A 142,034-nucleotide genomic window follows, 5' to 3' on the forward strand; every position below is an offset into this window, starting at 1 on the left:
GAATAATGCCTTCAGGCCCAAACTTTGAAATAACCCAGCTGAAGGTTCACTTGGCAGTGAACTGAACCCCATGACATTTTATCTTTTAGTTTAGGATTCCTTTTTGCTGGGAGTTTGACAGGAGAAAACTGGGAATATTTTCATTTCAGTATTTCATCTGCAAGCACTGCTCCCCCTTGTGGGAGAACTGATGCACTACAGGGCCCCGAAGACAGTCCTACGTGGACACGTCAATGTTAGACCGAGCACCAGTGTTTCCGCAAACACTTCCATGGCCAATCTTCCATTGCACAGAATATTCCCAGGATCACATATTTCACCATTTCACAAAACAAACACCAGTCCTGCTTTTTTTATTTTATTTATTCATGTCGATCGTTTTAATAAAAACAAAACATTTTTTTTTAGTATATGGTACAAAGAGTTTTTTCTTTTAATTTTGTGATGTTTTATTAATGAAAGTTTTAATAAAGGATTTTCTCTTGTGTAAAGTGAGAGGCAGTCGATAGGCTGGCTGAGCTGGTGTGAGCACAGACATGCACCCAGGACACTCGGTTAATAAGATGCACATTGGGAAAAGAAAAAGAATCAACTGCGGCACGGAAGTGTGTTAAAAACCCAGTGTCACAACTTCACCTACAAAACTAAACCCAGTGTTACAACTTCACCTACTAACTAAAGACAGTGCTACGGGTCGCCGTGAACTGAAGAAAAACACGGATCGGTTTAATTAGGCCCAGGCGTGCACACACACTGCTACAGACTCTCCGCACGAACCAACCACCAAGCGCACTATCCATACACACACACACACACACACGCACAAACACACACACACACACTGCTACAGACTCTCCGCACGAACCAACCACCAAGCGCACTATCCATACACACACACACACACACAAACACACACTGCTAGACTCTCCGCACGAACCAACCACCAAGAGCACTATCCATACGCACGCACACACATTCTCACTAACACACACACACACGCTGCTACAGACTCTCCGCACGAACCAACCACCAAGCACACTATCCATACGCACACACACACATTCTCACTAACACACACACACAGACACACACTGCTACAGACTCTCCGCACGAACCAACCACCAAGCACACTATCCATACGCACGCACGCACGCACACACACACACTGACTGACACACACTCACTGTCTCTCTCACTCACACAAAAAATAATACACACAGAAAAGCCTACTGGAACCACTTATCCAGTCCAAAAACTCATGGTTGTGTTGCTTTTCAGTCTGCATCAATCGCATGCTTATCTACAACTGCCCCAGACAAGTCACATGGACCAGCTAAACCAATCAAGAGAAGGCCGCACTCCTTGCAAGAGAGAGAACTGCATCAGGTCCAATGTCCGAGTGACAGAGAGAAAGGTACTGGTGGTGCTTTGTTTTGTGTTCTCAGAGAGTCGATGACTGTGGTACACCAGTCTACTGAACTGATCCGATGGGAAGGCCTCCAGACTTTGGGCGGTTGGTGCTTTTTTCCACGTGCTTCCGTGTCACAGGCTAGGCCTAAGCCCCGCCTCCCGTGTCCTCCCTACGAAGGCCATTGGACCCCGCCGTGTGTTTGTGCTGACGGAGTGGACCAGTCACTGGCTGCCGGCACGAAACCATCCGTCCGTCTGCGGGGACGTGTGCAATAAAATTCATACAAAAGCATGGCGAGGTGATCCGCTTCCTTAAAAAAATCTGCACCCCTCTTCATGCCAGGACCCCGCCGTGTTCTGTCCACACAGGGGATCCCAACAAAGGACAACATCCCAGGCCTTGAATTCAAGCTCATCTTTATACCAGGTTATAAAAATAAGAAGAAAAAAAAACCTGAATCGCTCCACGCCCCGAACATGACGTTTTTTTCAGCTTCTCAGCCAGCACCAGCACCACCGCCCAATCACGATCAAGGCACCGGCTTCTCAGCCAGCACCAGCACCGCCGCCCAATCACGATCAAGGCACCGGCTTCTCCCATCGCATTTTACTGGCCCGCCAATTTGGTCGGCTGGTTGGCTGATACAAGTTTGGTAGTAGAAAAAAAAATGCCTCAAATGCAACAACTGCATGTTATTATACAACTGACCCCCAACGGGGCTTGTTTTGTAAAGGGTGTCCAACAGAGCTGTGAATTCCCGAAACGCCCAACACCACACGCTCTTCACATTTTAACAGTCGCGACCGTCGGCTTCCGGTGGTCCGGTTAAGAGTGCCCGTACAGGAAGAGTTCCGACTTTCCAAAAGCTTAAAACAGTATTATTTTTCTCTCTCTCTCTCTCCTCAAAGCATCTGACTTTCATATGCAGGCGTGAATGCAGCGAGACAGGCCAAGAAACGTTACCACACTAGTGAAGCGTTCAAAATGGCGCCCGGTAAAACGGGCAGGGGTACGAGGGGTCGCGTGTGGAAACAGGGACAGACACAGATCAACAACGAGCATTAACGTAATACTGAACATTTACAACGCTTACACTGAGCTGTATATGACACGTATAGAAATAACTAAAACTGAATAGCTATTCAAGCTACTAGTATCCAAATGATAAAGCAAAAACGGTAGACTAAAACAAGAAACATTTCAAATGATGATAGCAGCTAATAAAAGTTTATACTTCTAAAAGGCAAACAGAGCAACCCCAGACCCTCGGGTCTGGCACAGTACGCTCAGCGATGCGTCTGCTAATGTCGAGCTCCTGCTTTCCACTGATATACGAAGACAAGACCCAACATGGGCTTCGACCCGTCTGATATTCGCAGGATATGAAACGTGCTGCCGTCTCTCCACCCGTTTCAGTTCCTGCCAGCCCACACCTAACAGGAAGGATCACAAACATGCCAATACAACCGCCCATCTGCTTATACACGGAGACTGTCGTCAACTGCCAATTCAGATACAGGCTACATATACTTACAGGCTTTATACACTGTGAATGCATATACGGTACTTGAAATTCTTTAGTATTCTGAATATTGCCTCTGAATAAATATTTCCGCAGACAAAATATTAACTTAATTACAATTTTAAGCCTTCAGTCTATTTGATTGTTCACCATTTATATTTGACAGAAAATGTTCCTTTCCATTTTTTTGAGAGAACTACACTTCACAGGAAGACAGTCAGAAGCCGGGTGAAGTTGAGTTTCAGGCACAAGGGTCAAAATCTGAGAGAACAGCTAACGGTCGCTAGTGCACCTGCAGTACACTACTCAGCAAAGGTGAGCTAACTTCTGAAGAGTAAAAACATAATGCCGGATAATAGACTTTTCATATTGTAAAACATTATACATATATATATTTATATTTAAAGTTTCGATAGCTAATTAACTTCAGCTATGCAGTTATGAGTGTAGTAATCAGATACAGTAAATAGCCTGCCAGTCAGACACTATTGTAACCGTGTGAGCCTGGTAATAGAGTTTAAAAACAACCTCATTCTGGGAAAATCCGGGCTGGAACTCTCACAGTAGGTTTAGTGTACGGCCTGCTGGTCAGATAGATTGACACATACGTTTAACAATATGTGAAGCAGCTTGTAACTAAGGTACTGTTAATTAATTCAATAACCGCACAGTCAGTGACACCTCTGAGCTTCTGCTGCTGCCACAGCCAGTCAGCACCAGAAGGTCATTCATGAAAAATCCATAAATAATGAAAGTGAAGAAAACCGTGTGTGGAAAAGAGTCAACACAAATAAAATCATTTTTAAACAAAATGAAACACTGTAACGCGCAGGTACTTGCAGCCATTTTGTGTGAAACCCCAGGGTTTTCTTGTGTGCTTTGTCTCGGCGGCAGTTTGAAAGCTTCACCAGCGCAACCGCAGGACTGGCCTGAGGAGCTACAAACACTCGCCATGCTAAAAATTAAAATGGCGCCCAAGTAGGGTGCCGTCTTTAATCTGCCTATACAGGGACTCCCAGTCTGGCGACCGACCAATCACCTTCGGCTTCCGGGTTCCTCATCCACAGTCTCGCGGCCATTGGATGATCCCACAACAGTCAGTCTCATCTCAGTCTCTGTCTGATATATGAATTCATATTGCGGATTCCGTTCCATGAGCCCCAGCGGTTGTACGGTGGGGCACTGGGGTCATGTGACACAGTATGTGAGTAGTTATCACCTGCTGACTACTGACAGGTCGTCTATTCAAAGCACACGTGTGACACGCCAAGGAACACGCAAGGACGACTCGGAGGGGGAGGGGGGGGGGGTCGTGTGACCACGCCTCTATTCTCTTTAACGGTCTGTAACCACCACCCCCCCCCTTCACAACACAGTGAATGAGCGCCACCTCACAGTTTTGCGTTGTGATCACTACACAAGCCACGATGAAGTGTGCAATATGAGTGTAAAAAAAGAAAAGGGAAATATAAACCTCCCGTATGTCCGTGTGAAGACTGACCAGCAGGGGGCAGTCTGTTGTAGGCGGGGGGGGGCAGTCTGGGTTAAGAAAAGCGTGAGACAGGAGGTCACAGGTCAACCGGCTGAAAAAAAACAAAGAGTCTTGTGCTCTGTGTGAGAGTTTGGCGGGGGGAATATTCTGAGCTACTTTGAATCCAGGGAAAGGGGGAGGAGCATGAAGGAAGAGGACACCGCCGGGGAAGGTGGGGGGTGGGGTTTCCTCCTAGCACCACACTGGCTGGTGAGGGGGCAGCGCTGCATCCTGGGAAGTTGAGGCCGTAGTGTTTTGCACGGGAGGGACCGAACGGCACGCAGTCGCTCAGTCTTCGCTGGCTGTGAGGGGGAAGAGTCCTCAGGGGCGTAACGGGCGCTCCGCAGAGTGGAAGAAGGGAAAGACGAAACCCAATAAATAATAGAAAGGTGGTGCCACGGTAAGGATGCAGTTCGCCGAACGTCCAGCGGGTGGGGCTAGAGGCAGTCCGTTCCTGGCGCTGTGACTTCCCTTCCGCCCCCGGCTCCGCGCTCACCGGTCATTCCTCCAGACGTGGAAGCTTCTACAAGCCAGAGTGGCAGGATGAGGGGAGGGGGGAGTGGGGGGGGGGGGTTGGAGCTTTATTTTAAAAAAAGAGCACCTTTTTATTTGGCTTGGAAGTTGATTAAAACGAGGGAAAATACTGGGCAGAAGCCGGGGAAAAGGGAAGAGTGTAAAAACTGTAGAATGTTGCAGGTAGTGGAAGAAGAGTGTTGGTCTGAGGATGGCGGATGTGAGGGAGGGGCTGGCGTGGGCCTCAGCCTGAGCCTGAGAGAGAGAGAGAGAGAGAGAGAGAACACAGCGTGTCATACACTTACACAACAGTGCCATGTGTAATACCTTCCCTCCCTCCCTCCCTCCCTCCCTCCCTCCCTCCCTCCCTCCCTCTCTCTCCCCCTCCTTCCTTCCTTCCCTCTCCCTCTCCCACTCACTCACTCACTCACATCTCTGTAAAACCACATATTTGTGTTTACGGATGTGAAAAGCACTGAAATAATATTAACACAAGCATTGCTGGGTTCTATTTTTCTCATCTCCATTTACCCAGGAGGTCATCTTGATCATCTTGTAAGGGGACTAGGGGAACAGTTTTTCCCCCACAGACTTCCTCAATTGTTTTTAGTTTTTATTTTTGACTCCCTCCCAAAAATGTCCATGGTGAGGGTGCGGTGAGACAACCTAATTGCAAATGGCACCGCTCACAAATAAAGACGCATTGATTTGATTGGTCGAATAGGCATGCGGTGAGCATGAAAGCTGCACAACCATTAGCGTTTAGCACTCTACCGCGCGGTTCGCTAGCGCAGAGCCCGGCGCTGTAGAAGTCCCTCTCTCCGCTCTGCATTTCAGCGCCTCCCACAGAAAGCAGAAATGCCAAAGAGTCACGGTGCGTATTAATAGGAAAAAAAAAGCATCTAGACGGGCGCGTGGGGGAAAACGCGGTCTGGAAATCCTTTTAGTGCGCGCAACCCCTGTCTGTGAGCTCAGTGTTGAGAACCGGCGTGAGGAGAGACAGTGGGCGGTAGCGTAGGACGGCCGCTCCGGTTTCAGCCAATGGGCACTTTGTCTCGGACAAAAAACGCTCACGCTGTACGGCACTAAACGAATCGATTCATCGCAAGTGCACTTAGTCAGGCAGTCTGAAATAAAGGACGGGTCATCAGGTGAAAGCTGAGGAGACTGAAAAGCGTTACAAATTAAATTCGAAAAAGTAAACGAATCATTCACAGGCTGGCATCGCCCGTGTCACTGACATCAGTCTGCAAAGCCCCGATCTGACATCATTAATCCCCCAGGACAGCAGACCGACAGCAGGTGAGTTCGTGTCAGCCAAGCCCTACCTGTCAGGAACACAGCCTTAACGTACCATGAGCCTGATCAGGGCCACGCTGACGTGAAGCAAGTCCACACAAGTTCCAGGGACGTGCTTTGCCAATAAACCAATGATTACATGTCAATTCTAATCTCGTAAAGGTGGGGCTTATGGCTGGAGTGATGTAAGCAAGCCCTACCACAGGCATATAGCGCAACGCTAGCTAAAACCTGTGAGAGCCGGACTGAGGTAAAACAGAAAAAACTGACTTCCCCTTTGCTGATGGCTCTAGAGAGAAAGGGAGGCAGGGGATGTGAGACTAGTGTGAGCCTGGTGTTCCGCGTTTGGGTGGTGCAGGGGGGCGGAGCAGTAAGCAGCACAGGGGGCGGGGCCTCGGTGATTGACTCACCCTCTTCCTCCCCCCAGCCCTCGGCCACCCCGGCCAGCTCGTAGTGCTTCTTCCTCAGCTCCCCCAGACGCTCCCTCTCCTTCTGCAGCGAAGTCTCCAGCTCCAGCACGCGCACCTAGGACACGCACACACGCGCACACACACGTATTTGTGTTAAGCACGCATGCACAGTTAGATCAGCACAATTATTAAAATTATATATTATGTGTGTGTTGTGTGTTGGCCTCACACAAAACACAAATGAAGAAAACCTTTGATCCTGAAGCACATTTTTAATGCTCAGAATGAAGCTTCCATTAAATGAATGAGGTAAACCTGAAAGTAAAGGTAAACCTGTTCATTTCAGGCTAACTGAGACACAGACGGCCTGGTGAGGGCACATGAGATTGTCCTCGCACCATCGCCCACGGCAACAAACTCAGAGGCGGGTGGGCGTCGGCCCTCACCTGCGAGTCCATTTCCTGCCTCTTGATCTGCGTGAGGGTCTTGCTGGAGAAGTCCATGGTGTCTAACAGGGGACACAGTCAAAAGCCATGAGTCTCATGAAACGCATCATAAAACAGCTTCCAGACCCATCCTATCCGCAGCTGAACAGAGATCGCTACACAAGGCTAATCCATACCTGGTTGCACGAAACTTTCGCATAAAGTTTTGCATTTATACGTTAGTGAAGGCCTGCAGGGAAGGGTTCTGCTGTCTCTGTGGCCGTCTCACAAGACGCCAAACCCCTGGCCGCTTGTTCACCTTTATAAACTGACCAATCACAGAGCGATAAAGTATGACCGTGTCCGTGGCATGACATAAAATTACAGAGGCGTGTCCGACACTAAGAAAAACCACAGAGCGACACTTTATTCAGCTGAAAATATGTAAAGCGGGCCTTTTAGGGCATAGAAAAGGAGGCAAAAAAAGAAATAAAAAAAAATAAAAGTAAAAGGAGGGGGAAAATAAGCGGCATTCCACAGGGCTGAGGCAAGCGGACCGTGTGGCACTCGAACAGCGTAGCGCTGCGCTCACACGCTAACATCAATAAATAAACAGGCAGCCCTCTCGCCATGAAAGGACACGCTGGCGGGACGGCGGCCGCTCGCATTCCACGGGAAAAAGAAAAAAATACCGCCATTAGAGGCTCGGCCGGCTGCCCGCTCTCCTGTGACCCGCGTCCCCCCGCGGCCTGGCACAGAGGTGCCCTCGGGAGGGGGGGGCATGACCAAACCGCCCTCCTCCCCCAAACCTGCTCCCAACCCCCCCCGGTGTAATTCTGGCCGCTGGGTCTTGGTGAGAGCGGTTGTTTAAAATGCTCTCCCTGTAACTGCAGGGAGGACTGCGTCCAGCAGGGTGCTTTGTGTGCGCTGGGGGGGGGGGGGAATGAGCTTCCAGCAACGACCCCATTGGACGCTCAAAGTGACTGAACCGTGTGACGTCCAATCAGGCGCTACTACTCAACTTCACTCCCCAATAGCCACCCTGGCATGTACTGTTGTGCCTTTAACATGGAAATAGGCCGGTCGCACACAAAGGTAGAGGGAAGGCACTGACCTTTATCCTCGATCTGGGACTTGCCGGATTTGGTGGAGGCCACGACCCCTGCGGTGGCCTGGGTGACGCCCCGGGACGCCTGCTGCAGGCGGGCCAGGTTGGAGCTGTCCTTGTCCGCTTTCACCTGGAGGAGGGGGCACGAGAGTCCTGGTTAAAACCCCACGCCACAACCCACAACATGCGCTTACCTTACAGCTGCCGGCAGTTCCGCTCTTCCGCCACAAGGTGTCACTGTTCTCACTTTGTTCTCACAGCACTCTGCCCTTTGTTTATCCTTGACAGCGAGCTGGTGCCGGTTTCACGCCAGTTAGAAAGACTGGCTGGCTGTGTTTCAAACACAGACCTGTACCTGTGCCTCAGAACTCTGACACTAAGACGGGCTATCGAGCTCAGTGGTCTTGCTTGTGATTACTGCAGGTCTTGCTAGTGTCCTCTCGGATGTTATAACTGAAATTGCTGGTATGGTTACATACAGAGTGCACATTTTATGAAATGACAATTACACCAATTACGATCTCACCAGAGATGGTGTATGACGTGATTCTAAGCATGCGTGCACTTTTGAGTGCTTGTGCACGTGCCGCGTGTTTGTGTGTGTGTATGCATGTGTCTGTCCGTGTGTGTGTGTGCGCACGTAGTTTACCTTGGAGGCGGCCACCAGCTGTGCGGTGCTGGCTGCGATCTCGTGGGAGCACACCATCAGCTCCTCAAACTTCCCCTCGCCCTGCACCACCAGGTCGGCCGCGTCCCTGCCAGGACCGGACACGGTCACTCACAGAGCGGTCAAACAGCCTGACCACTCACCACTCACAATGACCGCTGAGTCATAGCAACACACCCACAGCAACATGTCCTGGAACAGGTGAAGGTTCCCAATCCAACCACATGCACAACCTCCCAATGACATTCTAAGGATCAATTGTAAGATTCTCAGGGATTGTTTTTTGCTGCGATAGGCAAGGTCACAGAAATGTGGGCTACTTAGCAGATTGAGTATTGATCAGCGTAGAACGCAGCGCTTTCAAAATGACATTTTAAGGGCACATACTACTGGGTGCTCACGGTAGCACATACCCAGTGACAAACCACTTCTGTTATAGGGAATATAATGCACAAACCAGTGAGATATGTATATTAATGTACAAGCAAGCCAATCTGTAAGAAGTGTCAGTATGCTAACACTGCAAGTGACATCAAGCGAGCAGGAAAAGCACATTGCTTGTATAAGAAAAGGAAGTGACATCATATCACTATGTGGGTGGTTTTTAAGGGCACCTTAAAACCAGGGTTTCTGTTCACCTTTCAACGACATTCGAGAATAAAAATAAGATGAAAAGAGGACTCCCAAGAGGTTGGGACGACAGGCGTCCCGTCACGTGTCATTACAGCTGTCCCGCTTCCTACACTTTCGGGTAATTCCCTTGACCAATCAAACTTCTATTAGCCGACAGCTAATGAAACCGCACAGAGACGCCCGCGCGCTCCGCCTGGCCCCCCTGACGCGGCTCGCTAACGGAGTCGTTACAGGCCGGAAGACTTATCGCCCGCGGAGGTCACGTACCGCCAAACTACCCCCGCAGTTAAAAGATACGGGTTTATAAATAATTGGGGGCCGCTGGCGGTCGGGCTTGGCCCCGGGCCCCTGGGGATGCGGGCGGGACGGCGGACGCTCTCGGCCCCCGATAAGGCCGTAACCCGGACCGGCGCTCCCACGGGGGTTTCCCTGGAAACGGAGCCCGATAAGCTCTGGACCCGGGAGAGCCACGCCCACCGGGCCCGAGCAGAGGCTTCGCCGGGCTTTTAACGCTTTCCTGACACCGCGCGACGCACCGGGTAAGACGCACCGTTAATGGAGACTATGGATCCACGCTTCAGTAGACCCGTATCTGCTAATTGGGTATGTTGGGCCTGGGAGGATACTGGTGCTCGTGGATTTGCATGGACTGGTCCTGGGCAGGCACTGTGACTGAGCTCGTGAGTAAGGGTGAAATGGAGGAGGTCATGTGACCTGTGGGTGTAAAGGCACTGGGACCTGGAGGCTAGGGGACTTACACCAGCATGGTGGCCCCCCACCCCACTGCCTTGGAGGCCGAGATCAGTCCCTCTGTCCAGCGCGAGTTCTTGGCGTAGAACTCCTTCATCGACGCTGCCCCCTGGTGGCCAAAGGAAGAAGGCGGTGGTCAGAATAGAGGGGTACTGAGGTCTGTTAACCTACCCACTTCACTCTCAAGCCCTTAAAAATCCCCATTAAACCACCATAAGACCCCAAAACCCGGCTCCCACGACCCAGTCTGATCCCAACAGACTGACTCCCTTTTCACCCACAGCCCTGCTGCAGAAGTCGTGACTCACCCTTCCGCTCTCCACAATGTCCCGCTGCAGGTCCTTAGACGACAGCACCAGCACTTTGATGGCCTGCATGAGGTCCGTGCAGGAGGCCAGGATCCTGAAAGCAGACCCAGAGGGAGGTGAGTCTCCCCAGGCCACGGCTTTAACTCCAGTCCCAGGCTTCATGAGGCCTAAGCTTAGCGTCGGCGCCATTTAAGTGGAAGGTGAAATTACACACACACACCGCATCACTAGCCACGGTAACTGGCAGCTGAGATGTGTCAGCATAAAAAACTTTGATAAACACAAGGTAAGCACTTTTGTCACTGAGGAAAGTTTAAATGTTTATAGCATTGAGCGCACGTTTATTGCAAAATAAACGACACCAGAGATGCAGTTATCTCGGCGCTCTCCGGTGGAGTTGTTAGCGCACCGTTTCCGAACGGGGGGGGGGAGGGGGGGGGTGATAGACGGAGGAAACCGAAATGTGGACAGACGGCGGGAGTCAGCAGGAAGGGGGGCGGAGGGATGGGTTGGGGGGGATGATGATTTTTTTTTTTTTTTTTTTTTTTTAACGGACCTTTCGTTGACCTCCATCTTCACCCCTGTGTCGACAGCTCGGGACTTGCTCAGCATTTCCTGTTGAGAGAGCGAGGGAGAGAGAGGAAGTGCTGGCTGTGGGGCGGGGGTTCTTCCTGTTCTGGGACAGGGAGACCTGCCCTCACCGTGTCAGCGTTTCGGAGCTGCTTCCCCTGTAAAGACTGCCCTGATGAATGGGGACTGTGCGGCTCTCCTTCACGGGGGGGAGGCTCTTCCAGAGGAACATAAATCTCCATAATCACACAAGCAAGTGCCATTAAAAGAGCTAAAATATGCCCAGTAATCCAACGAGCTCTGCAACTGCCTTCCCTCTTATACTCCACTGCCTATCCAATGGAACACAGGCTCACTTAGGCACACACACACACACTCACACTCACACACTCACTCACACTCACACACACACACTCACACTCACACTCACACTCACACACTCACTCACACTCACACACACACGCACGCACTCACACACGCTCACACACACACACACAGACACTCACACTCACACTCACACTCACACTCACACTCACACTCACACTCACACTCACTCTACCTCAATGCGAGCGGAGGCGGACTCCACCGCGGCGGAGGTGGCGGCCATCTCCTGCTCCACCAGATCTCCCAGCTCCCCCTGCTGCAGCTCCAGACCGCGCGGCCGCAGTTTCTGCACAGACACGGGAGAGGAGAGAGGTCAGTGCCTAAAACACTACTGACATGGGACAAAACCTTAAAGTATGGTCAGTGCCTAACACACAATACTGACGAAGAACAAAGTCAAGAAGCATGGTCAGTGCCTCTCCCACTACTGACACAGAAGAAAGCCGCGAAGCATGGTCAGTGCCTAACACACACTACTGACACAAACCCAAACTGCAAAGCATGTTCAGTGCCTCACACACATTATTGACAGAACAAAACTGCAGAGCATGGTCAGTACCCAAACACACACTGCTGACACAGAGCAAAGCATGGGCGCTCCACTACCCCTTGCTCAAGTACAAAGAAACAGGCAACAACTTTTCAACGACGAGTCAGGAATTATCATCTGCTCATTGTTAAGCACCTGTTGGCATAACGCTGGATATCTGCGCAGCGCTCAAAACAGACAAACACTCACGCAAACATCTTACAGGTCTCATCTCCTCAGAAAAAGGGTCCCTGCTGCAATATATTTCAGCTTTTCTTTATGGTTTAAAGGAATAAAGGAAGATATGAGTCCCTGTCTGTAGGACTGTCTGACACCAGTCTGTAGAGCCAGGCTTTCCTTTCCAAAGTTAAGGCGCTGAAATAATAAAGCCAAGAAATACTTCTACCATCACTTTTTCTTTTTTGATCTTTTCCCCCTTTAATCCTTGTTCTACACAACCTGAAATGCCCTATCATGTTCACACTGCAGTTCTGAAAGCAACCTCCAATGAAAAGCCCATCCCCTCCTCCAAAGCATGCTGTAGATATCGATTCCTATCAGAGTGCAGTTACATAAGTATTTGTTTTAAGTGAAGTTCATAAATCTTAGCCTTAATAGAAATACACCCCATGGCTAGTTACTGGGATAAATACTGCCATTTATTTCAGAAAATAAAATCAAAATTAGCAAAAAAACAAGACTAACTTAAGTTGAAAAACAAAGTAATTCTTTGTTCTTTGACTTGTTCTTTGAGATACTCAGTGTTCCTGGTGAGAAACACCAACATGTCCATTTTGGCTGCTTTCAGTAGAAACTGCTGTGGTGTAGTAGAGGATATTAGCCCACTTTTATTCCACCACCCACACTGACTGTATTCATGCAGAATTCAGAACAATGCAGCGGAGCCAGTATCCAAAGTACTGTTTCAGAACCACACTGACCCATATGACCCAACACCTACACGATCCCAGTGGTCACATGTTTCAGAACCACACTGACCCATATGACCCAACACCTACACGATCCCAGTGGTCCCATTTCAGAACCACACTGACCCATATGACCCAATACCTGCACAATCCCAGTGGTCACATTTCAGAACCACACTGACCCATATGACCCAACACCTGCACAATCCCAGTGGTCACATGTTTCAGAACCACACTGACCCATATGACCCAACACCTGCACGACTCCAGTGGTCACATTTCAGAACCACACTGACCCATATGACCCAACACCTGCACGACTCCAGTGGTCACATTTCAGAACCACACTGACCCATATGACCAAACCCCTGCACAATCCCAGTGGTCACATTTCAGAACCACACTGACCCATATGACCCAACACCTGCACGACTCCAGTGGTCACATTTCAGAACCACACTGACCCATGTGACCGGCTCTAGTGGCCGCATGGCGGACGTGGGCGGGTCCACTCACAGCGGACGTGGGCGGGTCCACTCACGGCGGACGTGGGCGGGTCCACTCATGGCGGACGTGGGCGGGTCCACTCATGGCGGACGTGGGCGGGTCCACTCACCTCGGCCGTGGCCTTGACGCAGCCCAGCGCGGCCCTCAGCTTGGCGCTGTCGGCGGCCCCCAGGGTCTCCTGGTCCTTCAGCTGCCCCAGCAGCGCCAGGGCCTCCGCGCCACAGGACCTCACATCCGCCGCCAGCGCTGCCAACACACCCCCAGCAGAGTGTGAGTGCCAACGGTGCCAGCTCCCATCCTCCATACGTACACACACACATACACACACAGGCACACACTCTCAACCACATACACACACACGCATACATACACACACAGGCACACACGCATATGCATACATACACACACACACATAAGTATATATGCACGCACAAGCACACACATATACACTCTCAACCACGCACGCACGTGCACGCACATCAACTTTCACGCGTGCTCACAGGGTCGAAGCATGACCTTTACACACAAATAAACCTGCAATTTGTACTACTACACTGGCCACAGATCACCCTTTGGCTCCAGTCCTGCCTGACTCTGAGCCCTGATTGGCTGCGTTCCCCTGACCGGGTCCCGACACAGACCGCCCCCCCTGGCTGCTGCAGCCCCACTGGTGGACCGGATTACTAATCCCCTCGTTTGTAAGGGATGAATCACCGCCGTCTGACACCCGTTTGGCAGGTGCAAACGGTTTCCCACGGTAACACAAGAGCTCAGATCTGCCCAGCTGGAGCCATTAGGCTGCAAAGCGGGGACGTCGAACCCTCACTGATACACATCCTCACAGGTTATCTCACGTGTGTTACCATTATCTCACCAGGTCACATGACTGGTGCGATGCATCTACCGCCATTGGGTCGCTAATAGCAACACCCTGCGGAAGAGCTAAGACTGAACCTCGATTCGCTTACAAAAGCAGACCCGATGGGAATTGAAAGTTTAAAAAAGGGTATTTGAGGGGGGTTGTGGTATTTTTGGGCGGTGTACAGGCAGTTTATGGTATTTGAGGGGGGTTTGTGGTATTTGTGGGGAGCGTAGGGGGGTTTAGGGTGTGTGAGGGGGGTTTGGGGTATTTGAGGAGAGTGTAGGGGGGTTAGGGTGTTTGAGGGGGGTTTGTGGTATTTGAGGAGAGTGTAGGGGGGTTTATGGTGTTTGAGGGGGGTTTGTGGTATTTGTGGGGAGCGTAGGGGGGTTTAGGGTGTGTGAGGGGGGTTTGGGGTATTTGAGGAGAGTGTAGGGGGGTTAGGGTGTTTGAGGGGGGTTTGTGGTATTTGAGGAGAGTGTAGGGGGGTTTATGGTGTTTGAGGGGGGTTTGTGGTATTTGAGTGGGGGGTGTGAGGGGTGGGCACTCACACTCGGCCTGGTCCACGGGCACCATGTGGGTGGTGGCGCTGCCCTGCACGATGGTGTCGCTCACCAGGTGGGCAAAGCGGGCGACCGAGCGCAGCATCTCTGACACGTCTGCAGGGGAGAGGCAGCGGTTAGCGTCCGCGATTAGCGTCTTCGTTATCAACAACAGCAGCCTTTACGCTGGAGCTGAACTAAACAACAAATGTCTCTGAGCAATGAATGAATGCAAAGCGAAACGCACAACTACTAATGCAGTCATTATGAAGAGACTCTTATTAACTTACAAAACTGCAAATATAGTAAAAAAGTTTCGATGAAAAAGCATTTCCACATCTGTGTAGTGGTGTGTGTGTGCGTGAGTGTGTGTGCGTGTGTGTGTATTGGTGGGTATTAAGATAAGCCACGGGACATTAACTCAAACCACAGCCTCACAAGCTGTTTCCATTTCTAGACTAGACCTGTGTGAAAAGAGGTAATGTTGCCCCAGTGCTAATGTGCTGTTAATGCATTTTCCCCCTCACGCACGCTAACGATACTGACCTGTGCTGTCAGACAGGTAGCCGTCCCTGGCCGTCTGCAGCCTGTCCACACACTCCAGAGCCGACTCACACCTGGCCACCAGGTAATCTACGGGGGGGGGGGGGGGGGGCAGCACTGTCACTCAAAGCACAGGAGAGGGGAGGGGGGTGGTGTTCAGTGATTTTGGGGGGGGTGACTGACCTGCTGAGCTGGTGCAGCTGATGTGCGCTGGGTCCTCCAGGCAGGACAGGGCGTCCTGCACGATCCGCTCCGCCTCCTCCAGCGCCCCCTGCAGGGCGGCCCAGCGCGACGACACCAGCTGGCTCTCCAGGGCCTGCTCGCGGCTCTCCTGAAACACACACGCGCATAAACAAGCATGAACACACAGACACACACACACACACACACACGTATGTACACACACAGGCACGCACACATCACAGCTTTGTTAACACTAGTATTTCCTACTACAGTTTGTGACACTGTACAAGATGCACAGTACACCAAACAACTTGTCTCTGTCACACACAAATACAAAACTCAAAATACAATTTTCTCAAGAATACACAACACGGACACACGCACACGTACGCACGTGCACACACACACACACACACGCACACTCTCTCTTCACCTTCTCGTTGAGCTGGTTCTGTAGGGACTCGGCCACCTTCACCCCACTCTCTCTCTCGCTGGCCAGGCTGCCCTGCACTCGCTCCAGCTCCGCCCCCAGCCCCGTTAGCTCCGCCTCCTTCTGCGACACCGTCTCGGCCAGCCCCGCCCTCTCCTCCTCCAGCGCCGAGAGGCGGGACTTGAGCTCCTCGTTCGACTGACGGCGGAAGAGAGGGAGAGCGGGCAGGAGTTAGCCTATCGCACGCGACCGCACTCACAGCCATATGGGCAAGGGGCTGTGTTTATGCACCATGACCGCAACCCGACCGGGTTCGGTCCACGAGCCAGGCAACTTCCTGTTGTGCCTGACCCTAAGACACAGAGTTAATGTTGCTTCTTTAAGGGTCTCCACCTCCATGGTGCTGTCTGTTCCTGTCCCGTTTGGTGTGAAGCTCTGATCACTCTGATAGGGGGGCAGGTTCGTGGTGGGAAGGGTCAGGTTTGCGGTATGAGGGGTCAGGCCAGTGAGGTCACCTGCTGTGAGGAGGTCATGGTGTCCCTCAGCCTGTCCAGCTCATCCCTGCTGCTCTGGAGCTCCCCCTGCAGGGCCTGCAGCTGCTCTGTCTGAGCCTTCTCCTGCAGGGAGAGAGGAGGCACCACAGAGACCAGCACACAGTCAACATACATGTGAGAGTCAATACGCACTTAGGCATGTATGCACACACACACACACGCACGCACACGCACACACACATACAGTGAACACACACACACACACACACACACACACACAGAGGGGTTGAGTCCCTCACCTGTTTCTGGGCGTCCTCTGAAGCGGCCTTCACCTTCTCCTGCATCTCCCGCCTCACACTCTCCACCTCGTCCTGCGCCGCCCGCGCCACTGTCATCTGCCGAGTCACCTCCGCGTTCTGCACACACACACACACACAGGAACACACACACACACACGCACGCACGCACACACACACAACACACAGAACACATAAGAACAGACGCACACACACACACACACACACAGACCACACACACATAGAAATACACACACATACACACACAACACATAAGAACACATACATACACATACAATATATAGGAACACACACACACACACACACACACACACACACACACACCACACATAAAAAACAAACACAAATGTTTTAGGGAGGATAGAGGAGTGCTTTATTACTCTTGAGTCAGGATTTGGGGGGGTCGGGGGGGTGTGGCAGTGTACTATTCTGAGGTGGGATTTGGGGGGGGGGTCAGGGGCAGTGTACTACTCCCAGGTGGGGTTTGGAGGGGATTAGGGACTCCCTTAGACGGCTGGGGCGGGGATTACAGGCCCGGGGGCCACGCCCACCTTCCTCAGCAGGTCGGCGTGACTCTGCACCAGCGCCGTGTACTTCTCCTTCAGCTTGGTGTAGCGCTGCTCGTTGGCCTGGGCTTTCCCTGCAAACACACACATCCCACCCGTCAGTCACCGCCGCTGCCATGGAAACGCACTGCCTTTTCCCTCCCGCAGAGAGCCTGCCCTCTAGAACCGTAGTGAGGTGTTTCTCAGCTGGCCCACAATGCTTTGCACCGTCCGCACTATGTTATAAATTTAATTGAAAGGCTTCCAAGAATTTCTCCCGGTATTACACAGCAATGCCTTTCTTTCTGATACAGCTAACGCCAATTTTAGGTTTAAACTCCAATGCTGTTTATGCGGTTTTTGTCCTAAATTGTTCTGTTTTTTCTCAGGACAACTATGATTACAAGCTATCCCCTCAATTTCGTTTGACTGCATCCATGGCCTTTTGTGAACTCAACCAACATGCTTTTTATTTCTTTCTGAATGCGTAAGAGTACATTGGACACACACTACGCTGTCTCTGAGTGCACTTTCTGATGTGAAGGAACACACGTATGCCCGAGCAAACATGCTTCCACACACATGCACGCCCGCACACGCACACACATACGCACACACACGCACACACACACACACACACAGTCAAGGCCATTAACCCAGAGCGAGCGATGACGAAAGAGAACGACTGTTCCTGATGCAAAGGTCAGAATAGCCTGGATATCTGATTCTCATAAAACCTGCACATTTCCCTCCCGGTGACAGGCTGACGTCGAGCTGGGCAGCGTGTGGCAACGAGCCAGAGCCCCACATGTGTGTTAGATAACCGTATCACCGACGGCGACCAGCCGGACATTTTACGGAGTCCCTCTGTGCTCCAGTCTAAGAACATGCAGTGTTTGGCGGCAGGGAGTCTATGAACAGGTGGCTGGATCCATATTAAAAATGTCCGCTGGAGTTCAGACACGACCGCAGTGCCAGTTTAATGAACGCGAGCGATAAAGGCGGGGAGCTGTGGTCTATATTCACGGGTACGGCTGAGGCTGGGCTCTGATTGGCAGACGCTGATCTATCTGCCCGCGCCTCGCCTGCTGATCTGAAGAGCTCTGAGGCTCTGAGAGAGCCTCACCTCAGAGCCTCTTCACATAAGGCCCATCTCAGAGCCTCATCATCAGGGCCTCATCTCAGAGCCTCTTCACACGAGCCTCATCACACGAGCCTCATCATCAGAGCCTCATCGTCAGGGCCTCATCGTCAGGGCCTCATCGTCAGGGCCTCATCATCAGGGCCTCATCGTCAGGGCCTCTTCACACGAGCCTCATCTCAGGGCCTCTTCACACAAGGCCCATCTCAGAGCCCGTGAAGCACGGGGATAATCAGCGGCTACTGCGCTGACAGTATTACACTGATGAGATCTGTGTGTGTGTGTGTGTGTGTACGTGTGTGTGTGTGACTGTGTATGCATTTGTTTGTGTGTGTGTGTGCGTGTGTGAATGTGTGTGCGTGCAAGCTTGCGTGCATGTGTGTGTGTTTGTGCATGTGCGCGCACTTATGTGTATGTTTTTAATGAAGGTTCACGTGCATTTAATAACATTTTGGCATTAAGCAGGCACTCTTATCCATATCGATGTATTCATCCTACATTACCACATGAGGGGAGGGGCACTGGTCAGGGTTTGTGATTGGCTGAACGTATAACGTGCGGAGAAACGGATAGGACAGCGGGCCAGGCCAATGGGGGCGGGCGCAGGGGGCGGGGCCTCACTCTCGATCTCGGTCAGGCTGCGCTGCTCCTTCTCGGTGTCCTCCTTCACGCGGCGCAGGTCCTCCAGCTCCGCCCGCAGGAACTCGCTCTCGCCCAGCGCCTGCTGCTTCAGGTGGCTCTGCTCCGCCAGCTCCGCCTCCAGCTCGCTGACACGCCCCCGCAGCGCCTGGCACAGCCGCGTGCTCTGAGCGGGAGAGGGGGGCGGGGTCAGAACCCCACACGCGTCCTTACCGACTCCGCCTACTGCGCACCTGACCGACCCCTATTACCCCCCGGACTCATTTCATTTTTTATTTTGACATTTATTGAGGATTTTCTCATTTTCAAATACAGATTGAGCGCATTACAATATCAGCACTGTAAAAACCCACCCTCCCCTCCCCTGAACAGCTTATGCTGCACAAAGTAAACTGCATGGTGTAGACACAGTATGCTAATGCCTGGGTTCATTTTCAAACACAGAGAAAATATGCGAACTGAAGGACACCTGTTCAGTAAACTACTGGTGGCAGTTTCAAAGGAACACCAAACTGACTCAGCACTCTCTGAAGGAAGTACAGGAAGCATATTTGGAACCTGGAGGGCTTTGTAAACACATGACTGGTGGAGGAAGGATGAAGTGATTCACTTCCTGGTCACATGGACCTAGGAGACTGAGTCAACCCCAAGCCCCCCCCTGCCCCCCCCAACACCTCTCCCCCCCTCACCTCTGCCCTGAAAGACTCCAGCTCCTCCTTCAGTTCCTTCAGTTCCCGAGTGAGCTGCTCGATCAGACGCTCCCTAAGAAAGGGGGGTTATCAGAAAAAAAAATCAGTGACTCTAAACAAACAAATCGGCAGCAAAATAAGCGCTCTGTCCGAACTCAGAGGGGGGGCTTCAGTGGCTCACTTGTCGTCCTTGCACATGCCGTTCTGGCTGTTGAAGTTGAAAGGGTCCGAGGTGGCGGACGTGCCGAAGACGTCGTCGAACCTGTTCTCCACGCTCTGCAGGGGGGCCCAGAAGATCAGAGTCTGATTTTTATTCGCCAAAATGGAACGGGCAGGGAGGCGTAAACACATCTAACCACTAAAGGGCGAAACGCTGGTGAAATATGAAAACACTCCTGCAGATCCCTTCAATATTCAACTAAAACATGCTATCACGCTAACAAAAACTCTCCTATGAGGGAAGAATTATGTTCTGAATATTGACAAAAATGTTTTTCAAACCAATTGCCAGCAATTGCCACCATGATGTAAAACACTTTAAGCCTTTGAAGAGTAGGGTTTTTGGAAGGCTTTTTTTCAAAGTTCTCTCAGTGTTCTAGAACTCCACTGCATTCTATTACCAGTAGAGACTGTGACATCAACATTGGAATCTTCAGTTAAGAACACTCCAGTCACACACTTGTGACCTCAGACCCTAAAGGGTCAGATGACTATCAGCCCCGGGAGCGACCGTACCGGGTGGGCCGGGATGTCAGTGTCCACCAGGTCCTCGGTCTCCACCACGTGCTCGCTCTCCGGGGACGAGCTCTCCAGCGGGATGACCACCACCGGGCTGATGTGCTCCGACAGGGCCGACGCCCGCAGGAAGTTCGGGGGGTTCTGTGGAAGGGAGGCGAGGTGAGGTGGCCCGAGAGTTAAAAACACCAGTCGTCTCCTGCTGTGAGGCTGTAGTGACCACGGCAGATTTAATCTGTGGGTAACCGCTCTAATTGGCTTGACAAATTGGACCAAACTTCACCTCTGTTTCCTGGGCATCCGAATTGGTCTCTTGTCAACCATTTGTTGGTCAACAACTCAATCATATAAGGTGTCCTTTCGGTGGAACAGGGTAACTATATATATATGTATATGTATTGTTTTTTGTGGGGGGGTATGAGACACAGTAGGGCTTCACCTCAGGCAGCTGTGGGATCTGAATCAGCCTCTTGAAATACTGCAGGTTGCTGGAGCGGTAGAAGAGAGACTTCAGCCTGGAGCATAGGGGAGAGGGAGAGAGAGAGAGAGAAAGGGAGAGAGAGGGGGAGAGAGGGAGAGAGAGAGAGAAAGGGAGAGGGAAAGAGAGAGGGAGATGGAGAGAGAGAGAGAGAGAGAGGGAGATGGAGAGAGAGAGGGAGGGAGATGAGAGAGACAGGGAGATGGAGAGAGAGAGAGAGAGAGAGACAGGGAGAGAGAGGGAGATGGAGAGAGAGAGAGACAGGGAGGGAGAGGGAGATGGAGAGAGAGAGAGAGAGAGAGAGACAGGGAGGGAGAGGGAGATGGAGAGAGAGAGAGACAGTTTTACTGCCGTCGTCTCCACAGGCTGTTATACATCACCTGTTGTTAGTGCCAATTTGAAATATTAATGAGATTACTGGCAGGGCAGGCCCGCAGAGCAGTATTTAACTGACGGTTATTAATGGCGGCAGCAGAGTGCTTTCTGAGGGAGCCGGCCAAAGTGCAGCCACCACCTGCGTGACTGACAGCTAAACAAGCTCCGCCCCCGCCAAGCCCCACCCCACCCCCCCACCCCCACCCCCCAGTCCCGCGTGTTCCCCTCAGGTGAACGCACTTCTTAAACTGCTCCTGGAAGCGGTCCCTGTGTCCCTGGAGAGTTTCAGCTGGGAGGCCTGTGGGACGGACAGACAGACAGACAGACAAGCAGAGAATGAACCACGGACACAGCCGTGACTAGGCTGGAGGAAACTCCCCCTACGCCCTTTAGGAAACCATGACTCCACCAAAGTGTGCGCGATGGGGAAGTTCCCGAGAGGCTGTGTGTGGGCGGGGTCTAAATCAACCGTCTCGACAGAAGCTGACCGTAAACATTGACTCACCGGCAATAGGAGGGAGAGATAATGAGCCAGAGACGCTCAAAATACATTTTCAGTAGTGCGTAACGCGGGCACCGTGTGCAGATCGGCCTGAAACGCGCTCCGTCAGCGTCTACGCGACCTGCGCTGCCCGCGGGGCTGCTAATGTAATTACAGCCACAGAGCGCGCGGATGTAACAGAGCCGCAATGGAGCCGCAGTGGAGCCGCAATGGAGCCGTAATGGAGCCCGGGGCCCGGCTGCTGAAATATTAACAGCAAACGTGTGGGAGTCAAGTGCAGCTTCAACAGCAGCTTGGAGGTGTAGTCGTACGGGGGGTGGGTTGAGGACTCACAGGAGTGCAGTTTGAACAGCAGCTTGATGGTGTAGTCGTATAGGGGGGTGTTGCGGGTGGAAGGGGGGTGTAGGGGTGTATTGTTAGGGTGGAGGGGACTCACAGGAGTGCAGTTTGAACAGCAGCTTGATGGTGCAGTCGTATGGGGGGGGTGTTGCGGGTGGAGGGGGGGTGGTTGGGGTGGGGGGGGTTGCAGGTGGAGTGGGGGTGTAGGGGCGTAAGGGGGGAGGGTGGTTGGGGGACTCACAGGAGTGCAGTTTGAACAGCAGCTTGACGGTGTAGTCGTACAGGTGGCTGCAGTCCAGGATGACCTGGATCAGAGGGGCCAGGCGGCACTGTCCTGCTGCCGTCACCGACACTGAGCGCGACATGTCCAGAGAGCTGAACACTGCGGGGACACACACACACACACGCACGCGCGTACACACACGCACACACACATACATGCATACACACAGACGCACGCACACACGCACGCACGCACGTACACACAGACACGCAAACACACACAGACACACAGACACACAGACACACACACACATACATGCATACACACAGACGCACGCACAAGCACACACACACATGCATGTACACACACACGCACGCGCGTACACACACACACACACACACAGGTAATGATTAGATTATAAACTACACAAATGCTCACATGCATCCATCTGATTCCACAGAGACAACATGAGAAACACTGACACTTCCTGTGCTTAGAGGGGTAACGTCCTGTTACCAGGGAAATCCGATAGCCCTCTGTGGATGAGCACCTTCTATATCCTTTCTGAGTTAATGCGTTACACATCATTGAGCTGAAAAAGTAAGGTCATCAAATAACCGTTTAGGAATTTAAATCTCATGGGGAAAGTTTAGCCCTGAAAACCGGAACACATGATCGCTTTTGTTTGGACGTACTGGGAATTCAGGAAACAGATGGCCGATTTACAACGTCCAACCAGACACCTTCCAAGAGCCGAATCGTTATCAGAAAGGAATGAAACGTAAGGACTCCGTGTGATAAACCCGAAATAAAAAATCACTCTCTCCAGAATCGCACAGCGGACCTGGACGGCACGTTAAGTCTCTAAATCCGATCGATAACGATCCAGATCTCAGCCATTACGCGGCTGAGCTGTTCAGCGGCTCCTTCGTTTGTGTCAAGCCTTTTCCGAAATTGACGGCGAAACAAACGAAACAGGCGAAACAAACGAAACGAAACGAGGGCTCGCAGCGAGACGGATCAAAGAGCCGCGCTCCCCAGTGAAGCGGGACCAGGGGGAGAGTCAGCGGGGCTTTTAAGACAAACGGAGAGGCGGGGCCGAGACCACGCCCACAGGACGGGCCACGCCCGCGGCAGGGTGACCTCACCGCGCAGGGACCGGGAACCGAGACAGAGTGACCTCATGGCAAACGGGCCCAGACAGGGGGCTGGGATTTCCCATGAGTCCGAGCAGGAAAAGGGCCTGATTTACCGAGACACGCAAAACCTTTCAGCGCAGGCAAAGCTAATAACACGACCAATGATTGGACACGGTGTTTGTTTTGAACCAATCATTGGTCGTGTTATTAGCTTTTCACTTGCTAAACGGTTTCATACATGCTAAATGCCTTAGCAAATCAGGCCCTAAGACTTGAAAGGCGTTCTAACCGACTTCAAGCTTCTTGGCGCATAGAGAGTGTGTGTGTCAGACAGCTGCTCCCTCCTTCCTCCCTCAGCTTTTCTCACTTCCTTTGCTTTCCATCCCTCTCCTCTGTGTCACTCGCTCTCTCTCTCTCTTCAGCTCTCTCTCTCTCTCTCTCTCTCTCTCACTCCCACACCTCCAGCTCTCAGTGCCAGGGCCCTGGGGGTTGTTTTGTCTCCAAACAGAGGTGTGGTTTCCTGAGTGCTGTGCTCTGCCAGCCTTGCCCACGGCGCCTAATTGGCCGGCGAGATCCAAAAGGGGGAGGGGCCAGGAGGGGTGGTAGGGGCCAGTGGGAAATGAGAGCAATGTCCTGACCCACACTGACACCACCCCCCCCTCCCCCCACAAACACACACCTGAGCCCCGTGCTTGGAGACAACACTTTGAATGATGGTGGAGCAGACACAATTTAAGAGAGGGAGAGAGAGGGGCGGGCCTCCACACCTGGCCTCAGTTGCTCGTCACAGGAAGTGGACCACTCACCATGGCTGATTATATAACCACAGCAAACAGGATGCAGTCACACAGCTTTTAGGGGTAACCAGCAGTCAGTGTAAATACCCTCAACTACCTTTAGTATCATTAAATAAAGCTTAGCTTTCAGCTAGCTTAAGGGCCGCAATTTCATTATTAGGTCCCACTTCAGGTCATAAACACACCCCCCCCCAAAAAAAAGGTAAATGCAGAACTGAGCTGCAATATAATGAACAAGGACAGAGACTGGAGAGCTGTTCACACACTCGCCCCTCCCACCCAGAGAGAGAGAGAAAGAGAGAGAGAGAGCGAGAGAGAGGGGGAGAGGGGGAGAGAGAGAGAGGGAGACACAGAGAGAGAGAAAGAGAGAGGGAGAGACAGAGAGAGAGAGAGAGAGAGAGAGATAGCACTCCGCTCTTACCGCCCAGGAAGAGATTCAGCTCACACTCCAGGTAGTCAAACATCTCCACAGTCATCTGGAAGCTTCACATACAGCAGAGTCAGTGGGAGGGAGAGATGCACACGCTCAATACTGAACCTACGCTACAGAAATGAGCTACCAGTGACTGCGGATAACAGATAACCATATCAGTTACACCACCATAGAAATTATATTGAACTGACTAAGATATAAATGCGAAAATTTGAAAAGATGAGTACACTTCTCACAGGCAAATACAATTATACATAGATACACAGCCGTAAAATATATAATATAAAATATAAAAGATAAATTTAGCTTGCGCTTAGTTTAGTGAGAGAGGCGAGAGGAATTACAGGTACGCTTTAAACGACAATTAGAGGCATTCATCCACTTGGCAAAATTAGAAGCTGCACTTACAAGTTGTTTACATCATTTTCTCCGGCTTCATCGAGCTGTCTGTCAGTCATCTGAAGGTTGCCTGGGAAACGGGGATTCTACGAGAGAGATGCAGATGGACGTTATTGGAATCATGACTATTACGCTGCATTACCTGCGATTGTGTGTGTTACAGCTCGGGGTTTAACTACAGGACTAATCCCCGTGATTAGTGGAGTGCATTAGACGGGGGGGATTACATCATCGGGGAGCGGGGGGCGGACCCGAGAGCGGTCTTAATCCCGGACGGAGGCACTCACTTTGATGTGGAACTCCATTTTGGTGATCAGCAGTTTGAGGTAGACGCTGCACAGCTTTCCGTAGCCCTCGCTCAGGTGACCCTGCGAGAGGGAGGGAGGGAGGGAGGGAGAGAGTGAGACGGAAGGAGGAAAAAACGGGCCCTCGGCCCGACGCGGACGGAGCGCGTTAGCGTTAGCACAGGTCGAAGGGAGGGAGGGAGACGGTAGTTGTGTCTGGCGCTCAGAGAGAGGGGGGCGATGGTCAGGGAGCGCAGACACCTGCAGGCCAAAGTAAACAACATCTCCACCTTCAGCCCACCTCTTAATATCCACCTGTCTACTGGAGAGACTCCTCAGACACTCTGGGGCTTTTCAAGACCAGGCCTGATATAGTGCTGGGTATTATCTAGTCTTTATGGGTAAACAGTGAGCACTGGGTAACCTTTACTGGCAGGAAAAAGCGAGCATTGTTGGGCTGAATGGCCTGTTCTCATGTAAAAGAGCAACTTTAGCTAAAAAAAATAACAATTACCACCACATATACTTAAGGTAGCGGGTATGTACGGCTAATCCACCAATGCACATAATTTGTGTCCTGTAGGAATAGGCCATTGGTGATTACTGGCCTGTCCCAGGCCATTACATCATCCTGTGCTTGGAGGTGGGTTTTGGGTGGAGTGGGTGTGGTGCGTGAGCTCGCTCGCCTGGACGCACGCACATCAGCGAGACGATCCGAGGCTCGCCGTTTGTTTCGTCCGCAAGGCCGTGAGTCATCGCAGACGAACACGGCCCGCTTTTCGCTCGAGTTGCTCAAAAAAAATAACAGCAAAAAAATCCCCCTGCTAAGGCTGTTACTTAACAGTACGAATAGGGTTGCAAAGGGTGCCAAACCTGGTTTTGGGTTTAAGCACCGAGCCTTCATTGTTCCCGGAGTCAAAACCAACAATGGATTCATCTTAACCAGTAACACGACCACCCACGCCACCAGCAGACAAAATGCAAACTCATCACCCCAAAAAAACAACACTCACGGGGGAGGGGGGGGGGGGCTCTCAGGGAGAGAGGGAGGGACAGAGGGAACGAGGGAGGGAGGAGAGATACGCATGTTAGAGCCATGTGATTTATTTCACTAAAAGGTGAGCAGTGAAATACGTGGTAACCAGCACATCGCCCTCATACATCACTTCAACGTGCTCCGTTTAATCTGAAAAAGCAATCCATCCTAAGATAAGGGGATCCATTCACCCCGTCCCCCACCCATGATAAAAAACGAGCACGTCCGGCCCCTACAGAGAGGGCTTTGGGATCCGAAGGGACGGCCGATTTCAGTAATCTGCATTCGGCCACTCGAAGCAGGGCTTCGGTGGGCAGCGGGCTAGCCTAGCCGCCGGAACAAAGGCCGGACTGTTAATGGGTGCCTTTTTTTTTTTTTTGCACAGGGGAGGGAGAGAGAAAAAACAAACCGAAATATGGCTTTAATTTCAATCGCACAGGAGGGTTTTGATCTTTCAAACTCCGAAGAGAACATCCTGAGCTTGAAACTAAACTGCACAGCCAGAGCGATAATATTTCTGCGTTGCAGAAATCAGCCGGTATGAGAGGTCTTGTTGTCAGTGCGGATTTCCTGCTAGCGTGCCTTTCCTGTTAATTGTACGTATGACACCGGGGCTGGAGCCCTGGAGCCCTGGAGCCCTGGAGCCCTGGAGCTCTGGAGCACAGTCTGATACTTTCCGAGCCCTTTATGCTCCTCCTGGGTGTGCCACAGGCCCATTAAGACCCCAAACAGGGCGTGCTCCGAAGGCTCACACACACACACACACACACACACACAAACACACATGCACACATACACACATACACACATACACACACACACACACACACATACACACACACACACACACACACACACAAGCACACATACACACATACACACTCACACTCACACTCACACACACACACACATACACACATACACACTCACACTCACACTCACACACACACACACACAAACACGCGCACACGCGCACACGCGCACACACGCACACACGCACACACGCACACACGCACACACGCACACACACACACACACACACACACACATATACACACACACACGGCCACTAATTTCGCTTTGATGGAAAAAGCCCAGAAAATCAATTTCTGTTTAAAGAAAAATAAAGTTCAATCAAGTTTTCGGTCTAAAACATCCAGGGCTTTCCAGGGAGTTTTCACATTCTGCAGTGATCTTCAGGTCCAGCACACTAGTGATCTACACAAGCTCAACCAAACGTCAATTACAATTCAGTGTGATGCTGCACACAGTTTCCCCGTACAACCAGCCCCTGTTGCCACATAATCTCAATAGGTCCTTCTACGGCAACACAACAGCGCTAGACATAACTACATTTAGTTAATTTGGTCTCCTCCCTTCACTTCAGAATAATAAAACTGCATAAAATTAAAAACATAATTACCAACAATTCCAAGGGAATATTTTTTAACCGCCTTAAACTTTGAAATTACATTTGAATAAATGCTTTGGGTTTCGTTATATAATTTGTTCCCCCCCCCCCCACACTGCCACAGTATCGCGTTTCCTGAGTAGTGGTTCCATTCCATGGATTTAAACCCTCCACCAGGACCAGCAGTGCCTCCAGGGGCTTGGAGATGCAGCAGAATGTGGGCGGGGCCGAGGCCCTGAGGGGGTGTGGCTTCAGGGGCTTGGAGAGACTATGATAAACCATGTGACCTCCCTCCCAGGAAGCTCAAACACGCTGCCACCCGCACCTGCTCCTGCTGTCACAGGCTGTCCGGAAGCATGCAGTACACACCTGTCCCCAGCCCAGACATACAGCTGTATTACTGGGGACCGTCGTCCCCCTGGTGTCGCAGCAGGACGGCTGACTGGAGGGAGAAAATGGCGGGAGGAGAGAAGGGAATCGCGGGATTGACTTACCCACATCCTGCTCATGTCATTCAGATCAGCTTTGTTCCTCATGGAGTCTTTTATTACCTGAACACAAACACAGCCACAGATGGGAGATGGGTTACAACGGCAGTATACACACACACACACACCAAATGCATGCACGCACCCATGCACGCACACACCCACACACACACACACACACACACACCAAACACATGAACGCATGCACAGACAAACACACGCACGCACGCACACACACATGAATGCGTGCACACACACACACACACACACACACACATACGCATGCACAAATGAATGCACACACACACAGTCACAGCCTTTGTTGTGCTGTATGTCTGTATTTGCTCGTGTGTGTGAACAGTGCTGCCTGGTGTGTGTTGGAGCAGTAATGGGAGAGTACGTCTTCCTGAACCCAGTAATGGGCTGAGTCATCATCGGCTGTCAATCAGGCATTCCTGCCCACGGTTTTGAGGCGAACTAGGCCAGGCTTTTCTCAACTGGCCCCCACAGTAACAGTCGCTATGGAGGTCACCGTCTGAGCGTCATACTGTTATATGTACAGTAATGTCTGCATGCTGTATCGCCATCTTGGCATTTTTATTTTATGCTGATTCAACCAGGTGACTGGTTGCTGGTAACTCAGTTCACATGGTATCATAGGTCAACTGGTTTTGATGATTCTAAGGAAAAAAGAAAACCAATGTAGCTGAGGCTCTCCGTGAAAAACTGAGGACCTCTACTGTATGTGCGGAGTGCACACCCTACGTCCTCATGGGTGTGTAGGACCTCTATGTGCTGTGTGTACACCCTATGTCCTCACAAGTGTGTGGTACCTCTGTGTACTGAGTGTACAGTATATCTATGTACTCAGTGTACACCCTATGCGCTTCTGAGTGTGTAGGACCTCTATATGCTGAGTGTACACCATATGTCCTCACGAGTGTGTGGGTCCTCAATTTGCTGAGTGTACATCTATGTTCTCATGGGTGTGTGGGTCCTCAATCTGCTGAGTATACAGCCTATGTCCTCATGAGTGTGTGGGTTGTGGCGGCGGCGGGGTAGCTGCCCACTCACGTTGGGGTGCCCGTCCCGGAGCAGCTTGTGGAAGACGTGGCAGAACTTCCAGCAGAGCACGGCGTTGCTGGACAGGGGCAGGCGGTTGACCGCTGCCCAGAAGGTGTGGGCACCCTTCTCATGGTGCGTGCCCAGGATGCAGGGTGCGGCCCGCGGTCAAGGAAACATACGGGGGGGTGGGGGGGGGGGTGAGTTCAACCCAAACGCCTGTGTCATATATAAATCTGATCACATGAAAAACTGAAAAAACAGGGTCACATTTCTATATTAAAAACCTCCAATCAATACCAGAAAAAAGTGACCCCCCCCCCATGGAAAAATGATCCACATATTGTCATCTAGGTTTTTGGGAGTGGGATTAATTTTCCATAACAACGAAAAATGACCCATGTATTGTAATTTAAGTATTGTATTGTAAGGGATAGTCAAAAGCATAGCATAAAAATTACTGTCTGTTATGAAACTGAATAAACCACATTTTATCAGTGGTGTAATTTGCCTTTGCGGGGGGCAGGGGGGGCACTTTTCTATAATAGAAAAATGACCCATGGGTCACTTTTCCATGAGGGTCACTTTTCTATCTGACACTGGGTTTCCTGACAGGAGTGCTTCCTGTTTCATGTCCCACAATGCCCCTCACCATAGACACACACACAAGCACGCACACACGCACACGCACGCACACACACACACACACACACACGTATAACCGGGTAAAAGGATATTCCTGGCGTGCTTCTCCTTGACGGCCACCTCCTGAGTGTTGATGGCCTTGTTGATGCTCACCGCCTGTGAAGGGAGTAACACACACACACACACATCAGCACCAAGCGGGGAAAAACACCCCGTCACATTCACAGGAAATTACACCCTGATCATTACTGTTACTCCTCCAGGATTTCCCGCCATACATCCTGGGAATTTCAAGCAAGCAGCCTCACGACCGCGGAAACAAAAGCGAGCGAGACGCACGGCAATTTTCTCACGACGAATGGCTTACGGGCGAACAAAATTTCTCCATTCTCGCTTGGCGGAAATTGGCCGTGCCTGACAGAGGAACGTTGTGCCCTTTTCCCAGCCGAGAGAGAGAGAGAGCTTCACCTGCCACGGGCCACAGCGACGGGGCTGAATGAACCACGCACGTGGCCGCCTCTAGCCCATTGGCCATCTGTCGGGCTGAGAGAGAGAGAGAGGCACTTCCTGTGTCCCGAGCGCCGGGGGCCACACCCCCACAGCCGGCGATGCCGCTGATTGGCTCAGATCAGACCTGCTGCTTTTTGAGAACCTGCATTAAATAATCATGCCCCGTTCCTCCCCGTTCACGTATCTGTGAGCCTGGCGGCATTCAGCGGCGACGACGGCCGCTAGCCAACGGCTACGGCGTCGCCCACGGCTTCAGCGTCGTCAGCTCTCTGGCCGCGCGGCGAAGGCGACGGCGTCGAGGACTGTCTCCGAACCCGTTAAAACGAGCGGGCGGTGCGGTCGAGCGTTCGGGAAGGGGGATCTTTGGCTTTCCGGACACGGAGAGCCCGGGGACAAGAGGACGAACCCGAGCCGGGGCGAAGGGGAGGAAGCTGAATAGCCTGGCGATGGCGGCGGGAGAAAGAGCCTGTAAACAGGGCAAATAAAGCTCCCATTGTTTTTTTCCCCATCGGTACAGCTGGCCCGACTTCTTTTTTTTTTATTCCCCCTCCCTCGGTCCCTCCGAGCCTCGGGGGAAGGTGACAAAAAGCAGCTTTGAAGCAGCAGATGGTCGTCTCGGGACGGGCGTCTTAAAACCACAGACGTGGCCTGGCGCGCGTCTCGTGGGGGGGTGGGGGGGGGGATGAGCCCAAGACGGCATCACCTGTCTCCGGACCACGCGCCCTGGCACCGAATCGCTAAGGCTCACGGAGCGGGGGGGCTCGTCTCGGTTTGACATTCACAGCCATGGCGGTGGGGGGTCGGGGGGGGCAGCTCCTGGGCCAGCCGCTGACCCGAGTCGCCAGGTCTGTGTGAAAAGGTGCTTCCGAGGGACCCAACCTTCCAGCCACACGCTCGCACGGCCAGGGAGCTAACGGCTAACGCTAAGCGGCTCTAACAACCGTTTCAGTTACGGCCTCCCTGTGGACAATGTTCTCCACATTAACGGGAACTGTGTTTTAGCAGGTTGGCTAATCAAAGCTTACAGTGTGCTTAAGCACCAGTCACATAAAACAGGAACACAGTGATGCAACGCTAACAGGCTAACCATTGACCACAGGTGTACAGCGCAGATGAAAAATAAACATTTTGAAATGGCTGAGTGAGCACCTTTAAACGCCCAAAGGAATGGCCTATTCCAGGCTTTGGAGACCTGTTGCCATGCAACAAGCAGAATTCTGGCCCTCTAGGTCCCCCCCAATTTAACCTGTTATTTTAACATGAAGCTTCATGAAAAGTTTACTGGTTTCAAATAAATGTTTTTGTTTCTCCCTGTGGTGTTTTTCTGACTTTTTTTCCTCCCATTTGGAATAAGGAACCGTAACACACATCAGCATTATGCCATCCTGTGGTCCTGCAGAGACCACTGCACACACTCCTCCAACACACACGCACACACACGCACACACGCACACACGCACACACGCGCACACACACACACGCACACACACGCACAGCCAGGCCAAACCAGCCGTGTCTCCCCGCTGAAGACTGGCGAGTCATAACAGGCAAACGATACGGCCCATGCTCAAATCAGCCATGTGTAGCGCAGGGTCACCCAACCCCCGGTCCCAGAGGGCCGCAGGGGGTGGTGGTCTCCGTGGTCACTCATTTAATTAAGTAACCCTTTGAAGAGTAGGTAAGTCAGTGTTCCAGAACTCCATTGCTTTCAATTACCAGTGGCGATTGTGACATCATCATTGGAATGTTCAGTGAAGAACATTCTAATCACATATTTGTGGCCTTGCACCTTAAAGGGTTAAAGAAGCCGATTAGCTAAGTCACAACGCCTGGTTTCTTCTGGCCTGAACTGGCTGGTGATTATGGAACGAGCATGAAAACCTGCACCTGCTCCAGCCCCTCCACCCCTAGGACTGAGCAGCCCTGGCCTAGAGCCCAGAGACGCCAAACCGCAGTCTGGAAGCCACAGGTGGCTTCTGGGAACACATCACGTGACCCATAACAACATTCAGGTAACTACAATAAAAACTAATCACGTTTATGACACAATAAATATTACCGCACGTAGCCTATAAAAGAAGTACGCTGCGGTGAGGGCGTTGTCATGGATATGACGACATGTAGGACCACGAGAGCAGACAACCAAAAATCCCATTAGGGCGAAGAAACGAAGCGAGCAAAGCAAATCGCCGACGTAATGTTACAAACTTCTCCGACTTAACGGCGAAATACAAGCCCGGCCACGGTACATTAAACGCAGGCGGGCCTTGATCAGCCATGGAAAAACAGTCCCAGGGCCCGGGGCTACGCTTCCCATTAACGGCCCTTTTCCATCTCATCGTTTGCAGACGCGCAGAAGAAAATAACATTTAAACGGCGCTGCGCGGCCGAAGCGAAAGCCTTTCCGCGGGGTTGCGTCAGGTAAACGCTAGCCGGCTAACGCCGTCTCCGGTAGAAAGCGTAGGGAGGGAGCTGTCATGTAAGCGTGGCGGGTAATCACTCAGGGCGGAGTCCAAGCAAAAGGGGGAGAGCAGACAAGTCGCAGGGCGAGTGCTTGGAGGTGAGAGAAATGCACATGGATTAAAAATGTGCAACTCACACGGTATATGAAATGAAACGCAACACAAATGCGATTCGCAATGTGGTATTCTTACTGATGTGTTATGGTGAAAAAATTATTTCCAATAGATTAGATTTGAAAATTGTATTAAGTGACTAATACACCAGAAAGCCAAAGCCAGTGTCTCAGAAGGTTACCAGTAGTTAACACTGGGTCAAAATGTTAAATACAGGCTAAATATTTTTAGAGTGACTCAACACCACTCTGTGCAAAAACACATACGCTCCTAAATATTTAGCTGGTTGATAAATTCTTATTACACAGAAAATATGGGAGTTTCTGAGACAATGTGTAGCCTATATAAATCATAGTGTACAAATTAGATTAGGGTGTGAACCATTTTTTGGGGGGTTTTGAACTCCGATTGTATGGAGTGTACACAGCTGGTGTTTTGTGGTATGCAGACTTAGCATTGCAAATGCTGCATTCAACACTGTCCCTGCTGTTTTTCAACATATTTTAATACAAAGCCCCTTTTCATTGTCACAGCTTGAGCAATTTCAGTGAATGAATGCACTTCTGGTTTCAGGCCGGGGACCAAAACAATCAAACCCACCCACGCCTGATCGCTGTAGATAACTTTTAGAAACGGAAATTCAAAGATACGGTTCTCCTTCATTAAAACGCAAGATTCTTGTAAGAGACCAAGCTCCACATTTTAAGATTTCATGTTTTTTTATTTATTTTTATTTTAAAAAACGGATGCACAAAACCTTTGTATTTTCTTTTGACGACCCACTGAATTTGTACACTACAAACTACTTGGCAGCATTTCTAAATATTGTGAGAACACTCCAAATCCGAGTTCTTCAGTCTTTGAGTACTCACACCCACCCCTAACTAACCAGCCAGTTTTTTCTGGAGCTGAAACGAGGAGTCAAATGCTGACCGCTTAATAAAACAATTACAGGAGAGACAAAGCGTGTGCGGGCGGCCGACTCACTGACCGGAAAGGGTCAGTGGATCAGTCAGCGTCTGTTAAAGAATGAAGAGGTCATACAAACAGCAGCAGGCTACAGCCTCCAAGCCTGAATCTCTGCTTAAAGTTCAACAACGTTCAAGACAGCTCAAGCACTTGAAGTCAGACCCATCAACTGTACACAGACTCTACTGATATGCTCTAATAAGGCATTTTAAAAGTATGTTTACACTTAACAGTCAAGTTAGATTGTTGAATAATTTAGATTATTAATAATTTATGGCTCCAGTAATTAGGATCAACACCCTTGCCGTATTATTTGTGAAATGTGTACTGCACGCATGGAATAAATTCCCTCTCCTCGGTGATATCAACACCATTTCTGTAATTAAACACCTGTTGGTTGGTTTGGACATCTTTTGGTAATAGAAAACCTTCACCTGTCTGAAATGTTACTGGTTGGAATTAAAATGTTAAAATGGAAGTCTACTTTCCCCACAAGTGAGCAAAGCTTTACAAGCGCAAGTGTGAACCATGCCACTGTTAATACCGCTCAACAAATTAAAAGTCCCATTCTGATGTACTCACACCCCAGCCTTGTTCTTAAATTCAATTCGGCTGGCCACACGCCTGTCTCGTGTAGCCCAAAGTCCGTCAAGTAAACATTGCTCTGTCTTACCTCCTCAGACGACATGGTACAAATGACTTCCTATCTATGGTCAAGTTTAATCACGAATCATTTCCTTTGAAAGCAGCGAGGGCGGGGTTTGCTGGAAACGCGTTAATGATTGATCGTCAGGCTTTTTAATCAGGGTCTTCCTGCGCACACATCTGCATGGACATTGGACACAACTTCCCTTCTCATTCTCCAAGATAAATATGAAACAGAGGATTCTGGTGCCCTCACTGGCTTCCAAGAATAAGCTAGGCATATTAATAATTTATGCAGGAATGCTACCAAAGCATGCGGTTCATCAAAATTTATTTCTGCGTTGGCCCACGTTCTGACCCCGGTGCACCGGATCTGAAGGCAACAGACCAATGCAGATTTGTGTTATGAAACTGGCAGTCCTGAAATTCAGGAGCATTCTCATCCTCGATCATGTGACCAAGCCAGTTTTGATCCACACAAAAATCATCAACCCATTCATGAGAGCTGGAGGCTATGTGAGTGACAGATTTTAAAAAAATAAACGTCTCCCACAGGCATGTAATATCATACATTCACAATGCGCAATATGGCAGTCGATCCATGTAACAGCTTGTAATTCGTGTACGCAAGGCGTCTCGCTGTGAAACAAGCAGCGGCAATCGAGGGTTACGAAACCCACGCGTGGGGAGAAACGGCTTTCAAGTGCTGATGGGAAAATGAGGCTTTATGAAAACACAAAAGGGCGGAGCTATCACATGCCATCTAGTCGATGTATTTCACAGCGGAGAACAAAACAATTTGATTGGCTCAAACAATGTGAATGACTGACAGCTCACAGTAGCTCAGAATTATGGGGCTGATGAAATCTCATTTCCCCATCGCTGCTTTCAAACAGACCTGCTTAGATTCACCAGACCAAATAAGTCTGCAATGCCATGAGATCAAGCATATGTTAATTGACAAATGAAGATGATGCTTTATTAAAAATATTTTCTGTCAAAGTTAAGGGCAATGTGAGAAATGGATCAGCAGGTTATGAAATGCCACTACAACAGGGGTCTGGAACCCTAGTCCTGGAGAGCCACAAACTCTGTTTTTTGTTGTTAATCTGCATTTCATTAATTGCAGTGGATTACACACTTAACTCACTTCAGTGGGTTACTTGGGTCTGAACTGGGTGCTGATTAAAAGATAAAAACAAAAACCAGCAACCCTTGTGGCTCTCCACGACCAGGGCTGCAGACCCTGCACTGCTACACTCCATTGACATCCTCACATAAATCTTCTCTCAGGCCTAACACTGCAGAACCAGCCCTGCAGCAAGTACGATAAAACCACTCAAACTCCAACTCCCAAAATGCAGTGCAGCTGTTGAAGGACATGTAGAGAGTGGGTATGTGGGAAGGGCTAAAGGTTGCAGAAGAGTTTCTCCAAGCAGCATGATAACGCTCCCGTGCACAAAGAAAGATCCATGAAGAAATGGTTTGGTGTGGAAGATCTTGACTGGCCTGTACACAGCCCTGATCTCAAGCACATCGAAAACACCTTTGGGATGAAATGCCGACTGCAAGCCAGGCCGTATGCCCAACATCAGTGCCCGACCTCACTAATGATTTTGTGGCAGAATGGAAGCGAATCCCTGCAGCCATTTTCCAAAATCTAGTGGAAACCCTTCCCTGAAGAGTGGAGGCTGTTACAGCAGAAAAGTGGGGGACCAACTCCATATTGATGCCCATGGTTTTTGAATGAGATGTTCAACAAGCACATATGGGTGTGATGTTCTGGTGTCCACATACTTTCGGCCATGCAGTGTAGCTACTCTAAAGAGAAAAAAATAACGAGAAATGCCAGAACTTGGAAGCTGCTCGTGTCATCGGCTGTTCCCGGAGACCCGGAATCAGCTCAGCCTCAACAATAAAGCATTTCGCTTTCCAAAAAAACAAAATTCAAAAGGAGGCCTGGACTGCAGCGGTCAAACAGAAAGGATGGATGGCAACACCCCAATCCAAAGGCCCACTATTTCAAACAGCTCCTACCAAAAAACAAGAAACTGCTTCACTGCGTGACGCCTTCTTGGATTCTCAAGACACGAAACAATATCTGGATCCAACCAAGTGTTCCTGCAGCACCATTATCTTACACACTTCCATCACTGAATCACTGACTTGAAGTAGCCATCTGTCTTGGAATTAAACTTTAACGATAGTCACCCAGATATGATTGTACTTCAGTGCCGAGGGCACGCAATGAATCTACTACCGTTTCATTGCTTCAATATCAGGGCAATCGCACAGCCTATGACATCACCATCCACGACCCAGCGGATTCATTCATACCGTTTCCTACACTGCAGGGAGTGGCTTAGTTCTGATGACATCACGGGAATGGAGTCCTATATCTACAAGTGATACAACTGAAAAACTCTGGTGCAATGATCCACTTATTAGTCAAGTCCGTGTACCTGGTTGGAGGCCGTTGCCTTATCCATTATGTTCAAAGCACTAGGTACAGCCCAGCAACCGAGTACTTGTCTTCCTCCTAAAAATGAAAGTAGCACACACACAACCCAAAAACGATCCGCATTGCTAAATAAGGGAGAGGAAGACGATTAAGAGTCCATTTTGAATGGGCGTTCGCTGCCGTGGCGGCCGATCTCAACGCATCACACAGAGTGGTACAGTGATAGCGCCCCACATCTCCACTACTAGCACCTCGGGCCACGGGGATCCGAGCTTTATCTGCCTTCCCAGTCGCGTTGCCTTATCACACCGCCAGACAATGCTCGCCGCAAGAGGCGACAGCTTCCCCTTCCAGTGAGGCTCAGGATTTCAACTGTAAGCCATTTTTATTTAAGGGTTAGGAGAGGTACTTCCTATATCACGTAGACAGAGTAAAATGCTTACTGTACGTCATATACCTGCTGTAAAGAAATGCACTTAAAGGGCATCCAAGAGTGTGGAACCGGTCCTCGGTTCGTCACCTGAACTACTAGCAACTGTGTAACACTCTTGTTTACGAGGACTTGAGCATATCAGGAAATTAAACGCAAGGCTCAGCCCTGCCATATGCCAATTCCAGACGCATTGTACCCCTATACCCGCCCTGCCCATTTCCTGCTGGGTGAACGCGTCCCCTCCCCGGCCCTCCACCCAGCAGCCCGGCTTTGCTACAGCGCCCCTCAGACTGATGCTGTAACACACAGCCTTTCGCTGGCTCCCACAGAAATGCCAGAAGAACCAAAAATATGTTTCAGCTTCCTGCAGACACACACACACACACACACACACACATACAGAGACACACAGACACACATACACACACACACACAGATGCAGACACACACACATACACAAATACAAAGACACACAGACGGATGCAGGCACACACACACAGATGCAGACACACACACAAAGCGACATGGAAAGTTTTCCTAAAAAAGAACAGAATAAAGAATAGCGCCCTGTGTGTGTCGCAGACCGACGTTATTTCACCGGACCTCGACCCCGCCCGTTTTTTTTAAAGGCACCGCCCCTGCCGCATGCCTGCTTAAAGACCCTTTACTTTGGCAACTCGGTCACATCTGCCTAACATCCGCTCCTACGGGACAATCCCTCCACGCTCCGCTGGCGGGGAGACGGTGTGGGGGGAGGTGAAGGACGAGAGCTGAACACGTCAGGCCGCTCTCCACCGCCGCTCCGCGCAGCTGGAGAAAGCGTCCCGTATTTCGTGGGGACATTTTGCGGCCTCAAAAACCGGTTTCGCTTCCCGTGGTTACGAAACATAGGCCTTTTTTAAACGGGCTGTTATTTCGAAAAAAAGAAATCCACCGCTAACAGTACCTCTAAATAAATAAAAAATTCAAATTTCATATCTAATTCAAGCTCAACATGAATTTGATTGGGCAAAAAGGTGCACCAAATCAAAGCCAGAGAAAGCGATCCAGGTGGACGCATGCAAATCGAACGCACGCAGAACGCAAGGGCTTTCACAAAGGCAGGTTCCTAAAAACTTTCTCCCTCCAATCGGAAGCCCCGAGGTTGCTGCAGTCCCCCCCAGAAGCACCCGCAGGCGCCTTTGACGCACCACACGCTACGCTGTTTAGAGTCGGGCATGAAAGGTCACGGTTTATGAACGTCCTCAGCGCAATAATGTTCCTCTTTAGACAGCGCCTGCGGTCAGAAGGCAATAAAAGGCCCGGGACGTTGAACCACGGGGACGGGTGCCATTACAGACCGTTAAAAACGGGCTCTAAATAAGCCGTCCGCGTAGGCCACGTTTGTGGCTGGATGCTCGCAGTTGGGGGGGGGGGGGGGGGTCTAATTAAGATGCCTTGGATGCATCCCAGTGATTGAGCTTCCCCACCGCATCTCAAACACCCACCGGGCTTTGTGTACCAGAGGCGCTTCCTGTCCAGGATCGCTGGGCTCAGGAAGTGGGCGAGGGAGACGCCGGTACCCCAGTCAAGCCTCCCTCTGTGTCACCGAGAGCGCCGCTTTGAAACCCGAAACGAAAGAAAAAAAATAAATTAACCCGCCTCCCCAATCACGGGAACATGCGAGAGACATGTCAGAACACGATCGAACCCCAAATCCCCCCCCCTCCCCTCCCCTCCCCTCCCCGCGGGCTTTGAAGCAAGAAGCACTTGAGAGACAAAACAGTCACTCTTCATTTAGCAGCAAAAATAAATAAAAAAAAATACTTCCCTTTAAAAAAATGGCAATATTAATGACGTACACGTTTAACAGTCCCAGAACCCTTTTATCGTCTGCTTTCTCTCCATACGCCGTTCGTAAATAATTGAGGCCGCACTGCCCGGGGCCTGAGGCCTAGCCAGCGTCAGGCAGTGTGCTGCGCTTCAGCCCTAGCGCATGGGAAACTTCCACAGGCTGCCCCCCTGATAAAGCAGTCTGCCTCAGACTGCAAGTCCGGGTCCAATAACACAGGCCTTGCTGTTGAACCGACTGCAAAGCTCCACGCTCCGAAACACACCGTCCCTTCTACTCTCTAACTTGCACATTAGAATGGGCTGGCAGGAGGAGTGCAGTTCCAGGAGACTTATGACTTAATTGATGACACGTAAGCCTTTGTAATTACACACCGCAATGTTTTCTAGTGGTGCTAAAACTCGAGCTGCCACCAGTTCAGTTCTGAGGCTGATAAGCAATGGCTGAACATGAGCTGAACATCGACATCCCCCTAAATACTGGCATGCTAAAAACCAACGACTTGAATACTGAGGAAGAGCTTCTGCCTGCTCTTTTTAAAGGAACTTCTATGAAAAGCAGGTGCACACAGAACTTTTTTCACCCCCAAGAACAGGAATGCAAGGAACACTGCATAGAGCCAGACAGTGACCTTGTATTAGCAGTTGGTAACCCATCATGGGAAAACACTCTGCTCCAATGGAGTGTTTTTATCATCTGCATCTCTGCTGCACCTGAACCTCACCTCTCTCACAACAATCAGAACCGTGAGGCTACTGCCCAGGGCATGTCCTTGGCTGTACCTCTCCTCTCAGAACTGTAAATACATTTATTATCTTTTTTTTTTTTTGTTGGTCCATGCATATTAGTCAGATACTTCATTATTCACAAGTCTGATGGGTTTTGACAGCCATGAGTAATGCCGCACTGAGAATCAATGGTGTTTTGTACAACGATGACAAATTGTTTCATGGGACACATATTACAGCAGAGACAATTAAACAATATATTCACTGATAATGTCATACGGCACAGGTTCTACACAATACTAAGTCAGGTTTGAATGCAAACATCTTACCAATATGCACATAATTAGCTATCAGAGACCAGACAGTCAACCATTTCTTAATGACAACATAGCATTGTTCAATATCCAGTGATGTTGTGAAACAATGTATTACAAATTTTCAAAAAATCTTCAAAGGACTGTTCTTATTTTGATTATTTCGGATATGAAACAAATTAATGGCGCCATAATGTTTGTGTCACCCCAAATTTGACCCCGTCATGTGACTTGTCAACGTTTATGTTCATAACATATACAACACAATATATCAGCATTTCCTGAACGAAATTACAGACAGTTCTCAATAACATGTAAACATTATGCAGAAGAATGCAGCCTGTTATCAGTGAAATGTTTCTCGAAAAGAAAACATTTCTGTGCCTGTCGCGTCGCTAACGATATATTGACAATAGAAAGATATAAGGCATCCACACTGAAATGCCCTATAGTCCCCAATTCATATCGTATTAGGCAAAACACGACGTTACAGGACTTAACAGTTCAAAACAAATTATTGTTTTGAGGTTTGTCGTCGTCTGGGAAAAAAATCACAACTTAGAATCCTACAATAAAGATAGCCTATTCCAATATTCTCAGCTGCAGTGCTGGTTGTAAAACACGAACACTATCCTTCACCGTGGCTTGTGATACGCTTTCTTATACAGTCGTGCAATTTCACCAAGCTGTATAAAATTCAGTGGAGGCACGGATTCGGCTACATATTTAGACAACCCATGCCATCACAAACATGCAGTTGTCTGTCTAAAAAAATCTCTGAAAGAACACGGCTGGGGCAAGCGATATTTGTTGTCTAGCTAGCTGCCGTCCGGAAAACGGCGTCTTGCTTCACACGGTTGCATCTGCCCTCCGTGCGCGCGCACACAGGCATATGTATATACACACACACAAACAGATCTGTTGCGCCCTTGGGATAAGGATAAAAAACCATGCAGGACATCCTACCATTTTACCCAGATCCATAGTTGCCCAAATTTGCAAGAGGTGAACGGCGAAAACACCAATCTGCAATCACGCGAGCAATCCGTGGGCTCGCTATAAAAAATAAGTCCGCTAAGGGAGGGGATGGGATGCTGTGGTCTTTCAGCTCAACATGTGTCCAGAATCGCCGTCTCTTTCACTCGCTACTGGCCGCTTCCGCCGTCTTGAAGTGGAGCTGAAAAGAAAACCTGTTCAACGGTAACTGCTGGAAGTCAACATTCGTTCATGAGGAAAAGAACTGTCTAGAATGGCTTTCCAGCTGAGGAGAGAGAGGGATGGCTCCGCGTGCTGCCGTGGGGGTGCTTCAAAATGCGCGATTCAACAGTGGACAATTTAATCCATGGCTGTCCCCCTCTTCCAGCTTGCTTGCTCTCTTCCACGGCGATGTAGTTTAAGATAAGCCGCGAGCTTGCGTCCGAAATACACGGATTGCGAATAAAGCGGAAAGAAAATAACGCCGAGCCCAACCCGCCCCTGGCGAGTGCGCTGAACATAAATGAGTTGCAAAAGCAAAAAAAAGAGGATGTAAGAGAGCAGGTTAATTCGCACAGCTCTTGTTTAAAGGAGGGGGAAAAAGAAGGAGAAAGGGGTCGTTACACCTCCTCCCAAGAAGGGGCTACCGGAGGGAAGCCCGGGGAATCAGCATGCGCCGGAAATCCCCGTGCAAGACCCTTTTCTGCTAGTGACCCCTGGCTCGCAAAGTCTGATTACCCCATATCGTCTTCACATCTCAATTCATACACTAACTAGTGTTAAATAATCTTGTTAGAAATGCTCAAAATAACCTTGCAATAACAGTACATAATCGACACGTAGGGTATTATTTACATTAATTATCTGTTGTTCAATAAACGTGGAAGCTGTTGAGGAATGCAACAGACACCGTATTCACGAACAGTAAGCTATTTGCCGGTGTGCAACAAGGGTGGTCGGTTAGGGAAAACTGTTGAGAAACCTCACGTGAGTAATTTCTAACTTTTGTGCGAGATTATTTCTCAGAGTTTTGACTTGTGGAGCTTTACATATAAATTGATCCAAATTCTAAAATAATGTCTGCATAAGCTTTAATCGCTAACTTAAACAAATTAACAAATAAATCCATGAGGATTGATTTAGCCTTGTCAGTGTATCATAATCGTGCATTTAACAATTTCTACTCTAACCAACTTCGCACCATCATCTTGAAGGAGTCGAAAAGGTGGATGGCGCCCTCTTTTGGACATTGTCTCACAGCTGTGAATGAATTATATCCGACTCCTCGCGGTTTAGTGTTTTGAAATACCGCAATTAGCATTCAAGCAATGTAGATTATGTCTATTTTGAAAACGAACACGTACCACAAACTGTTCCGCACAAATGAAATGTTTTCCTAAAGGATTCTGAGGAAATTACAGCAGCTTTTTAGATCGAAGAATTTGACTTTGCCCTCGGAAAAATCAATACCGTAAGCTTTTACACCACATAAATAGTTATTATCTCCTGCCTTCCATGGACGAATTATAGTCATTTCCACATCCACAGGGAAAACTTCCAAACCAATGTGTCAAAAGTACAGGGAATTCGGAGCTAGCCCTGAAAGCTCTCCCTGTGTTGTAGGGAAAAAAAAACCCAACCTAACGCAAATTAACATGAAAGATGAAAAGTATATTTTTCCAGTCAGTGATATTTTTGCCACTTACTTCCATGTATGTTTTCTGAAAGTCACAGGAATTTTTACCAGCAAATGCTGTTCATTATAAAACAGTAGAGACTGGTGTGGCTATAGGTGATAAAAACAACATGTTCTCAGTTACACAACTCGGTCACACTGACACGTACAATAACAGCTGTGTGCGTCCCATTGCTTGTCTGGAGCACTCAAACTCCAAAATAACACTTGAGAGCACCGTCAGAGGTCGGGAAAAGCCCACTGGATCTCTCATTTTGGAAAACAAGAACCCACTGGAATTCGAGGCGACGGCTCGCACTCTTGCTGTTATACAGGAGACAAGGAGACACAGCTGCAAGATAGCCCACACCAAACCGCTCCTGTCAGAACCAAGCGCACTGTCAAGTGCTAATCAAGCTCCAGATAAGACAACGAGAGAGCCAATGCTACTGAAGTGAAGAGCTGTTTTTTTCCGGTCTCCTGAATTGAATACTGGAGCGCAGCCTTATGGTTTCGTGGTTTCACGGTTTCTCCGTGCGGTCGGACCCAGACGGTGTTTGGGGGGGGGGGGGGGGGGGGGGCTGCGTCTCTCCTCGCCGAAGGGCCCGTGTTTACGGTCACACGGGCGGCGGCGTTCTGGCGTCCGCGCCTCCCGCCCCAGGCACAGCAAACATCGCGGCGGGGGGAGAGAGACGGAGGGTGAGTCACAGAGCAAACAGAGAGCGCGAGAGAGAGAGAGAGAGAGAGAGACAGAGAGAGAGAGAGAGAGAGAGACAGAGAGAGAGAGCGAGAGAGAGAGAGAGAGAGAGAGAGAGAGACAGACAGAGAGAGAGAGAGAGGGGGAGAGAGAGAGAGAGAGAGAGAGAGAGAGAGAGACAGACAGACAGAGAGACAGAGAGAGAGAGAGAGAGAGAGGCCCCGCTGGCACCGCTCCGCCGGTGAAGGAGTTAACGTCTCCGCCCCGGCCGTTATCTCGGCTGGTTCCCGACGGCGAGGCCCAGAAAAAAAAAAAAAAAGATCCAGCAGGGGCCTCGTCCCGGGATCTGACGTTACCGTGAACGTTTTGAGCAGAGCCAACCTAAAAATACTCGCACGAAGCTCGGGAGACAATCATGAGAGGACCGTGGGGGGGGCTGGGGGAACCGAAATTGTCAGTTTTTAAAAAATAAATTTAAAAATATTTTTTTTAAACTACACACAGCCTTCTTGACCATATTCAGCAATCATGGTTCTGCATTTCCAGCAGTGCATGAGTGGATGTATAGCAGCTGTTCTGTTTTGACAGTTACATCGCAAATAGAGAAGGGAAAATCACTCTTGTGCTGATTCTCTGTCAAGGCCAGTCAAGGAAACGGTTTGCCAATCAGAAAAGCAGAACCAATCGCTCAGCAGCCAACGGCAGTAACAGACCTGGGCAGGACTTCCATCACCTGCTCTCACCCACAGCCACCTCTTTAATTAGTGACAGAGTAACGAGAAGAGAGAGAGAGAAAAGGAGGGCAAGGTGCTTCTGGCTGCCTAAGTTCTTTCTGTGTTATCTCACTCCCGTTATTAGGTGCATGAATACACGGAAAGAAAGTGAGGGAGGAGGAAGGAGAGAAAGCGAGTTTGAGAGTGGGAGAAAGTGTAAGAGAGAAAGAAAGGGAGAGGGAGAAATATATAGAGGAGAGAGAAAAACAGGACATACAGGAGAGAGAGAGAGAGAAAGCAGGCTGTGTGGTGCCGGAAGGGGGTGGGGGAGATTAGTGTTTGCCTGTCTGGACCTGCCCCGTTGGGCTCCGTCTGTGCCCAGGGGACATGGCCACGCCCCTCCACTGGATTCCACAGCTGCCAGGGCACCGATTATGGCTGCGGCGCGGGGGGGGGGGGAGGGGAGGCGGCGGGGTGCAGCGGCCCGGCGGAGAGGGGTGGTGCGGGCCGGGCCGGGCCGGGCCGGGGGCCGGGGGCTGGATCTCACAGGCCCGGGGGCTGGATCTCACAGGCCCGGGGGCTGGATCTCACAGGCCCGGAGGCTGGGAAGCAGCTGTGGGAGCCGGGGCTCCCCAGGGGGAGAGAGAGATGGACAAGGAAGGCGGGAAAAACCCAGGGACGAAAACGGGCCTTGCGTTAAAAAACAAAAAAAAACCCCCAAAAAACCCAGGCGGGCCTACACTTCCGAAGGGGCCGGTGAACAGGGAGCCGAGAGGAGGGCTGAGCAGACGGGCCTGCCCCTTTTTTACGGCAGCGCGGAGCCGCGCGCGGGATCCAGGGACGGCCGGGGGAGCTTCCCGCCGCGAGGGCTGAGCACGCTGGTCATTAGAGCCCGTTAGCCGGAGAGGCCTCTAATCCGAGCGCGCCTCTGCAGACCGCAGGGGAACTTTTCCCCGGGCGTGTTCAGGAACAAACAGCAGGCATTAAAGACCGAAGTCAGGAACACAAAAGGGAGGGGGGTGGGGGTGGGGGTGGGGGTGGGGGGGTGTTTCCTGCAAAGCAAACAGATGTCAGACAATCATACAGTCGACTCCAAGTCTGTAGGAAGCAGTCCGGAAAAGCAGTGACTTCGCCTTTCACTGAAGACAAAACTGGGCACGTTCTGGTCAAATTGGCCTTTTCGCACCTTAACGAGGTTTCGTTCACTCTGGGGACGGCCAGACCCTGGCTGAGACTGAGGGGGAAAGAGGGCAGGCGGAGGCTCGGAAGGAATGAGGCTTTTCCTCAGTTCGGGGAAGAGGTTTTCTGAAGGAAATATGACGGCGCGGTCCAGCGGATTTGATGCCGTAAACACGCTAGCGTGCGCACCCGCACAGCCGTAGTGCAGAACAGAATTTGGCTCAAAACCTGTAAGCTTGTAAGGCCCGAGAGACAGAGTGCCTAGAAAAATGTGATTGTTTACAGTCAACCGACCCAGCTAAGCCCCAGAGCCTGGTATTTTCACAGTAGGAACAAAGTTGTGAGCGATTCATGAAATGATAGCTTCTCGCCCTGGCAAAATATACTCTCTGCTGGTTCTCATGTTTATGTTACCGGCGTGCCAAGATAACTGGAATCTCTCCTAATGATTTTTAAGCACCGTTTCATTTTTAGGATATGGGTGGGGCGCGAGGGATTGAGTTGATGTGGGGGGCCGTTTCCTTTTTTATGAGTGACGATGGGAGGGAGAGCCGGGAGGGGCTGTTGTTAAACTGTGAACATTTATACAAGTACTTTCGCCAAAAACTGAGCGTACGACACCAGAGAATGGGCGTTCACACACACACACACACACACAAGTCACACCAACACAGAACCCTGCAGTTTATCACTAATCCTGGGCCACACACTTCAAAACAAAATGTGTTCCTGCTAGCTAGAGTGGCTGTGGTCACATGAAAGCACACAGCTCTCTTGGTATCCCTAGTTTGACTTGGTTAGGTCAGATTAATGTTCACTGCGAATTGGACTGTGTTCTTGGCTATGAATAACTGAACAAAATGAGTACTGTACCTTATCGAACCCGTGCTTTGTAGTAGTTCCAATGACCTTGATATGCACTTTAGTACATCGCTTCGGATAAAAGCGTCTGCTATATAGGCCTAAATGTAATGTAATGGTATCATCAAGCAGAATGAAGTGGAATGTCACATATTTAACCGTCTTGCCGTAGCATTACATTACATTACAGGCATTTGGCAGACGGCATTGGGAGTTGGGAGTAAATGAGTAAATGGGGGCTTCACAGAGGGCAGCCAATCACAGAGCGGATCCGTCCGTCAGAACGCCAGTCTGTATCCACGGATCCCACCGAAACGCACTGGATTGCGCGGCGGGTACAGTAACAGAGCCCCTGCAAGAAACTGACCCGCGGGTCTTAGTTTCAACAAGTCGCTAATGTACGGGCGAGCCGAAAGAGGATTCGCGGCGGGAAAAATCGCGGCCGGAAAGGCGCTAACCGCGGCGAAGCGAAATCGCGTTTCCGCCCACGCGTTCTAGGATTCGCGGGCAGAGCCGAAATCAGCCGCGAAACTCTGGGGTCCTGTGCTCTTTTCCTGAAGTCGCCGTACTCGGGTCTTAGAAATACACGTCTAAATTTAATCACCTGCTTTTTCTGTCGGTGAAGCCGGGGGGGGCTCACAGTCACTCAAAAAGAGGACGAGCGTGATTCAGCAAGCGGCGCGAGGTTCACCGTAGCCTAACTTTACCGTAAGTTTACCGAGGTCCTGATAATAACCGGATATGAGTTAGCACTGATGCACCAGAGGAACGGAGGGGCCTGCCCCAGCTCTCCTGCTGACCCACATTCTGCAGGGTGCGATCTCTGGAGCCTGACCCAGTGACCAGCGCAGGACAGAGAGAGTCTGTCTGTCAGCAGCCTGCTAATCCCCGTCAGCGCCCCAGCTGGGAGGGAGGGAGGGAGGGAGGGAGGGCGGCGGTGGTGGCCTGAGCGGGAGCAACGTATCGGGGACAAAAATCAAAGGGCGCGGCTAACCGGGAGCTGGGGTTGTGGTTTGGGGGCGGGAGGGGGGACATTGTTCCCAGAACTGGGGACAGGCCGGGGCTGGGGATGAGAGGTGGGGTGTGTGCTGCTGGGGGGGGGGGGGGGGGGTTGGGGGCTCGCCGAGGCTCAGCTCGACTGACCCACTTTTCTGCGCTAACCCCTGTCAGGACCCCGTTTACACGGCTGTCCCGTACGTTGCCTGCGGTACAGGCCCACTCCCACAGCCTGAGAGTTAGGCCTACGATTCACCGCCTCCTCAGAACACCAAGCTCCCCATAACGCCCTCCGCCCAGACTCCCCACCCCATCCAACCAGAACACCAAATATAACCCCCTCCTCCCAGACTCCCCACCCCATCCAACCAGAACACCAAATATAACCCCCTCCTCCCAGACTCCCCACCCCATCCAACCAGAACGCCAAATATAACCCCCTCCTCCCAGACTCCCCACCCCATCCAACCAGAACACCAAATATAACCCCCTCCTCCCAGACTCCCCACCCCATCCAACCAGAACACCAAATATAACCCCCTCCTCCCAGACTCCCCACCCCATCCAACCAGAACACCAAATATAACCCCCTCCTCCCAAACTCCCCGCCCCATCCAACCAGAACACCAAATATAACCCCCTCCTCCCAGACTCCCCACCCCATCCAACCAGAACACCAAATATAACCCCCTCCTCCCAAACTCCCCACCCCATCCAACCAGAACGCCAAATATAACCCCCTCCGCCCAGACTCCCCACGCCATCCAACCAGAACACCAAATATAACCCCCTCCTCCCAGACTCCCCACCCCATCCAACCAGAACACCAAATATAACCCCCTCCTCCCAGACTCCCCACCCCATCCAACCAGAACACCAAATATAACCCCCTCCTCCCAGACTCCCCACCCCATACAACCCCAACACCGTTTCAAACTCTCTCCCTGCATCACTTCCTGAAACACTGGAGTCAGCAGAACACTTGAGCCTCCAAACAACAATAATTACACATACCCCTCAACACACACACACACACACAAACACACGCACACACACAAATACGCACACACCCAGCACACAAACACGCGCACACACACACACCCAACACACACACCTCACTCCCTGCCTCTTCACCGTGAGACCAGACTGCACTTTCCACCTCCAATCAATGCACAGCTCCCATCGCGGGTTTTTTTACCCCCATGCCTCCCTGTCACAGAACTCCACACTCACTCACAGACACACAGGGTCTGCACATCCATTTACCTCCCAGTTCGCTTTCTCGCCGATACATAATTCACAATGCTCGTGCATCGCACGTCTCATAGCGGATGACGGGAGCACAGGTGTGGCCTACATCTCCGCCAACAGAGCACAGTTACCATCCTCCGCACTCGTCTGGATATAAAAATGGGGGGCTGGAAAGATCAGAGGACACACAATGGCCGACCGTTGCTTCCAACCAGGCCCCAAAAAAAAATGACATCTCTTTCAACAACCGTTTCATTGTCCCGCCTGACATGACAGCCCAAGGTTTTCAACACTTCCTTTGTGCTAAGTGCACAAGGGCACCAGTGAACCCCGTGCCCCGTTCCTTAATTCTTTTATAAAATTAGGGTTTTGTCATGCGCTACGTGTGACTCTACTGCGCGCATACAGGCCTCATTTCATTCCCTGATTGTTTCTACAAAAACAAAAAAAAACAACAACAAAAAAACAGGAGCAGATAAATATGTGCATTCAGCATAAACACGCAGGGCTCCATTCCCTTTAAGTGCACAGGGATGATGATTATGAAGGTAGGAGAACCGCACAGAATGCTCCAGGGCTTTGTAATGTTTACTGTAATACTGGCTCTGCAAATAGCCTTAGCGGTAAATATGAAGCTTTCAAATCAGATTGAAGCTGAGATCAATTCAAAAGGTGTCAGTTGGCTGGAAAGCTTCGTGCTGCCAGTCTTCCTCAGATTTGCAGGGGATCCTCCATGACCTTGGACCCACCCCTCAGTAGGTCATTTGTTTTCATCCTAAATTTTGATCATCCAATCGCAACTCCAGAAATATCCCAAACCTGCATCATCCTTTGTGGAATTTGGGACGCATACAAACGGACACGCCCGTTCCCGCTTGTACCCGTCATAATTTGCACCACACCCCCCATGACCACCAGAAGGGAGTCAGACCAAATTGAAGGGGATTAACACTGTGCAGACTCAGTACTGATTCACTGGGTTATGACCAGGTGTAGGGCACAAGATGAGTCGCCCACTTAGCAGTTTTAAGATCAGTGAACCTGGACAGAAACGCCACAGTGAGCACGCCCGTGAACATGATCAGCCTTACAACGTCCCCACGGCAACCAGAACGGTCACCTTATGCCCTGCCACTGGACTAGGGAGACAGTAAAGCTGCTGTTTATTTAGTACCCAAGATAACCTTATGCTACTACATACTCTACAATATGCATGCTACACATTTATGCAGCAGGATGGTGCATTTACTGGTGCAACTGAGGTTTAGCACGTTGGTCAAGCTTATGGTAGAGTAGTACATTGGTTCATGAACTGAGTTTATAGCAAGTCGGAGGTTACAAATGCCGCTGTTGTGGTTAAGGTTTGTCAAATTTTGATAAAATTGCCAATGAAGCCATCATAGCACTTGTTGAGGCATCTACCTTAGAACTTAAAGCTATTAACCAAGTGGTGATCATTACAAGATTAATGATGACACCTAGGTACTGATGCTAATCTGTCCAGTTATCATTTGGGGCCTACAGAACAAGTAACTGTAAAGTAACCTTTTAAACACACCAATAGATAGTTATATTCTTTCTCTGGATCTGATCTTGCACTTTTGAGAATCAGGCTACAATGAGTAATCTCACACCAAGTCCTTTATGGGTGTGAAAGCAAAAAAATGTTGTTCATTGCTTCCTTTGCCACACAATCTACACTCTACCCAATGATAACGCAAAGACACTGTGGTGAATCATAATAATGAAAAATGATAATCAGCACTACTGATACGATCTGCCAGCCAGCATCGGTTTTTATCAGAACAACACCATTCACGGGTCTAGAGTGCTCCCATTTTAGCATTTTGCATTTGCTCCTGAAAACTGATGTGTTCTAACTGGAAAAGATTATTCAGGAGCACATCTGCTAATTGGCATGCATTAGTGTGCCCCTATATTTTTCAATTTAGGGGCACGTGCTCCTTAGAAAACACATTTTCGTACAGTCCCTGTCATTAAAGGCGAACCTTCCTGTACAATTTACACCAGTCACAGAGAACCCCTGAACTGGTACCCCAGAACCTGGCTCAACAGAACCCACAGAGCAATTACGACTGACAGACAGAAACAGAGATGACATGTTATCTAAGCTCAACTAACAGCTGCGCACGCCACGGGATAGACCTGTGATAGTCCCCGTTCATCACCAACAGAAACACTCAATGGAAATTAAATATAGGGATCACAATCCTTAATCATCTACCCGAGATGATGGGCTACACCGCGCGTCGGAATTAACAACTAGAGCGTTACAAGGAACAGGACGTGCAAATCTGACACTTCAGCTTCGAGTACAAATGCAAAAATCCTGAAGAGGGACCAGTCTGAACTTGACGATCTCACACAGGATTGTGACATACAGGACGCTAGCCTATAGACCTTGGCAGACGAGACAGCTGCTCATACCCTATACCAATAACAATTTAGCAAAGCAACTTTGTATGACAGCTTTATTGGCTATGTTTAGAGTATACCAATAGCATACTTCATGAAGTATAGAAAATGAAACATTCAGTTCGGGAAGCAAAACCTTAAAATAATAAAATATTAGCCGATGTCCAGGACCTAAGTTCACTCAGCGTGAAAAACAGCAAAATGAAAGGCTAAATATCCACCTTATAGTCTCGGCACTGAAAACGCTGAATCATTTGGTCTGAAAGTGCACTCTCTTAAATTCGTGTTTCTATCGAACATAGCCAATTTGGGTTATAATGTAACGTTTTTTCCCCAAAAAAGTGGTCCAGCATTGCGTTCGGGGAAAACGTGCATGCGCACTTGTAGGCTATCTTGCATACCGTTGCATGCATGCATGCATAGCTGTAATCTAGAAAGTAGTGCAGGGCAGAGTCATAACATCCTCCAATATCAACAATCCCCGTTCCGTTAGAAGAATAAAAATAGTCGACGCCACTGCGACTTACAAAACAGGCTACTTTATTTGGTAGGCTGATACAGGATTATAAAAAGCAGAAACTAACCCACGTCTTTCCCAAACTGTATTTCTTTGCTCTACACTAAACCACCCCCTAAATCCCAGTGCCCCTTTTCCACCACGTTACAACTTCTACCGTTTTTGGTAATTACATAGGAGAAACTCCACGGCTTACCTGGTTACGCTCGAAGTTTTCCTTCTCAACCTCCAAACTGTTGGCACCAGTCCGACGGATCAATCCTTTGGGAATGGGGTTCGGGACCTGCTGTATGGAGCTCTTTACTCGATCCATTGTTAGCTACCGTAGCTAGCTAGCTATTTTAAAAAAGCAACGTCACACTCATTAAACTAACAATAGGATGTCCGCCCTAGGACCAAGATGAGAACATGTACCCTTTTTCGAACGCGACAAGAATATTATAAAAAACCAAAACCCAACTTATTAACGGATTTGTATTTCTGTCCACCGCCCTAGGACTCCTGTTAGCGACAGATCCACAATCCCGATATGGCAGATGCCAGACTCCTCCTTCCCACGCTGTTTACGACTGGCTCTAACTTTAGAAATACCCGCCCATCAATATTATGTCGCGGTTTCTGTTTGGCTGCTATAAAACCAATGCGATTTTGACCAACCTTCTGGGTTTGGCTATTTCTTTGCTCGTCCACAACCCGCCCTGTCTTTTCGCACAAAACTGAATGGTAACGGAGCGATTTGTAGACATTCACAGTAGGCTAGTGGAATAACTCCTTCGGTTTTTTTGCTCTGTATCGCACGTATTTCTGGAGACGGATTCAGTGACGTTTGTGACATTTTAAATTAAAACCCTGTGTACACTATAGAGCGTATCTATGGGGTACACAGGACCGTTATCTTTTTGCCTTGTTGCACAATGCATCCGCTGGAAAACTGTCAAATCACTGCGCCCAAATGTTGCTCATGCGCTGTAAGTTAGGCCACTGCTTCAAAAAATGTAAACACAGCTATCACGTTGTTTAAATTCTGTACATTTAATCAAAGTTTTAACTGATACAGAGACAAATGCTATCGTTGAAGATTGTGAGGAATAGACTTGGGTTGAAATGTACTTCAAGCAGAAGCCTATATAGGTTTTTATTGTTGATCTACTTCAGGATTACTCATACTCGCTAACAGTTTTGTGAATAGCTATAGTCTTATTTTAACATTGGTGGGGGAAATGCAATATTTATTAGAACATCAAATATCTATAGGCTATCAGATCACCACTTATGATTTCATTTAAATTAGTCTACATATAAACATGGGACATCGAGGTCTGTGATCTGCACTGTACACTAGCCGACTCCCTCTTGCAATCCATTCAAGTTTAAAGTACAAGGATAAGCACAAATCGATCCAATCAATCCCATGACCAAATTACCAAACAGCCCATTGCATTACACGATCAGAAACAAGGATGAGAAAAAATAACAACAATGCACAGTTTCCTAAATGTGACAACAGCCAATTTAAGGCTGCTTGCAGAAGTCCCAATCTCTAGTTACCGAAAGAAGCAGTCTTATCTTAAGAAATACACACTGCACAATTAAGGACCACCGCAGTTTAGCGACATACCCTTTCACAACACGTGACTGCTTGCTACCCTGTAACTATGTTTTGCTATCGATATCCATTTTTTCTATCTAATTTTTATACACGTATGTAGGCCTACGCTAGCCTACAAACGTTTTTTTTTTTTGTTTGTTTTTTGCTTCGCACATCTAACGCAAGTTAGATCATCTAAATTACATGACCTCAATGGCGTTTTAGATTCCAGTACTTTTGAACTGAGTGATAAACAGCAGCAGGATTTGAACACACAGGCCAGGGAAACGCATTCCATCTCGTCTGATCCCAAGTTTGAGAGCGCAACGCGTGCAGGGAAACGTGAAGTATAAACGCTTAGGTTACAGTAGATGGCGCCAGGCACCGTTGTAAAAAATATAACCTGGCGATAAATCCACCGTAGAATTCAACCTCGAGCGTCACTTGGGACGGTCTATGCTTGGGAGTCGGAAGCAGAACGCCACAAGCGAACACCCTCTTCCATGGTTAATATCAAAAGAAATAGATGCATGTATTTTGCAATTTAAAAAAATCACATATCCTGGTGTTTATCCCTCAGACAAAACAAAGTATATAGGAAAAACACAGGTTGGCATTTTTACATAACTCTTGGCACACTTGATCTCTGTGATTGCTGTTCTGCTATTGATGGCCCAAGTTGGTATCTTGAGTTGGTATGTGAGAATTTGTCAGAATGGATCTTTTCCGTATGCACTAGCTTTATTTACAATTTTCAGTGGCAACATCAATAATTGTTTAAATATTGAAAATGTCGTTAGTCTATGTCTGGGCTGCAATAATACCAGTTTCCATGCTTATATGGGGTGATGGGGGGTGATATAGGGTATATCTACATACAGTAATGTTAAAAGGAAGAATTTGATTTAACTGTTGCATAATTTTAAATAAAAACTAAGAACACTATCCACTTTTTCCCACTTGATGAATGCTCTGGTTGCATAGGTATTGTTTGGGATCATTGTCTTGCTGCAGGATGAAGCATCAGCTGATGAGGTTGGAAGATTTCTTTGTGCACAGCCAGACAAAATCTATCTGTACATTTCCGAATTCATCCTCCTCTGTCACAGCATCAATAAAAATGATCGAGTCTGTTCCAGAATCAGCCATACATGCCCAAGTTTTGACTACATCCTCCATAATTCACTAAATGGGGGGGGGGGTTAGGGTTAATTCTTGTTACTGATGGGAGGTTTGCATCGTGCAGTGTAGCCTAAATACATTTTCTCTCAAAGTCTTCTGTATATGGTGGCTTCTGTATTATGATATTTTCATCCTTGTCCTCAGGAGAATGTAGGTGATGCTGTTGTTTTAGGGTTCATCTTCACAGGTCTTAAGATTTGTCTGTCATCAACAGCAGTTGGCTTCCTTGGCTGACCTGACTGGTGGTTATTTCTGAGACTTTCCAAACTGCTGTACTTGATATATCAAGTTTCTGTGCTATGCTTCTTAATGAATTCTTGATGTGTGTGCCTCTGACTGTAAATGCAATCTCCACAGGAGAAAACAAAGGCTAATGACAAGGTACTCACTGCTCTTTTATTTGTGAATAATCTATGCAAAAGGAAACACGTGAGCAGCAGTTAACACCTGTCAGTCATCCATTAATTTTCTTTTACATTGAACACAAAAATAGCAGTCAAGGCATGGAAAATTAAGGTATCCTTATCAAGGAACTCCAACAGAGCTGCTTCTGTGAATTTGTAACTGTTGAACTGACAATTGAAAGTGCATTTTAAAAAATGGCAAGACACTGCAAGGAAATATAACATATAAACATGCCTGTTATGCAAGATATACTTCTTTTTTTTTGCTTTTAGCAGTAGATGGCAGCTGTTCAAGTGATCAGAAAAAATGAGCTATTTGAGACTGACATTTGTTAACATATACTCCTAGGCTATATATGTACGCTCTATGATTCGCTCCCATAGCAGGCCCTGTCTCAGTTGATTCCACCGCTGTACAAAACGGTTTTCGGCATGTTGCAAACAGTAACGTATCCATTTACGTTATAGAAACGCAAGCTGGTTCTGCTAACAGTTAGCTAGCTTGCTAACCAATTTTGGTAGATGTATTTAGGTAGGTGGATCAAAGCGACTTTAATTGTGTTGCTCAATTAAAAAGTTGTTTTAAATAAGAAACGTTTCAGACGTAAACACTGATACACTTGCAGCTAAAACAGCTTTAGGGTACGAGCACCAAAATAATTTTACGTGTTAGCTATCCACTTGCTGTGCGAATCAAGTGAAATACAACTCTGTGCCAGTTAGCTTGCTGTACAAGTGGCTAAACTTATCGCGCTCGTTCTACTGAAATTAAGGTAACGTGGCAGAAGTTAGCTAAAGATGGAGTTTGCTGCACTATTCGCAATTTCATTATTGATAGGAGCCTTGATTCTGCTCGTTGCCGTCGCAGTGGGCAAGCCGAAAGGAGAAACAAGTCAGAAAAATGAAGAGAAAGAAGACACTACTGGTAAGAATAAGTCTAACCCTCAGTGGAGTATTTTTAAATTATTTTGGGGATAACTAGGCAGTTCCATAATTGTGTCACCGGTCCTTAGTTATTTCTGTTCAGTCGTTTGTATAACGAGTCATCTCGCAAATTATGTATTCCAAGCCAGATCAGCAATTTTTAGAAGCTCTATTTTAACTGGAATAAGGTAGCAACACGCTAGACCACTTTAGTACCTTCGTCTTGATAGCTTGCAGTAGTATCAGGCTAATGGTAGCAAGCCAACCGCTGACGAATGTGGCTGACGTGCATGTCGTTGAGTAGTGGGCATTTCAATGGGCATTTTCAGAGGAAGAACTTCTCCTATGTCATAGATATCACTGATGAACAGTTCGCGTCTACTTACCAGACATTTCAGTTGCACTTAATTTGTATGCTGAAATTAAAACGCCACAAAAGCCCCAACACTGAGAGGTAACTTAACAGTGAACAACACAGACCCCACTATGAACAAAACAGACTGACTCAGTTTTCTTTTAATATAAATAATAGTTACTGTTAACAAAATGCCTGCATATAATTTACAAAACAAACCATGTGAAACTATTTTGGTTAAAACTAGGTGACAGCCAAATCTATCTCGGGGGAAACTAGAATATGATTAATTAATTGATTAACTGTCCACATTGATTGAACCAAATGTGTGAAATGTCCCCAATTTACTGTTTTCCCATTTCTGTCCTGCAGTAGAAGAGGACGGAAATAAGGCACCTCCTTCAAAGAAACAGAAGCAGCCACAGCGTATTCGCAAAGAGAAGACGCAGCAACACACGTTTACCCACCCCCTCCTTGCGTCATCCCTGAAGGTAAGACTATGTGCTTTCAACCCGGTTATCTGCTTCAAGAATGACTTCAGTCACTGCATATTGATTTTTGCAGTGCTGTCTCAGCTGGACCTAGTTACAGTATACAATTTGTTGTGGTGAATGATCTTTGGACTTAACAGGTTAATACCTTGAGGGTGAGACTGCATGTTTATCAGTTTTCATTTGTCCGCAGTCCACTACTCAAAAATGTTTTAACACTTTAAAAAGGGACTCATTTCTAAATGCCTACTTAATTGCTTTAGTGGCTTTTGCTATTACTTTTGTGACTCCAGCCCTGACATTTCAGTAAATGGTGCTCCAAACAAACCCTCACACACAAAATTGCAACATTGTTATGCAAGGAATATTCTCACAATTAGGGCCAACAAGCAGATAAAGATTAGGTGAAAAACCTGCCAGATCAGTCTCTTGCGGTTTTCCGAGATGGTTCCCTGTGATATTCCCGCCCAGAGTCACAGCGGCAATGTCACTTGCCTGGACTTCAGCAGCAACGGGAAGTATCTGGCCTCCTGCGCGGACGACCGCACGGTCCGGATCTGGAGCACCAAGGACTTTCTGGAGCGTGACCACCGCTGCCTGCGCGCCAACGTGGAGCTGGACCACGCTACGTTCGTCCGCTTCAGCCCCGACTCGCGGTACTGGCGTTATACCTCACGTTTGTTTCGCGCGTGTCGTTCTAATTCCCTGCTTGTCCTGGAGTCGCTTTTCTCTCTGACTTTAGTTCAGACCAGATACTTTAACCTGGTTAATTTCACATAAAAGTTTTACAGCACAGCCGACTCCATGAACAGTAATCATTGTGTTTTTAAGCTGACCCCATAAAAATGTTCTTCATTACCGTTTATAAGTAACAAACTCCTATTCCGCATGGTTGGGGGGGTTCAGGCCCAGATATCTGTAAAGCTGCTTTGTGACCGTGCCCTTTGTAAAAAGCACTATAAAAATAAAACCGAATCGAATGATGTAAACCCACCTGCGGACCGTGGGTATCTCATAAAAGGCTTGTTGGAAATTTAAATGTCACCATTAAAACATTATCTAGTGCAAGGTGTCCAGCAATAACGCAGTCCACTGTGCCCATTATAAATTGGCTAATGTGTTTAGCAAGTTTAATACCCTTCAGGTCTTCTAGCGTATCTTTGAAAATGCTTTCTGTGCTATAGAGCCTTCATCACCTGGCTGGCCAATGCAGAGACCATTCGAGTTTTCAAGATGACCAAGAAAGAAGACGGTTCCTTTATTTTCAAAGCTGCACCTGAAGACTTCCCTGTGAGGCATAAAGGAATTGTCATCAACATTGGCATTGCAGAAACGGGTAAGCAGACTGGACTTATGAATCACATGGGCATTACTGTAAGCCCTCAGGTGTAGTGAGGGCTTTATTGTGCTCCCATTTTAGGAGCATTTGCTCCTGAACATCAATGTGTGCTAACTGGAAAAATAATTTAGGAGCACATGTAATTGTGATGCATTAGTGTGCTCCTAAATTTTTCAAGTAAGGAGCACGTGTTGGCCTAGAGCTCTGATATTACATTTGGCTAATTTCAGTCTCAATTAGATAATTACTTACTAGAAAATAAAGTAATAAAAAATTTGGCCAGAAATGGCGATTTCAAAAAGTTTGTAAAAATGGGCCGCTCTTTCCATGATGTATTACAGGCAAGTTCATCATGACTGCGTCCAATGACACCACCATTCTGATCTGGGACCTGAAGGGGGAGGTGCTGGCCTCCATAAATACCAACCAGATGACCAACTCCTACGCAGCGATCTCTCCCTGCGGAAGGTCTGTTATTTCCCCCTGACTAACCAGCACTTTGCCGAAATGCAGATGTGGGGGTTGACAGGTGGCTCATCCTGTTACGGCACTGTTACCTGCCCAAATCTGGCCTGTGGCCTGTGCACGATTTGTGGTAGTCTAACTCAGAGAAGGTTGGGTTTCAGTTGGCCAGGATGACAGCATCTCATTGTGAACCAGCGCCCCCTGCTGTTTGATTGGGGCCCACAACCCATCTGTGGTGCTGCAGAGAAACCGATATGATGAGAAGCAGCAGCTAATGTCACATGCTTCGGAGATTAGCGCTTGCTTGTCTGCACTCTTGTGTCAATAATGGAGGTTTCAGCACTGAGCGCTGATTGTTCATTTCAGTTACGTATTTTAAATTAGGAGAAACAGAAGAGGGAGCATAACGTATGAAACGCGATTGTCTAACGTCTATAGTGTATTTAAAAATAAGTGAAAATTGGTAGCTGTCCGTGATGGTCGCATTTTTTCTTCGGATCAGGTTTGTAGCGTCCTGCGGCTTCACTCCGGACGTGAAGGTGTGGGAGGTGTGTTTTGGAAAGAGCGGTGAGTTTAAGGAGGTGGTCCGTGCCTTTGACCTGAAAGGACATTCGGCTGGCGTCCACTCTTTCGCCTTCTCCAATGACTCCCGCAGGTAAGACAAACTCAGCATGGTGGTATTTTATTTTTGAGTGCATTAGCCTGCAAGATAACTTCATGATTTGTCCATGTGTGCAGCAAACTGACAGAGCAGGGGCCTCCCTCCTGTGGCTAAGTGGAGATGGTCCTGCAGCAGTAGTTGCTTTCAGCTGTGTAATGATGGAGAAGATTTATAAACAAATGATGCACCAACAGGCTATTGTTCTGCTTCAAACAGATGGGAACATAACTGATGTCCATGGCGACGGAAAGCAAACTGTTGTATTGTGACATTCTCAGGATCATTTTGATATGGCAGTAGGCCATTAGACTGAGTAATTACGACTTTTGTGTTTAAAATCTTTCAGTTTTAGGCTGCTGAGTGGCTCATTTAGTTAAGGCCCATGCTGTGGTGCATGGATGAGCCCCACGATCTCTAATTAAATTCTGGACCGTGCCAGTGCTGACTGTGGCCGGATGGCAATTGGTTGATCGCGTTGCCCAGAGTATAGGACGGTTCAGTCACTTAGGGGTCTGCATGTCATTGTAATCAAGCGAACCCCTGCCGCTCAGTAAGGCACCCGTGGACTGCATATTAAAGCCACATGTGATCTTCAGTTTACTTGTATTGCCCCAACTTTGTAAGAAGTGAGAAACAAGGTACGATATAAATGTGTAGCTGTACCCACCAGGGTTACCTGCACAGGTGACACACTGGCTCCTGCTTGTTAAAACTCCCTCTGTGACCCCTTCAGAATGGCGACGGTTTCCAAAGACGGGACGTGGAAGCTGTGGGACACGGACGTGGAGTACAAGAAGCAGCAGGACCCCTACCTGCTGCGCACGGCGCCCTGCCAGGCGACGGAGGGCAGCCGCATCGCCCTGTCGCCGGACGCGCGGGTGGCGGCCGTCTCCAGCGGCTGCGGCGTGGCCATGTTCAGCACGGCCACCGGCGCCCTGGAGGAGGACATCCCCGCGGTGCACGGCGTGGAGATCACGGACCTCCGCTTCGACGTCAACGGCCGCTTCCTGGCGTGCAGCGGCGACCGCGCCGTCCGCGTCTTCCACAACGCGCCGGGCTACCGCGCCGCCATCCAGGACATGCAGGCCATGCTGAAGAAGGCCTCCAACGAGGCCATGCGCCAGAGGCTACAGCAGCAGATCCAGGACGCGCAGAGCGCATTGGACAGTATCTACACCGCATCCAAAAACTGAGTCCCTCTGTTTGTGTGTGTGTGTGTGTCTCACTGCCTGTACTCAAGGAACTGTCTTAACACCCTCCGTTTGAAATAAATGGTATATGGTTGCTGGTTTTAAAAAAAAGAATAAATCATGATGTCTTTATAATAGTATTGCATTGCTCTGTTTTTCCACTTTCTTTTAAAACATGTTTGAATGCATGCATCTCCCGGTAATGCAGCTGATGTCCAGATTTCATGAAACCTTCCTACTTATAATTATTATTTTTCTCTTAATTTACCTTGATGTTCCCATTATTAAAGGTGCTAACCTAGACAGTTGGTGCGTATCCAGGTTGCTAATTAGTTGACTTTGTAACATGCGGTCTTCAACCTATACTTTGTGAACATTTGAACAGAGCATGATAACTATGATATGATCCATATTTTTTTGATGTACCTGTAATTAACAAGCAAATACAAGCTGCTTTATATTTTAGCACACATGACGGTACTGAAATAAAATAAATACTTGTGTAAAGGTCAGATCAGGAGCATACACCCTAAATTACATCTTGTATGTACTAAGTGATTTGTGTGCCCTAATTTAAAAGGACCATGTGAATTTGTTGTGGTATAAAATGGGTGGCTTGCATAAGTATGTGCAGAACAGATGCAAGAAGAGCTCAATATTCCCTGCTCGCTCATGGGCATCTGTTCAGCCCAGGTACTGTGCAGAACAGCTGATTCACTCGCTGATCATCGCATTACATTATCTGGCTGGAATGATTGTAGAAACCAATGCATTGATTGATACATTCATAAGAAATTGGTCCAAATATCTGCACAATACATGGGTTAATCTGATGCCACGGAGCATTGTAAGAAGTAAGCAAAGATGACAAGGCAGAATTTTGTTCAAAATTAATTGTCCAGGGGAGCAAGCCTAATTCTCGATGTGTTCAATGATAAAAAAGGAACGTATTTCGAATATATATCTGTATGGCATAGAATGACATGACAACACGACACGTTACATAACAGTTAAAAAACAGATCCATATAATGACGTACATTATGAAATTTTAATTGGTAATTTGACAAGATGCAACCACGTGGAAAGATGGGGAGGGCGTTCTGTCAGAAGGACAAGTGAGTGGGTGGTGTACTCTCGCGAGGTTAAGAAACCGGATAGCGAGACCGATTCGGTCGGAGTGGCTGGAGGGGCAAAATAAAACTAATAGCTACCAATCTAAAAAATGTCTGGACGCTCAGTTCGAGCCGAGACCCGGAGCCGCGCGAAAGATGACATTAAGAAAGTGATGGCGGCCATTGAAAGGGTCCGCAGATGGTGAGTGAAAAAAACCATTTGGATTTTCATTGTGTGAGAGAAAGATCTTTAAACATTCCCGAAACAGAAACTTCGGCGACAAGGAGGAGGTGCGGTTTGGGGGACTGAATGACAGCTGAGTGACAGAGAGCATAGCCAATGCTGCTAAGCGTGAAAGCGTCTCCGTAGAGACAAGTAGCTTATCGACGAGAGGCGGGACCGAAGGGGGAATTTTGAAAGGCTGATTCTGTGGATGACGCAAAGCGAGGGTGTGAGCAACTGATTTGACAGACAGCTATATGTGTTGAATTTATCACTGGAGATTAGCGCAGGCTCTGTCAAGAAAATGAAACATTTCGGTTACGTGGCCTTGTAGCGATTAAGTACCAAAAATGGATTGCCTTCTGTCTTTAGAAATAAAAAACGAAACTGCATTTGTGAATTCCCCAGGGAATCTAAGTTTAAGTTGCAGTGTCAGTGACGAGAGGCCAAGGCAGCCGGCTAGCTTGCTAACTAGCTAGCTACAGTGGGTACCCATGTAGCTAGCACAGTCTAGCTTCATAGTTCTTCTTAGCCCAAGGGCATGCAAGGGCTGAGATGTAACGATAAGGGAATTTCGCCATTTATTACGGACTAGCGTGCTCCAATTAATCCTTACAGGCACATATTTTGTTTGTTATAACTCATTAACTACCTACCTAGATTTCATCCTAAACCACACAGGAGTTGCCTATCTGGACTCATAACATCTTTGATTAATTACTGTGTTATTACTGCTGTAGCTACGTTGTATGTAGAAAATATAGCTTTGCAATTTGCATAAATCAAGGAAAAATACCTGAAATTATGAAGAGGATTGAACAAATCTGACTGCAAAAGATGACTCATTCATACAAGATTTATGTAAGAGGTGTCTAAAATACTTATGAGTGTAATTGTTATGAAAATATTTAAAATTGATATTCAGATAATTATGAGCTGGTATATTATTATTAGCTTTTGTATGAGCCCATTATGACACGCACCCTATGGAGACAGATGTTTGCAACTGGACAAATAAATAAAAAATAAGCAAAAATGGTGCACCTTTCACCAGGGAGAAGAAGTGGGTGACTGTTGGGGATACCTCTTTGCGGATATTTAAATGGGTACCTGTGGTGGACACCAAGGAGGTAGGACTTATCAAAGACTTATCCTCAAACATTTGTCCAAGTTTGCAGGACTAATACATTAACTATATACACTCGGTAGCCTGCTCCACATATAATACCTCAGTCTTAGAGGTGGTGTAACAGTGGCCCTTGGCAGTTGAACGTAACTTAATAAAAATGAGCTAGAGTTTTTGCTGTGAATTTTTATCTCAGTTTTAGTGGATACCTGGATGTGAATTTATCAGTGTCATTCACCTGTATTATTTGACCATATGGCTCATGTTTAGTTTCACATGTTATCTGATCCCTTTACCATGTATGAAGCAATCATACTTAAGTAAGAACATTTAATTAGAGTCTACTAAGGGAAGTGAAAACACAGTCACCGTGGTGTCCAACAGTAACCACTTCTCTGTGTGTGTCCCCGTGCTGCCGTTCTCTAGAAAGAGAAAGGCAAAGTGGGTGCTGGAACAGCAAGAGAGCGGAAAGGCTTTCCTACAGACACGGCCTCCGAAGATGCCCGTTCAGTCCTCCTTGACTTCCAGGGTGAGCCAGCATTTTGATAGTTTAAGAACATAGTAGCTTAGCAACGCATGAATGCATAATGATAAGATTTGGCCATTCCACCATCTAGGCTCATCGTTTATCTAAAGTGTACAATGAGCAATATTTAGCACTGCGTCAAGCCATATGGTTCTGAACACAAATGTCCTCCCCAGTGTTTCGTTCCAATCATTTGGATTTGCTAATTTGCAGAGTTTTATCCAGGGGGTAGAACTAATTAGTCAAATCAGCTGGCTGAGTTCATGGATGGAAGAAACACATTGCAGGAGTTTTACTTTCCTAGACTTTCCACATGTGGGACTTTAACACCGCTAGGGTCTGGTCTCTGCCTCTACATACGACCCCCAGCACTCACAAGAATAGTATCCCAGTACTGCAGGCAACTGTTCAAGCCAACTCAACATATTACTCTTTTTTCTGTGGTGTGTTCTGCACACCTGAGGTAATCAGGTATTCTCCCTCCACTCTCCCGGTTTCACCCAAAGTCCTTGCATTGTGTGCAGATGAGAACAGCAACCAAAGCTCCCTGTCGGACATGTACCATCCCAAAGTGGACAGCAGCAGCAACTCCAGCCCGCAGCCCAGTGAGCCAGTTAGCCCCGCCCACACCTGTGACTTCCGCACCGACGACTCCCAGCCCCCCACGCTGGGCCAGGAGACCATGGAAGGTGAGAAACCAGTGGGGCACCACGCACACGCAGACACACGCCTGTATGGGTCCACATGCATGCACTCCTGGTCGAGGGGGCAGTGTAGCATAGTGGGTAACTGTGCATGTAACCGGCAGGTCATAGGTTCGATTCCTGGGTAGGATATTGCCGTTGTACCCAAGGTGCTTCAGTATATATCCAGCTGTATAAATGGATGCAATATAAATAATGTAAAAAGTTCTGTAAGTCGCTCTGGATAAGAGTGTTTTCTGAATGCCTGTAATGTAATGTAATGTAATGCTCCTTTGGCAAGTGCTCTGATGTCAGGTGGATCACACACATTTCCATAGGAGACCAAAAGGTAACCCTACCTATTTCAGTGTGATAGCAGGATAAAGAATTAACTGTTAAAACATCTTTTAGGTCGCCTTCTGTTTTAATGTATTTGGAGAGATGCTGATGTTTTTATGGGTTATTTGACAGTTGTACTAAAGTGGGCTATCCGGTGTTGTTTAAGGTAGCTTTTTCAATACATGGAACTGTAATGCATAATTTTGAATAAATAATAAAAACAGAGAATAATTTCTCAGTGAATGTCAAGGTTAAAAATTAAGAATGAAATGTTCCATCATAATTTAATACTGCACTTTGGCTTTCAATGTTGTTCATGTCACCAGATTTGTAAACAGACGCATAATTTGGTAAATGACGTGGACATGACGCGTTGGTGTTTGTGTTCACTTGTGTCCAGAGCCAACATTGCAGACATGTGAAGTTGCTGACGAGCCACCAACACTAATCAAAGAGGACCTGCTGCCCCTCACCGCCCAGGGGAAGTACCCGGAGTCCCTACAGGTCTGCTGAAACGACAGAGCCGCATGATCTTTTGTGTCAAGTGCTCGCTGTACACCCTACGCCACCATCGATGCTCTCTGTTTCTTCCCTTCACCAGTGATTTGACGGCTTAATTTTCTGCTTTGTTGTTATCCTCTGTATTTGACTTCCAAAACTGCGAGGTAGGACCATACCTGTGGGGCATGAAAGGGATGAGGTGGATGGGGAAAACAAGTACTGCTTATTTTATACACTTTCCACAGATGCACGGAACAATCAAATTAGACACTATAGTGGTCATTCTTAAATATGGCATTCAAGACCAGAGGTACTGCTGGTTTTTTTATTCCCCTCTAATCTGGTACTGATGTAATCCTTGAACAGTTAGTGAGTGAGTACGATCTGTGGCCAATCAGTGACATTCATTTATCATTTATTCTATTGAATAGAATATCAAACCTTGAGGGCCAGACTCACACATTTCCACACTGCGGTATTTACTAGCGGTGTATCTGAACCTGAATGCCCTATTCAGAAATGCACAGACAAATGTGTTCTATGCAGATATTTTTTCTTCTTGAGGCTGACCAATGATATTCAAAATATTTTCTCTTTTTTTCATTCGTAGGTAAGTCATGGAAGTCCCATGTTACTACAGAAAAGAGCTTGTGATTCACACGAAAAAGTGAGCATTAACTGCAAACGAGCCACATTTTCCAATGACAAAAAACTAGAAATGCATGTCGCGATCTATAACTGTATGTAGGTCCGTTAGCTAACTCAACTCAATCAACTCGTCTTGATGGAGGAGTATAACAAAATAAAACAACAGTAATTTGTTATGTGCAATAGGGCTCATAAGGCTTGTGAGCCTCTGCTCTATATGACTTTGTCTAGCTGCGGTGAACATAATATAAGGTGGACTGAAAAGAGTGATGTTATTGCATTTGCAGGAGGAAGAGGAAAGTTCCGGAGCCCCGCCACTAAAAAGGGTCTGCATGGAACAGAACTCCATCCTGCAGGCAGCGTCTCTCAGCTAGCCCACAGCGCCAGTGGGCTCAGTCGAAGTCAGCGTGTCTCAAAATGGCTGCAAAAGACACATCAAGGACCAGACGTGTTCAATGGAAGGAATGTGTTTGCATTTACCTGATACAACTAGCTTGTACCATCTTTTCCTCCTACAAATGTTGCATTTATTTTATTTTATTATTGTTTTATATTTTTGCATAACTTACAAGATGCCGTTTCATCCAGGATATGGATGCTAAGCCAGAAACTTAAACCAAAAAGCCAGAAACGGTCGCTGACGTCTGCTTTTGGCACCAGTGTGAACAAATAAGTTAAACTGAAGATGTTGAATTGAAATTTCTTTTTTGTTAATTGGGAACTATAGCTATATTCAAAATATAATTTCAGAGTGTGCATTAATTTTTTGTGTATGCAATATGATGCAACAGGGCTTTGATGTTACGGGCAGTTGTAACAAAATAATACAAAAAAAAGCCATGCTTGGTGTTGTATTGTTACATTACGCTTGGTTCGGCCTTGAATATAATTTTTATGTGGAGTCATTGTAAATGCATGTAGATTATTTACCATGAGTGTTGGTTGATGGGTATGTGATATTTCAAAGATTTTCCATGATAATTACTTAGATGTGAGGATGTTACCTTTTATGTGAATACACAGATTTTCAAAGATATTTGAGCATACAAAGTTAGTTTGTGGAAGTCTGTTTTTATTAAGACACAAGACAAAGTCTAATTGGTTTAACATTATGGGATGCTGAAATTGCCAATCTACCTTGGGGTGCCCATCATCCATATAATCATTACTATTAAGTGATTAAAAGGCATACAGACTTATTCTCTGAAAGACCTATATTCCGTTTTACTATTTTCATGTAGCACATGTATCCAGTTAGAACCTAAAATTTGTTTTGAATTCTGAGAAAATGCTTTTTTTATTTAAAAAATTATACCTAGGGAATGTTTTAAGTCTGACATAGAAAGCTCTTCTAAATATGTTACCCGTGCAAGAGTGTTTGTCCAACTATAGTAGTTTTTTGTCCTTCAGAGAACCATTCCAGGTGCTCTTTAATCAAAAAACAAAAACAAAAAATGTATCCTTAATTATGCTACTTGATTAAGCATGTAGTTCAAGAACATGCTTTGCCATATCAACAGTACTGATAGTTAATGACTGTAAATTCATCATCTGTTCATGTAAATGCATATTCCAAAGCATTTCCTTCCGTACTAAATGTATGTACATTTGTATTTTAAATATGGTAAACCAGTCTGCATGTTCAGGCTCTCACTATGACACCAAAGCACTAGCGTGGCTTTCTCGCAATGCAACAGCTGTGTTTCATAATTTCCATGAAATATTCATTTCATCCAGGTATAGTGTGTACACTTCACTCTGAGATGTTGTTATTTAATTTGGGGGTATTAATAGCACTTTTAATTTATTATCCAATTTGATATTTAAAGAAAACCTTGCTGTATTTTCTTGTTCTGACAATCAGAATTTATTAAGTAACTGATTTAATAAGAGAATTGATTATAATGTGTGAATAAATGTATCTTTTCAGAGTTTATGGAAGAATGGCTTTACATTTTAAAATGGGAGTAAACTGGTTGTTGAGATACTTCTCTCTTGTAGAAATAGTACATCTGGCTCTAGTTTTACCCACTATTGGGGCAGTCCAAAAATAGCATTACCTACTTTTGCTGACACTGGGGACTCTAATATTGACCAGATAGTAAAACTGTTTTAATGTTTACTCTCTTGTGATGTAATCGTGACAGTACAATCATTACAAAGCACTCCTCAGGCCACAGCAAATATACAAGTTCTCCTGAACTAAAATTTTCTAACAAGAAAACACAGCCATCGGTTGAGACGTTAACCACTAAAAAAAGAATTTACAACCAAACTGTATTTGCTTGCTGAATACTGTGTTAAAGCACATAAAAATCAGACCATTTAAGCCAAAATGTTTGATGTTTGGAATCAATGCAAGAAGTGAGCAATTGTCACAAAACAAGCAGCCGTGAATGTATTATGATTTCTAAACGTGTGAATTTCAAACGTCTGGCATGCGCTTTGTTAAAATATGGCTTTATATGACATTGAAATGTGTACCACATGCAACAGTGATTTGAAATAGTGTAGGGTTGTACATTTCTGTATAGAGCTTTGACATATTTTACTGTTTAATTTACATTTGACTTACTCTTTCAATGTTTATTTTCTGTGTATGTTCCATATTTTAGCATATTCATGAAGCTGATATGCTATTGTTTAAACCTGTTGGTTGAAAGACTAAAGTAAAAGACTCATCACAGCCATATTTTAAACAGTCTTATTGCAAAACTTGCTTTTTGTCTACAAGTTCATTCTTTCGTTCTACCTTTCAAGAGGGACTTTTGGACAAGAGTTTGTAAAAACTATTTTGTTGGAAGCTGAAAAAAGTATTTTATTGTAAAAGAGAACAACAAAGAATTTTATAAAAGAATGTGGGTTTGGATTATATTTGTGCCTGTGCTTTTGTCATGTTCTGTACGAATGCAGCAGCTATTCGCTCAGTTGATTCATAACACATTTTCTCAGTAAATGACAATTGCAATATATGCCGGAAAAGTTAAGTAAACAGTGTGGATGTCTGTGTTGTACTTTATATATGACCTGGCACACCACATCTGACAGAACTGCTGAACGAAGATCAGAACACTGATCAGAACACAGAACACTGAAAATAAGCGAAATAATTAAAAGAACCTCACTTAACATTTTATTCTAGGTTCAAAATGTTACAACCTTTGCAACGGCCTTACGATTGTTAGTCAGACCTATTTGATGTTCCATTGCACGTGTTTGTCTGGATGCCTGTAGCGTTAGCGCGGCATTATAGAATAGTTCTGTGGACAGAAGAATCTTACGTTAGCTAGCTAAATTAGCTGGCATCTGATTAGCTCGCTAACTCCCCCCGCCCGGACAAGAAGCAGCCTTTGCTTCACAGAGAAAAGATGGCTATGTAGTTGCAGGAAGCCGTCTAGCTAAGGCTTCGTTGTAGGCAGCTTGCTAATACCGTGGCTAACGATAAGTATGGCGGATTGTTGGAGCACTGATACTGGCGAGGCTGTTTATCGTTCCCGGGATGCTGTCAAAAATCTGAAAATAAGGTAGAACAACCAACTGGCAAGCTATTTAGCTGTGGCTAGCTAGCGTTAAAACTTCAAATGCCAATGAAAACCCAAGAGTCCTATTTTCTCTCAGTGTGACGCCGTTTAGCGAGTTGAATAGCAAGCTTAAATGCAATATTGATTTTATCATTTGAGGGAGTCAGAGGGGAGTGCAATAATCGTAGTTCACATTCTGTGAATGTCTGGTTAGTGCAAACGCGTTGCATGTTTACAGATTTTTGGTTGCTAGGTCTGTTGCTAACCACATGATTTTCCTTGTCCGAAGAGGGTACTGATAGCCTCCGTTGTGCTATTATGAACCACGTAATCACAGAATTTAACAGTTGAACTTGCTAGTTGGCTAAGTATTCCAGCCTGCATTGCCTTCTACGTTACCAAACATATTTATCCTAAAATTAATTTACTGGGCACCTTTGTTCATTTGTTGATCAGAGGTGGGCAACGCGAGCCATAACTTTCTGGTTTTCATTTCATGCCAACTTCTGGAATGACTGGAATTAATATTGGCCTCTAACATTTACGCCAACTGACATTTCAGCTACATTTCTTGATAATCGCATTAATGACAGCCGACGATCGTTCTATGAAATATTTTACTGTGATCCACGAGTGAACTAGTGTTGGTGTATACAATTAATCAGCTCATTTAACCAGGATGATTTGTAGAAACAAAAACATGCATACGCACCGGCCATCCAGGGCCAGAATTGCCCACCCTTCTTGTTGTTCCGAGTTAAACGTTATTTTTTTGCTGGTTGATAGATAATATATTCACATGGTTTTCGCCTGTGAAAAATATTTGCGTGTAGTGTAAATTTCCTCCCTTGATAAAACGTCTGCCCCACGTCTATCTTATTTAGTTATATAGCTTAACGCAGCTCAAATAGATCTGTATTTCGTAATGCAGATTACATGGTAAAGTAGAATGTGTATCAAATTGTCAGTTAGTTTTCAATTAACATGTGTTGCTAATTGCCCATCACAATATAATTTCTGTCCCCTAGTGGCATTAGTTATTTGAAAAATGACGACTGGCCAGGGTTCAGTCATAATTTTATTTAGCAGCACAGCCAACATGGTTTTAATAGTGTTTTATTTCCTCGCTGGTGACTTTTAACCACCAACCCTTGCAATTTCTGTTTAAAAAAAAAAAAGACTTTACAGAAGACAACTCAACAGCCAAAATTGTTGTCACTCTTTTTCAAGCACACTCCTTAATGAAGCACACTTTTTGAACCGAGAGGGACGCTGTGTGAAAAGGTGCATTTCTTATGGTCGGTGTCTGCTCCCCCAGGGTACGGATCCAGCGTGTCACCTCTACCGCAGTCCTATCACAACAGCTCCAGCAGCAAGTGTCGGCGCAGCAGGAGAGGGGCGTCATCGAACTGGACACCTTCAGCAGTCAGGGCAGACCAGGTGCTCAACACTGCCATTTTCTATGGCACAGCCTCAGTGGCGTTTAAAAACAACGAGACTGCCACAGAGGTTCTCAGAATGCATTCCTGTGCTGACGTCTGTCTTTTTAATTTCATTTACCTCATGTTGTATTTCAGCCGGTGACCATGGTGATGATGAGGAAGAGCAGGTAGTAGGCTGGCAGGAGAAGCTGTTTAGTCAGGTATGAATTCCACCAGGTGTCATATTTTTAGTATGAAAATAACATAGGGTTGCCAGCTAATAGAACATGGAGAAAATGTCTCCCATTTAGGAAAATGTCTCCCATCCCAAATGATGTGTGCTAACTGGAAAAATTATTTAGGAACATATCTACTAATTAGGATGCATTAGTGTGCTCCTAATGTGCTTCTTGGAAAAAATGTTAGTGTAGAGCCCTGAGAAAAGGTGTTATAAAATACTATGGAGCGAATACAAAGTCATTGATGTACCTGTACACAGTTTGAGGTGGATTTTTTCCGGATGGAGTCGGTGTGTCAGAGCCCACTGGACCGACAGTATCACGGTGAGGTCACAGCTCTGGAACGGGCCGGGGGGAGACGTAACCGCCGAATATTCACCTACACCGACTATGACCGCTTCACCAACCTGGACGAGGTGGGCTCTGAATCATTTATTTCCATGTAACCCTATCACCATGTCGATTCCACCTGGACAATTAACATTTTATTTTGCATTGTACACTGTATTGTAAAGGATTGTGTCAGGGCATCTCAAGGTTGAAGACTCAAGATGAGAATGTGGTTGTCTTTTGTTTCCCAGTTGGGATTGTGGAAGTTGCCTTGTTTGGATTCTCATTTCTTTTATGTCCTGTACTCCATGCACACATGTATTTGTTAGATCATTCTCTTTTGGTGGCTAGACTTGGGGTCTAAAGAGGTTTGTAAGAACTTGACAGTTCAGCTTTTAGTTGGGGATTCTAGTATGTCTGTACTGGACAACAGACCTTCATGGGTTTTTTGGTTTGTTTGTGTTACAGCAACACCATCAGAGTCTGATGACCCCATCCAAGGCCTCACCTACCTTTTTGGTAGAGAGAATGGCTAACATTAGGCACAGACGACAAGAGAGACACCCTGTGTGAGTTATAACCCAAAGTTGCTAAGATATTCCGTGTAATACAAAACCTTCTTTTAGTGAAACAGTTATCACAGCTTCAACAGCGTGAACAATATCTTAGTAGCTGTTACCCTGGATAAATGTATTTTACAGTTTTAATGATAATCTGAGTGAGGCCCAATGCTTTGTTTGGGTGGAGTGAACTGCTGTGTTTAAATTTATTCTACACTGTGCATCTTAAGTATGGGTAGCCTAACCTGCTAGACTTCAGGCTTTTGTGTGAGCCTTATCGTTGCCTTAGAACTGGCAAGGGCAAAGACTTAAGTTCAGACTTCATTAGCACAAAGACCTCATTTGAGCTTGTAAGACCTGAGATGGAATGAAAACCAGAGCAGCTATTCCTTGCGTGCCAAACAGTGGGGGTCAGTCCCATTTCAAGTCAGTCAGTTCATGAAAGTAGTTGAGATTCAGTTAATAAATATAAGTGTCCTCAGGTCATTTTGAATTTGAATTAACTCCTGGAATTAGCTGAGTTGAAATGGAATTGGCCCGAATACTGGCATCCAGGGCATCCCAAACTTGTGTTCAGTACTGATGGCTGCAGCCCCTGTGGCCTTGTGTTCTGATTGAAGGGAAGGCAATGTGGCCAAGGCCCGGCCGGTCACTTGGGAGCCATCGGAGGAGTTTGTGAAGAACAGCCATGTTATCAACACCCCTGTGCAGACCATGTACATCATGGGAGATCTAGGGCCCTATGGGAGGTGAGTCAATCTCCAGCAAAGCTCTCCTAACAGCGCGCTGCGCTTCTTGATGCTTAAAAGATCTAACCATGATTTTGGGCCATGAATGTCCTCTGTGGAAGCATACGCTCTGAGGAACTGCGTGACTTGACTTCCTGTGCTGCTGTTCAGGTGATGGTATAGTGATTGTTGAGCAGTTGTTGGTCCTTGCGTTTTGCAGATTGGGTCAGAAAGAGAATGAGCATGTGCTGTGTACTGTGAAAGCTGACAGCAATGGAGTCATCACAGTCAAGCCTGACTTTAACAACAGTAAAGGGGCCTATAGGTAAGCAGTCAATTCTACTTAAATTTTCATAACAATACATATCAAATATGTTACAGTCACAGTGTATTGTGACTTTTTTGCTGTATATGTTCCTTATAGTGTATGGATGTTGTAATCAAATAGTCATTCGTATTTTGCGTTTTATTTCTTATGAGTCATGGAGCAACTAAAATGGATTGAAAATTACAATGCCAGAATGGGAGTAGTCCATTATTCTATATTTGTTTCTTTTTACTCTCTATTGTCACTTTGTCCTTTTATTTTGATAGTGCTTCAAACAATGTATTTTTAAATGAAGTTTAATTCTGTTATTGAATGTGGAGGATGTACAGCAGAGGAGTGTGGGGTGTTGAGACTGTCAGTGTGCCCTGACCCAGGCTGGAGACGGAGGGGGAGAAGCGGGAGGTGTGGCGCCTCACCCTGGATAACGCGTCTGCGGGCATCAGTCAGGAGGAGAAGGAGCGAGAGCAGCGCATGTACAAAGACGTGAGTTCTGGGTGGCAGACTCCGCCTCCATGAGCATCATACAGGGTATGCGCTGTTTTATTGGTTTAATCTGAGACTGTATTCATAAAGCATCTTGGATCAGGTTTCCCATGGCCATATCCTGACCTTATCCATTATGAGCTGAGAGGCAAAAACTGATCCGAGATCAGCGGAGGGGTTTTGAGGGGTTTTATGAATACAAGCCTTGCTCTTTCTTCCCCTCAGCTCTACGTTCGTCACAAAGACTACCTCAACAGCCTAGTTGGCCAAGACTTTGAAATGGTATGTATTTTCTGAATATTCAAATAAAAATTTTGCAAAAATAAAAACATTTTTCATCTTTTTTTCTCCCAATTTGGAATCAGCGAATGTGTTTCGCTCTCGTGTAGCTGCTGTACAGAGAACACTGCAGCTGAAGCGCTCGTATGAGAAAAGTGCCCATTTTCTCAAAGCTCCTTCCTGAATAAATCACACAGGAGCCCATAAAGCATTCTGTTTTAAGTCTATACCAGAGCAGGGAAAACCCAGATGAATATTAAATACACTTTTCATTTCGCTATTCTCTATTGCTCAATTTAGAAAATTCCTTGGATGCTTGAACCCTGTATTATTATTTCATCAACTTATATTTCCAGTGCCAACGCTGCCTTCCAAAGCAATGTTTAATTCAAAGTTGTGATGTCCGTCAGATTTTATTCTCCTTCAAGGTTATATTAATTCTGTGCTATAAGTTTTAGAATTAAACATGCCATAAAGGATTACTCTGTCAGAGGGCATTACAGTCGGGTTTCATCATCTTTATTGCTCTCTCCACAAGCCTCCCCCTGGGATTCTCCGCCTACTAGTGAACGGAGAAATAGGTGAGTGTAGTCAGAAGGATTTTGCCGGAACTCTGCTTTCCTGGGGTTTTTTTTATTTTTGAATTAAAAATTTTTTAAAACAAATTTTGCCCATGTAAACCCTCAGAAGTTCCTTAATTTGATGCCCCTGCCTTTGCCTGTTTTGCAGTGTCAGCCAAGGGTTACGAGTATGACGACCTGTACATACACTTCTTCTTGGAGTTACCCAACAGTAAGTCACTCCTGTGCTGCAGAGCCACCTCACACTGTAGAGCCACAAGTGACCCGCATCTTGTAATGGGAGGTTTCATGAAACTAAAAAGGGGAGGAAAAACTACCACATGGTGTGAGTCTCTGATTTTAACCAATTATTTTCCCTTGCTGTGAATGGCAAAAGCATTTTGATTTGTTATCCAGTGTTTGTTTCAGTGATTGACAGCTTATTGTAACCCCGCCCATTAAGCAGCAGATGAGGCCTGAGTTTCCTGTTGCCACCCACTTCTCCACACTGGATAGTTATTCTGCGGACATTATTTAGTGTTGAATTCTCTCACGTTGTGTTGAATTTTTGTCTCTCGGACATCTTTAAGTGGCTTAACATTCACCCGGTGTGTCTGTTTCATCTAGACTGGTCCAATCTGCCTTACCAGTCTCTCTCCGGAGTCACACAGACCTGTCGCACCCGCTCCCTTGGCAAGGTACAAAACCAGGGTGTTAGATCCAGTCTGCCCGGGACTATTCCTGATGGGCCTCAATCCTGATGGCCTCTTTCTGTCCTCTTGATGTAATTACTAATAATGGAACTGAAAATTCTGACAGGGTTTGGTTTAGGCAGCAATTAGTTGACTTGCCTCACTGAGTGATTTTGGCCCCTGTGTGTGGCTCTCTTTACTTCAGAAAAGGGGCAGTGCGTACATTTTAACATTCTTTCTTTTCTCCAGGAAAATGTCGCTTTCTTCTCTTACCCTTTCAACTTTGAGGCGTTCTTCAGGAAAGAGGACGAGACGGAAGGTGAGACCGCTCTACAGCCTTTGCTAAAAAAACATTTTCGGTTATTACAAAGCCGCACAAGCGCACCTTCCGTCTGCTGGTGAATGACCAAATGGGGACATTAATGCTTCTCATTTAGTTTTAGTCAGGGAACTGTGACCTAAAGATGGGGTTTGGGGTCTCATTCGGTGTTCAACACTGTGGTATCTCTATGTGTCTTAGTGTATGTAATGTGATAGTAAGTGTACTTTAAATGTGCCCACAGAGTCCCTTCCCCAGTGGCCGGTGTTGTACTTCGAGGTTCTCTCCCTGGACTTCTGGCAGCGCTACAGGGCTGAAGGCTATGGCTACCTGGTGATCCCTGCCACCCCTGGTAAGACCTGTGTGTCGCATCCAGGGAGCCTCGCAAGAGATCTGGGTCTACATTTCCAGAGAAGGGTGGTAAATGATAGAGTTATCTGAGCGGGCTATGTGGAGCTGCCTTTGAGGCGTTCTTTCTGACCCACTTTGTTTGCCATAGTTGGTCTATCAACTACAGGATGGCCTTTGAGTCATCTAGAGTACAGACAAGATAACCCAAAGGCAGTTTACCTACTGGAGGTGGTTGGGTAATTTTGGCAACCAGTCGTGGGGTAATGGGTAAGGAGCTGGTCTTGTAACCTAAAGGTCACAGGTACACTGCCGTTGTATTCTTGAGCAAGGTACTTAACCTGCATTGCTTCAGTACATATCCAGCTGTATAAATGGATGCAATGTAAATGCTGTGCAAAAAGTTGTGTAAGTCACTTAGGATAAGAGCGTTTGCTAAATGCCTGTAATGCATTCCAAAGCCCGGAGCAAATGAGGACAAGAAGAGATGCATGGGGCTGGCATTACCAGTAAATGTACTGGCTGTTTTATTCTTATGAACTATGCTAATATTCTGTGTTTGTATATTTTTTGCGTTTGTTGCATCTGTGTGCTAAACGTGGTGCCCCCAGGCTGCCACACCCTCACCTGTAGTACCTGGAGGCCCCTGCAGAGCGGAACGGTGGCGGAGCTGCGTCGCTTCTTCATTGGTGGGGCCCCAGAGCTCGAGGACAGCAGCTACGCACGCGTGCCCGGGACCTTCAAGGTGGGCCCCCGAAATGAGCCGTCACACTTGCAGTGGATATGGGGCGTCTAACGCGTCACACACACACACACACCTACGCACAGCTTCGTTTCCTCTTGGGCGCACCTTGCGGTGTGACGGCACCGCACTTCCCTTCCGAAAGGAATGAAGGTTGTGACCTCACCTGGAGTCAGAGGAGGAGTTGAGAGATCCGACGTGTCTTTGTGCGATCCAGACTTGTCAGGACAAGCGCAGACTATTGCCTTATTATGGGAGTGCTGCTAATTAGCTCACTAAATACTGTCTTCACATCCTATTCTATTCTCCTTTGCAAAAAATAAAACCTGTTTTATGGAAATGTGTTAAAGATAAGTAGTATTATTAGAGTCATAGGATTAAACTTAATATGGTCGTTAATAGAGAATGCCAAATTGTTGCACAGATGATTTTATAGTTGCCCTATAGAAAATTGTTCTTGCTGTCTTTTTTTAATAAAAAGGTTTTATTATTATTTATTTCCTTAACTTAACATCACAGTCTAGTGGAGATGAGTGTAACTAATAATTTCCCCCAATTTCAATGATTGCTTTAATGCTTCAAGGTTTGTAAGATGACCGATTGTCACCTTGTCCCTCTTTCCACCTGTCATCTGAAGGGGGATCGTCTGAGTCGGTTCGGCTTCCGCACAGAGACCACAGGAAGTGTTACCTTCACTCTGCACTGTATCCAGCACGCTAGGTGAGAGACTCAGGCTGAGATACTACAGGGCTCAGCAGAGTCAAAGGATGTCACACCCGGTCTCTGGGACCAGATATGAGCATATGCAAACTAATGACAGGAGAATAAGTTCTTTATTCTGGGAATAAATAAGAGAGTATCATAGACTTTGTGCAGTTTTCACCAATGGACAGTTACGCTCATGAGTTGTTTTAAAGAGAGTAAAGGGAATGTATATGGACAGGAGAGGAACATGTCTTGAACACATAAAATAGAATAAAAGCTTTAACTTTACATATAACTATGGACTGTGGAGAATGTGATTACTTTGTCTAAATGTACAAATTCAGTTTAGGTATAGCTTGGCCAGGTTACAGGTTCTCAATATCTGTGCTTCTCATTCGACGCTGTCTACGTTGGATAAATTATTTTGTTAGTCCCCGGTGGCTGATGTCCCACCTGTGGGCCGTCTCTTCGTTGCAGGGCTTTTGTCGATGCCAGCTCTCTGAAAAAGAGGCGGCAGACTGTCCTGGACCAGCTGGGAGGCTTCAGTCAGCAGGGATCGGTCTACAATGTGCTCGGTGAGGCTCTTCCCCGCACAGAACCCTCTCCGGTCCCATCTCTTCCTTTGCTAGAGCTCGGCACACACTTCTAGCCCTGGTTAAGCCATTTTGACTGCCCTCCTGAGCTTAGCTTGCGGATGCTGAAATTGTATTAATGGTTAAACTTCAAAAGTGTTGTATGGCCTGCGAGTGCACTACATGGCCGAAAGTATGTGGACACCTGACATACAACATCTCATCCAAAATTATGGGCATTAATATGGAGTTGGTCCCCCCTTTGTTGCTATAACATGCTCCCCTCTTCTGGGAAGGCTTTATACTAGATGTTGGAGCATTTTTGCAGGGATTTGCTTCCATTCAGCCAGACGAGCATTATTGAGGTTGGGCACTGATTGGGCGATTGGGCCTGGCTCGAAGTTGGCTTTCCAATTGATCCTAATGTTGGATGGGGTTGAGGCCAGGGCTCTGGGCAGGCCAGTCAAGTTCTTCCATGCCGTTCTTGACAAAACCATTTCTATCTGGACCTGGCTGTGTGCCCAGGGTCATTGTCATGCTGAAACAAGAAAGGACCTTCCCCAAACTGTAGGGGAAGCACAGAATTGTCTCGAATGTCATTGTATGCTGTAGCATTAAGATTTTCCTGCACTGAAACTAAGGAGCCTAGCCAAAACCATGAAAAACAACCCCAGATGAAGGGTGTCCAGATGCGTTTGGTCATATAGTGTACCTTATTCCTCCTGCTGCTAGTGGATATCAAACTGTTTTGACATTATCGCCTTTCGGGAGGTGAAATTAACTCAAATGCTGGTGGGATTAACCTGCTTGACTATTTGCTGTTGTAATTAGCCAATCAGGATATCTACTATCGATTTTTTCTCTGCTGTCAAGATTATGTTACGCCACAGACTAATTGTCAGCTGAGAAGGCTGTGTTTGGCCAGTGTTATTTTATCAGTTACATCTTTTTCCTTCACATACATTTGAATATAGTTTCAGTATAGCTAAAGGATTGAGTAATGAGTAATGAGTCATAAGCCGCAAGGGGAAAACTCACTCTGAACTATCAATAGCGCGCTGCTGAAAACAGCTCTGGTTTTGGAATCTCTCAGTGCTGATAAACCATTTAGTGTAAGACTGCTTTGCGCAAACCTGTGTCGTGCGCCTAAAGAGCTGACCTCAGGTCATCTTGTAAAGTAAATTACTTGTATATTGAAATGACAAAAAAAGGGTTTCGACAGCTATAAAAATAAATGAACTAATAAATTCCACTGTTTTCATGAAAAATATGGAATATTGAAAACCCATACTTCTGCCGAACACAAAATGCAGCTTGTTTGGGCTTGGTCAGTGCATGCAAGTTGCAGATTTTTCTGATGTTAGGAATTATCATAGGAAACAACCATTTATAATTAAAAATAATGGCTAACACTCCCTTTGCAAAATGTTTTGGATGTGAATGCATCAGGGTCAGTGCACTTTTTTCACATTTTTTGTGCCTACAGAGGCTTTCCAGAGGGCGCGGAGACGGATGCAGGAGGCCAGGGAGAGCCTTCCCCGTGACCTCATCAACACTGCCGCAACGCTCACCCCCGAGTCCACAGCGTAGCGTACAGCTGGAGTACGCCTGCCATGCGTGGCTGCCACTCTGCTCGATGTCCTATATGCTGCGTCGTTAGGCCTTCTGTTTTACAGCCGGCTGGGGACAATGTTCATTTATACTGACACAATTACCATGCTTGTGTCTTTTGTAACTGGTGCAGATATACTTTTGAGATGTATGGTCAATGTCCTTTTTGATTAGTTTTCTTATGAAATGTATAAAATGTCATAAGCCATTGTAAAATAGTCTCTCTCTCTCTATGTGAATGTGGATGTGTGTGTATACAGTATGTATGTTTGAAGGTCATTTCTAATATTTGGTTGCAATTATTTGATTTATTTTTCAAATAAAAATTAACAGAAATCTAAAAGAATAAATGTTGTCGTATTTTCCACCGAACCTTTACTTTATTGTTTCGGTGTCATTTTAAAATGACAAATCAGATGCTTTTTTTGGTATTCACATTTCATACTTAACTCTTCAATTTAAACATATGCATTCAAAAGCCACGGCATAGGCTACATCTCTGACTAGTCATATTCAATTTTGAAGAAATAGTCTTGTATTGCAGTTTGCTTAAAAAAAAGAACATTTATTGTTTCATACTGTAGATTGTCGTGGTCTTACCATTCAAGTCAACCAATACAAAATGAACTGTTAATTGTAACAATTACTGTTTTCTTAGTGAGGTACAGTATTTCCTGTACTCGCAAAAATATGACTGCTACAAACCGTCGAGTAACCGCGTGTGAATTGCCGACTGCGATCTGACAACATAAAGCAAAGGATATGTTGTTAACGTTAGATAATTTGCAAAACAAACTGAAAAATGGCTGAATTATGACCGAAAGGCGTGAACATTCCATTGTTTAAATAATAATGCGTGTCTCTTTAAAACATTGAAGCGTGCACCGACGGCATTGTTACAAAGCTAAATCCAGGATGATGTTCTTTCATGTTTCAGAATTGGGTGTGCGCGTGTTTCAGATTTTGCATTAACTGTGGCCTACCCAAAAGGATAAATCCGTCTTGCTAAACAGACTAACCAAGAGAGAAATCTATTTACTTCTCTTGGGACAAGATGATAAAATACACAGATTTCGAGTTGACAACGTCTAACCTTTAACCCTTCAGTTCAACCTAACATTAAAATTATGACGGGGAGGAGTCAGGAAAAGTGACAGACAGAGTGAAAAGCCAGTGATTATCTGCCGCTAACGGCAGAGTCCTAGAGAAACCAATGAAAATTAATGTAGGGGTGGGATTGAGCTAAACTCTCTTGCTGCTGCCGGGGTAACGGAGTTTTGGGGTTGTGCGAAATGTTGCCGGTGGACTACGAACTCCCGCCATTTTTCAATCAAGATTTCGCCCTCCTTGTTTGTTTTCGTGCGTTTTAGAACCCATCCCACATCGCCCAGTATCTACCGGAAGACGTGCGTGGATCAAGGGCGAGAAGAGAAGGGAAGAGAAAGAGAAAGTGGAGCGAACGTAGCAAGATCACCAGTGTGAGAAAGCGCGCCAGACCTCTCCGAATAGCGCCTCCGCTTGTCTCTGCCGCCTCGGGTACCTAGTTAGCTACGATCGCCGCTTTCCATACGATTGCCTCTTCTAGCACCTCTGTCAAAATCGCTTATCTTGGAGTCTAATTTTCAAGTTCCAGAGGTTTTTTCACGTGGTTTGCATCAATCCAGGACTATGGTGACACCGGCTCGATGGATAGTTCGCAAAATAGTAGGCTAGCTAGCTACATGTGTGTTGTTGTTTTGCATTGAGGCTCAAGTCAACCGGCTAGCTCTCTGTATGTATCCTGAGCACATTGCGTGTTCGGGGAACTCGTGATATACGAAACTGGAATACGTGCTAAGATTTTTTGTTTTTATTGTTCCACAATTGTGATCGAGAAGGGGGTTATTTGTTTTTTCGTCACCTCCTGACCTGCGCTCACGATGGCACCGTTGTTGGGCCGGAAGCCCTGCCCGCTGGTTAAGCCACTAGCAGAGCCACCAGGCCCAGGAGAAACCATCTACACCATCGAGCACACCAAGGAGGCCTTTCGGAACAAAGAGTATCCTTCTTGCTGTGTGGATCAGCGCTAACAAGCCACTCTTGAAACGAAATGTGTGTGATTCGTCGCTAGTTAGCTAGCAACCACAAATGTTCAACTCATTCTTGTATCACTGTCTACTAGCTATCTGTCATATTCTTCGTCTTATGTATTTCGTGTTGGTAGTTAGCTACGTCAAGTTTCAGAAGCTTGCTGTAGCCTTTTTTTAATTGGGTAGGAAGCTGGTAATTTAGCGCCTGGCTCGCTAACTTCGCTAGCTCATGCAGTAATGTTGAGTTTATATGTCAGCTCTATTGGCCCATTGTTGCCAGCTGCACCCGATCGCCGTCTTGCTGGGTAACTTCGCTAATGCGACTAAGCCGTTTTATAGAAGTTACACAACGAAAACATCATGGTTGCAGGGAGCTGACTAAAGCCCTCGTTGTTTGCGTGCTTGAAGGCTGGTTGGAATAACGTGTAAGTGACCTGAACGTGCAATCGACGGTCTTTGATAGACGTTAGCAAGTTGACGAGAATAGCAATCTGTCAGTCGTTGCCCACGCTGTCGTTCACCGGCTACGGTGGACTCTATTGTTTCAGGGAGTTTTAGGTGTTGCCATTATGCATTTTGAAGGAAGTGTGGCGACTTCTGTTTCATAACTGATCTGTTCATTTCAAAGCTTACTCGAACGCGATGTTCAGATTGTCAGCGAGAACGCTTCATAGCTCGCTGCTTTTTGGCAACTTTCACATTACACATTGTGTTTAGTCTAGTGAGGACGTTATACGGTGTTTTCTCCAAATGGGCGGTTTGGTTATCCATAATTGAAACTCATGTACCCGGTGTCAGTGTGTATTTATCTTAGCACGCATCTGGCTCGGTAGTTCGCTGGAGGATGTGGCTCCGCAACTGCATAAGACTCAGGTGTTCTTAAGATCGAAATCCGACTCCAGCCGCGTGCGACCTGATCTATTACATTACATTACATTACATTATAGGCATTTAGCAGACGCTCTTATCCAGAGCGACTTACACAACTTTTTTTATTATGTTTTACGTTAATTTTCTTGCATTTTGGATTAGTCGAAAACTGATAAGGACCCCATGAATAATATAGTTTTAGATGGCAGTAACATTTTTGTTGACTTCCTGATGATTATTATGGAAATGATTTATATTGTCATTTACTTGACGACGTTGAATGCCAGGTAATTGTGCATTGCACTCCACTAGTTTTAGCCATCGTAATTTCCTGAATGCATGCGGCCTGGTCGGGTTGGAGGAATTGTAGGCCGCTCAGTTGGGTTGAATTTCAGTCACCCGTCAGTAAGCACACCTGAAACGCCTCTAATCTCTCCATGAGTTCGTAGTAATACTTCGATGGCTCACGGCAGATTGTTTTTTTTGTAATCAAATTCGAGCTCTATACGACCAGGGGTGCATGTTGGTTCACGTATTTTTGGTCTTTACTGCACCCCTCTCTGAACGCTCCTCTCGATCTCTGTTTGTGTTCAGTCCACAAATCCAGTTGTAGTTTTTTCCAAAGAAAGATGATGCACAAGTAAGACCGGAATTCAGTTTTTTCCCTTTCTTTTTCCCGGGAGTACAACCAAGCTTACGTGCGTTTGACTGTCGTTTCCCCTCCCACTGGGACTGAGCCTGTTTTTTCCATAAGGATTATTTGTGAACTATAAACTGTATCAATTTAATAAATGTTTTGGTAGCTGAATGAGTTGTCTTTGAAACTAGACCTGGAGTTGTTTTATGGTTCCTGTGTATTGATTGCATTGATTAGAATGACCCGAACCTATCCCATTTCTACCTTTGTTGGGCATGATTGATGACGTACGTAGTGACAGCACTGCTTTTATGGATGTAAACCTTTACCACCTTCAACCTCCTCCTGTTAGCACTCTCATTCTCAGGGGGGTTTTGACCACTGTGGAAGAAATTGAACCTGGCGGTTCTTGGTGTTTGAAGCCTCTGACGCTTCACAGTGTCTTCTCACAGCCTTCCATTTGGCCACGCTACGGCATTATTCAAATGTATGCCACGGATTGGGCCGCGTCGGTCTCCAGGCCCTTAATTATTGAGCGCCACCGCTACAGATTTGCATCAATAATGAATGACCCTTTCGCGCACGGAGCCCCGCTGCGGGGCTGCTGGGATGCCCCTTTGTTTAGGGCACCCCGGAATCTGGGCTTCTGGAAGCAGATGCTCCGTATGAGAGCAGGGGGGTTGCGGCGTGGCGTGGCGTGGGGTACAGGTAGCAGCACCACGTTTTCATTTGTTTATATTTTTTCCTGAGCGCGCGCCTCCAGGGAGTACGAAGCGCGCTTGCAGCGGTATGGCGAGCGCATCTGGACGTGCAAGAGCACCGGCAGCAACCAGCTGACTCACAAAGAGGCCTGGGAGGAGGAACAGGAAGTCACCGAGCTGTGAGTGCGGCTCCCGAGCGCACGCTAACCGCTCACTCGCCGGTGCTCTTTCTCTCTCTCTCTCTCTTCTCTCCGCCTCTCTCTGTCTGTCCTTCTCTCACCCTCTCTCTCTCAGCCACCCTCCTCTTTTTCTCTTCCGCCCCCCCTCTCTCTCTTGCTCTCGGTTTTTTCTGTTTCTCCCCTCCCACGGTTCTCTCTCTCTCTCTGTGACCCTTTGATCTTCTCTAGTCTTCCTGCGCGACGGTTTCTGTTGTCGTTCGGGCGCATTCGAACCCGCGGGTGAACGAACCGAACGGGCGCAGTGGCCGTGGAAGGTGCCCCCTTCTGTTTCCAGTTTAGAGCGCATGACACACACATGTGCCTTCACTGGGCGTGCTCACATTCCTGCTGAATCTAATTACAGGGCCTACAGGCTGCGATCTGCCTCAGATCCAGCGGTGCCGGAGCCTTAATCTGTCTCTCTCTCTCTCTCTACCTCTCTCTCTCTCTCTCTCAAAGTGGTTAAATTAAAATGTGTTTTTTTTCCCCCCCGCTCCCCAACAATTTGTCACAATATATCAGTTAGCTCCAGTTGGCTTAAGACGTGGGATAATGCTAGCTGCCTGGTTACACTTAGGTTGGGGAAATTGGTCAGTTGGTTTATGAAATTGGACAATATAGATGGGGAATCAAAAGTGAGTTAGATTTTATTTTTTTTAATTAAAAAATAAAAAAAAAACATCTGATTTGTGTGTCTTGTGAAAAACTGTGATCAAATAGATGGAAATGGGAGCTAACTCCCATTAATTCAAGAGGGAAAATAAATGAAAAATAATGTAAATAGTCTCTATTAGCTTTAAGTATTCAATTTAATATTGTTCTCTCTGTAGTCACATCAATGGGCAGAAAATTATAGAAATTATAGTGGTTGGTAAGAGGCCGTTTTATTTGGCATTTGTTTAAAAATACTCAGTGCTACCTATCCTGGGTAATAAAGGTGTGAGACAGAAACAAGTCAGAAAAACTGCACACTGCAGCAGGGAGAGCAGGCGAACTAGCTCCGTGCACCTTGCGTGTTAAAATATTATAATTATCTTAATACTTGCCTTAGGATTCAAAACAAAAAAAACCTGGTTTCAGAAATCATACATAAGCAAATGTCATGCTTCATGAAGGGTGACATAACTCCTCCTTATGAAACACTGTGCCAAATGTGACATAACCCACAATGTCTGCTGGCTAATGGCTAAACATTAGCATGTTTATGGAGGATGCTAGGCTAACTGTGCCTAAGCCTTTATCTGAGACATTTTGTTTGAAGTGTAACTGCCAGCTTTGATGTTCCTCTCTCTCTCTGTGCCTATGTGGGCAGACTGAAGGAGGAGTACCCACCCTGGTTTGAGAAGCCCGTCCTGGAGATGGTCCATCACAACACGGTCTCCCTGGACAAGCTGGTGGACCAGGCCTGGGTGGAGATCCTCACCAAGTACGCCGTGGATGAAGAGTGCGATTTCCTGGTATGTTCAGGCGGCCGATTTGAAACTCCACTGCCACGTCAGTAAGATTTTATGATTACTGTTACTCAGAAGCAGCAATGACATTAAACTGTATTTATACACAAAATTAGTGTGCAAAATGTTCTTAGAAATGGCACAGTCTAAAATGGCACAGACATTGTTGAAGCTCAGGGTTGTGCTTTGTTGCCTGATTATGAGTATACACAAAAGGGGTGCACCCAAAACCAAATACGCATAGCTAGCATAGAAAGGCAAGCGTGTAGCTGGAGCCGCCAAGATACGGAATTGTGGGGGTGGGGGGGGGGGTGGGGGGAGCCCGAGCTGAATACGGGGTCAGCGTCAAACCGAATATCTGCGGCGTAATTCTGACGGAACATCTGTGTTTTTTGGGGCGGGCAGGTTGGGAAGGACAAGAGCCTCCGGGTGAGGGTGGTGAAGGCGCACCCGGTGGAGAAGCCGGAGGAGGACGCCGCCGCCGCCGAGAAGAAGCTGAACGGCGCCTGCGACTCGCCCTCCAGCGACAAGGAGAACGCCGCGCAGGAGAACCAGCGCAAGCAGGCCCCGCCCGAGGAGGAGGAGGGCCGGCGGGACAGCCTCTGTGAGCGCGCGTTCGAATTCGGAAGGGAAATCGAAATGGGTTTGGGCGTTCGGTCCGTTTGAATGCTCAGTGTGTCTGTCTGTCTGTCTGTCGTGTCCGTCTCGGCGTCAGGTGACCGGGCTCGACGCTCGCCCAGAAAGCTCCCCACGAACTTCAAGGAGGAGAAGAAGAGATGGGTCATGCCGAAATTTCTGCCGCTCAAGTACGACGTCAAGCTGATCAACGAAGACAAGGTGAGGGCTTGGTGGCCAGTGCTCGTCACTCTGGCTGTTTGCCATCTTATTTACCGGTTTTCATTTTGTTGAGTAGCAGACAAAATTTATTGTATTTGTAATTTGAATGATGTGTATCAGGCCCAGCTCTGTTCCTGGAGACCTACCATCCTGTAGGTTTTAATTTCAGAGGAAATATGGCACATCTGATTTTACTAATTTGCAGCTCTAAGTGTAGAATGAGCCATGCTTTGTTAGCGCTGGAGGGAAACCCTATAAGATTGTAGGGGTCTCCAAGAACAGGGTTGGGCTGCCCTGCTGTAGATTGTAAGAGTAACCGAACCAATATGAGCAAATACAAGCTAGTTAAAGGGATGTATTTTGCATACAAAAATCCAGAAAGCGGGACTCAACTCCGCCTTTTTTCCGGAATTTTCTTCTTGCAGGTGATCAGCAACGTCCCGGCAGACAGCCTCTTCCGCACCGAGCGCCCGCCCAACAAGGAGATCATGCGCTACTTCATCAGGCACAACGCCATGCGCTTGGGCACCGGGGAGAGCGCCCCCTGGGTGGTGGAGGACGAACTGGTGAAGAAGTACAACCTCCCGAGCAAATTCAGCGACTTCCTGCTGGACCCACACAAGGTATTCTTCCCAATCTCTTTGCATCAACAACCATAGGAGTGCAGATTTATCTTCCAGCAGAAGGCCTTATGAAGTGTAGTTCCAATGATAATTGCATAATGGGAGTTGTAAAATAATATAGTTGGCATGTTTGGGCTGTGTCTTTCTGTATATGGAGGTGCATATATATTAATTTTATGCAATAATTGAACAATTGTTGTAATGTATGAGTGTTTTTGTTCATGAATTGTATGAGTGTTTTTGTTCATGAATTGAATGTCAAGTTAGTTTACTACGAATGACTACATTAAAATTAAACTGACCCCAACTCTGGTATTTAGTGGAATGTACGATTAGAGTTTTGAGGTAGATCAGGTAGATTTAAGACGCACCGTAAAAACGTCGCTTTTCCCTCCTCTGCCGCAGTACTTTGCCGAGAACCTCTCGGCCAAGCGGAAGAGCCTGAGCTCGCCGGACGGCAGACCCGCCAAGAAGCCGAAGACGACGGCCGCGGAGGGGAACGCGCTCGGCGAGAAGGTGGAGAAAGAGAAGCAGAAGAAACAGAGGAAGAAGGTCCCGGGCAACATGCCCCTCAGCCCCAGCATGTGGGGACCCATGCAGGTCACTGGATCTTCAGTTTTCTCCCGCCTGCTGTTTTCGATATGGGCTGTATTTACCTGCTGTGAAAGACTCCTGCGTAGACACAGTTGAAATTAATTCTGGGCGTCCTAATGTTTTCATCTCAGGGGTCCCAACCAGTGACTAACTTGACACTGAGGATCCCCCACCTCAACAAAACAGTTAATATAAATAATAGAAAAACAATTTAAACTGTTTGTCTTTGAAAACATTACCAAACAGCCATGACAGGCTGCAGTGTAGTAGCCATTTAATACACTAGTACATGCAATTGTGTCTTAATTGTGATGTCACCATATCTTGAATCTTGACAAGACATAGGAATGCAACCCACATATTCTTAGAAGGGAAAGCATTTTTTCCCCATTTTTTCGCACCACTAGAATACAGGGGAACTGAAGAGTTCTGACCTCAAGTCTGTGGTTCCTTCAGCAGGTGAAGAAGATGAACGGCTCTCCTCTGAAAGTCAAGAACTCCGGGACCCCCAAGAGCCCGTGCGCCAGCGGCGACCAGAACAACAGCGACGACGACGTCATCCTCCTGTCGCCCGGCTTCCCCAAGGGCGCCAAGCCCGCCAAGAAGCCCGGCGACAAGAAGCGGGCGGAGGCCAAGAGGAACCGGAAGAGCGCTAACGCCGCCGCCAGCGCCGGCAAGAGCCTCAACGGCCAGAAGGCCTCCAAGAAGGAGGGGAAGGACGGCAAAACGCCCAAGATGAAGCAGATGACCCTGCTGGACATGGCCAAGCGCCGGTCCACCGCCAGCCCCAAGAAGAGGGCCAAGAGCGCGGGGCCGGGCACGCCCAAGCTGGGCAAGCCCCTACCGCCCATGGCCCTCCACCTGCTGCGCTACTACAAGGAGAACAAGGGCAAGGAGGACAAGAAGAGCGCGCTCTCCTCCCTGGTCTCCAAGGCGGCCAAGGTGCTGACGGCGGAGGACCGCGCCCGGCTGCCCGAGGAGCTGCGGGAGGTGGTGCAGAAGCGCTGGGAGCTCCTGGAGCACAAGAGGCAGTGGGCGGCCATGAGCGAGGAGGAGCGGCAGGAGGTGATGCGCAGGAAGCGGGAGGAGATCAAGGAGAAGCTGCGGGAGAAGGCCAAGGAGCGGCGGGAGAAGGAGATGCTGGCTCGCCGGGAGCTCCAGCGCCGGTTCGAGGACCAGGAGCTGGAGGGGCGGAGCCTGCCCGCCTTCAAGCTGGTGGACACGCCCGAGGGCGTGCCCAACGCCCTGTTCGGCGACGTGGCCATGCTGGCCGACTTCCTCAACTGCTACGCCGGGCTCCTGATGCCGGACGACCAGTACCCGGTCACCGCCCCCGCCCTCATGGAGGCCCTGGCCGCCGAGAAGGGGGGGTTCCTGTACCTCAGCCGGGTGCTGGTGGTGCTCCTGCAGACGCTGCTCCAGGACGAGCTGGCCGAGGGCTACAGCGAGCTGGACATGCCCCTGTCGGAGATCCCGCTCACCATGCACTCGGTGTCGGAGCTGGTGCGGCTGTGCCTGCGCCCGCTGGACGCCCAGGGCGAGGGCGGGTCCTCCGAGGCCTGCTCGCTGGGCGGGGACCCGGACGGCGCGCCCAGCGCCGAGGTGGTGGAGCGGCTGGAGGCGGCCGAGGTGTTCGAGCTGACGCCCGAGGAGAAGGCCCGCCTCCTGGTGGCGCTGTGCCACCGCATCCTCATGACGTACTCGGTGGAGGACCACGTGGACGCCGTGCAGCAGCGCTCGGCCGAGCTGTGGAAGGAGCGGCTGGCCACCCTCAAGGAGGCCAACGACCGCATGCGGGCCGAGAAGCAGAGGCGCAAGGAGCAGATGGGCGCCAAGGGCGCCGCCGGAGGTTGGGTCAAGGTGGAGGGCGGCGGCGGCGGCGGTGGCGGCGGCAACCCCGCCACCCCGGTCTCCTCCTCCACCACCTCCTCCTCCTCCTCGTCCTCCGGGAAGGCGGACAAGAAGAAGGAGAAGGAGGGCGGCGGCAAGAAGGACGCCGCGGGCAAGGCCAAGCCGGAGCCCAAGCCCGAGCCGGAACCGGAGGACATGATCAGCACGGTGAAGAGCAGGAGGCTGCAGTCCATCCAGGCCAAGAAGGAGAAGGAGGAGCAGGAGAGGCAGAACAAGGGTGAGTCCCGCACGGCCAGCGCCTCCTCTGGCCTATCGGTGAGCGGCGATGCTTCTTCTCACGGCTTTACGAGCCCCTTCTGTGTGTTACCTCTGATGCCCTCAAACCTGTTTTCTGCTTTAAGCTCTACATTCACTTTGAGCGTTCGGGAAGGTGCTGTATAAATGCAATTATTCATACATTGTCAACCTCCCTCTTGTGTGATGTTGTGTGATTAATGCTGTGGGTTTCATGCGTTCGCTGCTTCTTCTGACAGAGCGGATGGAGAAGGAGGCGGAGGAGGAGCGGGTGAGGAAGCAGAAGGCCGCCGCCGAGAGGGCCTTCCAGGAGGGCATCAAGAAGGCCAAGCTGGTCCTGCGCCGCGTGCCGCTGGGAACGGACCGCAACCACAACAGGTAAGGTCCCTGGTGACCGCAGGCCGTGTTATGGCATTTCTCATAATGTCATTTCAACATTGGGCAAAAGGAAACGGCGGCCATTATGGCTCTGAACTGACGTGTCTGTGAATAAGATGGCGGTAAACTCAATTTTGGATACTGCTTCTACTGTCAGGTTATCATTTGATGATGTCACTGGCATATTCAAATAGGATAATCTGTTCTTGTGCCTCATTTTATACGTGTATGTGACTTGTATAATCACAGTTATATCAGTTAAAACTGACTTGAGTATGGTAAACCAAAGTAGTTCTGTTCTCTACTTCTTAGAAGCCCCTTTAAGGAGACCGTTTGGTTTAGCGTAGCGAAACGGTTTAAACTGCGGTGGCTGAGTGCAGCGTGTCTGTTGCAGGTACTGGCTCTTCTCTGATGTGGTTCCCGGGCTGTACATAGAGAAGGGCTGGGTGCACGAGAGCATCGACTACAGCTTCAGTCTGCCCCCCGAGGAGGTGAAGAAAGAGGAGGCGGAGCCCGAGGGTGAGTCTGCTGCCAGCGCGTCTCCTCCTCCTCCTCCTGCTCGCGTGCGGCGCTGCGATACGCCCCGCGTGTCCGCGTACGCGCGCTCAGGACAAGGGCAGAATGACACGCTCCTGGGCCGATAGCGATCAGCGGATTAGCGTCCGTTGTGTGCGTAAACACTGAGGCGCTTGCTCGCTTGCGTTTTGAAAGAGAAACCGCTTCGGAGTCTTTAACGGCTGTCTGTTGCCCTCTCAGCGCCGGCAGAGGCGGAGAAGGAGGAAGAGTGCGATGGGGAGAACAGCCTGAGCGATGAAGGTCAGCAGGGAGCGCTGGCTGTCCCGGAGACCCCCATCGAAACGACCACCCCAAAACAGGGGCAGAACCTCTGGTGAGGAACGCAAGTTGGGTCGATAATGTTGTGTGCTCTTGTCTGTGTTCTTTTTCTAATAAGGCTTTAATTGTTAGGTCAAAATAGTAAGCTGCCAAATGGTCTAAACTGTTTTTATTTTATGACAGGAGTCTAGACTTTTGTTTACTTTACAGTAATGTCTTTGTCCCCTTTTGTACCCCCTTGTGGACGTAACGCTTATAACAGGAAGTGCAGAAAAGTACCCTACGGGTTGTGTAGTCATGCCATAATTATATAAAGTTTGCAATAAACTTTGTCAACACTGTAGTCGAGTTGGTGGGGGCTGGCCAGTGTGATCCGATTTGCTGATATCCCTGGCCCTGCCCCCCTGCCCTGTGATTGGCAGGTTTGTGTGTGACACGCCGCGGGAGCTGGAGGAGCTGATGGAGAGCCTGCACCCGCAGGGGGTGAGAGAGAGCGTGCTCAAGACCAAGCTGCAGTACAGGTGAGGCTCGGGTCCCGCAGGTCCTGCTGGATCAGCTCAGCTTTATTCCATGTTGTGCAAACGCGGGGCTGCTGTTGACCGAGCTGGTGACACATTCATGTCAGTTAAACAAAATGCCGATACTTCTTCCCCGAACTTGTACAAGCGAAATGGATGTAGTATTTTGAAGCGTAGTTTCATAAGGACACATACATAATTGTGTGCACATGCTTGGCAGCAAAGAATATTGCAAAGGAGAGAGAGTATACTGAGCAGTTGCCTGTGTTTCCACTGTTCAGAGGCTGGTAATTGCATGTGTATTGTGGGTATTGAATTGTAATGGGCTCATTGACTGGGCAGAACCAGTTGACTGGTAGACCGTGATGCAGGACGTGAGCGGTACTGAGTGTTTTGGGTTCGCGGCGCAGGTACCAGGACATCCTGCACTCCATCCACCTGGCGCGCAAGACCAACCTGGGCCTGAAGACCTGCGACGGCCACCAGGAGCTGCTCAAGTACCTGCGCAGCGACATCATCGAGGTGGCGTCCCGCCTGCAGAAGGGCGGCCTGGGGTACATGGACGACACCTCGGAGTTTGAGGAGCGGGTACGTGCGTAGAAACGCGCCCCCCTGGCCCCGGGGCACCTCTGGCCATAGCGTAGAACAGGGGAAGAGGAATTACTGTCAACAGGACGGCTGTGGGTCTTTTTTTTCAATGGGACATCTAGAAATAATCAGGAAACGATCTTGATGTTTGACCTCATTTTTCCGGGCAATGTTTGTAGGTTAATGTGTTGGCATAACAGGCGAATGGGTTTGTTTGTAGTTGTTTCTGTTCTGAATTTTCTGGACTCTCCTGTTGAAATGTGATTTTAAAGCTATATATATCACTTAGCTGTTTAATTAACCTGTGCTATTGTGTGGGCAGTCGTAAAATAACCTGTGCAACCAGTCTGTTTCCTCTAAAAGAAGCTAAGCTGTCTGTTGTGCCTGTATTCTTACCTAGCTTCAGCATGGTCTGACCTTGAGTTGTAACCTTTCTCTCTCTCTCTCTCTCTCTCTCTCCCCCCCTCTCTCTCTCGGTTGTTCCCACACAGGTGCGTTCCCTGGAGAACCTGAAGGATTTCGGGGAGTGCGTGATAGCCCTGCAGGAGAGCGTGATCCAGAAGTTCCTGCAGGGCTTCATGGCGCCCAAGCAGAAGAAGAAGAAGCCGAGCGGGGAGGAGAGCAGCAAGGCCGAGGAGGTGGACGAGGAGAAGAGGCTGGCGGCGGAGGCCAAGGTGAGGAGGCGCGACCCTCCGCGTCTCCCAGACCACCGGTCACCCGCCGCGGTCGGTGTACGATGGTTATCCTGACATGAGCTAGTAGGGTTGAGTATGGAAACATACTCAACCCTACTATGGAGCCCCTATGGCACCGGTTCTCATACAACTGCTACCTACCGGACCGAATCACAACGCAGATCTAAGTGCCACGGGCCTTCACTAGCTAAGGTTACACTTGGCCTGTTGACTCGATGCCCATCCCTATTACCTCTCTGCCTGAAGTAGTGGGTTATGTATTTAGCATGTAGTTATGGCAGTTGAAATGTCCTCCTCATTTAACCTACAGTACAGAAAGTGTGATGGTGGGACATCAGACCTCGGCTGCAGAGCTGATTGGTATGTGGGTTGAGAGTCTGGACCGCACAGCGTCCCCACAGGCTTGTCACTCTTATTGGAGAAGGAGCCGCTTTCAAAATCGGTCGACCGCCAGTTCCACGCAGACCGCTGGCGGAGTGACCTTGCCGCCTGACCCAAAGCGCGTTTTCCGTGTGCGTCCTGCAGGTGGCGACGGCGGTGGAGAAGTGGAAGAGCGCCATACGGGAGGCGCAGACGTTCTCCCGCATGCACGTGCTGCTGGGCATGCTGGACGCCTGCATCAAGTGGGACATGTCCGCGGAGAACGCGCGCTGCAAGGTCTGCCGCAAGAAAGGTGAGTCGCCCCCCCGTCTAGCCCCGCCCCCTTTCCCCCACCCACCGAACCCAGGCTCCGCCAGAAACGTCTGAACCCACCATGATGTAAAACGTCCAAACACCATGAAGCAAGTCCTTTGACCACTAGTTGTTACCCCACACTTTGCTTGTGTGAAAGACTCAGGCTGCTCCCTGACTAGTCATATTATACATGCAGATGGATCCCGTCATCTCCTTGTGTTCTTCCAGCTGTCTTTTTGCATAACCAGATCAAGGCCCAACAGCCTCAGCTCCCTCACCTGGAGCCATTTTGTTTGGTTTTACCCTCATTAGAAGTAGTGGAGCTTGGCTGATGGTTGAACCCCTTTCTTTTAATCAAAAGTTTTGAGGAGTTGTAGCTTTGGTTTCATTAATACTGTTCATTACTTTGCATGGACCAGTCTGTCCCATTTCCTTTTGAGCTTGTGTTGTCATAAGTACTCACCAATTGATATTTTCTAACTGGTCTATGTTACAATACAGGCTAATACAAATGGTAAATGGACTGCATTTATATAGCGCTTTTATCCAAAGCGCTTTACAGTTGATGCCTCTCATTCGCCAGAGCAGTTAGGGATTAGGTGTCTTGCTCAAGGACACTTCAACACGCTCAGGGCGGGGTTTGAACCGGCAACCCTCCGACTGCCAGACAATCGGTCTTACCTCCTGAGCTATGTCGCCCCTACAGAGAATTCTCTTGTGTTTCTCAGTGATTTATGTTAATTCCCTAGATGGCACTTCTGCCATGCTACCAGTAGGGGGAGTGCAAGGGCAGTTAGAACTCTTGAGTCGTTGTGGTTTGCTCGCCCTGTTTGAGTAGGGCGATGACAACGGAGATGACAACCGGCGATGCTCAGTTATCTTTGAGGACGTTCGGCTGACAGATTTATCGTGTCCTTCCTAGTATGTTGCGTCCGTGTTTTCAGAACCTTCTCGTTGATTTTAATTGTGGTCGCAATGTTTTGGCCGACCCTGCTGTTCGCCGTCGAAATGTCACCGCCCTGGTGTCTGGCTCCAAACCCCTCCCCCTCTCCGAGCCCGTGGCGCGGAATCGCGTGTTCTCCGTGTGTAGAGTGGCGTCCAGGGTGGGGATGGGGGTGGGGGGGGGGCGAGTCCCGCCAGGAACGCCCCCCCCCCCCCCATCCCGCCGCCTGGCGCCGGTGCCACCTGCCTCTGTCACAATCGCTCCTGGCAGCGGCACCCGTCCGCCAGGGCCTCCCGTCCCGCAGCTGTCCCGGGCTGAGCTTTCCCCACTTCACCGTCCCGTAGAGGACCCCGGGGGTTCAGCCCTGCCGCCATTGTCCTCTGGATATCCAGTTCCCTTCTGTTTTTAACACTGAGACGGTCACATGGTCCAGCTCGGGATATCATACTGGTGTAACTTCTTATGGTCGTACATTTTAATGGTCTGCTGGAGAGACATCCTCTCTCTGTAAAGGGTCATCAGGTGCAATAGTTGAAGGGAAATTGTGGATTTACTGTCACATAATTTAGTCCAATTTCATTTTAAACATATATGCATTTAAGCTGTGATTGAACTTTAGTTTCTCTTAGTAAAAATGGCATTTATTTACCATTACATTTATATTAGTAGATATATTAATCCACAGGATAATTAAGTTTGTAAGTGGTCTTGCATGCAGGCTTTTTGGAGCGAAGGGAGTTGTGTGCTATGAGTCTGACCCTGTCCCGCCCCCCCCCCCCCCCCCCCCCCCCCAGGAGAAGATGACAAGCTGATCCTGTGTGACGAGTGCAACAAAGCCTTCCACCTGTTCTGCCTCCGCCCCGCGCTCTACTCCATCCCCGAGGGGGAGTGGCTGTGCCCCGCCTGCCAGCCCGCGGTGGCCCGCCGATGCACCAGGGGGCGGTACGCACCCGGGCCAACCCCAAAAAAACAGCTTCACGCACAGAGCTTCTAAAACGAACATACAGAGAAAAAGAACACTGCTTTATACCCTCAAGTGGATGTTTGTTAATGTGCTAAATTCTGCCACAAGAGTATTTGACAATCTCAGAAATTATATCTTCTAGTTGCTCAGATTCCAGTTTGTCATTCAAGGGTATGAGTGTTTCCCCGAATCATCAGGGATATGAAATATGAATGTGATTTTTGATATGATTAAAGGGTTAATTAGTACTGCGCTGCTACATGAGGTTTACATTATCTTTTAGGGATTTTGCACATGCACTTACGCAGAGTAACTTAAAGTGCATGCAGCATTGTTAGTGTCACAGCTGATGGTGTCATTGCACAAAGCTACACGGCAGTGTTTTATGACTGTGTGGTTGTCATTTGTGTGGAGATGTTGGCAGTTTCCTGCTTTTGAATTTCAGATACTGAAAAAAAAAATCTTGAGTACCTTTTTGTCTGCGTATTCTCGAGTAAAAAGAAAAACTGCATCAGAGCTGTCAAAAACTTGGGTAGCTCGTTAATTTCAATGTGTTCTGTTTTGCAGAAACTATAATGAAGACTCTGAGGAAGAGGAAGATTCAGAGGAGGAAGAGGAATCAGATGAGGAAGAGGAAGATGAGGAGGACGAGGAGAATAACGATGACAATGAATTTGGACACTATTGTAAGTTTCTCTGCTTGTGCTCTCTATGTAATTAGACATGGGCCGTGTCTGAAACGACACACTGCCTACTATTGAGTATGCAAGCTGTATGCAACTTGTATGCTCAATAGTAGGCAAGTGTGCTGTTTCAGACATGGCCCTGGTTGTCTTTGTTAGAAGTCCAGTGTCCTTTTTATAATGTAATGGGAGGATTAGTGGCAAAACTTGTGTGATTTGTGTTGCACCATAAATGGAGGTGCGATCTGTATGAAATAATGTAGCTATTGTCTTAATCGTGGGAATATGCTGTTTACCGTTATCTTTTGTACCAGAGTGTTTAAGTAGACATTTTTAGCAGGGATGCGTCTGTGGTCTCTGAAGTAATAAACTGTCCGCTGGCAGTGCAGGAACGAGAGGGGAATTATTTTTCCCGAACTCTCCTCTCAGCTCTGCGAAATCTGTGTGTTTAATGGGGCGCTAATGTAGCGAAGCACTTGCTGTGATAGCAGAGGGTCAAGTAAACCCCCCCCCCCCCCCCCAAAAAAAATTGCTGACAGGCAGACAAATGGGCAAAAGCTAGCCTATACCCTACCTACGCTATGTCCGTCAGCCAAAACTGCGAGCTTGTAGCCCAGCCCCTTTTCTCCGAAGAGCCAATGGGGTGTGAAGGCGGGGCCTGTCGTGCGGTGATGTAATGCTCAGAGCCACGGGCCGGGGGGCTCCTCCCCCTCCTAACGGGCGGCAGCAGGGGCAGGGATCTGGGGCAGGACAAAAGAAGACTTGAGCTGGAATAAGGTGTCGAGGGATAGGAATGCTGGGAATTCTCCTCGCATTATCGTCCGTGGAGCTCCCGTTCGGGGGGGGGGGGGGCTCCGGGGGGGGCGGGCGGCGGCGTTTTGATCGCTTTGTCTCTTCAGTCCGGTTTAGCACATCGTATGTGGCAGGGTGATCTCAGTCAGGCCCCCCCCCCTCATGCCCCCCCCCTCCGCAGCCAATGCAAGGCTGTGAAATCGGATGGAATGTCTGGGTTGTGAAACCTGGGGGGGTGGGGGTCGTCACGGCAGGGGGAGACAGGGGTGGGGGTGGGGCTGGGGGGGGTCGTCGTGGCAGGGGGAAATGGGGGTGGGGGGGGGGGGGCGTGCTCATTAGTGTTCGCAGGCGAGCGCTCACACCGTAAGTCCCCCGTATTTTCGTGCTCTCCTGTGAGTTTGGGGTGTAGGGGCACGAAGGGCTCCCGCTGAGCTTGTCTCTGTCTCGCCGCTCTGCCCCCCCTCATGGGCCCCCCCCCCCCACCCCCGCGGGTGTCTGTGCCCCCGAGTGGCAGAAACACACAGCCTGCTGTGATACCTGTGTGTGGTACGAGCCCCAAGTGTCCACAAAACACGAGCCGGCTTTCTGACAAGAAACTTTCTGAAAAATTAAACCAAAAATTAAAAGCAAGGGTTGATGTGACACAAGATCTCGGTTTATTTGATGTCTGAATCATGAATGTGTGGAGTTGGGTAATCACTGGCTGTGTGCTGGGTTTTGAAGGGAACCGTCTGAAAGATGGCGGCCGTGTTCATGGTTTGTGTTTTGTCTCTTTCTCTTCTCCAGTGAGATCGCGGAAGGCTAGCAAGGGCAAGCGCCCGTCCTCACGCCCCAAACCCGCCCCCAAGGCGCCCCCCAAGAAGGCCACCCCCCCGAGTTCCAGGGCCGGCCGGCAGAAGGGGTCCCCCGGGAGCCCCCCCGACAGCGAGGAGCCGGTGAGATCGCCGTGACAACGAGCCCACACCACTGCCGTCGTTTTGGGAGGGTGGGGGGGGGGGGGCGTTTGCCATACGGTTCAACAGCTCCCTCCTCTTTCAGTGCGGCCTGGCTATTTCTGTCCACTCCCCCACACAGATCAAGCGTTTCGTTATTTCCACTTGAAAAGTCTTTTCTGTGGGGGAGAAAAAGGTTACAATTTCCGAATTTTTATTAGTTTTGCCATTTCCAGCATGTATGTATCTTCTGTAATCATTTCAATTACTTTTTAAACCCCGCCCCGTTGCTGATTGGAGCGATATTTTTAGCTACGTTTGCGGCGTTTTCTTTTTGATAACGGCGATGAAAAGGGCTTTGTCAAAGCGTTGTCAAAAATCAAATGCCTACTCAAAAAGTTTTCTGGTGCATTTCAAATAGTTTGGGGAAAAAAAAAAAAGAATAACTTTGAGCGCTCTTCAAACGCACGCCAATTTCCCCCCCCGTTCAGCTTTCTCGCAGATTGCAGTCACGGCTCAGTCTTAACGGCTCTTTGAAACCGCTACGCTTTTGAAGTCGGCGATAACGGTTACGCCAAAGGGACTGTGACATCTTTGCTGGCACCAAAAAAAAAAAAACACATAAAGTGATATTTATAAAATGGCAGGACAGTGTGCTTTTAAGCGTTCCTATTGGCCCTTCGGCGGCACCCTGTAAAGAGGCTTGATCTTACTGGTCGGGATCGTCGGTGTGGTGAATGCGGTGAAGGTCGTGTGTGGCGCTACGTTGCTAAAAACACTCCGGAGGAGTAATATGGGACTCGGCAGGGTCCCCTGCCCCCTTCCCCACCTCCCCCCCAGTGGACAGGTGCAGGCTGGTTTTCATCAGGTGGGGGCTGCTGCTGCTCGCACGCTCTGACAGCGCTGCGCCCCCCCACCCCAAAACCCTCCCCCCCCCCACAGCCGCGCCTGCCGTCTTCATTAGCCGCCCGCCGCTCTGTCCCGCTCCTGATTACCAGCTGACCCGGGGAGCCGGCGGAGTGGAGTCGGCCGGTCGCTGCCGCTACCCGCTGCCGCCGCTCGCCAGGCGAGAGAATCCCAGCTATGGGCACGCGCCCCCCCCCCCCCCCCCCCCCACTGCCCAGGGGCCTGCTGGCATCCTGAGCCCCCAGGACACCCACTGACTGGCTGACAGACAGACAGACAGACGAACAGAATGGCACGGTGGGGGGGGGTGGGGGTGGGGGGGGGGGTGGTATTTGCACGCGTGCCGTTGCATTGTTTGAGCGCTGGTCCCTTGAGAATCCAGACTTGAAAGGGCCCAGCCTATCAATATTGCAGGCTCACTTACGCGCTGGTTTTTTGTTACTGGTGTGGCCTGATCAGAAGCTGTGTGTTTCTCTGGGAAGGGATTCTGTGTGTGTGTGTGTGTGTGTGTGTGTGTGTGTGTGTGTGTGTGTGTGTGAGTGTGTGTGTGCGCGTGTGTGTGTATGCGCTATATATGGACACGCTCCATAAATCATGAATTATTATTCTTATGGAATTTTATTTATTTTTTGAATGAAAGACAAATGGCGACCAGTGAAGTTGCTTCACCCCACATTTGATATCTGTAATATCCTAGATGAGAGACGATGAGGGAGTGAGACTGAGATAGGGAGACCCAGAGAGACAGCAAGAGAGACTAACTGGGTAGATGTGCGTTTGTACAGACACACAGAGTCGGGTGATGTGTGTGTGTGTGTGTGCGCGTGTGTGTGTGTGTGTGCGTGTGTGTGTGTACCTGGCTCTGCTCTGGGGTGTGTGACCGGTCTTCCCTCTCCCTGCACACACAGCCCAGCTCCAGGCGCCGGGTGAGCAGACAGGAGCAGGACCTGGGGAAGTGCGAGGAGGTCCTCAACAAACTGATCAAGTTCCGCTACAGCTGGCCTTTCAGGTGAGACCGGGCCCCGCAAACCCACCTGACCGGGCCCCACAAAACCGCCTGACCGAGCCCTGCAAAACCGCCTGACCGGGCCCTGCAAACCCACCTGACCGGGCCCTGCAAACCCACCTGACCGGGCCCCACAAAACCGCCTGACCGGGCCCCTGCAAACGGCCCCTAGGACAGTGTGGCCCACAGTTCACATGAACTGCAATGGCGGGTAGAAAATCAGTGAAATCTGTTTCCCATAGTAGTTCCCATGTCTTTAGAGGAGAAAAGATGGGTGGATAGTTGACTCATTTGAGAAAGTTTTGAGGGAAATAACGCGAGTGCTATTTCTGTTTTAGTGTCTTGTAAACTTGCCGTCCCCTTGGACCAGATCTCTTGTAAAAGAGATGTTTTTGCCGCAGCGGTCCTCGTTAAATGAAGGTTAAATGAAGGGGCTACTGTGTGGCTCACTCTGTGAAGACGCGGGGTCCAGAGCAGAGAACACTGGTGATTAACCCTGTGTAGAGTAGGTTTTCTGGAATGTTATTTTTTTTCAGTGTTCTAGAACTACATTGTTTTCAATTACCAGTAGTAATTGTGACATCAGCATTTGAATGTTCAGTTAAAAACATTCTAATCGCATATTTGTGATCTTAGACCTTAAAAGGTTAAAAATGAGGGTAACAGATGGCTGGTGTTCACCCCCCCCCCCCCCCCCGTGCAGGGAGCCGGTGTCTGTGGAGGAGGCGGAGGACTACCTGGACATCATCTCCAACCCCATGGACTTCCAGACCATGCAGCGCAAGTTCTCCGAGGGCCAGTACCGGCACAGCAGCGACTTCCTGGAGGACATGAAGCTGGTCTTCTCCAACGCCGAGGAGTACAACCAGCCCGGCAGCGCCGTGCTGGGCTACATGGCCAAGACCGAGCAGCACCTCGTGGAGCTGCTGCACCGGCTGGCCCCGGGCCTGGGCTACCTGCGCCGCCGCGCCCGCAAGTGGGCGGAGCCAGAGCCCCGCCCGCAGAACGGCAAGCGGAAACGGACCGCCAAGCGGGACGAGGAGGAGGAGGAGGAAGAAGAGGAAGAGGAGGAGGGGGGCAGGCGCCATAGCGCGCGGAGCAGGAGGCAGAAGTACGAGGAGAGCGAGGAAGATGAGGAGCAGGAGGAGGAGGAGGAGGATGGGGGGGGCCGCCCGCGGAGGACGAGCAGGCGCACGGCCGCAGGCTCCGCCCCCCGCGGTTACCGCGAGCAGGAGAGCGACAGCGAGCGCGAGGAGGCGGAGAGCAGGCGGGCGGGGCGGCGGCGGAGGCGGAGGGGGAGGGGGGGAGCGGGCGACGGGGAGCACAGCGACGAGGACAGGGCGGGGCCGCGGCACTCCAAACGCCAGCGACTGTCCCGCTGAGGAGCGTCCCGCGGAGAGAGGGGCGCGGCCGGCGTCCCTGTCCTTTCCGACGCTCGTTCAGGAACTCTATCTGCTTTCGCTCTAAACGGACACCTCCAGGGCCCCGCCCCCTGCCCCTGCCCCTCCCCCAGATTATCAGACTTCATTTTATGTTCATATTTTGAGAAAAAAAAAATTTGGTATTTGTAAGGTGTTTATTACTGGTGAAAATATTTTCAAATAAGAGAAGAAAAAAAAAAGTATGTTTTAGTATTGAAGATTTTGAGCTCTTATAGGATTTAATTTGAGAACTGTTATCAGTGCGATTAAAAGCGGAACTCTTTGCAGTTTTAGTTTGTCACCCTGGCCAGTGTTTGACGTGGACGTCTTTGTTAGGAGAGCCGCTAAAGAACAAGCAAGGTTCTGGGAGAGAGGGGGGTCGGCAGGGAGGGAGGGGGCGTCGGGGGGGGGGGGCATTGACAGCTGTGTGGAGAGAGATTTGGCAGCTGTGGGATGAACTGTGGTGATTTTTTTTATTTTTACTCTTTTTTTTTTTTTGTTTGTTTCCACGGGACACCGAGTCATCGTCCCGTGGCCCCCGGACGGGTCCCTCTGGGGGGGGCGGGAGTGACACACCAACAGGATTCGTCTTTTCAAAAAAAAAAAAAAAACAACAAAAAATAAAAAGAAAAGAAAAAAGAAAATTTCTAATTCTAACACATTCAGGTTCTTCATTCTATATGCAACACGACGTCTGTAACTGCAGCTCTACTGATATGCAAAGGGGTTTCAAACTCGTAGGAAGGGAACAACAGGCCGAGCGTCTGGCCACAGCACAACTTCTCAGCATTCGGGGGCTCTGATTGGTCCAACGTTCAGGTGGGGGGGGCGTCGGCCTTCCCCGATGCTCCGCCCCTTTGTCTCGGAGTGACAGGTGGCACCACTCCTACCGTAGCGTGGCGCCCTCTTTTTTTGTGTACTTTCCTAGCAACGAGCGAAGAGGGGGTGGCCAAGTTACCCCCCCCCCCTTCAGCTGCACTACCTCTTGTGTATAGTGATCATAAGCAGTGCGGGGGGCGGGGGGGCAATGCACTGCTCAGGAGTCTCTTGCTACATTTCTATTTAACAGTTAGCATCCGGTTGCATTTTTTCTTGGCCTGAGCGCATGAAAAAGTGTCGACCTGGATGGATGTGTAAAAGACAAATGTATGTATATATGAATAGACTTTTTGTTTTGCAAAATTCGGATGAGTTTATAGGCAGGGTTTAAGCCTCTAAAATGGAAAATATAGAACTGACGGCAAGTAAAAATGCATTCTGTGCATTGGTGCATTATATACCAGCTCTGTACTGATGCAGTATATACCAGCTCTGTACTGATGCAGTATATACCAGCTCTGTACATGTGCACTATATACCAGCTCTGTACGGGTGCACTATATACCAGCTCTGTACGGGTGCAGTATATACCAGCTCTGTACCGGTGTAGTACAGACTCAGGTCAGCAAGGACACGGTAGACTAGCTGCAGCTATGTGCTATGTGGCGATTTCCCCACAGTTTAGTTACTAAAGAACACAAATTCCCCTCTGTTCCCTGTGGACTGCGTGGGTGGACGGCTTCAAGGCTAGTTCATCTGGTCAAATTCCATAACCCAAACTGACAGTTGCCAAAACCTCCTTAAAATCCAGTTGTCATCCGTGGAATAAATATTTGTAAATGGGCGAAAATGGCGCCTTTCTATTATTAATATTCCAAAGTGCAGTACGCTTGCTTGTTGCAAAAATATTTTGCTGAGGTTAGAGTAGAATGTTTTGATCTGTATGTTACAGGTAATGCTTAACGCTTTATTTTCTTTTTTTTTTGCTTTGCATTAAACTTGGGCAGAATCTGTCACAACTCTTTCCATTTCCTACCTGTGCGCAAAAAAATGATGCAGTTCCGTCTGCCACCAGCAGGTGCTGCTCTTGTTTTGCGTTTTTGATGAAGAGCTGGCGCTTGGAGCAGAGGTCCGTACCAGTCTTGTCTACAGGCTGCCTCCTGTTTCGGCTGCCTCCTGTTTCAGCATCTCCTGCCTGGTCAGTTTGCCATCTTGGCTCGCTCTGTCCTCCGCTATAGGGAGGAAGAAGAGGCAGCATCTGACGCAAAGCGTCAACTCCCCCGTCGTATCTGGAATTAGCCATTTAGCATCTTCAGTCGCTGCCCCTGGCAACAGAAACGTGGCTAGCGCCGATGTTGCAGGGAAGTGCACGTGGTGCTAATTTAGGAGAGGGTGTCATGGTTCTGTCCAAAGTGCAGAGTGTGCGTGTTCGTGGTTCGTGTTGGTCCTGTGCTGTATTGTACAGTGTAGTAGAACACCTTGGGGAGCCATGCGTATTTTCCCTCCGATCCTGCGGAGTCGCCAGTCGCCCTCACTCACTCGTCGCCGTGGCGACTGCGCCGATCGCCGTAGCGACTTGACCCGCTTGGGTACTAACGGATTATTACTGTCGGGATCCAGAATCTACCTTTTTAAAAATACAATTTAAAAAAAAGCTCTTGACTATCAGAGCCATCCGGTTACAGGCTGGCTGTCTGCTGTACATTTTCAAATCTTTGTTTACTAGGTCTCAAGGTCAGTGACAGTTCTGGGTCGTTTTTTTCGGGGTTTTTTGTAATAAGCTCAGAGTGGAATGGCGATGGAAACCGTGGAGGCTCCTTCGTGATTCCAAAATAAGAACTCAAAATAAGAACTTGTTTGCATCTCAGATTTCTTTGTAAAAATCAGCATCCCAACCATCACTGCCAACTTTTATGTATTGGGACGCACTTGTAGTCGAGGGATTGGAAGTGTTTCTTTCTCTCCCGCTCCCTCCCTCCCTCCACCTCCCCTTTTTAATAAAAAAACATTCTTAATGTACAAGACTTGAGTTTTTTTTAGTGCCATAAATTCTCACTGAATTCTTACCGACTGTGACAACTTAATGGAGTCACAGATGTAACTGTATTGAAGTTTCAAGTTTATCATGCCAAAGCACCTTGCATTGGTTCTAAATTGAACTATTGCTGTCTTGAAAAGGATTTACATTCAGACCTGTGTATGATTCTGCATTTAGCCATGCTTAATTTTTGTGTTAATTAGGATATCGTTTAATTATGGACACTTGTTTCTGCTGGACCTCGCTCATGCTAGCAGAGATCATTTAGCATCGCCAGATACTAGGCTTCTGCATTCCTTCAGTCCTCTGCTTTCAAAATACAGGAAACTCCAGTTGCTAACAGACAAAGCTACCAAGCATCCAATACCACTGTATCGGTCTCACCCTTTTAAGTTATTTTCAGAAGATGCGAGAAAACGTTTTGGCTGCAGCAGTAGAGAGCCTGGACTTTCTACGTTAATGCAAGGAGTATCTGGAGCGTTTTAAAACTGTGTTGTGCCAGGTGCTTCTGTGTGAGCCCTGAAACCGCGCTCAGTATTGCGTGTGCAGCGCTTCCACGCGTTCCAGTGCTTCACACGCATGCGGTCCTGCAGGTTGCATGGCGACCGCTCCCGCGCTCTCGTGCAGTAGCCGTGCTATGTCTGCGTGATCACCGTCACATATTCTCACACCGCTGCCAAGAGCTCGAGAGGTAGGTATGTGTCCTTCAATGGACTTTGCTTTAAAATCGGCCAATGATGAGAGGCCACAATAATGGGGCATTTGTACAACTGTTACTGCTGAATGTGTGCACTTAAATGAATGCACGTACACAAATTTGTCTCGTGACACCTTTATTTATAATCTTTATGGAATTGTAATGGAGTTTTTTAGAATGTATCTTCTGAAGGGGGGTTTGTATACAAGTGGTTGTGACAGAAGGGGGAAAAAAAAGAAAAGTTTTTTTGTAGTTGAAACAAACCTGTTAAAATGAGAAGAAATCTAGTCAAAGGGCTTCATTCCAAAGGAGAGCAGTTTGGGGGTATAATGCACCCAGGAGAAAACACACACCTGTTGGGATCGTAATTGCCCCCCTCCCCCTTTGCTGAGGGGCACCTGCCTGCTGTCCAGGGGGGGCTCAGGGGGTCATTCTAACGCGCGCCAACCAGGTGGGACCTCGCCGTTATTACTGCTGTCGATCACCTGGCCCGGTCTCCGCACTCACCAGCTGGCGGGCGCGCAGCCTCTTTATTACCAGCCGCTGCTCGTACCAAACTGCCTTCAAGGTCCCGTCCTTTCAGAAAGAAAAAAAAATTAACATGTTTTCAGCAGCCGGGGAACAAAATATATGCATCCACCTTTGATCTTTTTTTAAACATGTGTTTTCATGCTGTCTTTCGTTTTTGGCTCAAGGGGTCTGAACTCTTTATTTGTTCCCTCTCTGAATGCATAAATGCATTATTAATAAAAGGCGAACCCGTAAGTTGGCACGGGGCTCGAACGGGCCCGGCCCTCCTCCCGCAGGAGCCGCGTTTTGGTGAAAGGCGGATTGTTTGGTTTGCGTCTCTGCTCCAGCCGATGAATATGAATGAAAGTTCTATGATTAAAAGTCTCAAAGCCTTCTTTGGCAAATTATCAGTGCCGTCGTTTACGACACTAGCAGTTTTCTTTTTAGCACGCACGCATGGAGCTTCATACAAAAGCGAAAAAGGGGAGAAGGAAGAAAGCATTTGAAAATCAACCCCAGGCAAAGTGTTGTGCAAGGCATAGTACGCGCACATACACACCAAGAGCAGACCTCTCAAGGACAGCTTTATGAATGCCTCCCCTGGACTTCTAATTCTTCGTTGACGCGTCACGGGTGCCTAATAAACGAGGCTTTTGACGCACGCGTCTTGTAAGCGCTGAGGTAACTGCGTGCTGCATTAGCGCGCGGGGTCGGCGTCACTCCTCCGCTCCCAATCTCGCCAGCTGTAGTGATGACTCCCAGACGCTGTCAGGATCCCACGGACAGGGGAAGGTGTCGGCATTCGGACCATTCGCCCGTCTTCTTATCAGCGCAAGCCGCGTATGCCTCGAATGCCAACGGCCGAATATCACTCGCCCTCAGTTGATGAGCAAACAGTGACTCAGACCCTCTGTCACTCAAACTACATGGGTCTGCAAGTAAAATTTTTTCACTGACAAATGCCAGAGTGAAGGAGAAGTCGTGTAGGATGTGACTAAACCCTAGTTACAGCTCACTGCTCCGCGGTTTGGCAGTTGCGTCTCTTAGGTACTTTTTTGCATAAAAAAACCTTGAATAACTGCAGTTTCTTTTTTTTCTGGGTGACAATGCAAGTTTCTTTTTTTAGGTGGCCTTACTGTCAATACTCCCCCTCCCCCCCCCACCCTCTGCCCGTGTGTACTACTCAAAATTACATTCAGTGGCGTTTTCTGACTGTGCCCCATTACCAAATGCCCCATTCCCCATCAGACTGTTTTCCCCTGCCTGTGTCTGAGCCTCCAATGTCGTTTTTAAACTCCTGCCTCCTCCCTCTACACGCCATCTGACCCCTGGGACAAATTAATCCCGTATAAAAAAAGAAACACGCACTAATACAAACACACACTGGGCTACGCATACCGAGTGGCTACTTGCCCAATCCTGAAGGTCGCGCTTTCCAGACAAGGCTAGGGGTAAGAGGCCTCGTGTGCTGTGTGTGTGGCTTCAAGATGTTAAAAAGTGGATTAAAAGTTATGCTGGCTTGCTGCCAAATTTAGCCCATAACCCCCCCACCCCCCACCCCCACCCTTTTTTTAAACAAGGTTTTGTGTGTGTGGGGGCCACATCCTGAAAGCTTCTGTTCCGTGTCTCTGTCTGAGAAAGCGCTCACGGCCAGCCAAAATCGCTCACACCCCCGCTTCCTCCGATGAGCCCGTTGCAGGCCAGCTAATTTGCGCACACGTCAACACCGCGTTCCAACAACAAAAAAAAAAAGAAAAAGAGAAACCGCAAGAGTTTTACTGTGACGGGAATCGAAACCCACTCTAGAGTTATTCAGCTTTAGCTCGTGTGGTAATCTGATCCGCTGGGCTCATCACTGATACCCTTATAAACTAGTGTTTACTCTGTATTTACCCTGAACTGGCCCAGCAAATAATAATAATAATAATAATAATAAAATTATGATGAGAAGACAACAATAAAACAATAAAAAAACAGTAAAAAATGTAATAATAAAAATAAATATAACACAAACAAGTTAATAGCCTAACAATAATAGTTATTAGAAGTGGTAGTATTGGTATTATTGTGTCACCCCCTGATATAAACATATAAACAGCAAGTGGAATTAGCATTATTATTATAGTATTTCATACCATACAGTTTCATTACATATAAGAGCGGAATTATAATGCATTTCTTCTTGCAACACACTATCCTAGTATTATTATCCTTTCCCATTCTGGAGTTGCCATAGTGCACATACTTATTCAAAAACTTGAACTGTAGCATGCCAACACACGCTGCACTTCATCTGAATAATGAGAAAACTGTGAGATGGGGGGAGAAACACCATGAGTTTCCATAATCTTTGTAAAAAATAATAAAATGTTTCCAGCCTCTGACTCAGTGGCCCAGGGATGACTGAATTCAGACAGCCCCTGTACTCTACAGAAAGAATACCAGGGTCAAATAATCGTTTGAATAATTTAGACACTAGCAAAATTATTGCAGACTATTGACAGTTGGATGATTGGACATTTTGTATGATTATACTTTTTGCTTAGTGTGATGTCATGTCGCAAATTCTCAAAGATCTGCAGGATCCAGTGGATTTTCAAATTTTACAGTTATGTTAAAGAGTTCAAGTATGTCAAAAATGTATTTGGCCCGGTTCTGGCAGAGACCGCGGGAAACACTATGCAGCCCGAAGCGTTGGTGGTTTTGTGGTCTGGGGTCTTAAGTTATCGGCCTTGTATCCAGAAGGTCATGTGTTCCAATCGCAGATGGAATGTTCTCTGTCGAGTCTTTCGGTAGGGTGCCTAACCTGGACCGCCTGAACAAGCGCCCAGCTGTACAAATGGAGAACAATGTAAAGAGTCAGCTATGTAAATTGTTCTGGAGCAAGGTGCCCGCGAAGCAAATTATTCACAATCTCCAGCCCGAACGAGACCCGCGTGAAAGAATGCAAACGTCAGCCCTCCGAGTTTCCAGATGCGTTACTCACCCCTCAAACTGATTATTGCAGCAAAGATTTAGCCGCCTGGGATCCCTCCCTCATCTGCATTTTGTTCCCTGGTCAGGTGTTTGTCCTCTGGCGAGGAATGTCCTCGTTTATCCTTCCGAAGCTAGTCATCAGCAATCATGTGACTGTGCTAATTACTCTCTTAACTGGATCAGCTCGATACACTCTGGAGGAGATGATCGAGCCAGAGAATCCTGGTCTGTAATTTTGTTGACTTCCCTGAAACTGCCTCCAGTCACCCCTCCTAACCCCCCACACACCCCCCCTACTCTCTGGCGCCCCCTCATGGAAGCCTGTGGCTTCACACAGCAGCTGTCCAGCAGCATCTGGTAAAGAGGGGGGGCGGGTGGGATTTGGGCTGTCCGTCTCCTGGAACAACTGTGGCCCCCTGAACAAGGCCGGCCTGTGAGGGATGTGACGGCCAGGAATCCCAAACCTTCGCCAGCCACCGCTGTCCATCCTCCGCACTGTCTCCTGAGGCCACGCCCCTTCGCTCTCTTCCCCCCCTCCCTCCCCCCCGCCCCCCCCCCCCCCGGCCTTGAACAGGCTCTCCTTCAGGCTCAGTCCCTCCTTATACCGTGCTGAGTTTGGGTCAGTTCCCTCTCGTATCAGTTCATTCATGAAATTAACTGAAATTAACTTTATTAGTTAAAAAATCCTCATAGAAAAATTCTTGGAACTGATGAATAGAATTTGAGTCCCTTCCCTACAACGAATGAATTGAACTGGGTGATGTTACACCATTTGCACTCGATGCCCCAAATATCACTGGAGGAAACACAATATCACTGGGGCACTAAGGCACTAATGTCACCAGACTAAGTGTATCTGTTTATTAACCCTGTAAGGTATAAGATCACAAATATGTGATTAGAATGTTATTAACTGTACATTCAAATACTGATCTAACAATCACTCCTAGAAACTGAAAGCAATGAAGTTCTAGAACACTAACAGAAAAAAACATTCCAGAAAATCCATGTCTTCAAGGGGTAAAATAGAAAAGTTAGGTTCACAAGGTGACACTGTTCACGTGTCCCCCTAACCACCCCTCCACCTCTCATATACACAGGACACTATTTAACAGACAGGAGAGAAGACCAGGACACACAGTCCACCACGCGCGGCATGACCTTCGAACTCCCAGCGCAAACCTATGGCAGCAGCCAGCAAGCGAGGCCCTCGAACCCTGTCAACATGCCCTCCCCCCAAACCCCCCCATCTCTCCCCCCCCCACCTTGCAGGGGCTGCCAAACAAATATTGACCGACTTTCATTCCCAGTGCCGTTTCCAGCCCGCTCCGAAGCCTAATCTCACCCAGAACGCCGCTGAGGTCACCAGGCGGCAGGCGACAAGTGTGCGCCGCTCAGGGATTCCCAGGCCCTTATTAACCCCTTCCTCCCTCTCCACGGAGACGTGCTATTCCACAGAGATAATGTGCTAGCGCCGAGATACTGCTGCAGGTCTGCTTCTGCAAACAGGAAACTCTCTTTATTCCGCTCGCATAAACTAACCACCCCCCCCCCCCCCCCCCCCCCCGCCACCTCCAAGGCCTTTGATTATAAAAGTTAACAAGTACCATTTTAGAGAGGCATAAGAATGAACTGGAGCTAATACTAAAGCCAGCTGGTACCAATAGCTGCGGGACGATGTGATTTTAATCGTCATGCGCGCTTTTATACTCTTTAAACGTCTTTAAATAAATACTGTACGTCGACCGTGATGCCGACTGAATGGAGACAAAAGAAGCTGCTGTTTTCTCAGCTGACTGCAATAACTGTAGTTAGCGTTAGCCTTGGACTGGTGTTCATGAGGAGTGCTCCATAGACAACACTAACCAAAAAAAACAGACTGCCCCAGAAACTGAAAAAAACAACCAGTAATACTAAAGATATGAACATTAAAGTTTTTTCAATTAGTGATAGCGCATGACGCTTACACTCAAAATATAACATGTTGGACTTGCATAACCCTGCTTTATCAACAGGTTCCACATTACTGAGATGGGTAGCATCAATATTGTATCATTTCTTTAAACCAAGTTTGTTTAACTAAATAATATAATTTTGACCGCTCAACTCAGTTACATGTAACTTGCTGACATATATAGATTATGTAAGTCTAACATTTTATATTTTTGAGTGTACACACAAAAAACACACACTGTATATGAATGCATATGCACACAGACGCGCCCCTCAAGTCTACAAGTCTGTTCATCTGAACAAATACACAGACAAAGCGCCCTGATTTTCACGCCTAAGGAAACAAACACTCACAAGGCTGCCCTTTGATGATAAGACTGGTTTAACAGCATTTTCAGCAAAATGAATGAAGAGGTATGTGAAGAGGAGTTAGGGTGGGACCGAACACACGAAAAAAAAAAAAAAAAACCCTGCTTGCTAACAGCGGCGAATCAACACCGAGCATCTTCCGCGGTTCACGGTTCACCCCTCACTGACTGAGTCGGCAGGGGAGATAAACCTGTCCTTCTGCACGCACCTCTCCGGTAGTGCAGAGGGGTGACGTTGGCTCGGGTGACGTGCGGACGGATCGGTGGACCCTCTCTCTCGTTATTCACAATCAGGGGGTGGGGCTGTTGCTGTCCTGCAGCAATACAGTTCCATGCTGCTGTGCGTAGGACAACACAAGAGAACATATAGGACATAATATTTTTACATACGCAGCACAAGCTCTAAGTGACTTACAAAGTGCACTGAAAAGGTTAAGCAAACAGTAACACCGCCTACTTAGACTCACCACCAACTTACATCATAACGTGAAGAATCGAATCCACAATACATACAGGCTATGTAGCTAATTCACAAATCTAACTAAACCTTGAAATGTCTTGTTGGGTAACTTTGTGTTTCATGTCAGGTCCCCCTTGCAAAAGAGATTTCAATCTCAATGGGGTTTTCCTGGTTAAGTAATGGTTAAATAAAATAAAAATAAAATAAATGAAAGTGTATTTTTCTGGAAAAATCTGTGAGCATCTCAAAATAGAAACAGAGGTAGTTTAGTTGGATGGCTCAAGCACTCACTGTACCAAGGGCCCTAAATTAAAGAAGCTAATGCATTTCGGCTGAATTTAGGAGCAAAATAAAAATCACAGAGCATTGGTAATAACTTAAGATGGCGTCCAGACTCATATTACACACTGTAAATCAAAAACTTTGAGCTTGCGTGAGCAACAACACAGAAAAAAAACAAAAAAACTGCTGATGAATTTTAACCCTTGCTTCCTCAGAATCTCCATGCCTCAGAGCCAATCACTGTGCCAGAGGAGGGGGGGGGGCTCTGGGGACCCTGATAAAAATTTAAAACCAGCACCCGACCCCCCCCCCCCAGGGGTGCATTATAAGCCTGGTCAGGGTGTGTCTCTGTATGGTGACCGCAGGATACACCCCCCCCCTCCCCCCTCCCCCCTCACACTCACTCTATCTTACCAGCTGGTTTGAGAATGCCAGAGAATACCCAGGCGTGGGCTGGAATTCGCCGCTGAGGTAAAGGGGGCGCTGTCCTGTCACAGGCGGCACGCTTGGGAGGCAGTGTGGTGTAATGGGTAGGGAGCTGGTCTTGTAACCTAAAGGTCGCAGGTTTGATTCCCAGGAAGGACACCGCCGTTGTACCCTTGATCAAGGTACTTAACCTGCATTTCTTCAGTGTATATGCAGCTGTACAAATGGATGCAGTGTAAAAGTTGTGTAAGTCGCTCTGAACAGGAGCGTCTGCTAAATGCCTGTAATGTAATGTAATGTATCGTGCTCCCTTTCTTTGGACCCTGACAGTGCCTGACAGCAGGCAAATTGAACATCAGCTAGTGGGTTCTCAGCCACCCCACACACCCCCCCCCCCCCAACACCACCACCTCACCCACACCTTTGTTCAAAGACAGCAGGTTGGCCGGCAGCTTCCTGGTTGCTTTATTGCTGTGGGCCGAGAGCCATCAGCTGCTCCTCTATATGCATGATGTGCGTCTGTTTGACCACGCCGGGGGGAGGCTGACCACCTTTGGACTGCAAACTGTAATGACCCCCCTTCAAAGCAAAGAACACCTCTTGCATTTCAAAGATGACCGTTACAGTTCCTCCATTTACCAAATGGCAACCTGACATACTATTTTATGATGAAGACAATGAAATAAAATGGGCCTGGATAAATAAGTAAGTAAGCATGCAAGCAACTATATAAGTAAGTAAATAAATAAATAAAGAGCACATAAACTAGATGGACGTGGGGTATTTTAAACCTCCATTAGCAACATCAAGAATTTGCATATAGCCAGGCTCTGACAGTATTTCAACTCAACAGCAGTAACAATGTTGTGTTTTTTCTTCTCCATGCAGAATTGTTTGCTTGCATGAAAGTACAGGAAACTGAGAGAAAGAGCCCGGGTTTGGATAAAGACAATAAAGGCCCCTTTTATCTCAGAAGACTGGAGGCCTGTAGAAGCAAAACCCCTTTTCTCTTACCCCTGTTACTTTTGTTAACGGCAGTTAAGAGAGCTTGCTCTGCTTTGGAGGTTGCCGGTTCCACACAGTGTCCTCTGAATGCGAAATGAGACAAAGTGAAAAGTTTCGTGTCATTCGGGAAAACAAAATTGGGGGAGGGTGGTGTGGAGATGGGTGGGCTAAGGGTGCCTGGCAGAGCTTGAGGTGGTGGTGGGGTGGGGGAGCGGGGGGTCAAGCCTGGGGAGATACAGGAAAAAAGACAATAAGGAAATGGGGGGGGGGGGGTGGGTGGGGGAGAAGGGTGGAGACAAAGACGGAATGCGTTTGCGGGTTGGAGACGTTTGCGGACGAGAGTGCGTCGGGTGGGAGACGGCGGTCAGATAAGCCGGGAGATAGCGGCATCCCAGGGGAAGCGAGGGACTCTGTATCAGCACGCAGGAGGCAATATCAGCGCAGCGATGCTAATATAAGCACCGGGGAGGCTAGCGTCAGCGCAGGGTTGGACACATAATCAGGAAGTCACAGGAGCCAGAGCTTCCAGAGCCGCTCGCTCCGACGGACTTAAGGAGACAAGTTAAAATCACAGATACCTGCCTGTGGGGGCCGGAGGGGAGATAAACAGGCGCGTGCTGGAAAAGGATAAGGGGGCTAAAAAGACAAAGAGCAAGTCCTCAAGGAGAGGGGGTGCGAAGGAGCAAGAGAGCGTCCTGCTATACTGGAACCTCTCCTTCTGCTTGGGCTGCCAGTGGCCCCATATGAGTCAGCACAATGAAATGCTGTCACACTCTGGATAACAAAGAGGTGTCTGAAAAATGCTGCGGCACTATATGAGGCTGAAAATGCAATTAACTTGATATATAACCTCTGCTACTGCACCCTCGGCCTGCAATACCCCCCCCCACAACTCTAGATAATAGTGGTCACCCTACCTTCAGTGGACTACTGCCTAAGACACCCAGCTGTTATGTGCTCCTGAGTGATATTCCAGGCTGAGGCACTCATACACAAGGCAGTGGTGTCTTCTATCATGAATCCAGGCCCTGCCTGTTATAATAATTTCCTATAATGCCACCCAGTGAAGGAGGAGTTGTTTGAAGGGTACCCTTACCGATGCTGGTCGATGGCAAATTGGGCTCCTGCAGTTCCCTCTGCTGTAAGTGCATCCAACTGCAGAGCTGAAAAGAAGCGCTTGGCATGCTACATTTTGAGGATGCTGTGCAGTAATGAGATGGGCCTGTAGTTGTGACGGGGCCTTTTATCAAACCTGTGGTAAAAAAAAAGCCCAACCACTCTGCTCAGCCTGCCCGGGCACCGCACCCAGCTGTGCCTGACGGATGTGACCTCGGCCCGTGGCAGCCTGAGCAAGCAGCACAGGGTGACGTGCCTTTGTCCTCCTGTCTGCGCCATTCTGTTTGGGTGACGAGCGTCGCCGTCCACCGTCGAGTTCACCGCTCTGAAAAACCGCCACCCCTTCCTCCCCCACCCACCAGGGGCATCGGCCTGCTGTGGGGTCTTTGTGCCTGTGCAGTCATACCCTGTCACCCCCCACCCTCGCACCTTTCAGTCATAGACTTCAGTCTGCTTATGCTCACTCCATTCTCCACTGGGAAAAAAACTGGCAAAGACGTACCACTGAGGCCTGTAAAGTAGAATCTCCAGAAATAAGGGATATAAGGATCTTTTTCCAAAAATGCCCCTTCAGCTAATCAGGAGCACATTGCCAGTGTAATGTGTTTACATAATGCAATTTGTTTGATTAGCTGTCGACCTTATCTAGAGTAACTTAAATAGCTTAAATGACCAGTTTATTCCGCTGTATATTTACTGAGTTTGAATACCTTGCTGAAGTGGAGAAATAAAGATTATTGCCCAGGGATTAATTTGCTCCCTACTCCCTATTCCCTGCTACTCTCTCTTAGTACACGTATGGCTGATTTTGACTCGCCAGCTTCCAGAAATTATCTCAAAAGACAAAGACACTTAAGAGATTTCTATGGATGAGTCGACACCTTGCTGACAGATGGACTGGAAAAGTTGAGTCCCAGACCCAAGATTTCCCATCAAATATCCATGGCGATGGAGCCCAGCAGGCTGAGGGTCTCCTCTCCCTGTTCTCAGCGCTCGGGGGCCAGCAGCCACTGTAACAGCTGAGGCGAGGTTTGACAAGGGGAAAAAAGAACAAGATGTCTCCCCCCTCCTCCCCAGTCCTCTTAATCCAGCCCCCTTGCTTCCCGCTGACAGATGCGATAACGTGAAACTGCGGGGCTTGCCCTGGCGCCAACCGCTTTTATTGCCCGCCGGGCGCGCTCGTAATCCCCCCTGGACCCTGCGGGCGTGTGGCGAGAGAGCAGCGGTCTGGCCACCACGCGGACGGCTTGACCAGCCAGGAGGGGCCCGTGGCCCTGCGTTACCAGAACTGCCCCCCCCCCCCCTCCCTGGGGAATCCTGGCCAATGGCCTCGCTCGAAAGTCAGAGAGGCCATTTTGTCGCCTGCTCTCACGAAAGCCGGGTTCCGCACAGCTGCTCGCCGACGGCAAACGTCCCGGCAGCGAACTGGTGCCGTTCCGTAAACGACCAAACGCTGCACATATTTCTGAAGGTGAAATTTGGGGGGTTTATTTTCACTCCCCTTTCCCCACACTCAGAGCGCGTGTGGGCCCTTCCTCGCCGTGGCCTCGTTCGTAGCCGTCCGCGACAAATTGCGTGGGGTCCGAGGCGTGGATCTCGCGGGAACGGCGGCGACGGCCACCTGCTCCGGTGTGTGAGCCATGGCCGCTGCGTCCTCCATCGGCATCTGACATTAAAGCCGAATTCCTGGATCATCTCCACTATCGACCACGCCGACCCCCAGCATCTCAGCTCCAATTTGTAAGTCGCACACACAAGGCCCTCGTTGCAACCCCCCCCCCCCCGCCCCCCCCCAGGCCCCCCCAGGCCCCCCCTGGCAGGTATTTCAAAGAGCAGGGAAGACATTATTTCACCCGGAGGCACCGTTGTCCGGTGGCATTACCCATAATCCCCCTCTCAACATGGTGATTTGTTTTGAACACGCTGGCGCCTGGGCACCCACCTCTTAGAAGACCCCTCTGTTGGCAGAGCAACACAAGGCCTGCAGGGATGCCGCTTTGTCCGATGGCATTCTGCTAATTTAGCACCCTCACAGATGGCAGCAAAGGGGGGGGGTTGGGGAGGGGGCGGCCAGGAGGGGGCTGAGACACATGCATCCTGGCCTTATTTTGGTCACTAGGACGCGGTTCAAATGCCCCATTGTACTTCTAAAAGAGCTCCACCGAACCGCTCATAAAAAATGACCGGTACCCGAGAACCACAAATTCAAATATACACAGGGTTCTCTTTCCTGCCCTGGCCTTTTCAAATTTGAAGCTGGCTCGTGTCATTGTTTAACGAACAACATTTGAATTGACGGCGCTACTGCACATTATGGACAACATCACTTCCTTAACGCTAGCACTTTGTTTTCTCTCTCTCTCTCTTTCTCAGTTCTGGATTCACTCAGCATGTGTCGTCGATTCACAATGAAATGCACGTGTTAACTTGCATGAGGCTGGTGAGTTCAGCGATCACCTTATTACGACCACAAAGAAAAAAAAAAAAGACAAATAGTTTGCAATGATCAAAAGCAACACTTGCCACTTATTTGTAAGTCTCGGTTAAGGACAAAATGTTTATGGACTCTGGGGCTTTGATCTCTTAGCGGGGCTGCTCGGTGTGGGGAGTACTGGGATCGTAGCCAGTTCCCCCCCCCCCCCATTGTACCCTTTGAGTCATGTTTGCTATTAGGAGATAAAAGCAGACAAACACACGTTACGGTATGCACATAAAATGGAAGCAACTGAAATGCATGGAAATCTGTTTTCCTGCTGGCTTGTGTTTTTATTGGTGCAACCAGCTTCGTTTAGTAGTTGGCTGTTATTTCCGAGTCACGCTCATTGTCAGGGACTGCGGCGTTTATATATAGGCTAGATATATTTTCTTATTTCTGTGCCATCCATTCATTCAATAAGACTACAGGCTGACTGCTTGTGAGATGTGAACAAGGACGCACAACACCGCTGTTGCATGTTAAATAACAAGACAGAAGTAGTAATAAGATGTTGTGAATCTGCTCATTTTTAGCCTGGTTCCGATTTAAAAGGGGAAAAGAAGGATAGCAAGCTTTAAACGAGACAATATTGCATAAACTGTAGCCTAACGCTGTTGTTTCCAGAAGCTATTTACTGAATAGTATGCAGTGCCTAGCCTCAGAGCTGTGTAACATTGTTGGAAAGTGCTGTTTTCATCACGGTTAAAACCCCCCCCCTCCCCCCCGGCAAATTCCAAGTACCCCGAGATTACTCGCAATTTGCACTTCTATCGCGGTAACAGTTACAAAACTAAAGCTCTAGGCTGACATTCTGGAAAGAAAGGTGTAAGTGCCGTGTTTCTGTAACGGCACCGACGGGTGACCCGAAAGTGGTCGCGAGCGCTCCAGACAAAGCACCGTCACCTCGACAGCCTCACTTTCGCACATCTCAAAAACCCGAAGCGTCGGCGATTATTTATGCATAACGCAATCTGCTTTTCCGTTCCCCAGAGTGGGAGGCAAAGTGGGTCCTCCTTTGATGCGAGGAGAAACAAAGTGAAAGAAGACCGGGGGGGGGGGGGGGGAAGCGGAACGAACGTAAAAACAGAGGCGCTGCCGAGAGGGTGCGCTCTGCAGAAGGAGCTGTAGCCGCAGCCTCGAGGGGCCGCCTCTTCTCCGAAACACGACGAGAATCAAACGCCAGGCCGAGCCCTAAACCTGGCAGATTACAGATCCTACACTCGCTCGCACGTTAAGTAATCCTCCCAAACGCAGCATTTGGTAGTCTCAGGGGGAAACAGGTGCTGCTGCCCTCTGATTGTGTGACAGCAAATCCCACCGACACGTGCGATGCTGCACTAAAACCGGCGCAAGCGCTTTTAAGGGTTTGTGTTTTCGTTCTAACGTAGCATCGCAGATTATTTAACATAACGTCCATTAACACTTGCAAGCTGTATAGTGTCCCTAATCTTGAAGTGTTTTATACTTGGGCATCACAGATGACCGATGTCAGTGTAACGGTACGGGTGCTGGGACCCAGGCGCAGAGTGGAAAAAAACACGAAACTCAAAAAGGGGAAAATTAACAAAGGCTTTACTAACAGGCAAACAAACAGGGAACAAACAAGGCCACAATGGGCAAAAACACAAACTCCTAAAAAATCGAAATAACAGAAAACAAGAGGAACTCACAAACACGGGCAGGGCAGAACACGGACAGGGCAGAACACGGGAAGGCAGAGCACAAGGAAAGGTCAAACAAAACACAGGCAGGTAGATATGGTTGAACAGATGTCGGGAACAAACACAAACAGGTAAAAAAACGCATGCAGGTATAAATGGTCTGAACATACCTCGGAAACAAACACAAGGAACCAGCACCCGAGTCAAGGGGACAAAGAACTTAAATAGACAGGGGGTAACAAGACACAGGTGAACTCAAAAAACAATCAAACCAGAAGGAGGGGATAACAAGACACAGGTGGGAACAATGATGGGATAACGAGACAATTGAAAACAATCATACAATTAACAGGGGGGGAGCAGGACACAAAACAGAAGTGCCGCCATCTGGCGGCCCAACAAGGGAAACACAGACAGGAAAACAGGACCATGACAGTCAGTACATAATTTACCTGAACTGGGGTGAGGTGGAGAGGGGTCACAGCTTCTACCACCAAAAATATGTAGTGGCGGGTGATGGAGGGGAGCCATTTTTGCTGCATAGGACTCCCACTGTATTTCCTAATATGAAAGTATAGCTGGTGCGGTCATACCAGCACGTCCAGCCGTCTACCGTGTGTCTGATCTTTGGTGGTGCCTGGGAAATGAGATGCATCATCTAGTATTCTTTTTGTTACCTGGAAACAAACAAGAGCCTTAATGGAGGATTAAGTTCACACTTTGATTTCTCTGAGCGATAGCCTCCCCATTACTTTTGAGTCCAAGGTGGGCTAGATGTTTCGGTGTGATCAAAGGATCGTCATTCTCACTCATTTTCTTTGAAGCCTCGTCGGTTCTAGGGCCTGGAATCCGGTTATTAAAAAGGTCACCGAGAGTGGCTGAGGGAGTCAGAGTTTTTTAAAAAAAAAGAAAGAAAAGAAAAAAAAAGAAAAAAAAACAGTTATGAATATGTTATCACAAGTAGAATAAGCAGAAATTTGAATTTTTGAAAACAGCAGCTGTTCCCGAAAATGCTGAGGCTAAACTGTGTGAGATCTGGCCCATGTGTCCCTGATTTAGCTAGCAAAACAAGCCGGAGCGGCGAAATACGGCTGCCCCTGCAGGAACGGCCCGCGTCCTGCCCTCGCTTCACTTTTCCCAGGAACTCAGCACTTTCGCGCGAGTCCGGGGTGTGGCGTTTTTTTGGGGGAAACCACATCCTGCTGGCTCCTCCGGCCGTCCTGGATCCAGTACCTGCGAGTGAGCTCGAGCCCTTTTTTCCCCCAACCCCCTCCTCCCGCTGTTGTCCTCCCACTGACCCAAATCCCAGTCGGGCCGCCCGGACCAGTCAGACTTTTGTCACCGTCCAAAATATTATGCCCCCTTTTCCTAGTCCAATTTGGCCTTGAAAAAATGGAATTTGTCGGCACTGTTCTGGCCATTTGTGCAAAGCGCACTCTGGCTTGGTTAAGGAATGAGGAGCCAGAAACACTGTAAGCTCTGTACACACATGAACGAGGGCACACGCAAGGGCAGTGGCAGGACTGAGGATTAACAGCTGGGCCCATAGGTGTCTCTGAGTAGGAGTAGGAGTGCTGTTCTGGGATCTGTTTTGTCCTTTAGCTCATGATGGACAAGGTTAGGATACGGGCGGGAGATGACTGATCCTAGATCTGTCCTCTGACTCTGAGATGGCTCGTGAATACGGGCACTGATGTCATCTGTTTGCTTAGCATCCTGCAGCTAGCACGGGAATAACTTTTTTTTTTTTTGCGATGACGGCAAGAGGTCGAACGAAACTCAGAAGCGTGCGGGAAGGCGAATTTGTGAGTGAAGACGTAAAAAAGTGCTTGGAAACAAAACAACCCCCTGCCCTCCCTCCCTGCACCCCCTCTCCACACAACAACAGGATGATAAAATTTAACAAAAAAAATGCAACAGCTGTGTTCTGTGGGCGTACTGGTCCCCTGGAAAAGAGCGCTGGGATTTTAAAATTTATTTATTTATTTTCTGGAGGTGCCGAGCAGTGAAGAAAAGAGCCCTATCAGCCTGCAGGTTTTCACTGGGAAGCCGTCGGGGGGGGGGGCTTGCTGACAGCTCCATAAAGGCTTCATTGAATGGTGGGCAGCGTGTCAGGCCCGTAATGCATTGCAGATGGGGGAGGTAAGACTATCTCCCCAGGTTGGGCAGCCCAGCGTCGAGGTCCTCGAGCAGGGAGGGAGCCTCGAAGCTGGGCAGCCTCCCCGGGTCTGGGTCCTTGTCCTTCTGGAGAGAGCTCTGGATGCCTGGACTGAGTTTTCTCCGTCTTCATTTGCGCCGACAGAACTGGATCAGAACTGTTGAACAGATGGGTTCTTGTGCCCTCTTGCCAGATGGGTTCTTGGCTGCTCTTCCTGACCACCATTACACCTTGGAGAAATGAGTCTCTCAGTCCCCATACCTCAGTTGGTTGCCATCTGGTCAGTATTGGAATGAAGGCCACTTCAACGGAACATCTGTAGCCATGGTTACAGAGACTGGTCCGGTCCTTCTCATGTTGTAGGTACAGTGAGCGCAATGCTCTGTTCACAGGACCAGGGCGGCAGTGCCAACAGCAGCCTTCATACTGCTCCAGCAGGATGGATGGCAAAGTGAAAATACGGCAGAGATCAGTATGAAGTCTCGCAGTCTGCATTCAGCAAGCGGAGTTATTAAAAAGCCAAACAAAGTCTGTAAAGAGCCCCAAAGTTAATTCTAAAAACTAAAGCCATTACACCAATATCTTACATTGTAGCTTTGCCTGTGCACAGTTGAACCTGAAGTTCCACAACCTTGTTAAGGCTTAAGATTTTAAAACTAGCCCAACCGAGAAGCCATACGATATGCACACTTTCCCTTGTGGTAAACAGACCTTGCCAGGCCTCATTCCAAAGCATTAATTTGAAAGGACAATTGTGTTTAAAGGGAGCTTAAGGCTGTTATGCTGTCTTATACTGGCTTTATGTTTCTTGTTCTATAAATAGTATTGAGAATTAAAAGATAATATGCGGGCATCGGCGATAATAACAGATACTTGATGAAGGTTATTTTGTTTTGAGCCATAGGACCGCATAATAGCCGTAGAGCCAGAAATAATGGCCAGGGGGCGGTTTGTGAAGTGCTGAGCACATGCAGACAATGTGAGGGCTGGATCAGAGAGCGAAAGGGAACCTGTTATGTCTCCGGCGTGTGTAAGTTAATAACGCTCAACACTGCGGTGGGTCGTAGTGCTAGGGGGCAGCGTTGGAGGGCGGGCAACAATTGACACTTTTTTTTTTTTTAATGACCTGGGGTGTTCCAGATGGGAGGAAAAAGCAGAACAAACACAAACAATTGATATTTTTTGCTCCATCAGCACCACCTGGTTTAGCCCCCCCGCCCCCCCCCCCCCGGGCACCGTCTCACACCCCAGCCTTCTGCACCGAGGAAAAACAAACCCTCGAGGCCTTGACGATTGGGGCGTCGCGGATTCCACATTTGATTAAAAGTTTAAAGTGAAAAAATAAATTTGTCGAAAATTGCCAGTTGGCGTCTCCAGTGCTCGGCCGAACGGCCTTCTACGCAAGACAAACACCCGTGCAGCAGATTTTTCTGCGGGATCCAGCTCCCCCCCCCCCCCCTCCATACGGTGGATTAACGGGGGTACTGTGAAAGCACACAAATCTGAATTTACCGTTCGCCCCCCAGAACGTGCCGAGCTCTCCTGCATCCCTGCCGTATCGGTGTCTGTCTTTATTTCCTTCTTCTCCCCCGGCTCTGCCGCAGTTTGTTTTAACAGCAGAGCCCCGTGAGCCGATTTCGGTGCTTTCTTCTCATGTCGCACGGCACCTTAAGGAGGCAGGAGACATGAGCCCTGTTCACACGAGACGTTTTGTCCACAGCATTTTAGCTGATGTCCCTACCTGGTGTGACCATGTTTGGGTGAACATTATTCATATGGTCATATCTTTGCCGAAGATATGGTTGTTTCCCCCCCCCAAAAATGCATTTACATCCAAATGTTTTTGTTTGTAAATGCCTTATTTTATTCTTAGGCCTGTCTCATTGTTGTAGGGTCCTCTGTCAGGTTGAGAGAGCACAGACAGGCAGGTCCTCTTCTCCAGCCAACCCCCAATTTTGACTCTGCAGACCACTGGACCACCAGCTGAGCTGCATAGACAGCTTTGGAACAGACAGAGTGAAGGCCTGTGATTGGTCAGAGGAGACAGGAAGAGAAGAGACCACTCCCACTGCGTGTAAAAACCCTCCCTTGCTGGGCTATGCTATGCCCAGTAAAGCTCTGCTCTGTTGGGCCTTTGGCCAGAGTCACCACTGACTGGCACCGGCAGGATTTGAGACCAGACTGTGAGGAACATCCCACTACTGAAACCCACTAAATTAGCAGGACATGCCAACCGGCAGCCTCCATTTGTTTTAACATGTGACTTACGATGTAACAGGATGGGCTGCGTTACCTGGATGTCATTGTTTAGGCTGAGCCTGGCATCTGTTGTTCTGTGCGTTGGAGTCTCCATTTTTTAAAAGTTTTTCCAATGCGAGAAGCTGTTGACATTTTAAAGGTAAGTTTGGCAAAACAGTGTAAAATGGACTGCAGTGGCCAATCACAAAATTGTGAGAAGGTAAACCCTGAGTGTACTTCCTGAGACCATGAATAAAATAACCAGTGTCATGGTTGGGTGGGTAAAGTCAAGGGCCTTTGCAACTGACAAATTCCCTAAGGATTAGGTGAGAAAGACCATACACTTGTCCCAAGCATGTTCGACAGAATTGCCCACGGACTCCGAGGAATTTCCGCAATTTGTTAAATGCAGTTTGGAAGGAAATCCAGGTCATAATTCACAATCCTGCTGTCAAAAAAAAAAGATTGTCAGGATTTTACATCCATTCCTGACATTGTTGGTCTCAGATAACCATTACCAGGACTTTCTGTCTCAGACACTTTTTACAGTGACTGTTGGATTCAGACAGTCATTATGTTGACAGTCGTCTCAGACAGTCATTATCAAAGCTGTCAATATAAATTGATCATTTGTGAGACTGTCAGTATGGAAGTCTTGACTGTAACGGTCAGTCTCAAGACAGTCATTACTGAGTAACCACACTTTCTGAGCTCCATACACTTTCACTGACTATGGTCATTTTTCTCTTAATAGTCAGATGCTTTTGCTTCCCACCTCATTAAATCCTGAGTACCCTGCTGCCAGTTTTAAAAAAACTGGTAATACAGATGTGTGTTGGGAAACCTGAATACCCCCTGCATTCAAATTCTTACACCATTACTCCTCGTTCTGTCAGATGACCTCGGAAAATATAATTGCTGCTGACGGAAAGACGCCAAGAACACAGGCCCCCACAGCCCTCACTTCCGTCTTCATTTAAAAAAAAGACCTGGCTGACTTTAATATCCTTTATGTGCCTCTTCCTGAGAAAAAGGCCTCATCTAACAGCTAACAAACTGTCCGGTCACATCAAGAGACACTCGGTGGAGCTCGAACATCAGAGAAGTCATACCTGTCTGCCCTCCCCCCCCCCCCCCCCCCCCCCCCCCCTCCAGTGCGACGCCAGTTGGCCGCACGGTTCTGAGGGAAGCAGATCTGGTTGCCGGGGGGGGGGTGAACAGTCTGGAGACGGTGGGGGTTTGGGGGGGGGGGGGGCTAACAAGTTGCATGTGGCCCAACTGGGGTCTTTACAGCCAGGCCTGGATGTCTCGCCTCGCTAATGGGGACTGCGCTGCCATGGCCGCCGTGAGACGTCCTGTTTATTGGGGCCCGTTTTGCTGTAAACTGGCCCCGGCGCGGAAAAGCAGAACCCCGTCGATCGCCCCTAACGAGGCTGTTTGTGGCGTGCAGGAAGTGAGGAAACAGGCCTAGTCCCAGAGGGGCTCTCTTGTAAAAAAAAAAAAAAGGGGGCTCCCATTTTTGTTTTTGACCCCGAGCTGTGGCTCTGGGCAGGCAGCGATCCGGACGTTCCCTCGTCCCGGTCGCGTGACAACCTCCGCGGGTCTCTGGCAAGATGGCGGCCCTGTAAAGGCACAGGTCCGTGCTGCAGACGGCCGGCCGGCTTCTTAGCCTGGTTTTCGTCTCCCTTGCTTGTACAAATCAGGCACAAGTCACAAAGAGCTCGCTCTCCACCACTTCACGACATGGCATGAAACCACAATGCGGGATACAGGTAGCGTCTGGAAACAACAGGCACTCCGCGGCGCATTGTGTGTGTGGATTTAAAGTGAAGAGGAGGGGTGGGGCGGGGGGGGGGGGGGGCGGGGGCGTCTGTATGTGGGGGTGGGGGGTGGGGGGGGTGGAGTAATACTTTCCGCACTGTCTTGGCCTGAGCGGCGTAACAAGGCACCCCTGTGTTTTCGGCAGGGCTCGATAATTAAAGTGCGTGGCTAAGTGGGGGTGGTGGGGGGGGGGGGGGGGGGGGGGGGAGACCTGGTGATGTTTGGCTGTTAAGAGTGTGGCCATAAAGGTTTCTCTCCCACCTGGAGAGCGCTCTCTGCACAAAGGCCCCTCTGTCCCCCCCCCCCCCCCCAAAACCCCAGGCCGGGACACACCAATGCTCCTTTGTTAGGGATTCTTGTCCTGGAGTTTGGGTGAAGGGCTTGGGGGGGGGGGGTTGCTTAAATTATACACCCACTCTAAATTCCAAATAAATACATGAGGCACTCAAAACCTTCACATTACATGAACGAGTGTGTATTTTTGCTCTATAAATGCATTAGGTGTGGTTATTTTTTGAATACTACCAGGGGGCAAACAGGAAAACTCAGAATACTCGAGATCTGTAAACCGCACATTCTATATTTCAAGGACATTAAAGGGGACCCAAATAACCCGGAGAACTTATTTCTCCCTTTGTGCATAGTGAATCACCGCACTCAGAGTCCAACAAATTCAGGCCCTCCTCTAGACCCAAGGGGGGAGGGTAAATACTCCAAATAAAAAAAGCCAGGTATCCAAAACAAGTGATCCAGAAGGGCTGACAGACAAAAATGACCTGCCTGTGTATTAAGATGTTGGCTGTGATCATCACGTAAGGAGACTGGAAAGGATCCCATGGATGCACCGTGTTCAGAAAATATTTTCTGTTTCTTGAAGGAATTAGATTCTTTCATCCACAGTTCAATCCAAGGGAAAGCAGTTTGTTTATCCTGCTTGAATTGACATTTTTAAACTGGGATTAATGGAATTAGCATTATAATTAGAACAGCTTGCTGCTGTCTGATATTTCTCCCAGACATTGTTTCCTTTCAGCCCTTGTAGCAAATCATACGTTGATAAATAACAGATTATTTTCTCAGAAACGTTAACAGACGCTTTCGATTTTAACCGACATGTTTTTGCCACTGTTAGCCGCGTGGTCTCCCACGGACAGCACTGTGATGGAGACCTTTACTGTAACCACATTTCCACATCCCTGCCAATTAAAAAGAGAAATCACCAAAGCAAACGCTACCTGTGATTCCGGGCTTTTCTTTTTAGTGCACGGCTTTGACTGTCATGACTAAAACCTAGTGTTTTTTTTTCATTCTATTTTTCACAAAACAAAAAGCAAAAAAAAACAAAAAAAAAAACCAAAAAACAAAATAATGAGCATCCTTTAATGGATGTATACTTCAAACCAACAAAGGAAAAAAGGGTGCGTTCCATCAAAGGAGCCAAACTCTCCACGGTCCCAGGGGAAATCAGACGGGGAGAGAGAGAGTTTGTAGTGTCTGGTTGAAAGCAACAGCCTATGGGGTAACCCTTTGATACTGAAGCGTGAGATGAGGAATTTGGGGACGGGGAGGAGCGGCGTGACAGCGGCGCATCACCCGCACCGGGATCATCCCACGGTGCACCTGGCCTCCCCCCCCCCCCCCCCCCCCCGCCTTCCCACCGAAGTAGTGGCGGGAGATGGCTGTCAATCAAGGCGCCCGACGCTGACACGCCACGCGCCCAACCTCGGCTCCTAGACGACGCCGCAAAACAAAATGTTTACTCTTTGAAGGCAGACGAGCGACAACAGTCGCGGGCGCGGGCGCCGCGGAACTGAGGACGAACGCGGCGCTGCGGAGAACGGGCGCAGAAAGCGTTTGGGAGGAGGGAAGGAGGGAGGATGGGGTTTGAGGGAGGGGGGGGGGGCTAATAGCATCGCTGTCTCGCGCTACTTTGTGCTTTCAGAAGTCTTTAAAAGCAGGTCATGAATGCTGCATCGTTTTCTCCCCCCCCCCCCCCCCCCGTCTTCAGTGCATCACTCCCTCTGGATGGGCTTTGTTATCTGCGTGCAGAGCGGAGAGCTGCCTAGCAACCGAATCAAAATGGCAGCTTGAAAGGGTGGCAACGCTCGCAAACATCTGACCTACATAATCTGGAGCCTTTGATCGCTCAGTCTGTTTAAGTGATGGGAGGGAGACGGTGGGGTGGGGTGGGGTGGGGTGGAGGGGCGGGGGGGTTGTCACTTTCCCTGGTTTGGTTGCTCTGCAGTGACTCTCTCTCAAGTACGACATTCTTTTCAATTAAAAATGTCGCCCGCAAATCCGACTTTTAATCATCGGGGCCACAATGCGGCAGAGCCGACTCTCCCATTGAAGCGGGCCTGGCGATTCAGCCACGCTCATTCAAAGGAGCCTTTTTTAATGGCCGCAGAATTTGCTCAGAAACGGTGACTTCATTGGGGACCCCACATCAAAGCCGCGATTGATCTGAAAGGCTCCCCCCCGGCCGCGGCGTGACTTATTCCTCCTGTTAGCACACGGCCCGCGACTGAACCAAAGCCATGTTTTTAAAGAATATTTTCCTTCAAAAACTCGTAGTTTATTGACGGGGAAGGGATTCTGCAAGGTTTTGTCTATGAGGAAAATTTGTGACGGTTCGTCCTGGCAAAGGAACCATAGCGTGCCCCCTTTTCCGTGCCTAAAATGGGCTATAAGGTAGACAAAGCTTCTGGTGTAATGTAATAAGGATATTTCAGTCAGTAGAATGCATGATTTAGAAAAGCATTCTGCCTGATGAGATTAAGGTGGACAAGAGACTCTTGGCCGCATTAATTTTAGGCCTTTGACTGGAATCAGCCGCAAATATGACGGTGTTGCTCAGGTAAAGATACAGGCGAAGGGTGTTGTACGCAAGCTCGCAACGTTGAAAAACATTCTGAGACTGAGTTACCTGTCTTTGTGGATGTGCTGCACGTCCTATAATCAAAATGGTTGCCTTCAAGGTGCACTGTGTCCTTTTGACAAGCCAATGACTTGCAGATTGAGTCTTTTCCCCTGCTGGGCTCAGTCCCTTTGCTTCATTAGGGGTTTTCAAACCGCTTCTCAATGGCAGCCTTGTTCTGAGGGTACGACAGGGGCTTCATTGACATTTTGAGTAAAACTGGTGTTTCCTTCTATTTATTTTTCCTTTTGCTGAAAATAATTTCAAAGGAGAGATTTATGGGATAAACTGAAGAAACACTATAAACCGTTGTACACAGTCTATATCCAAGTTACAATTTAGTTAGCTGGCACATGCTTCTAGCCAAGCTTAAATGGCAATTTATAACCAGCTTTAGTGAATTTAACATGACAAGCAAATTTACAATCAAATAAGTGCCACAGAACACATTTTATGCCTCAATATCCACAAGACATCTATTATTCTCAAGACCTGTCCACTAGCCACTGTCTGCCGGACCCTACTGTTATACAGTTAAGGGTCAAGGCAAAACAGACAGAGTGTTTGTCGCTACAATTGTGTGTTCTAGCAAAAGGGTATTGCTTGACTACGTGTCTGTTTGCACATGTGTGTGTATGTGCATGCATGTGTATGTGTGTGTGAGCGTGTGTGTGTGTGTGTGTGTGTATGTATCTGTTTGCACGTGTGCGTGTATGTGCATGCATGTGCGTGTGTCTGTTTGCACGTGTGTGTATATGTATGTGTTTGTGTGAGTATGTGTGTGTGTGCGTGCATGTGTGTGTGTGTGTGCATGCATGTGCGTGTGTCTGTTTGCACGTGTGTGTATATGTATGCGTTTGTGTGAGTTTGCACGTGTGTGTATATGTTTGTGTTTGTGTGAGTATGTGCGTGCGTGTGTGCGTGCATGTGTGTGTGTGTGTGAGCGTGCGTGTGTGTATGTGTGTGTGTCCGTGTCTATGTTTGAGTGTGTGTGTGTGTGTGTGTGTGCGTGTCTATGTTTGAGTGTGTGTGTGTGTGTGTGTGTGTGTGCGTGTCTATGTTTGAGTGTGTGTGTGTGTGTGTGTGTACGTGTGTGTGTGCGCGTGTCTATGTTTGAGTGTGTGTGTGTGTGTGTGTGTGTGTGTGTATGTGTGTGTGTGTCTATGTTTGAGCGTGTGTGTGTGTATGTGTGTGTGTGTCTATGTTTGAGCGTGTGTGTGTATATGTGTGTGTGTGTGTGCGTGTCTATGTTTGAGTGTGTGTGTGTGTGTGTGTGTATGTGTGTGTGTGTGTACTACGTGCTGCGGGCACACTGGTGGCAGGCTATGCGGAATGCCAGCAGGTGGGGCAGGGCAGCGCGGATTACACACTACGTTTGGTGCGGAGCCACTTTGTTGGGAGAAGGGGGGGGGGGGGGCGGACCTCTTTTGGGCCTGCAGCTTTTCAATGGGCCTTTTTCAATGGGGCTCATTTCCACATCAAAACAGCCCGGGAAAGGGATAGCGCCCGGGGGCGGGGAGTAATGAGGGACGAGTTTCCCCCCCCCCACCCCTTCTCCGGCTTTCTCCCTTTTTTTTGGGCTTTTTTGTTTAAAGAGAGGGGGGGGGAAAGAAAGGCCCTGATGCCATAATGATCTCCTTTAATCAAACGCACGGACGGACACAGACAGACAGACAGACACGCAGACGGAGGCCCGTTCCCATCAGCCACCAGACAGTTCCACAGATGAGATACCTTGTCAGCACTCTATCTCTCCAGACTGTCGCGGAGTCACTTTCAGGACACTGCCGCTCACACTAAGAGCATTTCACAGATACAAGGAGCCCCTGTAGAAAACAACTGAGTTACAGCCTTTGTGTTGAGGGTCCATGCAGCCAACGGGCTTCTTTATAAAAAAGCTTTCGGCTGCTTATCCACCACTTCTGCGGAAGGTTCCGTAGGAGCGAAGGGCCTTATTTTGAGCGGCGTAAACTGCCACATCCGAGTCCGTCCTGGCAGAATTAGTGATTCATGCTCGACAGCTCGTCGCTATCTATTTCTGCTGCAATAAAACGGGGGAGACGTCATTAGCAAGAGCGAGCCTGAGATGACTTTATACCGGAGGGGGCTGATGGGGGGGGGGGGGGGGGGGGGGGGGGCGAAGGGGTGAGGGGGGGGCGGTGGAGAGAGCAACTTGTACTCCTCGTGTTCCAGGTCGGCCCCCAAGATGGCTTACGCCACGTAGTCTCTCAATCAGTCCTTCACCGTGAGCATGACATAGACATCCCCACACTGGGCATGGCTGGAGTCCTGGCTGTGCAGCCAGTAGTTTGGAGAAGAACTACAGAACTACACACACATGCCCTGAACTGGACTCCCAGCTTCAGGTTGGTTTCTGCAGTTTTAAAAAGCCGTTCCCTGTGAAATAGAATCTGAAATTGACCAGGGAGTACATTCCAGATTATTCTGTCATTTCTTGTACCGCTTTCCCTAAAATATATAAATGTAGACTTACTGAGGTTTCCATCTCCCTGAGCCCACAGAATGCTTTCTTAGTGTTCATGTGTTCATGATAAATGTTCTATTTTATACTTAGCAGCGTTCACTTTTCAATAGATTTTCGATTTTATCTTTACAGTTCCAGCTAATCAGTAGTCTGAAGGCTGAACAGGTTGTTTTTCTCCTTTTCTCCTTTGGTTGTTGGGGACCCTGTTTTTTTAATAGCGGTTGTGTAAGCCTGTCTCTGGTGTGCAAATGTGAAAGCAAGCGTGTATCCATCGCGCTTTATTGTGACTGGTGCGTGTGGTGGATACACCACCAGCGTCAAAGCCCCAGGCTCCAAAACAAAACGTTTCCTTTCGATGGTTCAATGTTACAGCCCTTACCAGGCCAAAGACTTAGCCCTGCCAGGCAATAATAGTCCAATGGCTGCGCGGAAGAATCTGTTGGAAAGAGGTGGTGGTGGGGGGGGGGGGGTGCGGGGGGGGGGGTTAGGCTACAGCGGGAAAGAACATATTGTAGATGCACAGGCATGACTTTGGGCAGGAGCACAGCCGGCTGGCGCACACAGAGCGGAGTCTTAAAACCAGCTGACAGAATTACAGCAGCCTTTAAGCCCTCCCAGAAAAAAAAAACAAAAAAAAAAAAAAAAACACAGGGTGTGAAAAGGAACGGGATTGGCCGAAAGAGCCAGACGTGTTTTTAGCAGTGGGTATCCAAAACTGGAATTACAGTTATGGTATTCCATTCGCTGCAGGAGTTCCTGGCGTTGCAGCTTCGTGAAGGTTTATAGTTTTATACGACATAACTTTTATAGGACATTCATTTGTCTAATTTATATGGAAACAAATACACAGTAATATATTACCATTCAAAATGATTAGAAGACATGCAATAGTCCCATAGGGCTAATTTGTGACTCTGTTACTCCTTTTTCCTCATGTACCATAGAAATCTGTCGTTCTAGGTCAAGCGCTAAGCATAACAAAACACATCATTCTAAAGGCCTGAATGTCAGCGATCAGAACCACTGTTACGTCATTCGACAAGTCGAAAATGAGCCCAATTTCAGCGGCGACGAGCCAGGACGTGGACTCGAAACGGCCTCGCACAGAAAGGTTTTTGTTCGGGCGCACGTTAGCTAATGTTTCACGTGTAAGCCCTCCGCATTTGAAGGCCCACGCGTCTGACAGAGGGAGGGCTCATGCAATTCGCAGGCAGAATGAAAATAAAGAGGAAGGAATTCCAGTTAAGTGCTGATGTCACAAGGGAAACTGTGACCAGCCCTGTCAATCACACGGCACAAGCGCCGAGACATAACTGTAGGTGGGGCCCTCGCACATAATGGAAAATGACCTCCTGGACCCTTCCTGGTTCTCCTGCAGTGTCGTGCCCTTGAAGCCGCGAAGCAAAATAACACCGCAACGTGTAAAAATAGAACAAAATGTTTGCATTTCCCCGATTAGCGCGCGCACGCACCAGATACCGCCGCTTCAGACCCACGTGAACACGATGCCATCGCGGGGGATCAACAGCAATGCCTGCCACTCGCCATTTCACCCAGTTTGACAACTGAAAATTTGTTTATTAAGCGATTTCTATCAACTGCCCCCACTTTAAATAATGTCCATGGCACTGCTTTTAATAACGGCAACAGGCCAGAGGGTGAACTACAAGCAGAAAGGATGCCTAAACACAACACAACACAACACTCCTTCTTCCAAAATGCCTTTGAGAGCATTCGCTTTATTTCAAATGCATCCTCTGTTTTCAAAATTTTCCTTTCGACACCCAGAGGAGATTTGACACCGATAGAAGCCTGAACTCTTCCCTCACTTCCTTTTGGACCTACTTTTGGGACTTTATTAGCAATAGTAATTGCACAACTCTTCATTCCCCCCCCCCCCGGTAATCCAAGCAGTCTATTAATTTCCTGTTAAGGGGCTATCGCTTGTCCACCACCCAGCTGCGCAAGGACAGACAGTCCTGTTTCACACATACCACCTTGAATACCTACATTCTCCTGTGAGTTCTCTGCCCTGTTGGAGCTTTTAAGTAAATGCAGACGTGTCATAAACTAAACCCTCTGGACTCTAAGCTGCCTAAAATGTCATAAAAATGAAGCTGGAAGTAATTAGTTACAATGCCATTAATTAATTCGTAGTATTTAAACACAAAGAATAGAGAGGAGGATATATGGGACTTCTGCCCATCTCTCCCCATTAACTGAACATTAGTTAGAACCAAAAAACAAGCAAAGGAAATATTTCCCATTTTCTACTGAACACTGTTGCTTTGTTAATGTACTATTTGCATTTGAAGCAAATAGACTTATGATAAAATGCGTTTAAATTGATGTGGAAATACAGTATTTAATAAGGTCAATGTAAGAAATTAGTCAATCTTATCCTGTGCTATGATTATTATTATAATTGCTGATGTTGTTAAGTGTTTTAAGAATTGGACTCATTTAGTTTATACGTTGCCCACAGTATCAATTTAAGACCGTGCAAAAAGAGAATCTGGCTGGCTGGGCCTACTCTCATTAACCTTTACAAGACTACAGAGGAACACAAATTGCTAGTCAAATGTAAAACAACAAAAAAAAAAAAACAAAGCAACACAATTTCAACAAAAAACTCAAGAGCGCACACCACCAGCCAGGGGTCCCAAAAATTCAACCCGGCCCAGAAAACGAGCCTTTCTAAAAAAGTGCCTCTGTATCGGGCACTTCAAAGCGAGCGGGGTGGGGTAAGCAGGGAGGCGGCACAAAGGATGGATCAGGGGAGGATTAGGCAACAAATTAATAATATATGTTGCAAGGAGAGCCCTCCGCTCTTTAAGATGTAGCTGCTGCATCGCCAAGGGGGAATTAACCCAGGCTATTGTCTGTCGCTCTTTTTTTGTTTTTTCCCTCCCCCCCGTCAGCCTCTCAGTCCGGGAATGCCGCTGAGAAGCGCTTTTGACTAAATCCCCCCCCCCCCACCCACCCACCCCCCGCAATTACCGCGGCAACGCCTGGGAAGAGCGGAGACGCGGACCCGGGACCCCCCTCCTCCGGAGTCCGGAGTGGGACGGTCGCGGCTCGCGTCGGGGCGAAACGCGCAAACAGACCAGGGCACACTGAACCCGGTCAACGTGCCGGGGGCCTTCAGGGGCAAAGCGGGGGGACAAAGGTTAGGAGACGGACGTCACGAAAAAACTGGGCAGGCTACAGCCAAACAAGTTTTTTTTTTTGGCTACCGCATGAGTATAATTAGTTTATATGATCTGTCCGGTCAATGGTAGTTGCAGTCTCATTGCAGGAGCTTTGATCTGTACTTCAAATCAAACAGAACAATGATACGTATACATGAAATCTAAGCATACTGTAGATTTGATCCCACAACACGAGCTTCATTTACTTGCCTACAAAATCTGCCACGCTAAAATAGGTTAGCTAAAGTAATGAGCCAAGCTCTGCCTGAATAACTGACTGCTTTACATGCACAGATAGCACCCCGAAGTCAACGAAACAGCTTTGTTCTTTTTCATTCTTTTTGTGAGGCTCAATTTGTCTACTTAGACAGCTTTGTCTGGGAGGGGGAAAGAAGTCAAATTCAGATCGTAGCCAATTACCAAAATAAAGTTCTAGTTCACGGCCCCTAGCTTAGTTTCCATTCGACTGACGGGACAGACACCTGTGATTTACTTCATTTCAAATCTACAGTGAAATTGTATTAAATTACATAAAATAATATGATATTTAGACGTAAAGTAAATGTGCCACTGTGGATATGCCACTGTTTAACCAAATCCAATCAGTTCACGCAATTACCCCAGACCACAAACTGTGACCTCTGACAGAAGCAGGGCTTGTAAGGAAGACTTTATACGGGCACCACCATGTAAATGGCAAAGAAAGTTAAAAGGACTGGTTGCAGCTCTCAATGTAAGCTTTCTCAAAACACTCTAAAGCACATATATCTGCGCACACCTGACAGAAATGAAACTTGTTTACCAGCCCACTCACTTCCACCAAACAGAGGACACACAGATATGCTCTCCTGCGAACAAGAAGGTTCTCTTAATGACAGAGCGATGAATAAGGTTTTAGGTGCCTGACACATACTTTGAAAAACAAATGGAGATATACCCTAAACAGCACTAATAGTTGTGGGGGCCCACAAACTCAATAATGAAGAAAGTAAAGCCAGGAGTGAAAATATATAAATGTGTTTTATTACTATTTTGACTTTTTGAACAGTATGGGTACACATCCAGTCCCTTTAGTCCAAGGCACTACTCTCCCTCAGTTCCTGTATTCTTTTGTTAAGGCTTTAACTATACTGGCTTATGTACAATACACAGGAACTTACAAAACACCATAGACGACTGCAATTAAATACTCCGTAAAATAAATAACTCTTTACACTATTAGAAAATAAGAAAATACACCCAATTTTTTTTTACATCCATGCAAGTCCATGTTCCGTTGAAACTGCGTTTAATTAGTCCACAAATGGTGTGTGTGTGTGTGTGTGTGTGTGCATGTGTGTGTGGCAGAAATGATAATGTTTGGTTTAAATTCATACTGCATGCTGTTACTGGGAATCTTATCCCTCTTATTTTGTGAATGTTGTTTGTGCGTACGTCTGTGTGTGTTCCAGGGTCAGGCTGTGGGAAAGGCGTTATCTCGCAGCCTGCAAAACAGATGATAAAAAAGCGTTTGCCCTAAATCAGCACGAAATAAAGGCAGCAGTCGCCAGGCTTCGCTACCGAACGCGTCGCGTGTAGTCCAAACCTGTCCGAGTTGCTCTCGGGGGAGATAAGTCACTGTCCCCCCCCCCCCTGCCCCCGCCCCCCCTTCCCTTTGGGCTCCGTCCGAGGAACACTCCCGATAGCGCCTGGTTCCAGTTCTCAGACGTGCGTGGGGGTGTCTAAATAGGGGTCCGTTTTGGTCATGTGGAGCACCACCGCCGGGGCCTTGTAGTGGCAGTGGTTGCTGCCGCAGCTGACGCCGTTGCAGGGCTTCCTGCTAGTCCTGACCGCCAGCTTCCTGTTGCACAGGCCCTGCCAGGTCTGCAGGGTCGTGGAGCTCCAGCACCCACACCCCCGCTGGTGATGCCCACACCAGGGACATGAAGATCTTGAGCATGAAGACGGCCACCGTGGGCACGGAGGCCTCCAGCGAGCAGTCCTCGTTCCGCCGCCCGGGCAGGGTGGCGCACTTGCCCTCCAGCGCCCGGAACTTCCAGTAGTCCATGTTGAGGCGCTCGTAGAAGTAGCAGATGATCACGCAGGTGGCCGGCACGGTGTAGAGGATGGAGAAGACGCCGATCTTCACCATGAGCTTCTCCAGCTTCTCCGTGTTGGTGCCGCCCGTCTTCATGATCTTGCGGATGTGGAAGAGCGCCACGAAGCCCGTCAGGATGAAGGAGGTCGCGATGACCAGGTAGCAGGAGAGCGGGATGAGGACGAAGCCCGTCAGGGCGTTGACGTCCATGCTGCCCACGTAGCACAGCCCCCGTCAGCTCGTCGCCCGCCACCCTTCCTCATGGTGAGGATGACGATGGTCTTCATGGCGGGGATCCCCAGGCCGCCATGTGGAAGTAGCTGCTGTGCGCCTCGATGGCCTCGTGGCCCCACTTCCTGCCCGCCGCCAGGGAACCAGGTGAGCGTGAGGATGACCCCACCAGATGGAGCTGGCCATGCCGAAGTAGTAGAGGATGAGGAAGACGATGGTGCAGCCCGTGCTCTCCAGGCCCTCCTGGATGATGTAGAGCTCGCCGTTCTCGCGGTCGCAGGCGATGTTCTCGGCGCCCGCCACCGAGCGGATGATGAAGGCCACCGAGTAGACGTTGTAGCACATGGAGAGGAAGATGATGGGCCGCTCGGGGTACTGGAAGCGGTGGGGGTCCAGGAGGAAGGTCAGCACGGTGAAGGCGGTGGAGACGAAGCAGAGCGTGGACCAGACCGCCATCCAGACGAAGGCGAAGTCCTTGTCCTGGCGGGACCAGAAGACGTCCACGACGGAGGAGCAGCGGGGGGCGCAGGACTGGCTCTTCTCCACGTACTGGAACTTCTCCGGGTTGTCGCAGGACCCCAGGCTGCCCGCGGCGCGCCCGCCGCCGGCGCCCGGCTGCCTGGCCCGGGGGGGCACCGGCAGCATGCCCTCGCCCTTCTTGGTCTCGGTCTTGGTGTCGTTCTCGGGCGCCTCCATGCACAGGGCGTTGGGGTCGTTCTTGGTGGGCAGCCGGGAGCAGTCGAGCGAGTCGGGCCAGCCGAAGCTGAACTTCTCCATGATGGGCGAGCACTTCTGCCGCGCCTGCTCGCACATGGGCCGGCAGGCCGGGATGGTGTTGGACACCTTGTCGGTGCACATGGGCGCGTACAACGAGCAGAGGAAGAAGCGCAGGTGGACGTCGCAGCCGTACTCCACCAGCGGCGCGAACTCGTTCAGCTTGATGCTGGCCTCCGCCTGGGTCTCGTGCTTCATGAAGTTGGGCATCCGCGTCACGTTGTAGCCGATGTCCTGGCACATGGGGATGGTGATGGGCTCGCACTTCGCCTGAATGCCCAGCTCGGCGTCGTAAGCCGCGATGTCCAAGCTGGAGCCGGCGATCATCAGCTGACACCACAGGGAAATCGCAATCTTCAAATGAAAGGCTTCCATGTTGATCTTAAAACAATGAAAATTATGGAAGCAAGGGAAAAAAATCCACATGAATCTGTTTAATTAAAAAAATATATATATAGAGAGATTTATATATGAAGACGATTCAGAGCATTTACTCCAGACCGATGTGTACTTTCCCAGATGAAGGAGATTAGTGTCCAGTTTGTCTTCAGCTCAAAACGAGGTTGCTCATCCGTATGGTCCAAAATACGCAAATTATGAAAAACACAACTAATAAAATAGTCCCCGGGAAAGTCATTCAATAATTCCCCTGTTGAAATAGACCTTCGAACTCCTCCGAAAAAACTGCTATTTTTCTTGGATACCAAGTTCGAAATACGGTATTAGCTGTAGGGAAATGGAAAGGAAATGCATTTGTAATTATTTGTAAAACAATTCAAATTAGAGATGCTAAGCTCATCTGCGATGTTTTATAATGTCGCTACTTTAAAAATATGCAGATATTAAATGCTAGTGTTAAAACAACTAATAGCCAACCGGTTGCGAGCATAATACCATGTCTGAACACAGCTAGATCTACCGTTATTTACAGTCATTACCTTCGATGTTGTCATTAATTTCCGGGCATGGATGTGATCGGTTGTTCGACGGTGGAATTAATTGTGTTTCAAGATAATTATTTGAGTGCTATAACAGCTATATTTAGCCGTTTAAAAGAAAGCAGCGTTGTTTGGCTTCGCCCAACACTCCCACCTTCCATCGCATATGAGCCTAAACTTTCTCTTCTCCCCTCTCTGACTCCACTCAAATGGGGGTGGGAATTGGGTGACGAAGGAGTCTTGCCCCGCCTTGAACACACTGAAATAGGCGTTTTTACATACAGTTTCTCCTCCCCAATGTGCTTCCATGAAGCATGGATACACGTAAGGGACCATCTACATTTTGCTGAGAGCTGTGAACTTTACTAGTTTGCCAAATTCCCCCTCCTCCGGACCTTGTTGCGTTTGGAACCGAGCGACGAATGTAATGAAAGAGCGGATATTGCTCCTTGTTAAAAAAAATGTATTAAACACATTCCGAGAGCTGGCTTAAAATGAGTTCTGGCGCACGTGCTAAACACACTCTGGAGAACGAAACGATGCCACAGTTACATGTTTACTGGCCGGCTGTCACGAATGCAGGCAGATAGGCTTACCCATAGCCACTTCGGAGCATTAAAAAATGACTCGCCTGCAAAAAAGAAAAAATAACACAACGTTAAAAAAACCGCTTCTGTCGGTTGCAAAATTTGTTTTGAAGACTCCTAAAATGCTTCAATCTTGAATTGTCACGTCATCTGATACGCATACCCCTTCTCTTGTTGTCAGTGATGTTTTCAGTATTCAATGTAAGGTAAAAAACAAAGTTACGCAGGTTAAATTTCAAGACTAAATAATGGCATAGCCTGTGTTAAACAAACGATGGGTTCAGGAAAATAACTACCCTACCAGACCACAACCTCTCCCTTTTGATATACGTTCAGTCGATAACGAAGATAGGAATCTCTGCAAATACAAAGAGCGTGTATTAGCATTCCAATTCATCAAAGCTACGCGGCAGCTGGTGCGCGCTGGCTCAACTTATCTTTCAAACAGTCTTTAAGAACGCAATGGGCTACTCAGCGAAGTCCAACATATTGTAGGCACAGTCGCACATTGTTAGCAACTGCTATTTGCATCATATTTCCAAGGATGCATTTTCCCATTCTATGAAATTAACAATGCTATGCCATTATTTTGACCTCACTCACAAACGCATGCATGCGCGTGCGCGTTAACAACTGCCAAATAGTTTTCCCCTGACAAGGTTATATTCGCACTGTTGCATTTAACTCGGCAACATTTTAGCAAGTGTCTAGCTTTGATTAAAAAAACGTGTCCAGCTTTGATACTCAGAACCGAAGCATTGTACTGTGGAAGAATAAAGGAGAAAGACTATTGTTCCCATCTAGTGGGCACACTTAGTATAACAGCTTTCACGCCCAGAGCATTTCTGGGTCTTCTGACTATACGCACCGGATACCTTACCTTAATATAACAGAAATATAAAAACGGGGAAGTATTTTTATTTGCTAAACTGTAAATCAGTGTGCTTTTGTGCGCGCGTGTCTAAAATAGGCGGTGAGGAAATAAAGCTTTTGAATGACATTTCTAACGACAGCTGTCACGGTTACAATAACCTCAGTCCAAGGGGTTTCCATACAGAGCAACTTGCACTAGAAAACTTGTATTGTAAAGGCTTTCTACGTGTAAGTAACAATTTTGAAATTTTATTATACGTTATAAAACTGTTAAAGCATTCTGGACACACACACACACACACACAACACGCACACACACACAAATAAAATTTTGTCACCATTTAATAAAATTGTTTATACGACTGCATTTTTTCTCTTGTGTTTTGGCATTTCACAGACACATGCTTTCCAGCATTTTCTCCGTGGAGAGGAATAGCAAGGGACTGGATGTTTTAAGCACCCTTAAAATAGAACCACCCCCTCACCTAGGGAACAGATATTACTCTCTTTTGGGTGGATTTTTTATGTATACATGCCGTTCCCATACTGACAGCCCAATACCCCCCCCCCCCCCCCTTTTTGTCCAGAATGTACATCCACTCCAGCTGAAGAACTCTGCACAAAGACAGAGTGGGGTGGGGATTAACTCCCACTTAAAAGGTGTGTCTCCTGTCATGAGAGAACGTGGGACGGAAAGGGACGGGACGGGATGGGAAGGGGGGGGGGAGAGTTTGCATCAGTGCTGCTGGGGTCATAGCTGCCGTTCAGTATCTCCATCTGCACCTTCCGCCGTTCCCCTCTTCGTCCCTCCCTCCCTCGATCCCTCATCCATCCATCCATCCATCGCTCCAACCAGACCCCGCTCCAGACAACGCTCATTCAGTGATGTGTTTTCCACACGAAAGCCTCTCTCCCCCCCCCCCCCCCTCCCTCCATGCATGCCTGTGTCCCCAGGTCTACAAGAGCCCCGGAGCAGATTTATGTTGACCCGTGTTGGTTTTGTGCGGGGGCCGGGGCCTGGGGGTCCCGGTCGAGGGCCGGCTGCTGTCCCAGTCCCATCTCTCCCTGCATTCTCATGCAGAGCAGGAGCCGCACAGCCGGGTCCCAGAGAGGGAGCACGCCCTCCTCCTCCTCCTCCTCCTCCTCCTCCTCCACCGGGGCTCGCTTCACCGTCTGGCCTCTCAGGAGATGGGTCCACTCCTCAGGACAAGAGGATCAGTTTCTTTTTTCCCCTCTTCTTTCTCTCTCTCTCCCTCTCTCTGTCTCTATCATGCTCTCTCCCTTGCTTTCTCTCTCTGCCATGCTGTCTCTCTTACTTTCTCTCCCATCCTTTATCTCTCTCTTGCTCTATTTCTATCTCTCTTTCCCATCCTTTCTCTCTCTGTCATACTCTCTCTCTTGCTCTCTCTCTCTCCCTCTCTTTTCTAGCGGGTCAGTTTCCCGCCCGTATTACTGAAAGGCGATTCTTTTTTTCGGCGGGTTGTTTTTGTTTTGGCTGAGGGCCGTTCAAGCAGCACTTTCCACACGCCCCCCCCCCCCCCCCCCCCCCGCCCCCCCCAAAGTCTCCCTCGGCCCTCGATGAAGGGACCTATTCTTCAGCGCTGGCTCGACGAGGAAAAGAAAAAATAAAGACGGGGGAAACCGCAGCCACGAGGGCCATCAGTCAGCGGTGCACTGCAGGCATCGGAGCCCTTAAGAGCTTTTCCATGAGCTCCAGTAGGTCACCACCGAAGCACCGGGAGTAGCGTCTCTGAGGGCTAATCGGTTGTGACAGTGGGGGAATGTTAATCTCGCACCAGATTGAGAGGGTGCGCAACTGACAACCGTCTCTTCAGTCCAGCACGCGCTGCGGAACAAACAAAATCTGTTGTCCGGCAGTTGGGATGACAACAAACAGCAGTCACTGTAGTGCTCGCATGTCTTCCGCAAATTGATGTTTTTGATCCGTTGGAAAGCAACAATTAACGCGATCGTTTTTAATTCGACGGGATTGCATTGCTTCCGTGTTGCAGTCACGGAAGTGTTTGAGGATGTTTAAATCAAATTGGCCAGTGATGCTCTGCTCATAAAGGATTCTGATGATAGAATCTTTATGTGATTGTGACATCATTATCACTGTGAGAGTCTTGGAAGATCTGAAATGCCATTGCATCATTAGCAGGCCCCGTGCACTAAAGTCTCGATCAAGAGAGAAGAAGTACTGTGTGACAGTGGGTACGAGAGTTTCACCATGTTCAGGAACTGGGACAGTTATTCGGTGTTTGAGGTTCAAACTGCTGAGTGCTCTTCTCCTAGTGATCTGGTAATTACATCACTCACTGTCATCGGCCTAGCTCTGCCTGGAGAGAGGCTGCTTTGTAGGCAAAAAAAAAATTGTACTTGCGCGTGTCATTCACAGATGTACTTTTTGCGTCGCTTTTATATTTCCGTCGGTCTCTTGTTGTGCACGGGTGCAAGAGTATGTGCATGGGTTGCTTGAATTTCAATGTGTCTGCGAGCATTTGTGTGCAAGTCAGTGTCTGTGCGTGCACGTGATTGCGGGCACGGACGTGTGTGTTTGTGTTCATGTATACTCCTTTGTCTCTGTAGCAGTTTTTGTCTACCTCTGCTTCTCAATGGAAGTGCCTTGTGGTTCTAGACTATGCCGCCCAGACCGCTGGTATGCCCTGAATAATAATAACGATTCAACTCACAGCCCAGCCACCTTTATTTTATACATCCATTATCTGAGCAGAGGCAAGTTTAGGCACCGCAGCGGAGAGTTGCTTCATGGTATAACTATCATGAATCCCTTATGTTTTTCTCTCCGCCACCCCTACACCCCCTCGCCCCCTTCAAATTTCTGTCAGAAATCAATAAAATATGATCCTGCAAAAAAAAAAGAAAAAAAAAAGAAACTATAATAGCGGTGTCTGGCACTACGTGGATTCCATTAGTCATTCACGGACGATATGGATGTTTGAGGTTGTGGGTGAAGGGCAACACACCGCACGCAAGAACAATACTTCAGCCTCTTGCAAATCACTTTGACAACAGCACAATGGGGCATTATGGCAGCCCCTGATTATGTAAGTGAAAACCCGTTGTTTCTTTTCAGTATCCACTTGTCTTTACAACACTCCACATCTCATGTTTCGGCCCTAGACATGAAGATCTTCAGCGACATTCCTCCGTCTCAAGGGTGCATTTACACCACAGAAACACACCGCAGTTGGCTCTCGCCCAGGATAACCCGACGGATATTCCGCCATACATTTGGGTACACCTTTGGGCTTTTTCGATCGCTGGCGGGTTTCAAAAGGTTAACGCGTTAATTTCCCTCGCGCACCTAACTCCAATAACCGTCATCCTCTGGAACGTAACTGCCGTACATGCTTAACGAGAGTACGAGAACCGCAAAACAGCGCCACTTCATCACAGCTGTCCCGCGTTTAATTAGTGGAAACCTCAAGGAGTTATGCATCAGGGTTCGGACAGAACGATGCGCCGGATCTTATTCCTGCGAGCCGGCTAGAGTTACAGGAACAGCGTGAAGCAGCGTCTCTTCGCACAGAAGAGCGATCAACGCCGTTATAAGTCATAACTGAGAAGTTCAGGAAGTCAAAGGTCAGTTCCAATACAGTTTGTTCCTTGCTGCAACCAGCAAATAATTTTTAATGAGCTACGCCGCTGACAGCAAGAACCTGATATTGCTGAAGTTCAAAAGTGTGCACCCAGCGACCAGTTGCTCTTTTGCCTCAGGTAGCAGAAATGAGAAATGTATTTACATTGAACAAAGATAACAGTTAAATTCAAGGCTAATCTTTTCCTAGGGAACTTCATTCTGCCCTTTTCCTGGTCTTTAGTTTGCTATTTGACTTTCCTGTAAAAAACTTTACTGTAAAAGTTTTTTGAAGAATTTAAGCTGGAACACACTGATCTCAACATTTTATTGGATTCCTTTCAATTAGTCCCCACAAGACAGTTGGCTATTAATCTGAATTTTCCATAGTACTTAATATATTTTTTACAAGAGTTGTCTCCCAGACATTTTGGGATTTTACATCATTTCTGGAGTCTACTTTTAAAAAAATGTTTTCATTAAGCAATCAGTATGTTGATGTAGCGTCTAGCGTTCAGTGTGTCACTACATAAACCAGAAAAATAATCAGTTTTGAAACAAGTAATAAAAGGGGAGAAGATTATTTTTGCCAGCAAACACAACTGTGTTCTCCATTGAAAAACCGAGGTGGCAAAAAAGAGAAAAGAATTCGGTGAAGTTTTGAGGGCAGGTAGACTGTGGGACTGTG

The 142,034-nt window shown here is 48.3% G+C and overlaps 6 protein-coding genes across 9 annotated transcripts; 4 read left to right on the plus strand and 2 right to left on the minus strand.

Annotated features, from left to right (window-relative positions):
• Positions 1-1,446: 1,446 nt before the first annotated feature.
• On the minus strand, positions 1,447-52,779 carry LOC118235550 (huntingtin-interacting protein 1-like). Of its 2 annotated transcripts, none has more exons than XM_035432997.1 (31): positions 52,188-52,779; positions 30,317-30,380; positions 29,592-29,734; positions 28,524-28,580; positions 25,586-25,666; positions 25,308-25,384; positions 24,888-24,949; positions 22,549-22,689; positions 21,707-21,764; positions 21,053-21,128; positions 20,614-20,757; positions 20,060-20,154; positions 19,879-19,951; positions 19,172-19,355; positions 17,416-17,504; positions 16,847-16,963; positions 16,569-16,670; positions 16,057-16,251; positions 15,624-15,771; positions 15,444-15,530; positions 14,907-15,014; positions 13,606-13,742; positions 11,707-11,817; positions 11,134-11,192; positions 10,578-10,671; positions 10,278-10,378; positions 8,869-8,974; positions 8,226-8,349; positions 7,133-7,194; positions 6,687-6,801; positions 1,447-5,232 (listed from the first exon to the last, which is right to left on the minus strand). In XM_035432997.1, exons 1-31 carry the CDS (start codon positions 52,302-52,304, stop codon positions 5,222-5,224), a joined length of 3,138 nt encoding a protein of 1,045 aa, XP_035288888.1. In that variant the 5' UTR covers positions 52,305-52,779; the 3' UTR covers positions 1,447-5,221. The 2 variants fall into 2 exon arrangements, with proteins under 2 accessions (XP_035288888.1, XP_035288889.1); XM_035432998.1 differs by lacking the exon at positions 52,188-52,779 and adding an exon at positions 41,658-42,317.
• Positions 52,780-55,599: 2,820 nt separating this feature from the next.
• On the plus strand, positions 55,600-60,893 carry tbl2 (transducin beta like 2). Its single transcript, XM_035432008.1, has 7 exons — positions 55,600-56,090; positions 56,817-56,935; positions 57,407-57,591; positions 58,120-58,271; positions 58,616-58,742; positions 59,242-59,394; positions 60,134-60,893. The coding sequence occupies exons 1-7, from the start codon at positions 55,964-55,966 to the stop codon at positions 60,591-60,593; spliced, it is 1,323 nt and encodes a 440-aa protein (XP_035287899.1). The 5' UTR covers positions 55,600-55,963; the 3' UTR covers positions 60,594-60,893.
• An 834-nt stretch (positions 60,894-61,727) lies between these two features.
• Positions 61,728-68,622, plus strand: bcl7ba (BAF chromatin remodeling complex subunit BCL7B a). 2 transcript variants are annotated; one of them, XM_035431724.1, is made up of 7 exons: positions 61,728-61,906; positions 62,982-63,057; positions 63,480-63,582; positions 64,104-64,268; positions 65,002-65,105; positions 65,713-65,769; positions 66,038-68,622. In XM_035431724.1, the coding sequence occupies exons 1-7, from the start codon at positions 61,815-61,817 to the stop codon at positions 66,122-66,124; spliced, it is 684 nt and encodes a 227-aa protein (XP_035287615.1). In that variant the 5' UTR covers positions 61,728-61,814; the 3' UTR covers positions 66,125-68,622. The 2 variants fall into 2 exon arrangements, with proteins under 2 accessions (XP_035287615.1, XP_035287616.1); XM_035431725.1 differs by lacking the exon at positions 61,728-61,906 and adding an exon at positions 62,174-62,788.
• A 346-nt stretch (positions 68,623-68,968) lies between these two features.
• mks1 (MKS transition zone complex subunit 1) lies at positions 68,969-79,466 on the plus strand. The gene is made up of 18 exons (XM_035432337.1): positions 68,969-69,274; positions 70,590-70,711; positions 70,849-70,913; positions 71,192-71,347; positions 71,730-71,830; positions 72,442-72,570; positions 72,770-72,874; positions 73,252-73,360; positions 73,586-73,642; positions 74,178-74,220; positions 74,369-74,431; positions 74,827-74,897; positions 75,141-75,210; positions 75,455-75,562; positions 76,170-76,303; positions 76,938-77,020; positions 77,483-77,580; positions 79,064-79,466. The coding sequence occupies exons 1-18, from the start codon at positions 69,198-69,200 to the stop codon at positions 79,165-79,167; spliced, it is 1,695 nt and encodes a 564-aa protein (XP_035288228.1). The 5' UTR covers positions 68,969-69,197; the 3' UTR covers positions 79,168-79,466.
• A 960-nt stretch (positions 79,467-80,426) lies between these two features.
• Positions 80,427-100,961, plus strand: LOC118235949 (tyrosine-protein kinase BAZ1B-like). 2 transcript variants are annotated; one of them, XM_035433866.1, is made up of 20 exons: positions 80,427-81,226; positions 83,528-83,644; positions 84,996-85,140; positions 85,540-85,738; positions 85,850-85,971; positions 86,397-86,594; positions 87,000-87,194; positions 87,645-89,316; positions 89,573-89,711; positions 90,106-90,230; positions 90,468-90,600; positions 90,968-91,066; positions 91,474-91,651; positions 92,143-92,325; positions 92,872-93,019; positions 94,759-94,906; positions 95,496-95,614; positions 97,190-97,338; positions 99,150-99,250; positions 99,951-100,961. In XM_035433866.1, exons 1-20 carry the CDS (start codon positions 81,108-81,110, stop codon positions 100,627-100,629), a joined length of 4,968 nt encoding a protein of 1,655 aa, XP_035289757.1. In that variant the 5' UTR covers positions 80,427-81,107; the 3' UTR covers positions 100,630-100,961. The 2 variants fall into 2 exon arrangements, with proteins under 2 accessions (XP_035289757.1, XP_035289758.1); XM_035433867.1 differs by having other exon boundaries at positions 87,648-89,316.
• Positions 100,962-133,897: 32,936 nt separating this feature from the next.
• LOC118235056 (frizzled-9-like) lies at positions 133,898-137,623 on the minus strand. The gene is given in 8 exon segments (XM_035432026.1): positions 133,898-134,149; positions 134,151-134,573; positions 134,575-134,595; positions 134,597-134,640; positions 134,643-134,712; positions 134,714-134,737; positions 134,739-136,073; positions 136,286-137,623. Coding segments are annotated over 7 exon segments (1,800 nt in total). The 5' UTR covers positions 135,774-136,073; positions 136,286-137,623; the 3' UTR covers positions 133,898-133,966.
• Between the last annotated feature and the right edge of the window lie 4,411 nt (positions 137,624-142,034).

The sequence above is a fragment of the Anguilla anguilla genome, chromosome 9 (assembly GCF_013347855.1).
Source record: "Anguilla anguilla isolate fAngAng1 chromosome 9, fAngAng1.pri, whole genome shotgun sequence".
In the NCBI taxonomy this organism is placed as follows: Eukaryota; Metazoa; Chordata; class Actinopteri; order Anguilliformes; family Anguillidae; genus Anguilla; species Anguilla anguilla.

Excerpts from the sequence above, each read along its gene's own strand:
- bcl7ba (XM_035431724.1), top strand. The coding sequence starts at position 61,815 with ATGTCTGGACGCTCAGTTCGAGCCGAGACCCGGAGCCGCGCGAAAGAT. Across the intron at positions 61,907-62,981 it reads ATTGAAAGGGTCCGCAGATG|GGAGAAGAAGTGGGTGACTG; the intron begins GTGAGTGAAAAA and ends ACCTTTCACCAG. Across the intron at positions 65,770-66,037 it reads CTTGTGATTCACACGAAAAA|GAGGAAGAGGAAAGTTCCGG; the intron begins GTGAGCATTAAC and ends TTGCATTTGCAG.
- LOC118235550 (XM_035432997.1), bottom strand. The coding sequence starts at position 52,304 with ATGGATCGAGTAAAGAGCTCCATACAGCAGGTCCCGAACCCCATTCCC. Across the intron at positions 15,772-16,056 it reads AGAACCAGCTCAACGAGAAG|GAGAGCCGCGAGCAGGCCCT; the intron begins GTGAAGAGAGAG and ends TGTGTGTTTCAG. Across the intron at positions 15,531-15,623 it reads CAGCTGCACCAGCTCAGCAG|ATTACCTGGTGGCCAGGTGT; the intron begins GTCAGTCACCCC and ends CCCCCCCCGTAG.
- tbl2 (XM_035432008.1), top strand. The coding sequence starts at position 55,964 with ATGGAGTTTGCTGCACTATTCGCAATTTCATTATTGATAGGAGCCTTG. Across the intron at positions 56,091-56,816 it reads AGAGAAAGAAGACACTACTG|TAGAAGAGGACGGAAATAAG; the intron begins GTAAGAATAAGT and ends TCTGTCCTGCAG. Across the intron at positions 56,936-57,406 it reads TCCTTGCGTCATCCCTGAAG|AGTCACAGCGGCAATGTCAC; the intron begins GTAAGACTATGT and ends ATTCCCGCCCAG.
- mks1 (XM_035432337.1), top strand. The coding sequence starts at position 69,198 with ATGGCGGATTGTTGGAGCACTGATACTGGCGAGGCTGTTTATCGTTCC. Across the intron at positions 72,571-72,769 it reads GATCTAGGGCCCTATGGGAG|ATTGGGTCAGAAAGAGAATG; the intron begins GTGAGTCAATCT and ends TGCGTTTTGCAG. Across the intron at positions 77,021-77,482 it reads CACTGTATCCAGCACGCTAG|GGCTTTTGTCGATGCCAGCT; the intron begins GTGAGAGACTCA and ends TCTTCGTTGCAG.
- LOC118235949 (XM_035433866.1), top strand. The coding sequence starts at position 81,108 with ATGGCACCGTTGTTGGGCCGGAAGCCCTGCCCGCTGGTTAAGCCACTA. Across the intron at positions 89,712-90,105 it reads ACGGACCGCAACCACAACAG|GTACTGGCTCTTCTCTGATG; the intron begins GTAAGGTCCCTG and ends TGTCTGTTGCAG. Across the intron at positions 91,067-91,473 it reads AAGACCAAGCTGCAGTACAG|GTACCAGGACATCCTGCACT; the intron begins GTGAGGCTCGGG and ends TTCGCGGCGCAG.